The sequence below is a fragment of the Sander lucioperca genome, chromosome 10 (assembly GCF_008315115.2).
Source record: "Sander lucioperca isolate FBNREF2018 chromosome 10, SLUC_FBN_1.2, whole genome shotgun sequence".
Lineage (NCBI taxonomy): Eukaryota > Metazoa > Chordata > Actinopteri > Perciformes > Percidae > Sander > Sander lucioperca.
In genome coordinates this window covers 39,176,183-39,296,903 of record NC_050182.1, presented here as the reverse complement: position 1 = coordinate 39,296,903, position 120,721 = coordinate 39,176,183, and the positions used below count along the sequence as shown (strand labels likewise).

The 120,721-nt window shown below is 41.9% G+C and overlaps 7 protein-coding genes across 9 annotated transcripts in view; 4 read left to right on the top strand and 3 right to left on the bottom strand.

Annotated features, from left to right (window-relative positions):
* The first annotated feature begins 5,812 nt into the window (after positions 1-5,812).
* On the top strand, positions 5,813-46,619 carry LOC116066621 (IgGFc-binding protein-like). The gene is made up of 36 exons (XM_031322807.2): positions 5,813-5,893; positions 9,210-9,260; positions 9,367-9,497; positions 9,925-10,583; positions 12,535-12,968; positions 14,133-14,299; positions 15,094-15,270; positions 16,329-16,554; positions 17,468-17,716; positions 17,898-17,999; positions 19,064-19,211; positions 19,427-19,547; positions 19,686-20,018; positions 20,801-20,972; positions 21,587-21,684; positions 22,254-22,384; positions 23,209-23,378; positions 24,605-24,819; positions 24,947-25,141; positions 27,468-27,656; positions 28,238-28,650; positions 29,850-29,968; positions 30,362-30,558; positions 33,883-34,021; positions 34,347-34,529; positions 34,933-35,075; positions 35,717-36,063; positions 37,104-37,327; positions 38,170-38,311; positions 39,247-39,583; positions 40,217-40,333; positions 40,452-40,550; positions 40,819-41,014; positions 41,243-41,506; positions 42,825-42,967; positions 45,915-46,619. The coding sequence occupies exons 2-36, from the start codon at positions 9,212-9,214 to the stop codon at positions 46,116-46,118; spliced, it is 7,233 nt and encodes a 2,410-aa protein (XP_031178667.2). The 5' UTR covers positions 5,813-5,893; positions 9,210-9,211; the 3' UTR covers positions 46,119-46,619.
* A 1,694-nt stretch (positions 46,620-48,313) lies between these two features.
* On the bottom strand, positions 48,314-58,763 carry LOC116066651 (dysbindin-A-like). The gene is made up of 10 exons (XM_031322854.2): positions 58,541-58,763; positions 57,020-57,073; positions 55,484-55,534; positions 55,308-55,368; positions 54,903-55,035; positions 54,165-54,297; positions 52,221-52,243; positions 51,005-51,151; positions 49,279-49,407; positions 48,314-48,847 (listed from the first exon to the last, which is right to left on the bottom strand). Exons 1-10 carry the CDS (start codon positions 58,594-58,596, stop codon positions 48,588-48,590), a joined length of 1,047 nt encoding a protein of 348 aa, XP_031178714.1. The 5' UTR covers positions 58,597-58,763; the 3' UTR covers positions 48,314-48,587.
* A 4,284-nt stretch (positions 58,764-63,047) lies between these two features.
* Positions 63,048-73,294, bottom strand: LOC116066633. Of its 2 annotated transcripts, none has more exons than XM_031322828.2 (8): positions 72,751-73,294; positions 70,863-71,003; positions 70,067-70,745; positions 69,747-69,885; positions 67,550-67,716; positions 66,546-66,695; positions 66,200-66,366; positions 63,048-64,722 (listed from the first exon to the last, which is right to left on the bottom strand). In XM_031322828.2, the coding sequence occupies exons 2-8, from the start codon at positions 70,905-70,907 to the stop codon at positions 63,427-63,429; spliced, it is 2,643 nt and encodes an 880-aa protein (XP_031178688.2). In that variant the 5' UTR covers positions 70,908-71,003; positions 72,751-73,294; the 3' UTR covers positions 63,048-63,426. The 2 variants fall into 2 exon arrangements, with proteins under 2 accessions (XP_031178688.2, XP_031178687.2); XM_031322827.2 differs by having other exon boundaries at positions 66,182-66,366; positions 72,751-73,292.
* A 4,061-nt stretch (positions 73,295-77,355) lies between these two features.
* On the top strand, positions 77,356-88,192 carry LOC116066630 (zona pellucida sperm-binding protein 3-like). 2 transcript variants are annotated; one of them, XM_031322821.2, is made up of 8 exons: positions 77,361-77,942; positions 79,824-79,936; positions 81,370-81,473; positions 85,183-85,357; positions 85,456-85,564; positions 86,458-86,543; positions 86,789-86,859; positions 88,040-88,192. In XM_031322821.2, the coding sequence occupies exons 1-8, from the start codon at positions 77,472-77,474 to the stop codon at positions 88,165-88,167; spliced, it is 1,257 nt and encodes a 418-aa protein (XP_031178681.2). In that variant the 5' UTR covers positions 77,361-77,471; the 3' UTR covers positions 88,168-88,192. The 2 variants fall into 2 exon arrangements, with proteins under 2 accessions (XP_035862700.1, XP_031178681.2); XM_036006807.1 differs by lacking the exon at positions 86,458-86,543 and having other exon boundaries at positions 77,356-77,942; positions 88,040-88,080.
* LOC118496190 lies at positions 88,164-90,341 on the top strand. The gene is made up of 2 exons (XM_036006811.1): positions 88,164-88,410; positions 89,128-90,341. Exons 1-2 carry the CDS (start codon positions 88,172-88,174, stop codon positions 89,813-89,815), a joined length of 927 nt encoding a protein of 308 aa, XP_035862704.1. The 5' UTR covers positions 88,164-88,171; the 3' UTR covers positions 89,816-90,341.
* Positions 90,342-92,979: 2,638 nt separating this feature from the next.
* On the bottom strand, positions 92,980-114,706 carry LOC116066639 (aldehyde dehydrogenase, mitochondrial). The gene is made up of 13 exons (XM_031322835.2): positions 114,512-114,706; positions 110,185-110,289; positions 107,694-107,834; positions 106,374-106,453; positions 105,501-105,612; positions 102,650-102,778; positions 100,181-100,294; positions 97,370-97,472; positions 96,338-96,522; positions 95,521-95,685; positions 94,065-94,222; positions 93,805-93,919; positions 92,980-93,209 (listed from the first exon to the last, which is right to left on the bottom strand). Exons 1-13 carry the CDS (start codon positions 114,626-114,628, stop codon positions 93,177-93,179), a joined length of 1,557 nt encoding a protein of 518 aa, XP_031178695.1. The 5' UTR covers positions 114,629-114,706; the 3' UTR covers positions 92,980-93,176.
* A 2,322-nt stretch (positions 114,707-117,028) lies between these two features.
* Positions 117,029-120,721, top strand: part of rbm42 (RNA binding motif protein 42) — a 14,891-nt gene continuing 11,198 nt past the window's right edge. Inside the window, exons 1-6 of the mRNA XM_031322851.2 lie at positions 117,029-117,401; positions 117,668-117,724; positions 118,047-118,182; positions 118,632-118,701; positions 119,769-119,831; positions 120,505-120,659. Coding sequence (XP_031178711.1) covers positions 117,669-117,724; positions 118,047-118,182; positions 118,632-118,701; positions 119,769-119,831; positions 120,505-120,659 — 480 coding nt within the window. The 5' untranslated portion in view covers positions 117,029-117,401; position 117,668. The remainder of the gene's footprint in view (positions 117,402-117,667; positions 117,725-118,046; positions 118,183-118,631; positions 118,702-119,768; positions 119,832-120,504; positions 120,660-120,721) is intronic.

Here is a 120,721-nt window from a genome sequence, read left to right as displayed (position 1 = left end):
TAGATTGTGGAGCAGCTCAATTAATTAAACAAAATGGAAATTGTGATTTGATTACAAAAATATATCAGCAGTTACACCTGGTTAGCTTAAAGTATTGACTTAACAGTTCAAATAGTTAGCTAAAAGTAATAAATACATGGTAGAAACATTCAGCTTTACTCCCAAGTAGTACGATTGCTGACCAAACCAACCTAGATCTTGACAGTTTAGTTGTATGAAAAAATTATGATATACGCTATTGTGTAATTAATAATTGTATACATTTGGACCCAAAAAGGTTGGGGACCACTGGTTTACATCATGCACTGGGTCCGTCTGCAGCCGGCAAGTGTGGAATGGAATGCATTTTATTCAATGTTAAATAAATAAAAATATGCAATAGGCTACATCCTGAAAGAAATACAATAGGCAATACATACATAAAAACATTTAAATATGAATATATAAACAAGTCAATATAGTTCAATAAATAATGCATGGATGGTACTCACGGTTCACGGCTCTTCTGCCGACAGCACGGGGTCTCTCTCCCCCTTAGCCCTGAGATGATTTGACTGGGTAGCCAAAAGATTTGGGTTTAGGATTCATTATGTGAATGGGTTTCATCATCTCCTGTAGGCTACACAGCAGTTGAGTTGGCACAGAAAAAGATAAGAGGTTCACAGGCCAATATGAAAAGGTCAGGCACGTGCACACAACATCAAAAGGGGCTTTTTTCTGGATGCATGTTTTATTTTTTTATTTATGAATATAGCCTATATATATTCCTGTTTGCACACAGCTTCCCTGTCAAACAAATGTATTTATTGATTATAAAATCTAAATATCAGGTAGGGAGATGAGACTTTGTCGAGCTAACATGAGCTACTAGCTTGTGTGATAACTTAGCAGAGGCATCATGGCCGTACAGGCTAATGTTCTGTACTTAATGGAGACACTCCAGGTGGACAGCTACAGTAAAATCTGTGTCTAGTAAGGTCATCACAATCTCCACATTGATATGCAAATTAGGTGTTAACTAATTAAAATGCGCTAATATGCATACATTTGACAAGGCCCAGTTAAAGGTGCTCTAAAGCCTACTACACAGTCTGGCGAGGTCAGTGACTCGAGTCTGTTCGGTGTGTTCCGTGCCGTCGTCCGTCCGAGGGGCCGTCGGCCTTCATTTTGGCCGATTTGACATGTATAACCGGCGGGGCGGGCACTACCGGCAGTCGGACTGAAATGACCAATCTGATTGGTAGAGTGCTAACCCAGAAACGGGGAGCGGAATGAGCGTGACTAGAGTCTCTCAAAATCTGACGAAAATCTTTTAAACTGACCTTTGTTGATCTGAAATGAAGACAGATTCAGCAACTGCACGGCCTATTTCTCTCTTAAAATGTTTTCAGAAACATGTTTCGGTGAACTATTTTAGTACAATATGAGATTGTATTCTGAACAAGCCGCCGTGACAGTCTGTCTTTGAATTTCCAGAGAAACCAGACCCACGTGATGCATTCGTCCAATCAGCTGCCGGTTTTCATTTTTGGGCGACAATACAGATTAGCGCCACCTGCTGTTATGGAGACGTATTACGTCTCGTCACTTTGGTGTGTTCCGAGGCACTTTTTTGACCAACTCGGGGAGACTGATCAGTCCAACTGCCTTTTCTGCCGAGGGTCCATCGTCTGGTCGGTGTGTCTGGGCCTTAAGCGATGTTGGGTAATGTCACTTCTTGTTGACGTTCAAAGTATTGTCAACCAAAACAGAGGCGAGCTCGCCCCTCCCTCCTCCTCATCCCGTCCCCTCCCCCTCCCTTCCAGGCACTAACCCCCCAACCCCCACCCCCAAATCCTTCTTGTCGGTTATTGGCTGGAACACTGTTTGTTATGTTTGGTGGTGCAGGTTGGCGCAGTTTGTTTTTGTTGGTGTTTGTGGAGCCTGGGCTGTCTACAGAAACTAAGTTTTTTTTTTACAGTGTGTTCAGGGAAGAGGCAGCTAGCAGATAGGGAGGAGATGTTTGCTGTATGTGACAAAAAATAGTCTTTCCCCCTTAAATGTTAGGTTTTAAAAAAATAATTAATTAAGAAGAAATCTACAGATGCAACCTAAAACAAATACCATCTAAATGTGTATTTTGGAAGTTTTATTTCCATTAGAGTAAAAGAAGACATGGAAGCAAAATATACCAAAATCTCTAAATTGACCACAACATGAAAAAAGTGTCCTGCATTAAACAGTAACTTCATCATTTGGATTGTAGGCTCCTCATCTAATAATAGTGTTTTTTCATTGCAGCAACAGCCTTCTTCAGTCTAGTGTGAAGATTTTTGTTGAGATTGAAGTGTTATTTATTCCAATGGCACCAAAAGAATTTAAATGATTTATTGGCATTTGCAAAATAAACAAATTCTTATTGAAACGATGTCCCTCTCCTTGGTGCAGTCACTTATTCTAAATACATACTTGAAACTAGTAGCATAGAAAACATGCACATTGTGGCAGAGTTTCCTTTGCAGTTTCTGATTAACCTGGTGAATACTCAAAAGTCTCTGTGTGAACTGATTATTTTGTTGAGTATTTATTAAATCTATTGAACAATTGCGCAAGGGAAATAAAATCAGTTAAGGTAGTCAGAGTTGTGTTAATATATTTAAAGTGGCCATATTATGCTCATTTTCAGGTTCATAATTGTAATTTGAGACTGTATCAGAATAGGTTTACATGGTTTAATTTTCAAAAAACACCATATTTTTGTTGTACTGCACATTGCTGCAGCTCCTCTTTTCACCCTGTGTTCAGGTCTCTGTTTTAGCTACAGAGTAAGACCTCTCACTGCTGTAACATCTTTGTTGGTCAGTCGCACATACGCAGTAGCTAGGTAAGATCACACCATCTAGCTAGCTGTTTGTTTCTACAGCTTCAGTCAGTACAAGGCAGGATTAGCCGGGAGACTTCTTCTAAACGAGGGCACACTTCCAACTTTGCGTGGAATACCTGCAGAACAGGGACATGTAAGTAGTCCTTTTGTAGATTATGGTGAACTAGTGTGTGTTGTAGCAGTGTTTTGCCATTCAGAACGAGCTAGCATGCTACGGTTAGCCACCTCGTTTCGGCTAGTGACGTAAAAAGCCCTGCAGATTTTGAACAGCTCATCTGGAGACTGAAGGCAGAAGACATTCAGAAACTGTATCTCACTCAAAACAGCATGGATGTTTTTTTTCAAAGTTTGTATGCGTGTGGAAGCACCAGAGACACAAAATAACACCCCAAATGATTTTTTCATAATATGGGCACTTTAACGTTTTGTTTAAATTTCAAATAAACAATTATTTATTAACTATTAGGCCTTATTTTTCCTTGAGCCTCTGCTGCCCAAAATGTCGGTGCACGTCCCTGGTGATCAGGTTCTCATGTCACTTGTAGGTTAGTCTGGCTAGTCCACAAAGCATTCTGGGATGGGAGAAAAACATGCTCTGATTTATTGGCATTTCTTTAAACCAATCATAATCGTCTTGGGTGGTGCTAAGCACCGGACGGAGCAACGGTGCCTCTGCCAAATAGCCTCGGGATGGAACTTGTTTTGGTGGAACATGTGTACGTTCAAAAGTAGTTGCACAACAGAAAACTCAGATTGGACAGATAGTCTAGCTAGCTGTCTGGATTTACCCTGCAGAGATCTGAGGAGCAGTTAACCATAGTCCTTATAAATCCACCAGAGTTTAGAACACCAACACAAAGAAAGAGGAAGGTAACGGACATCTGGCCAAAAATGAGGGACATCCGGTGGAACTTCCGATGGCACCGACTACTTGTAGGTTTGCCGTTTCAAGCGAGCTTCATAGGCCCATATCCTGAACGATTTGATTGCTACATTACAACTGTTAAAAGTGCACGTTAACACAGGCGCACACTTACATAATAAGCTTTTTTAAATTTAAAATGTTCAATGCCTTATCACGCTGATGTGACCGAGCCCGACCCAAACCACAACGTCATTTGTATATCTGTCCGAACCCGGCCCAGCCCGTCAGGTACTGTCGGGTCCCGACGGGCTCGGTTCGGGTATCCATCCTCTAGTCTTCAGGTCCTGATGATGTTCCTGATGTAAGGTTGGACAGTGATGATCCTGTCTTAGGCTAAAAAAAAACTTAGAGACTTTGTGTAATATCAATATATTGTTAGCTCATACTACCCTAGCTTATTGAGTGTACACATCTTATTGAACACAACATTGATGTTGGTAGGCCGATACTTCTCCAATTAAACAATTGTTTTTATCGTTTTTGTCGTCAGATAAACGTAAAATAATGGAGTTGGAAGTGAGATGCATGTTTGCTGGTGGATAAATCGAACAGGTACTGTGTTGACCATGTTGGTTCAGCAAAATTATTTGAAAAGTTTGAATTACTGAAGGTGTACTGGGGAGTTCCTGTGACGGCACGTGCACGCAAAATGTCTGCGTGTTCATATAGCTTTTGGACTGTATAAATATATTTATAATTAGTTTCAGTTTTCAAAACTAAGCGCCCACCACTTTCCATTCCCTTGTGAATATGGTTGCAGCAGGTCTACCTAGATGATGTTGTTGGCTTTAGTGATACGTGGGACGATCAAACAACTTCGTTAAAGCTTCATGCAGTCAGGCATACACTTCTGATTTCACTGGAACCCACGCCCTTTCAATGATCCATTTATTTGCTTTTGGTCAATAAATTACTTGGATCCAGGTCAGGATGCCACTGGGACGTTGATAGGCTGATACTTCTCCAATTAAACAATTGTTTTTATCGTTTTTGTCGTCAGATAAACGTAAAATAATGGAGTTGGAAGTGAGATGCATGTTTGCTGGTGGATAAATCGAACAGGTACTGTGTTGACCATGTTAGTTCAGCAAAATTATTTGGAAATTGGATTTACTGTAGGTGTACTGGGGAGTTCCTGTGACGGCACGTGCACGCAAAATGAACCCACGCCCTTTCAATGTTCCATTCATTTGCTTTTGGTCAATAAATTACTTGGATCCAGGTCGGGATGCCACCTTCTTTTGGGCAGGCCAGGACTGTCAACTGTACACAGCTTAGTGCAGTTATGAAAACAGGGCGGTTGTCAGCGTGTGATACAGGCATGATAGACTGCTCATACTAATATATTAAGTGGATTAGTTTTCATTCTTAGGTATACAATATAATGTGTATATTTAAGACATTGTGTACATGTCATTGTGTTAACCCATCTCCACCTTTAGTACATGTTAGTTTAACAGTCAGTCCACTAATGTTTCAGTGTGTTGTTGTGAGAGAGATTAAAGAGGGATGCAGGCGGAGCCAGAAATGGCTGTTCAGTAAACAGATGAGAGATTTACAGAGGAAAATTATAGTGTGAGTGCGGTAAAATGACATGTCTGTTGTCGTGTAATTAGTCTTGACGGGAAAGCAAGTACGGACACTTTACACAAATGCATTATTATCTATCTGTGTTTGTTGTTTTTTTCAGACCAAGGCCCACGTGCCCAAAAGAAAATAGGCATCCTACTTCAATAGTATATTACAGATTACAGCTGACTCACTCATTGTCTCTTTTGCCATCTTAATGGGAAGAATGGTGCTGCTTATGCTGTAGAGTGCGGATCTTGAGATCTCCACGTTTGAGCAAAATTGAAAGATAGTTGGCTGATGTTTATACTGTACGTCTAAGTGACATGGGCGAACACATCCATGTCAGGCCAACACCTTTTCCATGCAGTAACCACACGGCAAATAAACACACCAATATTCAATTTGTTTTTCAATCAAGCAGAACTAACTAAAGAACACCAACATGTGATAGTTTTTGTGTCACTGCCCCTCGCTGATATAAGTCTCCCTCCGTCCTGCCTCCCTCCATCCACTCTCTCCATGATCAGCTGCAGGTACAGTATGGATGCTTCTACTGATAATTGTGCTGGTTGGGGATCTATAACAGGGTTTTACATTATGACATTGGATCTTGGCTCATTTGATGAGAATGTTTAGGTTTATGACGTGTTACATGTTTATAGTATATGAAGACTGCAGGTGATGAAATGCAATTCATCACTTTCATATATAAACTCAATACACAGGTAGTTTCTGTAAAAAATGAAATGGCTGTTTAGTTTCCTCTCAAAGTATGGAAAATATATTTAATTAGTATTGATTTGCATTTCTCCATTATTATTATTATTACTATACAGTGGCTACAGTGTGTCTACAGTTTGTCAGTTATAAAATTAGTAGCAGACATGAATGTCTGAAAATCAAACTGTGAGCATGATTTAAATTGTTTTTCTTTGACTTTTTGTGATTTCTTTGAGGATTTATTTGCACTACTCTGGATCTGGCATGTATTAATTCACCTAACCCAATGCTGGCATAATTGTAAACTGTCTTCAGCCAGCCAGGGTCGTGTTACTGTCAGTACTACAAGTGTTTGTACTTCTGCTACTTCAACCAGTATTAGAGCTAATGCTAGTTAGCCATAACCGCAAATGTATCAATAATTCGGATTTACAAAATGCAAATTTAGCATTCCTGTAGTCTTGCATTGCCAGACCTCCACAGTGCTGTGTCAGCGCTGGAGTATGAAGTAATGTCTGGCTACACTGCATATCTATTCTTTTTCTTCTTTTTTTTTAAGATTTTGTTTTGGGCTTTTCCACCTTTAATGGACAGGGCAGGTAGGTGAGAAAGGGGAGAGAGAGAGAGAGGGAAGACATGCAGGAAATCATCATAGGTCTGACTCGAACCCTGGACCTCTGCGTCGAGGCATAAACCTCTCGGTATATGTGCGCCTGCGCTACCAACTGAGCCAACCCGGCCACCCGCTTATCTATTCTGGTTAGAGGGGGAAAATGCTCTGGCTTGTTTGTATTTCTTCAAACCAATCGCAACCGTCCGTATAAGGAGAGGGACACCATGCGTCAGATGTCAGGCTTAATCCTAGCAATGGACAATGTTAGTACAGACTAATGTTCCTCTGACATATTTAAACTGGTTTTGCTCAACCAGCTGTATTAATATGGAAGACAAACCAAAAGCATTTCGTGGGGTAAAATTTTTATTACAATGTCACAAAGATTGAGGGTTCAATATTTCTGTAAGTGATCTGACGATTAAACTTGATTATTTAAATGATCTTTAAACTATTTTGCCTTTCAGAATGTATACAATAAAGTTATCAACATTATCAAGCTGTAATAACATTAGTTTGAATGGATTCATGCTACAGGATTCATTTCTGATTAGTCAAAACTCTTTACAGTAAAACTTGAGCTCTATTTAATTCAATTCAATTCAGTTTTATTTATAGTGTCAAATCATACCAGAAGTTATCTCAGGACACTTTACAGATAGAGCAGGTCTAGACCACACTCTGTAACATCTGGTGCGACAGCGTTGAGGAAAAACCTCCTTTAACAGGCGGAAACTTCGGACAGAACCTGACTCTTGATGAGCGGCCATCAGAGAGATAGAGAGAGAGAGAGAGAGAGAGAGAGAGAGAAAGAAATATGAGAAATATGACCCAATTGAAGGCCTTTGGGTGGCTACTTACTCTATGGTCTTTTGTGTTTGACACATGTAGCACAGATGGTCGGATGATTCCTTTTCTACAGGTTCTCTCAGTAGTCCTACAGAGAAAAGGAAAATGTAGAAAGTACCAAACAAACTCAGTCCAAATTCTACATTTAAAGTTACAGTAATGTTCATTTTGTTAGAATTGTTTGGGGCATTGGTCATTTTTGAGTTTGGGGTTTGTGCTGCTGCTTTGTGTTATACTGAGGTGTGTGTATGTGTGTGTATGTGTGTGTGTGTGTGTGTGTGTGTGTGTGTGTGTGTGTGTGTGTGTGGTTGTTTTACTATATTCGTGGGGTCCAAAAACCGGGGAATACAGTATACTTGTAGGGTCTGCACAGCCTTGTGGGGCCCAAAATGCTGGACCCCAAAAGGTTAAAGGGCTGTTTGAGGGTTAAGACTTGGTTTTAGGATTAGGGTTAGAATTAGGTTATGGTTAGGGTGAGGGTAAGGGTTAAGGTTAGGCATTTAGTTGTGATGTTAAGGTTAGGGTAAGGGGCTAGGGAATGCATTATGTCAATGACAGGTCCCCACAAAGGCAGTGAAACAAACATGTGTGTGTGTGTGTGTGTGTGTGTGTGTGTGTGTGTGTGTGTGTGTGTGTGTGTGTGTGTGTGTGTGTGCGGTGCGTGTACATATTTTTGAATAAAAAATTGTAAATCAAAAAATATTTGCATCTGCAAATCTGCATCTTTGAGGTAACATGTCACAATATACATTTATTTACGGTACATTACAGAGGGAAATATTGTTCTTTATGCTCTACTACTTTAATCTAATATGTTTTCTCGGGTTAAGATTTTACACATTTTACACAGACAACCTATGATGAGTTTATAACATGATGATACATTGTTCGGGACTAAAGTACCCAGCACTCCATCAACCAGCTACAAGATAAAAACACACACAGTATAAATTAAAACCTGCATACCTCATGTCTCCACATTTTTGTCATGTTGAAAATGAAGGGCCTCCACCCATTGTTCTGGTGTCAGTGACAGTCCTCAGTCTGTCCCTGTCTTCCTAAACTTGTCTCCTAAGCCAAACCGAAGCCCTAATCTTGTTAAAAGCAGTACTTCTGTATATGTGTTAACTGGCACGCATGTAACAATCTAACTTCTAATGTATCAACAATCCACGCAAGTAACTTTATGCACTCATAGCTAAATCTGTGAGGTTTAAGGTGTGTGTGTATGTGTGTATGCGTGCGTGTGTGTGTGTGCGTGCGTGCGTGCATGCGTGTGTGCATTTGGACTAAAGAAGGTGGTAAATGATCTTGGTAAGTAATTTGACAAAATTGTAGTAAATATTTTCGGTGCATCAAAAAGGGTGCTCGTTAAGATACCAGCAGATAAACTAATCCATCACAAATTAGTGCATACAAAGTCACCAAAATGAAGTATTTGAACCTCATAGTTAAATACAAAATGAGGAAAAAACTGCAAAAAGGTCCACTTTTTGAAAACAAGAAAGAACCTCCCCCCCCTTCAACTAGGCTGGCTACGGGCCTGGTATTACATTAGTCAACACGTGCATGCAACTTTTCCTTTGATTCATTATGTAACATTATGTATATTGGTTTAACATGAGTTCTTACCATTGTGTATGTCCCTCTGTCTCTCTCTCTTTCAGCCATGGAAATCCTTGCGGTGTGTTTGGCTGTTTGTTCTGCACTCTTGGCAGGTATACCTGTAGGAGGCCAGCAATATTAACACTGAGTACTAAGTCTAAGTTCTTTGTCATGCTTTAATTTTCTTTGCAAAATCTCCTCTCTTCTTCTCTTCTCCAGTATGCCATGGTTGCTCTACAGGAAAGGAGTTCATCACAACATTTCTTCCTAATTACGAGGGTGCTTTTGTTGATCACAGACTTCATGTGGTTCTGACTGCTCAGGGCTCTGCAGCCAATGTTCACATACAGGTGCGAATCATATTTTTAAGTAAATGAGTTGGACAATGCAACAGTGCAAAAAAAGTCCTTTAATTATCACTCATGCAGCATGCGGATGTCTGCATCTTAGCAAAATGAAAAGTACATTTCAGGCTGCAGCCCAGAAGCAAAGCACATTCACCAAAGACAAACACAGATCTTAATAACGAGATATGATTTTTGATGTAAAAATATTCTTTGTAAATCTTTACAATAATTCCCAGAGAGAACCAAGCAGGCCTGCCTCGCTGCAAGGTCCACATTTTCTTTAAGGCTTTATCCTGGAAATGTACTTCCGTTAATTCAGACTCTTTTTATGCCCCCATTAGGCTCATTTTACATTTCCATGAAAGACAACATCCAGTCTGTTTTAATGTGCTCATGAATGTTTAACAAATCCAGACGTATTGATCTGCAGGTGGGTTCAGTGTCTTTCTCCAGCCGGCTGACTCTCTCTGCAGGTGAAAGCCGTTGGGTTTCTCTGCCATTTGGATGCGAGCTCAAGGAGCAATTTGTTACTGCAAACTCAGCGGTTCGAATCTCATCTAGTACTGCAATCTCTGTGGTCTCTTTCAACCAACGCCACGCCACAGGGGATGGCGCGGTGGTTTCCCCAACAGAAGAGCTGGGCACTGACTACTTTGTGTACACGCCCACAGGAAGCGTGCCTAGCATGGACAGTCTACTGGCTATCGTTAATGGCAATAGCCAGAACCAGATCATCATCGTACCTGGTGCTGATGTGTCACTGAGAGGTGGGTCTAGGTGGCAGTGTGGGACGGCAGTGACCATTAACCTGGCACCCTACGCATCCTACCTCGTACGAAGTCATACAACTTTGACAGGCATGCGGATTCGATCCCAGCAGCCTGTTGCTGTCCTAGCAGGCCACCAGTGTCTGGCGTTGGGTCACACATGTGACCATGTATATGAACAGCTCCCCCATGTGGCAAGCCTGGGTAAAGAATACATGGTACCCTGGACCGGCAGCTCTAAGGCTACAAACTGGGCAGTGATTGTAGCTGCTGAAGGCAACACTGAGGTGACAGTGCACAAGGACCATAACTTAGAAAAACAGTTGAGTTTAATATTATTCATTACAATATACAGTATACTGTTGAAGCTACAGCAAAGGCTATCATGTTTTGTTTCTGCCAGTCTGTCTACCTATCCATCCATCCATCTATCTATCTATCTATCTATCTATCTATCTATCTATCTATCTATCTATCTAACATATAAGAACACAGCGTAATGAGACTGTCCTCCCCAGAAAACGCCCACATAAGTCATTTGCAGCAGCAAATACGACCTATATTTTGACAACGCCCTCCAGTGGCTGTAGTATGTATGACGGGAGCAAAGCAGGAAGTAAGATGACCAAGAATAAAAGCACTGTCACTACCCTATGTGAGTCGAGTGCAGATGTGAGTTGCGCATGTTCAGATTCAAACGGTTTACGGCATAACGCCAAGGGATCCAGATCCAGCTGCAAGCAAAAAATAATAAACTTTTCCCATTACAAACAATAACAGAAGATGGAAATCATTTCTCATTTCAAAAACGTTTTAGCTATCTATGATTGTTTGATTGCTAACGTTAGCTCAAAACGCCATTCAAGTGACAGCCTTTGTTGTGTTTGATTGTAGCCCGCAGTGAACGAACTTCGTTATGTAGGTCCATTTTTATTGTATTGACGTTACAGAAGTCTCTCGTTAGCAGGTTCTTGTAGGCTACTTCAGCCTCTAATCTAGAACTGACATCAGGGATCATGCCCGTGAAAATGCGATGCCCTACGCTAAATAATAAATTACTGCTATGTAATGTACCTATCTCATTATTCTGTGGCTAACAGCAAAACAGATCTGCGCGAAATTTGGTCTAGCCTACCTGTGTGGGGCTGCTGAGGAGGGGGAGCCCTTGTCGCAAAGTGACGCATGCGCAACTCACATCTGCACTTGACTCACATCTGGTATGTCACAGCACCAAATTTTTGTGTTCCAAAATGGCGTCTATTCAGTTCAATGGAGTTGCCTGCTGGCATCGTGAGCAGGTTTTTAAATCGCTTTTCTCAGCTCGAGGGAAGTTTTCCAAAATAAAAAGTCCTTGGATTAAAAAATCATAGTAGAACTGAGCTGCAGAGAGATTTTTCATTGCAATACCGCGAGTTAAAAACAAAAGTAAAGTAAAAAAAAATGTTTTAACTTTGCGGAACAAGTGTGTAACCCGAAGCGAAGTAACGTCTGATTTAAACCCAAACCACCATCTTTGAATCAACTTAACTAAGTATTGGGACCGTTTCACAATGTTAATGACGTGTTTAAAACCGCGATCGTTAGCGTCTCTAGTTTAGATATGAGGACGTATTTCCTGCCACCACTAGGGGTGCTAATTTATAAAACTTTCCTGTGGGTAGTATTAGAAGGGAAGGGGGGACACACCACCCATATTGTCGTATGGTAATATAGGTTTGAATATATACATGTTAATCTAGTTTTCTAACCGGCAAAGAGAGCGCAACGCAATGCAACTGAAGAAAACACAAACAACTGGAAAAAAAAATACACCTACACCACTCTTAGAAGTAGAAGAGCCTGAAGGAACCTTCACTGTGGAGGAACCTTTTGAGTTCAAAAAGGTTCCTTGAGGAACCCCCTCAAGGATGCAAGGTTCCTTGAAAATCCTAATGGTGTAGGCAACATTTAGGGAAAAAGATGCAGCAAATAATTAACACAAGCAGTCTGCTATTCAGTATTAACAGACCCTAGAATGCTGTAATTGACTAACCAGAATCGAGTATTCAACAAAGCTGTGTAATTAAAGTAAAATCATCTATGATTGATTTTGCTAAATCATTGACAAATAGTCATCACATTTGTCCATTCTTCCCTCTGAAACTTCTGTGTCTCTATTTTCTTTATTAAAATATTCACTATAAATGAAACTATATATTTTTTACTCAGTTCATCTAAACTTGAACTACACGTATCTAACTAAGTAAGTAAACATATCACACTTACACAAACAGGAGGCTGCCGACAGCTGGGAGCGTCACCTTGCAGACATTGATCAACAAACAGCCACTGGTTGTCAAGAGCAACAAGAAAGTAATGGTGCTGCTTCTCAGCAACAACTTGCCAAATGACCCCTTTCTAATAACACTGACTCCTTCCTGCAAGCTTGCCAGTGATTGGACGGTGGAGACAGTGAATGGATTTGACAATGATGTTGCCATCCTGTCAGAGAGGCAGGGGGCCGGCAGTGTGAAGGTGTGTGTGGAGGGACTGTGCCAAACACCTAAGTGGAGCGACTTCCTGTCAGATAAGGGCTGGGTGTGGTCCAACGTACCACTGGGGAAACGGCAGAGTCATGTCAAAGTGCAAGGTGACGCCCGAATGGCAGTCTACGCCTACGGGGGAATATTCTGGCATTCATATGGCATTTCTGGAGTTTGTTCTGGAGGTACACACACACACACACACACACACACACACACACACACACACACACACACACACACACACAGTGCGTTTCACTATCTTCGTGGGGACCCGTCATTGACATAATGCATTCCCTAGCCCCTTACCCTAACCTTAACCATCATAACTAAATGCCTAACCTTAACCCTTACCCTCACCCTAACCATAACCTAATTCTAACCCTAATCCTACAACCAAGTCTTAACCCTCAAACAGCCCTTTAAACTGGTGGGGTCCAGCATTTTGGCCCCACAAAGACGTCAGGACCCCACAAGTATACTGGACTCCCGGTTTTTGGACCCCACAAATATAGTTAAACAAGGCCACACACACACACACGCACATACACACACACATATAGTGCGTTTCACTATCTTTGTGGGGACCCGTCATTGACATAATGCATTCCCTAGCCCCTTACCCTAACCTTAACCATCACAACTAAATGCCTAACCTTAACCCTTACCCTCACCCTAACCATAACCTAATTCTAACCCTAATCCTACAACTAAGTCTTAACCCTCAAACGGCCCTTTAAAGTTGTGGGGTTCAGTATTTTGGCCCCACAAAGCTGTCGGGACCCCAAAAGTATACTGTATTCCCTGTTTTTGGACCCCACGAATATAGTTAAACAAGAACACACACACATACACACACACACACACACAACTAAATGTACAGTACATCATACGTACACGGTGTTCTTGTCTTTTGTGGGTTAGCCAGAGTACTGCTGTTGTTGTCCACAACACACACATGCATAAAAATGATGGATTCATTCAGTTATGATCAGAATCAGAATCAGAAAAGGGTTTATTGCCACAGTAAGTTACACTTACGTGGAATTTTCTTTGGTGAATGGTGCATACATACACAAACAAACATTTAACATTAATAGGGAATACACAATAAATACAGAAATAGAGCCATACAATATACTGTAAATACAAATATATACGAAATAGCTGTTTAGCATGAGAAAAGGGAGGCGAATGGGTTGATAACTGAAGATTTCACTTAATTTATGGCTAAAAGGGATGAGAGAAACGTGATGAAGTATCGTGCACAGTTAATGATGATGGCACAATAAAATGTGTCTGCCATGGTGCTACATGCAATGCATATGGTGTGTTTGTATTTCCTGTAGGTGGTGCCCCCCCTCCTACACCAGCCCCGGATCCCTGTGAAAAAGTGAAATGTCGAGTGAAGGAGCGATGTGTGAATGGAATATGCGTCCATGTTTCTACAGCTACCTGCCAGGCAGAGGGTGACCCCCACTATATGACATTTGATGGCCGACCCTTTGACTTCCAGGTAGGGTTGGGACAGCCCGACCAATCATCACCAAATATACACTAGTCTCACATTGCCAGCTCTATCTCCACAGCGCTGCAAGTAAGGTCTGGCTACACCCCAGATGCATTTTGGGATAGGAGAAAGAAACACTCTGGGGTGTTTGCATTTCTTTAAACCGGTCACAATCGTCTTGGAAGGTGTGTTATTTTTTGCCTTAGCGCAGCATTATATGAAGAAGGCAATGAGTACTAGCTAATCAGAGGCAGAGTAGGGCGGGTTTTCACGGAATGCGATGGGGAAAAAAGTCAATCAAACTACTGTAGAGGTCAGTTGGCATGTGGATTGGAACATTTCCCAAAACTCTATTTCCCAGAAAAGGTTGACTGAACTAGATTAAGGTGAGCATCTTTGTTATGGTGCCATCAATATCTTTGAATAACCTAAACTTGACAGCTTCAACGATAGACATGCCTCTTGGAAATGCACAGACACCTGGGATGGCACCAAATGACCTTACATGTGTTTACTGTAACTGTATCGCTAATCCTAATTTTTCTCGATCGACAGTTCATTAAATGCTTCTGTGTAGGTCATAAATGTCTCCAGAACATTCTTCATGTATGTAAATATGAGTTGTGCTGCTCCTGAGTTTTTCCTTAACAAAAACACACACAAACACAAAGCCTTGTTCTGCTGCATTTTCAAGCAGCTGTTGTTATTTTGCCTGTCTGGTGGAATAGCGATGTCCTATTACTATAACTCAAACTCCCTGTTTCTGGTACCTGTTGGCCAACATTCATCTTTTCTTTCAGGGTTCCTGCACTTACATTATGACAACAGTTGCAAAGACGGCATCTGGCCTTGTGCCTTTCAATGTGACAACCAAGAATGACCATCGAGGTAACCTTCACGTTACGTATGTGAGGACTGTAACTGTCAGTGTTCACGGGCAGACAATTATCATCGGCAGACACAATGGAAAAGTAGAGGTAACATATCTCCTAGTATACTGTAACTAGCAATGAATGTAATAATCTGTTCAAATATAGAAACATCTTTATGAGAATACTAAACTACACAAAGACCTCTCTCAAATCATGACATGACCTTACCCTTTATAAATATTCACACATATGTGACTTGTATTTGGGCCCTTCCAACACATAAGTTACTTTCTAATTTGTGTATTCTAAATATAGTTATAGTTCTATTATTATTAGAGTTTATATTTTCTCTTCCTGAATATGTGTCAGCAACACACTTTCGTTAAGGATGTTTGGCTCCAGAAGGTTTAAGAAACAGCTCAAACCCAAAAGGAGCACAAGCAATGTTTTAATAATAATTTCTTATTGCAACGCAGCTACAGTCAGCTAGTAGCCAAGCAGCTGGTGAAACATGAATGAAGCCACTGATGCCAATTAACTAATGGCTTTAAATTAACTGTTTTAATCACCAGCCAACATGGCTAATACATTTTTAAATTTACCAGCCAATCAGATTTTCCACTAGCCAAATGTTTTTACTAATTTCAACAAATTTTAATAACTTAATTACTTAATTTCATCAATACCGCACGCTAGACACGTAGCCGATGGTTGTATGACACATCACGACATGGTGTTCATGAGAAATGTAGGATTAGTACTATGAGCATTGTTGCCAGATAAAGATTACATTTCCAAGCCAAACACACACAAAACCGCCCAAATTTCTTGGCGGAAAACCGACCAATCTGGCAACATTTCTGCAGCTGGCCGATTTAAACAGACGCAGTGTTGTTTGCTGCTTTCATATGCCGCCAAAAAAGTTAATTTTTACCAGCATTTGGCGGGTTGGAGGGTGTCAATTTAAAGCCCTGAATGCAAGCATAACTTTTTAGGATTTCTAGCTCTCTTAACACAGTTCTCTTTGCTTTCCATACAACTACACACAACTTCCTCACAACATGTTCTTGTATTGCAATGCATTTACAGTTTTTACCATTGTCCATATGCAGTGTTAGAGACATACAGTTTGTTTGAATGTTTTTTTCTGTTTTTACCTTCAGGTGAATGGAGAACTTCAGTACTTGCCTGTCACTTTGTTGGGTGGAAAGGTCTCTGTACAGCAGAGTGGAATCTATGCCTCCCTCACCACTGACTTTGGCCTGAGTGTTAAATATGATTGGAACATGAGGCTGTACATCACAGTGCCATCCTCCTACTATGAAAACCTGGGAGGCCTCTGTGGAAACTACAATGGAGACAAGAGAGATGACCTGCCCGAACCAACAGGTGGGGAAGGGGGGCATAGAGGGAGAACACTGTAGCAGGAGAGATGGTCGGGTGCAACAAGTTGTCCAGTGTGGCCAAAATGTATCTTCCAATATCCAATTGAGGTGGAAATTACACTTTCCCCCAGAAGTGTAGAATTGGTATGCAGTGCCAGGTAGCATGAAGCAGGGGCGATTCCAGGATTTTTTAAGTGGGGTGGCACAGGGGGGACATTTTATCAGAATACAGCTTAGAAAATCTGCTTAGAAATATAGAAAATATTCGATAGGATAGAACATAATGTAATTCTGCTAAATAAAACATCACATTCATTATTAGTTTCACTTGTATATCCAAATACAATACACATTTTCTATACGCTCAGTCTGCCACTTTTTTTAAAAAACAATTCCAGTGCTGGTTCCATGGTATCAGAATTTTAGATAGTTATCATGGTAACATTAGTTGGTCATGTGACAAGGGCTGGGAAGATTGCAGAACAGGCAGCCAAGTGACGAAACTCTGACCCAATGGAAATCACAATTGTCAGACTGACAGCACTCATATTTCAGGGGGGGCCGGTTCCCCCTGTGCCCCCACGTGCCCCCCCTTCTAGTCCCGCCCCTGGCATAAGGTGATGGTGGAAGAAGTTTTGACCGCCCTCATATTCTGAGTCAGTGAGACTTATACTGCAGGACCTGTATAAACCAAAGCATCACTGAAAATGAGCATGCATGGGACCCAGGAGGTAATTCCCTAGCATGTCTTTATAGTGGGAGGAACACAGAGCACCCGGATGCAGCAGTGCTACTGAGTACTACTGAGACACCGGGCCAACAGTCCTCTCAACTTAAGATATCTCATCAATCTTTGGAAGAGAATATTTAACTGTTCATTCAGCCAGAAGTTCACATGTTGTGCTTTTGACTTGCAGGTTCCAGTCTCTCAGCTGTGCTGAAAATGATCCAGATGTGGAAGGTGGATGACAAGTCCGACCTGTTCTGTAGTGATAACTGTGCTGGTCGCTGTCCCCAGTGTTCACCAGAGCAGCAGACACACTTCCGCCAACCCAGTCTCTGTGGGATTCTGAGCGTGTCAGATGGACCATTCTCAGCCTGCCACAAAGAGATTAACCCCTCTGTGTACCTGGATAACTGCGTCTACGATGTCTGTATCAATAAAGGTGAGCCAATACTGAGGTTCACAGTTTTGGGCAGAATGAACACTGAAAATATTCACAGATCACATATTAATGTTCACATAAACAGTATCAATGCATGTATCAAATAATTCTTTGACATCTTAGTATGTCAGGATCTATTTGTTGACAGTTCCTGTGAATCGTAATGTGTGTGTTTGTCCAGGTGCAAGACAATTGCTCTGTGATAACCTGAAGAGTTATCAAGATGCCTGTCTGTCAGCAGGAGTGAAAGTCAATGCTCAGTGGAGAATGGTCACCAAATGCCGTAAGTCACTAAGCAAAATATTATTGCTTTGAACACTGTCATAACTGCAAGGTGTTGCTTATTTTTTTTTGTATGGTGTTTAACTGTGTCTGTTTTTTTGCAGTGTAATTGTAAGGTTTGGACTTACTACAACTGATATTATGGCTCTTGAACCTGTGCATCACTATACAACATTTCCCCTCTTTTGGATGAGAGGCCAATTGTCTTTAAGAATCGTAGCGCCTCACCTTCACACATATGGAGTAAAACACTAGAGGCATGAAAGGCTGCCATGCAGGGTAGAGGATGTATCCCCAATCCGAGCTCGACGGGACCCGACGGGCCGGGCCGGGTTCGGACAGATATTTAGAAATGATGTTCGGGTTCGGGTCGGGCTCGGTCACATCAGTGCGATAAGGCATTGAACATTTTAAATTTATAACAGCTTATTATATAGGTAGCCAACTGCGCGCCTGTGTTAACGTGCGCTTGTTGCCCCGTGTGCACTGATGCACTCATCTGTTGACACTTCCGAATGCCTTCTTACAGTTGCTTAATAAAAGCGGGCTTTCCACACAAACAAACATACATGTGTCATTAGTATGAGAAAAAAAGGAGATTTTAACTGTGTCGGGCTCGGGTCGGGCTCGGACATAAATATCTTAATGCCTGTCAAGCTCGGGCCGGATTTGGTTACTGCTCTGCCGGACGCGGGCCGGGCTTGAACAGAAAAATGCAGCCCGATCTGCACTCTAATGCAGTGTTAGGGGTCAGGCTTTATCCTGCAAATGTATTTCAGTTGCACCAGACTAAAAATGAGGAAAGGTCATAACATTTTAAATGTTCATATAAAGGGCTTTTGTTGCAACTTTTCTGCCCCAAATATTTTAGTTTTTTTTTTTTAAAACTACAGGATGGGAACATGTGATTGAAGATTGATCAGTTGAATAAGTATAATGTAAAACTAATACAAGCATATTGATATTCTTTAATATTGGATGGTGTTGTATCGGTTCTCACTGATAGGAACAATGAGCTAAAAACATAATTATGTTGATCAATGATGTCTACTGTCCCGTCCCCAGCCCTTTCTTGTCCAGCAGGTAGCCACTATGAGGCGTGTGGCTCCCCCTGCCCAGCCTCCTGCGTGGCTCCAGACAGTGAGAAGCTGTGTAAAGGCCCCTGTGTGGAGGGATGCAGCTGCAATCCAGGAATGGTGCTGAGTGGAGACAGGTAACATAGCTATGTGGGAACCCCGACTGACACAGACTCTCCCTAACCCACACACCCTGATATCAACAATAGAAACCACTGCATCACAAATATACCTAAAATATTTATATTTATATATAACAACAGCAGCACTCTGGCTAATCCACAAAAGACAAGAACACCGTGTACGTTTGATGTACTGTACATTCAATTGTGTGTGTGTGTGTGTATTTCAGATGTGTTCCTCAGTCTAGCTGTGGATGTACGTATCAGGACAGATATTACCCAGCAGACACCACTTTCTGGGGCGATAACACCTGCACCACCAGGTGTAAATGCCTTAACGGGAAAGCCAAGGTTGGTGTGTGTGTGTGTGTGTGTGTGTGTGTGTGTGTGTGTGTGTGTGTGTGTGTGTGTGTGTGTGTGTGTGTGTGTGTGTGTGTGTGTGTGTGTGATCTGATATTCTGTTCTGTGTTCTGTTCCCTGCTGGCGTAGTGCACATCGGTGACCTGTAAGAAGAACGAGCTCTGTGCCTTGAAGGGGGGGGTTAGGGACTGTTACCCAACATCCTATGCAACATGCGAGGGCTCTGGAGACCCCCACTACCAAAGCTTTGACAAGTGGCGGTTTGATTTCCAGGGTACTTGTACCTATGTCCTGTCTCAACTCACCAAGGGATCATACCAGGACCTGGAACCGTTCCAAGTGCTGGTCCAAAATGAGAACAGAGGGAGTAACAAGGCTGTGGCCTACACCAAGTCCGTCTCTCTTACTGTATTCGGTAACATCACTGTCAGCATGAGTCGTGCCAGCGTGGGGAAAATACTGGTAAGATTAGTCTGTCCTCTAGAGTATTTAGCCCCAGTACTGCTCACCAAGGCTCCATGTTTCACTCTGTAGTAGTTACCTACAGGTACTGCCACTCCGCGATTCATCTGCATGTAGCCTACGGCAGTCCAAAAAATCGGCAAACTTTCCCTTAAGTTACCAGCTAACGCTAGTGGTAGCTAGCTAGCTTGGTTGGCAGAACAAGACATTTTTAGGTGACAAAAATGTTCCAGTTAACTTTGCTGAAGTGAAAACACATAGAGAGTCAAAGTTTGAGATGAAAACACAGACAAAAACAAGTTGAGGTCTATCTATGTTCACAGTGTTAGCATGGTTAGCATTGCTAAGCCTCTGTCCTGATTGACAGGTCCTAAATCCTCCCCTGCTTTATCCTCTATTTTAAAATAAATGGAACCATCATTTACTAAATTAACATCATGCTGTGTTGAAGAAGACTTAAAACTATAGGTTGAGACCATAAACTCATTATGAAAATGTTTACTGAGGTAATAAATCAAGAGAGAAGTAGGCTCATTTTCTCATAGACTTCTATAGAAACAGACTTCTGTTTGGAGCCAGTGGAGTCTCCCCCTGCTGGAAGTTAGAGAGAATGCAGCTTTAAGGAGCTTCAGCTTTGGCTTCACTTCTCAGACCCAAAAGCTTTGTCCATTATTGTTACATTCTGAAGTAATGACTGAATGTGATGTTACAGGGGTAAGGTGTGATATATCTGCCTTCTACAGCTGCTATACTGATTCTGTACCACCCCCTCTCCCCCCCAGGTAAACAGCCAATCAGTGAACCTGCCTTACTCCACGGAAGACGGAAAGCTTTCCTTGTTCCGACGTGGCTTCTTTGGCATTGTGACGACATATTTTGGTTTGACGCTCAGCTTCGACTGGAACAGCTACGTCAGCTTGACGCTGCCCAGTTCATTCTCTGCTGCTACAACTGGTAAGGCGCGTGTGCCTACAACAATAATAGTGCTGCAACGATTAGTCTACTAATCAAGTAGTCGATCAATGGAAAATAATTTTTCAACTATATAACTATATGAACAACTATTTTGATAATCGATTAATCGCAGAAAATGTTGTTTTGTGCCTCTCAAATATGGAGATTTCCTGCCCTTTTCTGTTTGATATATTAATCTAAATTACTTTGGGTTTTGGACAAAACAAGACATTTTAAGACCCCTCAGACTTTGAGAAACTAGGATGGACATTTTGCACTATTTTAAGACCAGACGATTAATCGAGAAATTGATAAAATGAATGGTTAGTTGCAGCCCAACTCAACAATGTGTAAGAATTCAACATATGACAGCAGCACTGTCGTTATAAAGCAAGCGAACATGCAAAGTAATGTCATTGCTGTCTAACGGACTTTTCCAAAAAAGATATTGAGCTACTCCTTTAGCAGTGGGCTTATGTTTTACACAATATTCAGAGCATCACAAACTTGCCATCTGTCCATGATTTAAATTATTTCCATTCTTCCAAATAGTTGAACTGAAGTGTTTATCTTACATGTGACTGATGTGCTTGTTGCTTGTTTGTCTTTATCAGGCTTGTGTGGAAACTACAATGGCAAACCTGGTGATGACTTAATGAAACCAGATGGCACCCAGGCTAAACACATTAATGACTTTGGACACAGCTGGAAGGTGTGTAGCAGTTGAGACTGGGGGCCTTTTTGGTATCTTATACAAACCCTAAAACCACACAAGTGAAAACACCATTAAGTCGAATACTAAAAACACAAAGCAGATGTGTACAGCTGTACATATTAAGTATATTACTCTTTCTCCAGCTCAATGCAGCAGTAAGTCTAAACCATACATTCAAGAGCATTTATTGCGGCAGCGGCGAGGTATCTGACGGTTGCGCCATCTGACGCAACTGTTTTCTTTTTTTTTTGGATGCTCTAATTGTTCTTTCTGTCTACAGTGGCCACAAAGAGATTCATTTATTCAATATTCATTTGGTAGTGATGGGGGAATCGACATGAGCTGATCAGCTGATGCTAATATAGGCAATACCTTTTATAATAATAGACTTGTTTAGTACCAAATTCCCTCCTTTGTGCATCAACACATTGTGTTTGCTCTCCAAGCTGCAGGAGGAGTACAGCGACATAAAGAGGGAACTTTGTACTTGAAAGGCAGTAGCTTTAAAATATACTGCATACTCTGCATATGTTGACAGTTTTGCTTTTGAATGTCATTGAACGCAGGCAGGAGGCAAAGCTGGCTGCACGAGTGACTGTCCTAATGGTAAATGTCCTGAGTGTGAGCCTGCACTGCTACTGCGTTACCAACAGCAGCGCTACTGTGGCATCATCGCTGACAAGCTTGGACCCTTTAGGTACGTACTCCTGGGCCAGGTTCAGCCACTACAAAAAACAGAAACGGAGGTGCATTGAACACACTGTTTTGTGCGCAAGCGTAGTTTCGCTTTGCCAGACCTTCCTCCACAGCGCTGCGGAGGAAGGTCTGGCTAGTCCACAAAGCATTCTGGGATGGGAGAAAAACGTGCTCTGGTTTATTGGCATTTCTTTAAACCAATCACAATCGTCTTGGGCGGCACTAAGCGCCGGACGGAGTCCCAGTACGGGAAGCAAGCAAGATTACCCATCAGTCATTGCGCCTCGTTGGAATGACACCGTACAGCTTGTAAATGAATCAAATCACATTTATTCTCAAGTTATATACATTTCAATAGAAAAGGTTTTGTATTGGTATCAGTTTTTGTTTCTGTAGATCGAAAGTTACATAGTCTGACTTGAGGGGAAAGCGTGTCTTCAGCCTGTATGTCTAATACTAATGAACCGAGGAAGGCTCAATGTTAATGAGCATCTATCATATCTAATCTTTCTCTATTAAAAGGAAAATTGGCTGTAGATATTTAAAAAAAATATATTGTTCTACCAGAGAGATTAATCAGATCAGGCGCTTAATATTCACCATTACAGCCGGAGGATGCCTATCATTTCAATAACACTTCATTAATGTACCTCCTCCTGGGTTAGGAAAGAAATATGTATTTATGCTAAGTAAGAAATAGTGAACAATGAACCAACAACTAGATGTGGTGAGATTTATAAATGATCAATCCCAGTGAAGGGTTGTTAAACATGTACAGTTGATGTGTCTGAGCCCTCACTTTGACTGTCTTTTCTGTCCATACAGACAGTGTCACGCTAAACTGGATCACACCCCCTTCCTCAAAAACTGTGTTTTTGATTTGTGCATGTACCAAGGCCATGCCTCGGCCCTGTGCAACAGCCTATCAGCTTTCAGCACCTCTTGTCAACAGGCCAGAGCTACAGTGGAGAGTTGGAGAACTGAACAGTTTTGTCGTAAGACACGCACGCATGCACTTTTTTCAATACACACACAATTCTCTACCTAAGACACAAAAATCTAACAGGAAGGTGAGCAGGTGAGCACAACAACAATGGAAGACGTTGCAGAGAGAGGAAGAGGGAGGGTGAGAATGAGAGGGGGAGGAAGAGTGAGAGGTAGGGGTAGAGCTGGTAGAGGAGTTCATGGCCAAAGAAGACAACAACTTTCAAATAAAATCAGAGCAACTTTAGTTGATCACGTCATCAACCATGGGCTGACATTTTCTACAATTTGAACTATTTTAGTATTATAGCAAAGCATACTAAAGATGAGAGTACTTCTCGTTATGCCCAACAGTGTGTAGTTGGTTAGACAAAAATCTGGTAATATGAATGAAGTGTGTGCCATGTGGTGCAAAAGTTTGATTTTGATAATGCTATATGTAGTTTTGGTTGCAGTGCTTAATTTTGCAGGATATATGAGGTATTTTGCAGTTTGGGTGGGTGGTTTTGTGAATTGTGTTACGTATTTTGATAAAACCAGCCTAGTTTGCAAAATTGTGTTTTAGCAATTGGAGAAAAAACTGTAACTGAACACTAACCAACCACTGCTTTAGTATAGGCCTATACATAGGTCAAAGGTCAGGTTACCTGTTTTGGACAATGGATGCCAACAATTGACAATGAGCAAGGGGAGTAGGAGGGAGAGGCAGGGGGTGACAACGAGGACAAGTTAAAGGAGGAAGACTTGGAAGAAGAAGAGGACGAAGGCAAAGAAGAGAAGGAAGGAGAGCCATCACTGATGAGATCAGGGCCACACTTACTGATCACTGGAGATTACTTTCACTCTAAAACATTGTATGGAAATGTAGATATAAGCTTATGAAAGATAAAAGAGCTTTAGATTTAGAACAACAGTGTGTACATGGTATATCCAAAAATGTACTATTATGGAAGAAGTGCTTGCCATTTGATGCAAATGCTTCACTTTGAGAGGTGTTTATGGCATTTTGAATGCAGTCTTTCATTTTGAAAAAGATTTGAGGGATTTTGCGTTTTGGGTGTGCAGTTTTGGGAATTGTGTTTAGAGTTTTGAAAAAAGGCGACATAGTTTTGAAAACTGATGTAAGCAGTTGTAACAAACTGTAATGTTTGGATTATGAAAGACTGTTTGTCAGGAACATCATCACTCTGTACTGTATTGTATTTTGATTGACTTCCCGTGTGTGTCCCTGTGCCAGCTCCGTCATGTGTTGCAAACAGTCACTATGATCAGTGTGCCCCCCCCTGCCAGCCCACTTGCAGTGGTCTGGGCCCCCCTAAGGGCTGTGACGAGAGCGCGCCCTGCACAGAAGGCTGTGTGTGTGACGATGGATTCATGCTGAGTGATGACAAGTGTGTCCCTCTGGCAGAGTGTGGCTGTCAGTACGAAGGACAGTATTATCGAATTAGACAGGTGGGCTATGACAGCAGCAATGATATTAAACTCCACATTTACTACAACTAATACCTCTGCTAAAACAACTACTTTAATAACATTGCTATTTCTTCTGCCACTTCCATTACTACTCCTCTTTCCTCAGGTGTTCTATCCAGGACAGTCATGTAACAATCGCTGTGTATGTTCAGAAAGTGGAGTAGTACAGTGTGATCCTAAATTCCGCTGTTCAGCCAATGAGAAATGTGTTGTGAAAGGAGGTTCCGCCTCCTGTTCCCCCAGCAGTAAAGCTTCCTGCTCTGTGAGTGGAGTCCGAACAGTCAGGTCATTTGATGGACAGGTAAAGGCTTTTTTTCTGAATAAAGCAAAAGTAAGCATATTATGCAGAACTAAATCTCTAAATCAATAGATGATGCATTACATATTGTAATTATCTATTTAAATAATGACATTGTGGATTTGTGGACATTTTAACTTAAAGGTGCAGTAGGTAAGACTTATAAAACTAACTTTCTGTCATATTTGCTGAAACTGACCCTATGTTCCAGTAGAACTACATGAAGCAGGTAATAAAAAAAAAAAAATCTGGCTCCTCTGGCACCACCTAGTGCGATTTACAAAAATCCACAGCTCCCTGCTCAGATGCACCAATCAGGGCCAGGGGGGGGTGTCTAACTCCGTGTCAATCACTGCTCATGCACATGCATTCATTCTCCCTTGTGGTGGGAGGGGCTTAGGAGACCGTTTTGGGCTTTAGCAGAAAGGGGGGAGGGACTGAGAAGTTGTTGATGTTCAAATTTTTTGGCTAAGTCCTGGATCTTCACAATCCTACCTACAGCACCTTTAAGGAAATGTTTATTGCCAGTCCATGTTGTTTTCTCCATTATCACAATTTGTCAGAAATGTAATGAAGATCCTTTTCATCTATGCAACGTTTTAAATGTTCTCGCTGAGAAATGCTGAAGTATTTCCAAATCCAACTGTGATGAATCATATTTTACAAGAAAAGCATACCACTTCCCATTAAAACACATTCTGGAATGTTTGGGTAACACTTCACAATAAGGTACACAAAATGGTGAGTAGTCACCAGGAAACAAATGAGGACCTTCTAATCCAATGTTATAGAGCAGATAAAGATAAGTTATTGAAGAGTTAATTGAGAAACAATTGAGGAACGAATCAGGAACGACTTGATAATTGACGAATCATTAATACGTGATTCCCTAATAATTCCTAATTGTGGACTATTTAAGAGATAATGATCAGTTACTAGACAACTAGTCTATATACTCGACGTTCCACTTCCAGGATTGTTCAGGTGCCGCTGGAAATTCCGCCGAATGTCCCTCATTTATATATCCGTCCCCTTCCTCTTTCTTTGTGTTGGCGTTCTAAACTCCGGTGGATTTCTGAGGACTATGGTTAACTGCTCCTCAGATCTCTGCAGGTAAATCCAGACAGCTAGCTAGACTATCTGTCCAATCTGAGTTTTCTGTTACACGACTAAAACAACTTTTGAACGTACACATGTTCCACCAAAACAAGTTCCTTCCCGTATTGGGGCTCCGTCCGGCGCTTAGCACCACCCAAGACGATTGTGATTGGTTTAAAGAAATGCCAATAAACCAGAGCACGATTTTCTCCCATCCAGGAATGCTGCGCGGACTAGCCAGACCCTCCTCCGCAGCGCTGTAGAAGAAGGTCTGGCAATGCAAGACTACTAGACAACAGACTGGGAGATGCCATATTAATGAATCATTAAGTAATGATTAGTTCATGAATATCTGTGAATCTATCAAACACTTTCTTTATGAGTCATGTCTTATTAAATTAACTATGAACCAGCTGCTCAGTGGCACTAACTGGCAACGACTCAATGATAACTAATTACTTAAACGTGAGTTACTTTTTTTGTGTCAAGTTGTTCCTGGTTTGTTTCTCATACTTTTTCCAATTAACAAATCATTAACTAATCTAGAGTTTTAGAGAACTAAGTCTATGAAATGTGATTAGGAGTTACTCATTAACTAATGGTTCACTAGCAGTTAGTTCCTCATGTGTTGGTACCTACTCATGATTTAGTGTACCTTATAAAGTGTAGACAGATCATCCGGGCCAATGTATCAGCTGATATTAGCTTATTGTACATATATTGCTATTGGATTATATGTCAACCAAGTGGCAACCACCACATCTGGAGGCTGAAGCCAATGCAGAAGCCCTGTTAAAGTGGCATTTTTACATTCATTGGTGTATCAAAAGACAATGCGACAGTGTGAAATGTGTCGCTGGTAGCGATGAACCAACAGAGAATGATCAGCTGAATGTGCAGCTTCCCTCGGCTTTACAGAGTTTCAGCTTGTTGTTTAACTGTTTGACCCACAACTTTACTGTTCTGGTTCACCCTCGGCGCTCTCATGGTGGTGTTTGCAGCCGCAGCAGGGCATGCAGCTGCTTTTACAGAAAAAGCCATAAAAAGCCTCTGTACTCTATACCTGCTCAGCAGTAAACAGCAGGCAGACACCGTTAGAGACTAGCTGGTGACCATAGCGGAACATTTAGTCATTAATTAAGTTTTTTGTGCCTTTAAGACAATCCCAGTGGCAGTCTGACATAATATTAAATATTTTCTTCAATATCTCTCTTCCTCCTCCATCCTCCAGGCATATCCTCTGTGGGGAAACTGTCTGTTCTTGTTGGCAGCAGTGGAGGGGAAGGAAGGAGGGACGACAGCCTTCTCTGCCTATGTACAACAGAAGACCAATAAGGATGGCTCCGTCTCCCGCAGTGTGGAGCTCCAGGTTTACAACATAGAAATCACTATGGAGACCGGGGTTGTATGGGAAGTCAAGGTATGACTGAGAGATTATATTGGCCAAGTGTTAGGTTTATTCCTACAGAGGATGATCATTGTTTGCAAAAGAACACAAGTAAAGGGTGCCTGGTTAGCTCACCTGGTAGAGCAGGCGCCCATATATAGAGGTTTACTCCTCCTCCTTTTTAAATGTTAAAGGGCCCATATTCTGCTCATTTTCAGTTTATACTTGTATTTTTGGGTTTCTACTAGAACATGTTTACATCCTTTAATGTTCAAAAAAACATTATTTTTCTCATACTGTCTGTCTGAATATACTGCCTCTATTCACCCTCTGTCTGAAACGCTCCGTTTTAGCATCTGTCTCTTTAAGCCCCCCCCCCCCCCACACACACACACACACACACACACCCCCCCTCCCCCCCTCTTAAAAAAGCCCAGTCTGCTCTGATTGGTCAGCGTTTCCAAGCCTTCAGCATCTGTGCTCTGTTAATATTTCTTTCGTCCAATATTTATCTCAATCCGCTATCCAGTCAATATAATACATCCATGAGTGGGACAGAGCTAATACGGTACCAGCACATCTGATGAAATACTTTGTACTCCTCTATGTCTCAGGTTAATAATGTCAGAGTCTCCCTTCCTGTGTCACTGGCTGACGGAAAAGTGCAAGTGAATCAAAATGGCATCCACATCATCATTGAGACTGACTTTGACCTGAAGCTGACCTATGACAGTGTGGCGGGCGTGCTCTTACAAGTCCCATCCACCTATCGCAGCTCACCACGCGGTCTCTGTGGCAACTATAACGGCAACCTGTCTGATGACTCGGCATCAGCTGCAGTTTGGCTGGTAAAGAAAGATAACACTGTATGTGAGGCGAGCTGTGGTGCCACTTCCTGCCCGGGGCCAGATCCACAGAAGGTTCCGGAAGCCCAAAAGGACTGTGACATCATTAAAGCCCAGCAGGGCCCATTTGCAGGTTGCCACTCAACAGTGCCCCCAACTCCCGACTACGACGCTTGTGTCAGGCAAGGATTTTTACCTCTAATGTCCAAGGGATGCATTATATACATATTTCATATATCAAATGGAGCCTGGTTGGTTAACAAAAGTAAACAAAAAGGATCTTACTCTTTAAAAGCAGTTACACACCGGGCCGATAATCGTCCGTTGGACAGTCTGGCGAGGTCGGTGACTCGAGTCTGTTCGGTGTGTTCCGTGCCGTCGTCCGTTGGATGAGCTGTCGGCCTTCATTTTGGCCGACCTCACTTGCTCAGTTGGAGACAGGGCAGTCGGGACTCACCCGGAAATAGCAAGCGGGATGAGCGTGACTAAGCTTCTCAAATTCTGACGAAAATCTTTTAAACTGACCTTTGTCGATCTGAAATGAAGACAGATTCAGCATCTGCATGGTCTATTTCTCGCTTAAAATGTTTTCAGAAACACGCTTCGGTGAACTATTTTAGTACAATATGAGATCGTATTCTGAATGAGTCGCCAGTAATGGCTGTTCGAAAGATCCAAAATCCGGAAGCAGCAGCCAGATCCATGTGACGCGTTCGTCCAATCAGCTGCTGGTTTTCATTTTTTGGGCGACAATACAGATTAGCGCCGCCTGCTGTTATGGAGACGTATTACATCTCGTCTCTTCGGTGTGTTCCGAGGCACTTTTTGGACCAACTCGGGGAGACTGATCAGTCCAACTGCCTTTTCTGCCAACGGTCGGCCGTCTGGTCGGTGTGTAACTGCCTTAACAAAAAGGTCTATCTCTGTAGGGATCCTTTCCATAATTTTGTCAGACACTTAGAATAATAATCTGAGCCTGTCAGTGGCAAAAACAGAACTTTTAGTGGACGGACATTAATGGTGCGCATTTACCCTACATTACAAAGATTTTACATTGGTTACTTAGAATAGAATAGAATGCCTTTTATTGTCACTATACACATGTACAATGAGATTTAAAGCAACTCCTTTTCCAGTGCCAACATGTACGTAGAATAAATATAACAACATTGAATAAAATTAGTGCAAAAAAAAAGGGGGGTAAGGTGCACAGTTATGAGACGCTATATACATATATAAAAATAAAAATAAAAGTTTTTTTATACAGTGGGATATGCAGTGTGGGTTATTGCACATTATTTGAATATTGCTAACTACCGCCCTAACCCTGGACACCAATGCATGGGAAAAAAGTAATAAGATGAAAGTTTTTTTTTTTTAGGGAGATGTCCACAGGCAAAGGAAGTGTGGACATCCTTTGTCGTCACATCCAGAATTATGTCACCGCCTGTCAACTAGCCGGCACAACGATAAGCAAATGGAGGAGCGACAGCTTCTGTCGTAAGTCTGATCTGATTCGCTGATGCTCACTGGAGCTGAATGGTTGTTTGGATGGGTTCATTCTCCCATACCATTAACTGTGGTGGTCCTGAGTACAACACTAAATACTTTAACAAAACAGAAATAATACCACAAAAATATCTTTAGAAAATGCAACATTTGAGAGTTTTATATAATTATTTTTTTGTTGTTGTTGTTGTTGTTGTTGTTATGCATATCATATTAATCAAATTTATCCAATCTACTAATGCCACATGAATGATTAAATGTGCAAAATTAAAACCAGCAACTTAAAAAAAAAACGAAATCAGAAAAGCTGCTACCAAATTTGTCAACTGAAATCCTCACCAACCTGCTGAGTACTGACCCTGCGGGCCTTGTTTGTCCCTGCAGCTGTGCGATGTCCCGCAGGAAGCCACTATGAGCTGTGCTCCTCCGCCTGCTCCTCCACCTGCTCCTCCCTGCAGAGGTACAATCCCTGCCCACTGTGCCAGGAGGGCTGCCAGTGTGACGACAGCCTCATGTCTGACGGAGGCCGCTGCGTCCCGGTGGAGCAATGTGGCTGCGTGGTGGGGGGGAATTATTACAAGGTAACTATCTTCATCGTCATCCACATCAGCTTCGTCATCATAATGCTTGTTCGGTACAGAATATTAGGTTACTAATATTGATTGAAATTTATCTCGAAACATGTAAAAGAAAACAGAAAGGGTCATACAGAAAATATTATTACACAAAATAGAAAGCATATTGAGATACATGAACGACAATGGATGGATGGATCACTTTGACGTGTCTAATACCGGCCCTTCTCCCCAAAAGTGCTGTAGGTAGGATTGCGAAGATCCAGGACTTAGCCAAAAAATGTGAACATCGACAACTTTTCAGTCCCTCCTCCCCTTTCCGCTAAAGCCCAAAATAGTCTCCTAAGACCCTCCCCCCACAAGGGAGAATGAATGTGTGTGCATGAGCAGTGATTGATATGCAGTTAGACACCCCCCCTGGCCCTGATTGGTGCATCTGAACAGGGAGCGGTGGATTTTTACAAATCGCACTCCAGGCTGTAGGTGGAGCCAGAGGAGCCGGAGTTTTTTTAAATGACCTGCTTCATGTAGTTCTACTGGAACATAGGGTCAGTTTCAGCAAATATGACAGAAAGTTAGTTTTATAAGGCTTACCTACTGCACCTTTAAGTCTTAAGTTAGTTAGTTAGTTAGTTAGTTAGTTAACAAGCTTCCTCAGTCATACATTTTTTTAAACTCATCCAAATATACATTTTACTTACCAAGTATCTTACAAAATACAATTTATTTCTCATCATATATATTCAAATCAAATATATACTGTAAGTGGACGGTTAGCTCAGTTGGTAGAGCAGGTGCACACGTGTAGAGGTTTATTCCTCGACACAGGTCAAGGGTTCAAGTCCGAACTGTGACAGTTTCCTGCATGTCTCCCCCCCCCCCCCCCTTTCATATCTCAGCTTTCCTATCCATTAAAGGTGTGCCCAAAAATAATAATAAAAAAAATTATATATATATATATATATATATATATATATATATATATATATATATATATATATATATATATACTGTAATTTCTTGCATATTTATTCAATTTACTAACTCATTATGGATAATGGAAACTAAGAAAGAATAAATACCAATCTAAATAAATAGACAAAACAGAAACAAACAGAAACATACAAATCTCCAGTCCGTTGTTACTAGTGACCAACAGGACTGTAATTCACCAACATAGGTGAGGCCAAAATATTTGAGTTATTGAGTTTAATATTTCAAATGAAATATTCTATATGGGATGATGAATCAATGAGAGGCTATCCTTGAATTGCAACGGCTCTCCAGTATAACTGTGTGTTTGGTTTTCAATGTGTACAGCTGAATGAAGACAGTAAAAACAATAATAACTAATATTTAACAAGCTAATATCATACCAGAAACCAGGGGCATAACTGTATTGTGATATGTTAATGGAAATTAAGTGGCAAAGCTTAAGATCTTCTATGTTAACCCTCCAAGGTCTAAGGGCATTTATACATTTCTTTTTAAATTCACCTTTTAGGGTATTTGCATATAACTGGACCCCAGTGTGTTTCAGATAAAAATGCTCAGAACAAACTCAGCTTTCTGCAAGTGAGGCATACATTTCTTCCAGAGCAATGTGTAAAGATGTGTAATCTGGCCCTAAAGCTGAAAAGCTTTTTGAAATATCTCAAATCTCTTGAGAAAACATACCTACACTCAATTGTTTTGGTGCATGAAATGGGTTTACAAAAGTCTTGGGTAGTAGTAGCTTAATATATTGATAAAGTAGTAAATAAATGTCTAAAATTAAATTTTGTAATTGCTTTTAGAGTAGGACTCGCTGTTGCGTCTTTTGTCCTCAGAGGGTTAAGCATATCATTGGCCATTGATTCTATGTGTGCTCTAATTCAGGGGTCTTCAATGTATTTTGAGCCAAGGACCCCTAACAATGAGGAGCAGGGACCCCCTACTACATATATTGTATAAAAATTAAGTTACAAAATTAAACAGAACCTAAAGTGTAGGCAGCCTAAAGCCTAAATACATATATTTTTATTGCATTTTTAAGCTATAAAAACAATTGTTGGCATGATTTTAAAAATCATGTTTTAATGTTAAACATACATGTGGCACAGTGAATCCTTAGGATGAACTGGATCTGTGGATGGCTACCTTAGTGACTACCTTGCCAGACCCTCCTCCAAAGCACGGTGGAGGAGGGTCTGGGTAGTCCACACAAAGCATGGGAGGCAAACGTGCTCTGGTTTATTGGCATTTCTTTAAACCAATCACAATTGTCTTGGGCTAAGCACCGGAGAAAAGCCGAGGTGCCGCTGCAAAATAGCCATGAGAAGGAACGTGTGTACGTTTAAAAGTAGTTTTAGTCAACAGAAAACTCAGATTGGACAGATAGTCTAGCTAGCTGTCTGGATTTACCTGCAGAGATCTGAGGAGCAGTTAACCATAGTCCTCAGAAATCCACCAGAGTTTAGAACGCCAACACAAAGGAAGCCCAAGGCAATGGATATTCAGCCTAAATGAGTGAAATCCAGTAGATTTTCCGGCGGCAACGGAGCAATCCCGGAAGAAATGGTGGAATGTCAAGGATATAGACTAGTGACTACCTTACCTATAGGCCAGTAAGCATTAAAGTGCTCATATTATGCTCATTTTCAGGTTCATAATTGTATTTAGAGGTTATATCAAAATAGGTTTATGTGGTTTCATTTTCAGAAAACACCATATTTTTGTTGTACTGCACATTGCTGCAGCTCCTCTTTTCACCCTGTGTGTTGAGCTCTCTGTTTTAGCTACAGAGTGAGGCATCTCACTTCTGTTCCATCTTTGTTGGGAGTCGCACATGCTCAGTACCTAGGTAAGGACTACTAGCCAGTCAGAAGCAGAGTATGAGGGCGTGCCATGCTAGCAGCTAGGCGAGCATTATAACGTGTGTTCCAAAGTGACCACGTTTGTCTCTGAAGTAAAGGCTGGACTACAATAGAGCTGTTTGGAGCAGTTTGTGAACAGTGTTTTCTGTTGGAGATGGTAAGTCCCTTTGGGGTGGACTTTGGGCTTTTTCACTTTGTAAACATATAACATGCACAAAAAAATATATATAACACAATAAAGGAAAGGGGTTAAAGCCAAAAGCATAATATGAGCACTTCAATGTAATTTTTTTTTTTACAAAGAGGCTGGTTTATATTTGCTAATAATATGTTGGATTCATGTTAAGACATTTTAATTTTTGAAAAAACTTTTAACAATAATTTGATGCAAGTAATGCAGTAACTGAGGACCCCCTAGGGGTCCCAGAACCCCTGTTGAAGATCTCTGTTCTAATGCATGCATGACTCTTTTCAGTCGGCTACGTCAGTGTTGCGGAACGACTGTACAGAGCGCTGCGTCTGCCAGTCTGGACAGTTCAGCTGCAACTCCACCAAATGCCAGAAGGGCGAGGAGTGTCGCAACCGCAATGGAATCGTTGGCTGTTACTCCACAGGTCAAACACTGGCTGGGACTGGGAATCCATCAGTTTTTAACTATTAAATTAATCGGCAACTATTTTGATTATTGATTAATCGGTTTAAGTAATTTATTATGAAAAAAAGTAAAACTTCTGATTGCATCTTGTTAAATGAGAATATGTTGTAGTTTTGTCACTCCTCTGTGACAAGAAATTGAATATCTTTGAGTTGTGGACAAAACAAGACATTTAGCAGAGTTTGGCTGTTTATTGTCACGTGTATGTTCAATATTTCTGTGTGTGTGTGTGTGTGTGTGTGTGTGTGTGTGTGTGTGTGTGTGTGTGTGTGTGTGTGTTCCAGACCCCTGTGCTGAGGTCCAATGCAGGGTAAAGGAGCACTGTAAGGTGTCAGAAGGCCAAGGAGTGTGTATTCCTGATTCCAATGCCATATGCTGGGCTACAGGTGACCCCCACTACAGAACGTTTGACGGCTGGGACTACTCATTCCAGGGAACCTGCACCTACGTCCTCGTCAACACCACAGGTTTGCACCTACCTAACAGAGAGAGAGAGAGATACATTGGTTTACACAGCAAGTAAATCAATTTTCCACAGAACTCAGCAGAGTGATGTGGACACTGTTTCTGGAAAGAAATTATGCTGCATGCATGCACATTTCAATGTTTACACTTTTTGTTAATCAGTAAGCTACTTACAAATGTGTCGATTTTTGGTGATTGGTCTGAGAAACCCTGATGTTAGAAGTGAAGTTGCAGTGGTCATTATTTGGTATAGATTTATATGATGTGTTCACTGGAAACGGGAATTACACTTTGCAATCAAACCTGAGCTGCAGGATATACAAACCGCACACAGTTTGTTCACTAAAGACTGCAGGATACATACACAGATGCAGTTGTTGAAAGGTTCTATCCTGCCTTCCTCAGGGCTTGATCCGTCCCTGCCGAAGGTAACTGTGACCAGCAAGAATGAGCTCCGTGGGAACGATGTAGGCTCCTTTGTGCGTTCAATCACTGTGGAGATGTTGGGCCACCGTATATTCATCCCGACTGACAGAGGCGTCATATTGGTGGGTCTTACTCCAGAACATAGACTGCTGTCACCCACAAAAGAACTTTGTATACGTTTATATATATATATCTATATATATATAGATATATATATAGATATAGATATAGATATATATATATATATATATATATATATATATATATATATATATATATATAAATCAAACTACTTTTGAACGTACACATGTTCCACCAAAACAAGTTCCTTCCTGAGACTATTTTGCAAAGGCACCATGGCTCTGTCTGGCGCTTAGCACCGCCCAAGACGATTGTGATTGGTTTAAAGAAATGCCAATAAACCAGAGCACGTTTTTCTCCCATCCCAGAATGCTGTGTGGACTAGCCAGACCCTCCTCCGCAGCGCTGTGGAGGAAGGTCTGGCTATGCGAGACTATTTTGTGGGTGACAACAGCGCTAAATAATTCATCATACAATAAACATTTGATTTCACTACCATTTCCCTTTCCTTCTCAATTTAATTTAAAGGGGCTTTATTGGCATGGAAGTTTCAATAACAATGTTGCCAAAGCATCAAAATACAATTTGCCCAAATATTTGGACAGAACTCAATAAACAGTAATATGAACATTTAAGATTGATTTATGTTCTGGATATATCCTCTCTCTCCCTCTGTCTCTAGGTGGATGGGATTAAGACAAAGCTTCCTGTCCTTCTTGAAGCAGGCAGCATCTCTATAACACAATCTGGAATTAAATGCATAATCCAAAGTAATTTTGGCATTATGGTCACTTTTGATTGGTCCACACAAATCATGGTGTCCATCAGCAGCAGTTACTATGGTAATGTCGGTGGGCTCTGTGGCAACTACAACGGCAACAAGGAGGACGAGCTGGCAGCCGCTGGAGGCAGCACAGCTGTGAATGTGACCCAGTGGGCGGAGCTGTGGAGCATCGAGGACTACGACCCATTCTGCTACCATTACTGCGAGGGCAAGTGTCCTCAGTGCTCCGACAAGGACCGCATAAGGTAATGTTGACTTTTAAAGTGACTGAAATAACCAGATTTTTTTTCTATAGATGTCCCTGTTAGGTTTATCCGATTTAAAAACTTGCACGATGGACGATTGTATAATAAACTGAGAGTATATGGCAAAAATGTATCTGCTACTTTCACTTAAGGGAAGACACTACAGGCAAAAACATCAATTTTAAATTTTGAGGTTTTGGACAATTTTGTTTTGAAGTGGGAATTATGTCTAAAATACAGGCCCAAAATAAGGCACTAAGGCCAGAGAAATGTGACTTCAGTTACCTAATTCCCTGCACCTTCTTTAATCTGATTTACATGTAAGTTTACCAGAACACAAGGATCAATCTGAGACGAAGAGTTCAGTTAAGCAAATTTACTGAGTATAGCATAAGAGTTACAACACAGCTGTGGATTCACAAACAGCATCTAAGTTTCCCTGGCATCAGACATTTAAGTCAGAGTTGGTCCACCAAGATCTCATCTGAAAATGAACCCTGATCTGTTCTCTCCCCACAAGCTTTTATCCATTCCTTATAAGGGGGGGGTCTTCTAGTTTCTAGACAGAAACTGGTATCTTCACAAACACACACACCAAGGTCGGGGCCTCGTGTGGTGCAACGCCCTCCTCTGTTCTTGCAACCTTCAAACAATACACCTCTATGCCATAAAAGCCTAAACTATTTTTATGACTTCAGCTTAACTTTCTGTGCATCAGAGGTCACCCGGAGTACTTTTAACCACTTCCTCAATGACTAACACAGCTATTTTACAACAAGCACATACACACATGTTGTTAATAAAATATTTCTACAGTTTCCATAACATGTCTTCTTTCATACTCGTGGGGAAAACATCCTAAATACACATTTAGGTGTTTCTTTTTTTCACACTTTGGTTTGGTCCGACCGACTGACCACTGCCATCCCCAGAGCCCTGCTGCTAGCATGGCTGGGAAAAACTCAACTGATGCCCAATTATCATATGTATTTTCATTTGAGAAAGCTGATGTGTATCTTTTCTCCCCTGCTCGTCCTCAGGTACACCGGTCCAGAGTACTGTGGGATTCTGAGTGATACAAAGGGACCTTTCTCTGGCTGTCATGATAGAGTGCCGGTACAAAAGCCTGCTTCCTACTGTCTGTATGATGTCTGCACTAATGAAGGACGGAAAGAAGTGCTGTGTGAGGCCCTGAGCAACTACCTGGCAAAGTGCCAGAATGCTGGAGCATCAGTGTTGCCATGGAGACAATTGGTCAACTGCTGTAAGTTACAGATAGTACATTTATATAGAACTCAACAGTGTGGTTCTGAAAGCAAAGGATTTGTATTATCAGCCATGATGTCTAAACCATCCAAGATAGACTGACCATGAGCTAAAAGATTGTAAAACGAAGGTTTATGCTTCTGTAGAAGCCATAAGTCCATATAAAATCCACCTTGTTTTAAAAAACACATTTTATCCACAACGTCATGGAAAAAACACACTTCAGTGGATAGCAGCTAGCTAGCCTTCACGGGTGCGGTAAACATTTCCATGGTAACAGCGAGCTCCACCAATCAGACATGTTGCTGTTATGCTTAGCATTGTCAGCTATTATCAAAGAACACAGGTAACAAGAAACAAGAAATCCAAATAGAAACTCTCCAAACCAAACTGCAAATAACTACAAATACACTCACTGACATTCACTAAGTCATTTCCTGTAAATCATAGTTTAATTTACAAGAAATATAGACACTTTATGATCAATTTCTTATTTTTACGCTTGTCCAGCAGATCTCCGCGGTGCACATGCACCCCTTACACGCTGCCCTCTGCCCGTTGTCCCCAGTTTCATAGATTTTAGTGAAAGCGTAGTGTTGGAGCATCCGCTCCATATATGTTTACAATAGCCGGCCCGTAACTTTGAACTTGTGCATACAATAAACTTATTAAAAGGAAATTAACAATAAACAATAGAGCTAAGTACTGCAACTGTCAAGGACATTAATATAGAATAGAAATATTACAATAACATTTATTAAAGACACTTTAACATTCCAATTCCCCTTCTCTCTGTCTGTCCGTCTCCTAATCTCCTCCTGGCTCTTGTTGTGCGTCCAGCTATTGTATGTCCCGCCCACAGCCAGTACAAAGTGTGCGGCTCTGCCTGTCCACCCAGCTGTGGACCCCAGCCAGAGGTGTGTCCTGAGGTCTGTGTGGAGGGCTGTTTCTGTGACCCGGGATATGTGCTCAGTGGAAAAGAGTGAGTATATCATTTCTACACAGTCATTAAAGGTTATTTTAGGGCGCCCGGGCAGCTCAGTTGGTAGAGTGCGCGCCCACAGAGGAGCACCTTCTCTAAAAGGCTCCAACAGCTTTGATGTCGCACATCTATCTATCTATCTATCTATCTATTTATCTATTTATCACACATAGAGGTTTATTCCTCTAAATGTGTATATACAGGGTGTGAATCTGACCTGCTGCAATTTCCTGCACGTCTTCCCCTTTCTCTCTTTCATATCTAAGCTGTCCCAGTTTAAAAATCTTTAAAGGTTATTTTATTCATATTACAAATGTCTTCCTACTAGATCTCCTAAACATCATTTTGTCCTAGTTTTCTTGGCAACTCATTTATAGTCTCACATGTCCAGCTCTATCTCCACAGCGCTGTGGAGTAAGGTCTGGCTACACCACAGATGCATTCTGGGATAGGAGAAAAAACGGTCTAAGTTGTTTGCATTTCTTTAAACCAACCAATCCCAATAGGGGTGACTGGGTAGCTTACCTGGTTGAGCGTGCACCCCCATGTACAAAGGCTTAGTCCTTACCTTTCCTGTCTTTAGCCATCCTGTCTAATAAGGCCTAAAATGACAAAAAAAACGCAGCGATGGTGGCTCTGCTAAATAGTCTCAGGAAGGAACTTCCCAAAACGTCCTGAGAGGTTCTGCCCGAGGTTTCTGCCTGTTAAAAGAAAGGGTTCTCTCCAAATGCATGGAGGAATTGTCAGGTCTCTGTAAAAGATAGAGTGTGGTCTAGACCTACTCTATCTGTAGAGTGTCCTGAGATAACCCCTGTTGGGATTTAACACTATAAATAAAACTGAACTGAGTTGAAGTTAAGGAGCTGCAGGGTCATGAAACATCTTAAGACTGCTACATGACTTTTTATTTGTCTGTTTTTGTTGGTTTTTGTCAGGTGTGTTATTAAGGAGAAGGGCTGTGGCTGTAACCACAACGGCCGCTACTACCTGCCTGGCGACGTGTTCTGGGCAGACTCGCTGTGTAACGAGAAGTGTGTGTGTGATGCAGCGACACAGAAGGTGCAGTGTAAGCGCACCGCCTGTCGAACCGGAGAGAAGTGCAGCGTTGTGGACGGAGTCCAGGACTGTTACCCAATCGGCTTTAAGTCTTGCACTGCGCACGGAGATCCACACTTTCAGTCCTTCGATGGACGCAAGTTTGACTTCCAGGGCAACTGTGTCTACAAGCTGGCCAGTGTGTGTGGAGATACGACGGGTCTGACGTACTTTGAGGTGAGGGGGGGAATTATTTGGTCTCTGTAAAGCTAGACCTAGTCTATCTGTAAAGTGTCCTGACATAACTGTTGTTAGGATTCGACACTATAAATAATAATTGAATTGAACAACACTAAACATGCCCAGTTACAGCAAGCTTAGAGTCCATTAATATCAACCAAGAAACATGAGTTTGTTTGGGGTGAGATTTATTTGGTCACTGACACCAGAGATGTTCTTTCTTGGAAGTCCAAGTCGAGTCTCAAGTCTTTGAGGGGCAAGTCCAAGTCAAGTCTCAAGTCTCTGGCCATCTGATCTGTCCCTAACACTGTGTTGTTAAATCTTATGAATTCAAAGCATGTCCTGTAGCTGCCATCCATACAGTACAGTTTAACTTAACTTAACACATCCCTCTAGCCCTCGGACCTGGTGAAATATTAACCTAAGTCTGTCACATCATATGGATACAACTATAAAGATACAATGTGCCTGTTCTCAGCATTAGCACAACACTTTGCGATGGTTAGCTCGTTACCTGTGACGATATATGCTAAATGTAACGTCTATGTCAAAAGAACAAGTAACTAGTCTTATTAATCCTAATAAAATGTCTGTCTTTCCCTCCTCTGTTCCTGTTGTGCTGAATTGCAGGTGAAACTGCAGAATAACAACCGTGGCAGCAAAAGAGTGTCATACGCTAAAGTGGTGACTGTTAAAGTCTACGGCAACACATACACACTGTCAGTGGACTACCCAGGCAGTGTACTGGTGAGACACGACATTGATTCCAATGATTGGTCGCGAACGGAAACGTTGATTATCAATCCACAGCATGGGAAGCAGAAGTGCAAAACCAACCCATAACCGTGTGTGTTTTTCTCTATAGGTGGACGGGCTTCAAAACTCCCTTCCATTCTCCAATCAAACACTGGTCCAGGTTTATCGTCAACACAGACTGGCTGTCATTGAGACACAATTTCTAAAGGTACACACACACACACACACACACACACACACACCCCCCTTAGGAACTACTACATTCCTTACAAACCTCTGACACCAGCGGTGGTCTGAACCTTAATGTGATTAGGGCCAATTACTTATTTTTAGGTATTTTTAAAGGGACGTTGAATTTGAAGGTGCGTCCCTGGTTTTATTAAAGCACATCTGTTGGTCCAGTGTCGGTTTCAGTACTACTATTTCTCAACCTGAACTGTTATCTAACTTCTCTTCTACGTCCCTCGTTGTTTAAGGTCTCCTTTGACTTTGCGAGTGCAGTGAGGGTGGAGGTGGCCACCAGTTATCAAAGTGTAGCCTGCGGCCTTTGTGGAAATATGAACAATAACCCTGCTGATGACCTGATGTTGCCCAATGGGAAGCTGGCTTCCAATGCCAATGAGTTTGGAGTGAGCCAATGGCTGGCAAACGTGGAGGGCTGCTCCCATGAGTGTAAGCAGCCCGAGCAGTATTCTTCATCTTCACTACTGTGCATCTTTAGTCCCTTTCAGACATGCATATCATATGATGGAAAACAAATTTGGATTCAGTATAAGGTTAAAAGAACATTCTGCAAAGAGCTATGTAAAGAATATTCTGTTAAAACAGGCTTCTGGCACTCACTGCTCCTCTCACTGGGTATCAGTTGTCTTTATAACATGTGTTGCCTTTGTGCTGCAGGTAAAGACTGTGCTTTGCCGCTCCCCCCTGACTTTAAACCACCCAGCTACACATCCGTCTGTGATGTCATAACGGCGAAGAACGGCCCCCTGGCTGACTGCGTGGGCCGAGTAGATTCCCAGCAGTACCGGGACGACTGTATCTATGACATGGTGCTTAACGAGGGCAAAGAGGAAGCAGCCTGTGACATCATCAGTGACTATGTGGAAGAGTGTCACAGAAAAGGAGGCTGCGTGAAGTCATGGAGGACCAGGCGCTTCTGCTGTAAGTACTCTGGGACGTTACAGATCACATGACGCCTGCCAATGGACGTTACAGCATTACAAGCATCGGTCAATACTCAAGCCACTTGTCCAAAACTCTTCACACAGTCTGCATTACCAACATGCATCTTGGCCAAACAGTTAACCTCACTCAAACCACCAAAACACTTACATACATGTCACAAAATCAGCTCGGTGGACCAAAACACTCGCAACACCTCAGAAAGCAAACATCATCACTCAGAACACACTAGCCTACATACACTTAGAGGGAGAGTTACATAAATGAGGAACTTTTACCCCTGAAGTTTGAATGATATAAAATAATATGATTAAAATAAGAATAACACCTTTTTACTTTGACTTTACTAAAGTATATGGAACAAGAATGAATCAGAAATTTGCTTCAATATCCTTCATTTGTTCTGTATTGAACGTGATATCATGACTTCGCGTAAACATGCATGCCCACTTTCCTAAAGCCAAGTGGCGTGTTATCTGTATGCATTTTGAGCTATCTGTGTGTATGTCTACGCTGCATGCAGCGGACGTAAATATACACGCCACTTTCTACAAGTGGTGTGTTATCGCGTAAACATTATCTGCACGCATTTTGAGCGCCGTATACAGCGGACGGGTTGGGTTTAGGAAAAGAAGAAAGCTACGGTTGGGTTTAGGAAAAGAAGAAAGCTACGATTGGGTTTAGGAAAAGAAGAAAGCTACGGTTGGGTTTAGGAAAAGAAGAAAGCTACGGTTGGGTTTAGGAAAAGAAGAAAGCTACGGTTGGGTTTAGGAAAAGAAGAAAGCTACGGTTGGGTTTAGGAAACGTGACACGCAAATTGGGTTTAGGAAAAGAAGAACAGGGTTGGCTTTAGTAAAAGAAGAAAGTGACGGTTGAGTTTAGGAAACGGGACACACAGGACACAAAGTAAACGTGACACGCGGGACATGCCCGGTCTCCAAGGTGAATGTCCTGCGTTTGACCCATCCACCACCCCAACCAACCTCCCTATGCAGATTTTCGCGCTTTCATACTACTCGCTATGGCGTAAATTCACACGCAATCGCAAGGTAATGTAAGTCAACGGAGGCCAAACAGCATTGATAGACACGCTAAAAAGCGATTATGCCTCTTGATAACACGCCAAAATGGCATACAAATTGGCGTGTCATACATACGCCACTTCATGAGATCATTGGTGGTCATTCATTTACCATTTTCCGATGTCAGCAGGGTAAGCTACGTAACTGTAATTGTTTTTGTGTGTGTGTGTGTGTGTGTGTGTGTGTGTGTGTGTGTCTCTCTCTCTCTCTCTCAGGGATGCGGTGTGCAGCTAACAGTTTGTACAGTGTCACAGCTCCTGGCTGTCCAATCAGCTGCACCTCTCCATCTCCCCCCGCTGAGTGTAAGACCCCCCCCAGCGAGGGCTGTGTGTGTAACCCTGGTTACCTGCTGAGTCAGGTAATCCTCCACACTCTTTAAACTAACATGTGACTTTGTTCTTCTTCTTACTCTCTCTCTCTCTTCTTATTTAGATCGGAGTCAAAAAGACCTAAGGGGGACTTCTTTTCTTCTCATTTTGCAATACCCATACGGTTTCTATGGATGCCATTTTAATAACAATTAAGTAAATACATCCTGAAATAAATGACTCAATAAATATAAAATGTATAAATGAGTCAATATAGTTCATTAAATAGGTTTTCAGTTTAAAAAGGACATTTTTAAATGACTTATTAGGGCTGTGTATTGGCAAGAATCTGGCGATACGATACGTATCACGATACATGGGTCACGATTCAATATATTGCAATGTATTTCGATACTGTGCGTAAGGCGATATATTGGGATTTTTTTAAAGTATAATTTTAGAAAAACTAATATTTAAAAAAAGACATGATGTTCATAAAAGTCAAAGACGTTTACTTTAGGTAAACAATTCAGTACACAGAAAATCAGTTTGGGATTGTGGTTCACAGGTTCTTAGTGAGCTAATGTTTATATGCTAAAGTAGGCCAAAGTTCAGCCATAGCTACATTGTTAGCTTCTAGCTAAAAGTTAGGCACTGCCATTGACATATATAAAATGGACCAACAGATCCTGTTGCTCTGGACGGAGACCAGTGAAGGCCACTTAGAAGCACTTTTCCAGTGATAGCTAGGGTTACTGCGCAGCCTCCAACTGAGCTCGAAGACGTAAATGTGACGTGAGCAACGTGTCTGAAAGTTGGAAGTCTTCTGGTAGCTGTGCCAAGAGAAATCTCAATCATTCCCAATTTAGCAGAGACGGAGAGCATATGTATATGTAAGGAGATAACATAGGCACAGGATAATTATTGCTAACTAAAATGCTATTTAACATTAGTAATTACACTTAAACAGCTAATGTGAGACGAAACTGCCTGCGAGCTTCTCTGTTTGGTAATTTCTCAACTGTGCGACAGTAAGTCGCGTGGTTATGACACAATCGTTAGCCTATTTTTACAAAAACGCCTGATACGGAGCCATAACGTGAGGTACAAGGTAATGGAGCCTTTTATACATTGTTGTGTTTCTTTAGAAATTAACAATGGACAAATAGAGTCTTTAAAAGCTTCAGATGTAAAGTTATTCGCTGTCAAAGTGGCGCCAAAATGAATGGCAGTCAATGGGATGCTAACGGGAAGTGATGGCTTTGTAGCATTAAAATGGCGCCATAGGAGGTTCGCGGTCCGAGGAGAAGCTTATCCCCTTGGGCACTGCTAGGCACTGTTAGGCACTGTTAGACACGGACACTAGTGGTGCGTCTCAGCATAGCCATCTAGTGGTAGGGGGTTTAAACACAACATAAACATGGAACAACTGTCTTACATGAATATTTTTTTTTTTTGAAAATCGATACCGTATTGCAAAAGAAAATCACGATACTCATGTGTATCGCGTGTATTTTTTCTTACACCCCTACTACTTATTTATTTCAGTGGTCTTTATTTCATAAGTCCACATTGATTTATATCAGGGGACTTAAATAAATGTGGCATTATGAAATAAATTAAAAAACATCTTAAAAAAATTTAAATCATTTTTGTATTTAACTACATTGACTCATTTTTATATATATATATATATATACACATACATACACACACACACACACATTTATTTATATATGTATTGCCTTGGTTATTTATTTCAGGATGTATTTCACATGCATCTTTATTTATATATATAAAATATTGAAAATAGTATTGTATATTTCTGAACATGTTCACACTTGGAATTATCATGTATTGTAATTAGTAACATTTTTCTGCATGTGCATCTTACTTAGGGAGACTATAGTTAGGGTTTTAGAAACGCGGAGGTCATGAGTGCGCATTGTGACATTGTCTTGACTGATCTGAGTGAAAAAAATGTTCCAGCATCTTAAAATTTCCAGATCTTATATATTTAAAACCATAAATACTTTTTTGAGTTATGAACAATGGCCTTCCTGTCTGCATTCTTCTTCTTCTTCTTTTTTAATTAAGACAAGGTAATTATAATTTAAGACAGTTCTCTATCTTTGAAACAGGTAAAGTGAGGACTAATGTAAAATATAGATGTGTTTCAGTTTTGGGTGTTAAAGGACAATTCCGGCGCAAAATGAACCTAGGGGTTAATAAGTCATGTGTACCGAGTTGACCGTTCTCTGGAAAACGTTTTCATGCTAATCGAATGTGACCAGTTTTAGCGCAAACCGCTAATTAGCTTATAATGCTATTCGTCGGGGCACTGGTAAAGTAAAAAGAAATCTCTATTTCTATACCAATAACAAGGCTCAAAATATCACCACACTTCCACGGTAGCATAATGAGGGTCCCTACATGTTAACCGAAGCATTGAGAACTTTGTAAGTGTACAGCAAGTTTATTAAAAAGACAGTACCGTTCACGTATACAGGCGGGCGCCATCTTGGGAAAACAGTCACAACCAGTCGAACGACAAACGCCGTGTAACCAGTAACATTTCCCAGAGAACAGTCGACTTGGTACACGTGTTATTAACCCCTAGGTTCATTTTGCGCCGGATCTGTCCTTTAAATTATGAAATTAACTTGATGAGTTAAAAATATGTAGTTGTCTGTTGAGTTTTTAAAAAAGCTTTAAAATCTAAAACAATTAAGGGTAATGAAGTAATTTGGAATAAAATGTAAAATGACTTCATTACCCTTGGTATGGTTGTACTGTACTCAAGTATTTAGTTTCATTTAGTTTTGTTGGATTTCTGGGCGATTCTGTGGGGATTATGGGATAGGATAGGCAAAAATAAGCCTTGGCTTAAGCCTATTCCTTTTTCGGTTAGCTACGGTGGCAAATTGCGGGAATGAATTGTTTCTTTCATGTATGTTAACCAAAATAAAATGATTATTTATCATCTGTACCATGTAGGCTGGCTGTGTGCCCCTGGCTGAGTGCGGCTGCCAATTCGACGGCCGGTACATCGTGTCTGGTAAGACCTTCTACGCCGACTCGGGCTGCCAGCGCCTCTGTGCGTGTAACGGTGGGACGGTCTCCTGTGAGAACAAACCCTGCCAAAGTAAGCAGAGCTGTAGAGTGCAGAATGGAGTGAGGGGATGCTACGCCGACATCTGACGTCGTCACAAAACAGGATAGAAGAGGGACGACTTCTCTTAATTTAATCTATTTTAGGTAGAATATATCCAGCAATGCTGCGTTTCCAATGATTATAGTTATAGATTATTCTGCGGTGACTGCGTCTACTTGTTTCACAATTAAAGATATAAACAATTGTCAAAAATCTGATCTTAAAAGGTATCCTCCTATTTTAATGTGTAATAAAGCATGTATCAATCATCTGATTAATTTCTGTCACTCTGCTGCTTACAAAATGCATGTATTGCAGTAACAATGTATTCCAGGTTACATAATGTACTTAGAATACTGTGTGTTACGGTTACTACCACTTGGTCATGTGACTTCACCGTAGAACTACCTGATAAAGACTCTGTGACAGTGTGCAATGTTTGTAAGCCCCTTCCTTTCTTCCTTCCTCATGAATATGCAGTAACATGTACGGTTCATTTCAGTCTTTACTCATTTCTAAAGATCATTAAACATATTTCAGCAACGTCACCATTGTTGTGTCTCTTAATGACGTACATGTCTTCTACTCGTTTGAAAAATGGAATTGATATACTAAATACTGATCACTGATTCCAGGTTATGATGAAGAAACCTGCAGTGCATCTTGAGTATGACATGTTACATGGTACTTTATACTACATTTCAGAGGGAAATGTACTTTTTGCTCCACGATATTTGACGCAATAATTGTATCTATTTTAGCCAAGAGTATGTGTTTATGCCACATCACCCAGCTGCAACATTACAGGTTAGTGCCCCCAAACTACAAAAACATGCTTCATTTTCTCACACTATATGGTCAAACGTATGTGGACAACATCTGTATGTGATCATTGAACATGTGACATGTTGGAACACAAACTGCTGCTACTGTTGAAAATATCACTGTCTGCTGCAGCAATAACACTTCTGAGACTATAGAGCCAGGACCAGACCATGGAACGAACGAACGAACGAACGAACGAACGAACGAACACACACACACACACACACACACACACACACACACACACACACACACACACACACACACACATTTCAAAAGCGTTCAACATAGCAGACGGATATTTTTATTGAATGGGTAAAGAGACAAAAACAGACTTGTTTATCTTTTTGTCAGACAAAAACGATGGTAGTTGTCTAATAAAAACAGAAATGTTAAATAATGAATCTGGTGTAGCAAACAAATTAAAGCTAACAATGTGTCAACCCTTTAACTTACCCTGTCTGTGGTACATTGGAACAGTGAATTCTACTGTTCACCTGGAAATCGTCACAATGGACGATAAAATAACTATCACCATGATATCTTTTAAGAATTGTAAAATCCAGTCTCCCAGTATTATTATTATTACAGTTGGTCTATCATCAGATCTATCCCGCAAACCTGAATTTTATCCTCTCAGTAATCCTGGTCTGGCTACTCCACGGATACGTTCTGGGGTAGGAGAAAAAAAATCCGCCCTAACTTGTTTGCATTTCTTTGAACGGTCTTGGGCGGCGCTAAGCTCCGGACGCAGCAACGGTGGCTCTGCTAAATAGTCTCTGGAAGGAACTTGTTTTGGTGCAACATTTGCCATCCCCCCCCCCCCGCAAAAGAAAACGCCACATACAATATTAAATGAGGTTGTTGCTTTTCATTAATAATATAGAATATCTGAACTGTTGACAGTCAGTCTGTTGCTCCAGATTTCTTATCTAGATCTGAAGTAGGACAGTTCAGATTTATGGCTCCACTTCACCTACTGCCAAAACGCCTGGAGAAGGGAAAAGGTCTGAAGAGGATAAACTCCAGCAACACTTATTATGAGACGAGCGCGTTTCTCAGGGAGGTCTGACCACCAAAGTACCAGTACCAGTACTAGTACATCAACACTGCCCTGCTGCTAATGCTGGGCAGAGGCACCAGCTCTTCCTAGAGTAGTATAGCTGCACTGGCTGGTTTTTAGTGAGCACAAAGAGAAATACAAGATAAATCTCTATCTTGAGGACTTTAACAGTCCGCACCTAAATAAGGTCACTAAGTAAGTCCTATGTACAGAATTTCTTAGATAAATTTGCCCGAAGCTAAAAAAGTTGGAAGTTACTGTAGCGTGTGAGTAGTGGTGTTATACAGTCTTAAACTGTCACATCCTCAGATAGATTAAGATGCTTTATACCAAAGGATACAAGCCAAGCACTTATCTGTTTAGCTTTGATTTGAGTCTCTTTTTTAATCAATTTCATTTAGGTGAATGGACAATGTCCAAGTTTGCATTACTGACAGCTCAGCACAGGTGTCCCTACCAATGAAAATTAAGCATTTGTGTTAAAGACATGTTTTGGTGTCACTTTGCTGATCTCAGCCTTCAGAGGAAAGCAGCACTGAAATGCAGACTCGTGTTGGCTGGAGATGGCAGCTGTGTGACGGCTGTGCAGAGGGGTATGTCTCAGTGTTTCAGGGGCCTGGTTGCTAAGTTACCCAGAGGGCAGGTCCCCTGCAGGGTCACTGTCATCAGAGTCCCTCACGGTGCCAACTTCCTGCAGCCCGACCAGTATCACATCCGGCTGAACGTCCTCTTCGTCCGACTGCACCAGAGGCTCATCACTCTCCTCACTGTCCGCTTCGTCTTCGGGCTCCCGTGCTGCGTCCTGGTCGGACGGTTGGTTGAGTGTGGGAGGGGCTGGGATTGTTTGGCTTGTGTAAGATTCGGAGGAGCAGGACTCGAGGTCTGGACCTGTTAGAGAAGACAGCTATTACTTCACGGAGTAACTAAAGCTTCACTCTCCATGGACTAGTGTCCATCATTCACTCGAGTTTAACCCGCTACATCTGAGTTTTGTTTGGTGCATTCACACGGGACATAGTTCAGCCACAGGCCCATTCATTTCGTTATAAGGGATGGTCATTGATATCACTCCTGTAACAGACATGTGAAATATAAAACCATGTACCAGCTGGTTTCATTGTACTAACTGATCCTCCCACATGTTGCTCCATGTCCACCAGGCACACATTACATCTTCAGAAGCCAGCGGTGGCCATGGCTGTGTCATTGCTGCAGCTTTAAAAGCGTTGACGACGTACCATATCTTACTTTGTGTAACATACAATATGTGCATGTCTTGCGTTGTCCTCAGGTTGTAGAGTAACGGCATCGGGGTTTACCTGAGGTCAGCGATGATCCTGTACTGATGTCATCAACAGTGGAGTTGAGGAAGTCGTCCAAAGCCTCCAGGTCTGATATGTTACTGACTGTCATCTGATCCAGAACACCCTCATCAGCTGTTGTTGGCTCTGCAACACACAATTTGATTGGTTAATAGTTATATAATAGAGCCCGACCGATATTAGGCATTTTCCAAACTATCAGTATCGGCATTTATAATGGCCGATAAATTAATTATAAATATTTAAAAAAAATAAAAAACGGACGAAACACCCTTCAACCATGTTCTGAGTGTTGGCGTTGCATACTTTGTCCACAAGAGGGCTCTCTACAACCTATAATTTTTTTTAATCGCGATTAATTGCTGATTTTCTATAGTTAATCGTGATTAATCGCATATTTTATCACATGATTAAAATTCTATTATTTTGCATTTCAGAACAGTTTTTAAGTACATATTAACAATGGAAAGCAATTCTTACCAAAGTATCTTGATTGGGAATCAAATGACTGCAAAGAAAGTTACTTTATAAACTTGACTTTAAAGATTTGTATTTGTTTAGTATTTACTATAAACAAAAATGTGTGAATCTGTCATTATTGCACAATTCCTCCAAGTACCTAACTAAAAAACAAAAAATCCCTATCCTTACCAGAGTCAATATAGTGTTTAGTAACTCCTAAATAATGTTGATCACTCACTGACGTCCAGTGATCACCGGTTAATGAGACAGCGTTTGCAGCACCTTGCAGCAGTTCCAGTTGGGCTGCTTTCTCCGTGTCGTACAGGCTGTGTGTCCGTGAAACTACTGTCCCCCTCGACGGTAATGAGACAGGTCAGAACATGCCAACCGTAGTTAAGACCCGAGTCCTCTACGATGCTGACAGGTCTGCAGTTAATTGCCAACCGTTTTGCAAGAGCTGTAGTCATTTTTTGGGATGTGGTTTCATCCACAGGTCGGCAAGTAGCACTCTCCAAAATACTGCTTTGCCTGAGTGGGTAGCATGCTAGTGGGTAGCATCAACCTGAGTCACATTAATTAGCTCGTAGGTGGTAGCTCAAGCTTGATGTGCTTCAGCGATATTTTAATTCGGCTTTACACAATGTGCATATAGCTTTCGACTTGTCTACGAGCCGTCCGGGAGTTCTGGAAAATTAAAAGCTCCATTCAGAACTGTGTTGCTGCTGTCTCTCTCCATCATGCCTGCAGCCTGCAGCAGGAGGAAGTATCGCAGCTTGATGATAAGTAACGGTGTGGCAAAGGGTCAAAATAGTAGCCTGTTAGGCCCGGCCCTTAATCGCATCGCGATTAACGCGTTAACGCTGACAGCCCTAGTTTTTGTTCAAATGACTTTAAGTTTCATATCTTAAGTTTGTATTTTTATACATTTTATTCATCAGAACTTTAATATATTTTGATGTTCTTCTGTTCTGTTGTGACAATAAAACAATAAAAGTTTATTTTTAAACTGCATTATCATTATTTTAGTGAGGACTCAAATAACTACAAATAACTAATGTTAGAGAAATCTGGTTATGTTTTGTTACACGTTTGTGTTAGATTTTTTTTTTTTTATTTATATCGGCCGATATATCGGAATATCAGATTTTTAAATCACCAAATATTTGTACCGATATTGGCCTTAAAAATCCTTTATCGGTCGGGCTCTATTATATAATAATGTATTATATAAAGTGATGTGCTGTAAATGAGAGTGCCTTGCCTCTGTGCTGCAGGTATCCGTTGGACAGGTACTGCTCCATGTCTTGGTTAAAGGCTTCTTCGTAGACTTTCTGTCGTTCTCTCAGTTTCTGCCGCGTGGCCTGCTCCAGCTCGGCCACCTTCTGAGCATGCTCAGAATTCAGCTCCACTACAAACAGAAGACACGTCATTTTTAAAAGAATCTCTATAGTGTTTCACATCATGCCATTAACAGCAGTATCAACAGGTGTACAGTCATTTAGAACTTTAAAGGCACCAATATTCAACATTCAATGTTCCAGTCACCTGGAGCCAAACTTGTCACGGGCATAGAACATGAAAATTACACCGACACACCAGTCAACCAGTCTACCTATTTCTATTGATAATAACTACAGGGGGGAAAGGGTTTTCACACATGTAAGGCTCCCAAATGCAGACTGATCTCAATAAGTGGCGTATGTATGACATGTCAATTTGTATGCCATTTTGGCGTGTTATCAAGATGCATGATTGTAAAAACAAGTCCAGGGTTTTCCCTGCCATTTGAGACCCAAGCCATTTTTTGGCAGCACCTAAGCTAAATGAATGTCAAATGTGGCAAAAACCTCAAAAAAGCATCCAACTTGGCCTGGTTGTAGAGGTTTATTCCTCGACCCAGAAGGTCCAGGGTTCGAGTCCAACCTGTGACAGTTTCCTGCATGTCTCCCCCCCGCCCACCCCTCTCCCCTTTCATGTCTGAGCTGTCCTATCCATTAAAGGCGGAAATGCCCAAAGAAATAAACAAAAACAAAAAAATAAATAAAAGACTTCTCTCAGATCTAATGGTTGTAGTTGGACTTCTTTAGAAAGTTCTGTCTTTAAGCTTTGAGTTATTTATTTATTTATTCATTTATTATCTGCTCTAGCTTTTCCAACCTTTTTTCAACACAGATATGGTAATAATAATGGTCCAAAATGTCAAAATGCATATTTTTTTTATTGAATAACATCACATTTTCTTGAGGAGAAAAATGTCATGGGTTGCTTTTGTCTAATATTACATTTTTTCTATACATCCATTCATTGTGACACATACGGAACAATAGAGACATTACAAAAGAGGCAAACACTCGACAGCACTGTAATACAGTAGTATGTAGTGTGTGTGTGTGTGTGTGTGTGTGTGTGTGTGTGTGTGTGTGTGTGTGTGTGTGTGTGTGTGTGTGTGTGTGTGTGTGTGTGTGTGTGTAGCTCACCTTCCAGCACCTCCAACTCCCTCCTGTTAAAAGACAACAGCAGACAAGTCAGCGTTATGTTCTTCCATTGCTCTTTGGTTTGTTTTAGGGGGCTTTCACACCTACTTCGTTTGGTCCGGACTTTCGGACTTTTCAGTTTGATCCGAACAAAAATGACAGGTGGGAAGCCTCCCCCGGACCACGGTCCGGACCAAACAAGCATTTTTTTGGATTGTTCGGACTTTTGGACCGAATACAGGAAGTGTAACTCCTTTAAGGAACAGCTCAGTGCTTAGTGTGTACACGAGAGAGAGACGGTGTCAGCGCTCAGAGCAGACAGCTGTCGGCTATCAGAGCAGAGAATAACTCCGCAGTTTACTTGTTAAGGTGGTAGTAAATGTATAGTGTAGGTTTCAGTTTCCCTTTGAATAAATGCTGCAGCTCCTCAAAACCCCAAGAAAAGTTCTCGCGTCTTGCTTCTCAACGACGCAACAAAACAAAAAGAGCCGCGGCAGCACGGGGAGAGCAACCGTCAGCTGGAAAAATTCAGACACAGAGAGAGGACATGAGAGGACGGTGGAGCCTGTCTACAAACCAATCAGTTACTGTTGGGAGACGCAGCTCACATATGCGATGATGACAGGACGTAGTTTTGTCACGTTTAACTCTTTAGTGCACTTGCATAACTGCAGTGTGAAACCAAAACTTGTGAAAGCCCCCTTAGTAATGTCTGACCACAGACCATCACTCTACTGATGCCGATTCCCTCTGGTCCACTGACATACATGGTGCACAAATTGAATGAAGTACAACAGCAAAAACAAAACAAAAGGTGGCGTTTAACCAGAGTTACTTCACATTTTGATCTATTCAGTGAATTCAGGCGGTAAATAAATAAAGCCTGGACAGGCACAGGGCTTTTTGTCAGAATCATTATCAATACAATAACTGAGGTTCAGTTCCACGGTAGTAACATATTTTATTCCATATTTTTCTGTTTAAAAGGTCCAATGTGTAGGAATTTCTCCCATCTAGCGTTGAGATCATACATCGCAATCAACTCTATCGCGCCACACAGTTCAAAGTACGTATTACAGCTACGGCAGCCTTCACTCTTTTTTCTGATGACGCCGGTCTCTTGCTCTTTTCAATATCCTTTTTCTTTTTCTGGGCTGAGAAGACGACTCCTGTTCCTGAAATTAGGATTTTGAATACGTGTGGTCCTCCATGTTTCCTTCTTCAAACTTGCCGGGGCCGGGAAGCTACGATACCCATTAGCAGCATTAGCAGCACCTGTGAGTTTATCATGTGACAGCGAAAACGCGAAAGGCGGAGCAGTATGTCCTGTATGTTCCTTACCGGCTAACGTAGTTCAAGATGGCGCAATATTCATGAAAAAAAAAAGTTTGTGAACGGGCAACACAGATTTTGATAATGAACTACTAAACACGTTACACACTGGGACTTTTAAAGCATTTCAAAGTTCAATCTCTAGACAACCATTTAGTATGAGTATAAAATGACTGAATTAGGACATGAGTGAGGACATTAATGATCAAAGTAGTGACCATCGAACTTTAAGTACCTGACAGTTTTTGACACTGGTTTTAAAGACACAATTCAACTGGTACTCAGAAATCATCGAGCATTGTTCAATAACAAGCACCTATTGTACCGTCTCAATCATTGAAAAAATATATACATTTTGATTTAAATTACTTGCTGTTATTTTCTACTGTTAATTTTCTTTTACCCAGTTTGTGTCAGATTTGTTTATTGTTTAACTTATAACTTGAACTATAATTTGATACCACCGTCCATTCTGGGTATCTTGTCTTTGTTTTCTTATAGCCTAATGTTGAAGGCTATTTGATGTTTTGTCTTTCTTCTCGTTAAAAAAAACAATAAAAACTACTGATTACAAAAAAATATTCATTGAAAAAAGCAGAACATTCAGTCTTTTACCTCTTCTTTTTCTTGTAGACTTCCAGTTGGTTGATGTGATTTTGTTTGGATGTCTGCTGCTCACACTGACAGCACAGTGTCTCCAGGTAGACCAGCCTGCTCTCCATCTCCTCAAAGTCGCCTTCCAAATGAGCTAGACACACACACACACACACACACACACACACACACACACACACACACAAATGAAAAAACTACACAGGTAGCACATGCATATGGTGAGTTCCATTAGTACTTGGAAGTTGAAATTTCTGAGTTCCAAGTCTGAAATTTCAAATGGAACGCCCCCCTGAAGTCAGATTTCCCGAATTTTTACAGGCAAAGCTGACCTCAAAATCCAACATGGCTGCTCCGTGCATCAACACTTGTGAAAGCTGTAGTAATATACCGTTTAATAGCACTTCTGTCTCATTAAACCAGTCGTACACACAATACTGTCCAACTTCTATCTGTGGACATGTTGCTGCAGTGTTTGTATGCACAAAATACAGCGCAATGTGTTGTTATCAACTGGTATGGCTAACAATGGCTAAACTGGCTAGCGCAAACATTGCGATTCGTTGTACTGGAACGCGATCAACTCGGTTGTGACCACAGATATGTTTTATATCTATGGCAATGGCTCAGGCTGCCGAGGTAAATGGAACGCAGCGTGAGGCCCGCTGTGTGACGTTGGGGCGCCATCTGTTGGTGTTGCTGGTGGCTGGCTTTATGAAGCAGACTCCATACAGTACCTACCTATGTTAGCAGTAATGGCATCCAGTTCACTGATGAAGGCCGGCACGCTCTGCAGCTGTTCCTGTAGCTGTGTCAGAGCTGCTCTTCTTCTCTCCCAGTGTGCTGAGAGCATCACTATGTCCCCATCTACTGTCTAACACACACACACACACACACACACACACACACACACACACACACACACACACACACACACGTGAAAGTCTGCTGAAAGATACCAACATTTTCCAGTGCTTAAATTCTTAAAATTAGATAAATTCATTAAATTCAGGGCTGCCACAGTCAGGACTGACTCTAACATGTTTCAGTTTGATCTTTTAGCACAACAGCATGGCAATGATGGGGGAAATCAAATCTAGAATCGTGAATCATTATTGGCTTGAAAAGACGTGATGTTGCTCCTACCTCGGCAGCCTGAGCACACTCTTTAGTTCTTCTATGGAGCACAAACCAGCTCTCCTCATACCTAAAAAAAAACACATTGTAGAGACACAAACACACTTGATATCACTGTGTGTCTGTGTGTCAGTGTGTGTGTGTGTGTGTGTGTGTGTGTGTGTGTGTGTGTGTGTGTGTGTAACCTGTTGAGGATGTCCAGTCCAGCACTGAAATGAGAAGGGCTTTCTTCAAACCTGAACAAGACACAGAAGAATCACACAATGTTAAATAATGTGATGCATTCACACACCTCAGACCCAACCATAGACTGTAAAAATAATGGACGATGCTTCCAGGGGTCCGTTTGAGGAAGGAGGTTTAACAAACTCTGAGTCTAACCCTGATGTCTGAGTTGATTTACCCTGAGATGGGAAACTGAGTTTTCGGTTCCAGAACAGCTGATTTGAGTTGGTTCAATCAACTCAGAGTAGGTTGACTCAGAGTTAAGCACGTGCCTGTATCAGAGGGAGGAGACTGAGTTTAGACTCGAGGTTTATTGAAGAAAACCTGCTCCCGACCAGGTTAGGTTCACAGGCTCAGTTACCACAGTAACTGACTCTGAGGTTAAGTTACCTCTCGTTCTGAAACGGGCTGGAGTTACCCCTCTCTCTCAGGTTTGATTAACCTCCCTTTCTGAAACAGAAAACCCAGAGTTTCCCTCATCTCAGGGTTAACAAACTCAGAGTTTTAACTAAACCTGCTTTCTGAAACGGAGCCCTGATCTGAGAAGTGAAGCCAAAGCTGAAGCTCCTTAAAGCTGCATTCTCTCTAACTTCCAGCAGGGGGAGACTCCACTGGCTCCAAACAGAAGATTGTTTCTATAGAAGTCTATGAGAAAATGAGCTTACTTCTCTCTTGATTTATTACCTCAGTAAACATTTTCATAATGAGTTTATGGTCTCAACCTCTAGTTTCAAGTCTTCTTCAACACAGCATGATGTTCATTTAGTAAATGATGGTTCCATTTATTTTAAAATAGAGGATAAAGCAGGGGAGGATTTAGGACCTGTCAATCAGGACAGAGGCTTAGCAATGCTAACCATGCTAACACTGGGGACATTAAAATAGATCTCAACTTGTTTTTTGTGTTTTTATCTCAAACTTTGACTCTCTCACTGTGTGTTTTCACTTCAGCAAAGTTAACTGGAACATTTTGGTCGCCTAAAAATAACAATAAACTCAGGGTTTCTCAGGAAACACCCAAACAACAACACTTTAGCAGAGATGGTATAAAAGAAATGGTTACAAACTAAATGCCATGTAGCATATTTGATTTCAACATTTTACTTTTTAGCCCTGAAAACAAGAGCATGTTGACGTGCCGCCTGCTATTCATGGGTTGACTGTATTGTCTGCACAGGCTGACTCTTTGTTGAGTTGTCTTATCTCGTGGTGTTTTAGGTGTTACACCAGAGGACCACGATGGAAAGAAGCTCTCGGGCTTTATAGTGTTTCCATCCTTGTGATTATTAATTTAGGATGATGTAGGAAATGTAGGAATTTTGAAGAATAAATGATAATTCAAACAATCCAGTAAATGTAAAAAAACAGCTGTTTCCATAAGAGATGATACAGCGTGACTGGCTGTTAGCTGGATTGTCGCGCACACACACACGCACGCACACACGCACACACACACACACACACACACACACACACACACACACACACACACACACCTGGATCTCCTCCTGATTTTGGTGTCTCTTGATTTGTCTCCAAGAGTCTTGAAGCTGGAAGAAGAGAGAAATAAAGAAAAGTTCAAAAAAAGATTCACGTAGAACAATAATAATAATTCATACTTTTTAAAAATCCCCAGAGGGAAAATTACAATGTTACACTCTGTTTTGCGAGGGTGGGGAGAGAGACTTGAGTTCCTCCAGTTCCTAACCCAACTCCCTACAGGCTGAGACACTGCCACCCCCAAATGCTGAGTCACAGCAGGCTGTTGTATGGACAGACCCAACACACATTTTTCAGGCTCATTTGATTAAATATAGAAATGACGCGGAGCAGCTTTTAAAAGGACCCTTTGTGTGAGCTCTCATTCAGTAGATTGTAGAAAGACGGCTTTTAGAATTCACACTGTGGAAATTGGGATTTCCACAGGCATTTCTAATTCCATAGTTGAGTTTGTTTCTAATTTCCATTATTGATTCTTTAATTGCAGAACTAATGTGGACATGACATCATGTATTTATCACTGTCCTCTGAGTGGTAACTTCATGTATTCACTGTCCTCTGAGCAGTGGTGGAATGTAACTAAGTACATTTACTCCAGTACTGTACTTCAGTCCAAATGTTGAGGTACTTGTACTTTACTTGAGTCTTTTCTTTCCATGCCACTTTCTACTTCTACTCCTCTACATTTCAGAGAGAAATATTGGACTTTTTACTCCACTACATTCATCTGTTACAGCTTTAGTTACTAGTTACTTTACACATTAAGATTTCTGCACACAAAACACATGTAGTTTATCAAATCTGATGTTTTATTCTAAAGTAAACTAGCCAACAATATAACGGCCTACAAGTCCAGCTGAGATGATTAGACCATTAAACACACAACTGTTTGGATCGTTTACACTTTCTAAAATGGGAGGAGAGTTTTTTACCTTTAATACTTTAACTACATTTTCCTGATGATACTTACAGGCTTTCACTTAAGGAACATTTTCAATGCAGGACTTTTACTTGTAACAGAGTATTTTTTACAGTGTGGTATTAGCTAGTACTTTTAAGAAAGGATCTGAATCCTTCTTTCACCTGAGTGGTAACTTCATGTATTCACTCTGACTCAAAGGGTTGGAAAAATAAAGCTCACATGATGGTCAGCTGAAAGCAATTGATCCAGGAACAGCTCGGACCGAGCTAACGTTAGTTAGGACGATAACAAACTCAGCGTAGTTACGTTGAAAATGACATTCACAAGTATTGCAACTAACTAACTAACGTTACTGTTTAAAATCGACGTGTGCGCCACAAAATAGCGTTACAGATTTCTAAAAAAAAGACCAAAAGCAGAATGAGGGGCTGTAGTTAGCTTTAGCTACTTTAGCTGCTAATCTCTATTAAGTGTACATGGTATGCTATATGACAAGGTCTGGCATTCACATTTAATTATATGTGAGGTGGGAGGTTTCCACAGCTAGCTAGCTAACGTGAAAACAGATGAACGAGATGTCAGAAAGCAGACCAACCCCGTTGTGAAATCCTGTTGGACCATGTGAAGTCGTTCTCTGAAGTTTTCAAACATAATTCCTCTTTGTCATTTGATCTTTCTTTAACTAGAACTGGTTGTCAACCTCGACTGTACTCCGAGCAGCTAGCTAGCTAGCTGTAACATTTAACCCTACTCAAGAGAGCTGTGGACGCTGTTTGCTTTCACTGCAGTCACGTGAGCCGTTGGGTTTTGTTGCGCGAATATTCAGTAATTAAGGTACCGGTGATCATGTGATGTCAACAAAAACCTCCTCATGCGTAAAACTTCCTGGATTTTATTTTAATGTAATGAATCTGTTGTTTTATTGTTTGTATTATTTCGTGTGCTTTTTTTAAATGTATATCTTTATAAGAATTACACTTGATGTGTATGTGCTATTGATGTTTACCTGATTCTTTGTATAATACCTTTGTCAATACAACACAAAACGATGAAAAAATGTCTGTACAGAAAAAGATTGCATGTCATTAATCTCATCCTTTTATAAGTAAAAAAAATCCATTTACACGCCAGCAAATGTGCAAATCAGAAACCAAATTTTACTGTCTTTATATCCTAGTTTTAATCTTACCTGGACACTAATTGTAAAGCTGTAAAAAAACCAAAGCCTTATGTTATGATTTTGATATACAGTAACTAATTGATTTATTTGTGTTATGTTTGCAATGGTGTCTGCACTGCATGTTACTGAAGTTTGAATGGTGATACTTTTGTAAGTTTCTTTGTGTAAATAAAAAAATTAAAACTTCCTTAAAATTCCTACGACTAACTTTTAAAATATTGCAAATAAAGAATGTGAAGTCATTTTACTGTAGGCTGCGTTTTTGAAAAATAAATAAATAAATTAATTAATTAACTAATTCCCCTCCAATGTAAATGCACCCAGCAGATAAATATGCAAAGATATTTTATTGCAAATTTTCAATCAAATGATTCACATTTAAATACAGACTTTTTACAGTTAGGCTATCTTAGATGTCGCTGCACAAATATTTGACTTTTCATTTGTTACATGTTATCATATTCCCTTGGGGCTGAAAGACTTGGCTCATCTTACCAAAAGGTCATGAACACACAATGACAGATAGAGATATAACAAAACAACTGACTGACAACGCCATAACACTTTAAAGTTGCATTAACTGGCATGAGATGAACTCATGGGAATAGAGGGGAAACGGGAGACTAGAGATGTTCTGTTGTGTTTGTTCGTGTTTCACAAAGAGTTTAACCTGAGCCAGACCGTACAACAAAGATAGAAATAATATCACATCCATACAAGGATACTAGTATACAGTTGTTAAAACATAATAACATATATGACACACTGGTATCAGATCAGTATTCGGTATCGGCCGATACGCAAGTTCAGGTATCAGAATCGGGGAGCAAAAAATGGTATCGGACCATCTCTACTTTGTCCGCATGTCTGTATCTGCAAGACGCACAAATGTATTGCACATTCTTGCACTTTAATATTTTAAAGACAGCTAAATGAGTAGTGGAAGATGCTCAATAACACATTTGTTTTTTTCAAATGAACTTGAAACCACTGACTTTGTGTCCCAGATGAAAGCCAGCTGTTACACACTGCATATCCATTCAATGATTTCCCATTGAAGGCCATTTAGCCAACACAGGCACCACATTATTAAAGGTGAATGGCTGAAGCGCAATATTATGTGTAGCTCCAACCACACAAGCTGTAAGGATCCTTAATGAAAACATCCCTTGTTACAATGTGTTAGCTGGAATGAGTGAGTTGTCAAATAAACTAGCGGTGTGTGAATCCTGTATCAGGAATCTAGATTGTCCAATTTATCCAAAATAAGTGATCACTGATGAGTTCACAAAAGGTACTTTGCATAGCAGAAATGCTTTAAAAGATCGGATAACTTTCACAAAATACCAACCAGGAGAAAACCGCTGATACTTAACTCTTGTAAAAAGCATTTACAATAACGGCAACAAACCTGATGAGTCTGGGATTTGACGGCGTGACGGGGATGAAGAAGCACACTTTCATGGCATAATAACTGTAGTAAGCAATTGTTTTAAGGAGTGCAGTTTTCTGCAGCATACACCAACACTCATACATAATGTCAGTATATGGTTTAATAAAATTCCACAGCTCAAACAGGTCACAATATGAAATTGATCCAAACCTTAACGCATAACTTAGTTTAACATGTGCTGGCCATAAATGAACACCTGCCACCTGTGATTTTGACTGATAAAATATATCATTACGGACAGAGTATAATGAGCGCATTTACAAACATATTTTTCAATTACTCATTTAAAGCCCCTATGTGTAGAAATGTTATGTGATTATGGTAACTTAAAAAATATTCACAGTGGTTTTACTGTGAGCAAATGTGCCATATTAATGAATGTATTGACAGCCATAATGTTTTATCACATCTATTTAACCTCCCTAAAATCATCTCATGAGCAAGCGAATAGCACCTGATAGAACCTGATGTAATCCGAAAACCTTCTGACATTTCAATAGTATCCATCAGATCCAGTGTGGGGTCTTATACAGTCATTTATCATACAGTATGATGGCCGTGTTAACAGTGAACAGTATTTATTGAGGCGTTTCTTTATATGTCTGTTGCTCACCCGCCTTACAATACACACATCCTTCTATTTCTACAAATGTATCGATCCTCACAGACGCTGAAAAAAACACGTCAAGTCAATACACGGCCACCTCCACACCCTTTTACACGCCTAGTGAAGCATGGACAAAAACCTGTTAATGATATGTACAGTACGGGCATAAAGGGCTTCGGTGAAGGGGAAAATAAAAGAAATAAGTCAAGACAAAGTTTATTTGAAGTTTATATGAGACTTCAGCTGTCTGAATTAGACAAATCAAGTGGGTATCTTTCATATTTACAGCCTATTGTGAACAAAATTCCCCCTTTTTTGGTTCCCTGGACAGTGTTTCCTTGCTGATCTGTGGACAGTAACACAAATATGGAATTTCATACTACAAACACTAACTTTGGAAGATGCCCACTTTATTTGACTAAGACTGCTGAGCCCTCAGATAAACATCAGGAGGAACGATTACAGCAGTTTCACTGTTCATATCAGCACTATTGTTTCAAGACACAACGTATTTGAAAAAAAGTATGAACCTGTCCTTTAACTCTGGTGAGGATTTTAAATGAGAAACCTTTAGGACTTTTACTGTATGTAGAAGCCCCAGAGCAATGGTATGTAGCCGTATGCATGACAGCTTTCACACATAGAGCTCCTTTCACACATGCACTGCAAACCTAGACTAGTCAGTGCCGATGTTCTGTGTACTAGAGGGCTGCATTGGGATTGGGTCCCGCGGGACCCAACGCAAATCTCGCGGGAGTGGGCGGTTTTAACTTTGCTGCGGGCGGGAGCGGGCGGCTAAAAAAAAACACTGCGGGATCGGGATGTAGCCTGGAACCCCCCCCCACGCCAGCAGAAACCATAGATATACATATATACTGACTGAGTATATACTGTATAGGCCATCTATGAGCAGACACCAGCGTGTCTGAGCCTCCCAGGACGGGGGAGCTCCGAGCCAAGGCTCCGTCCACCGTCCGCTCGCTCCCTCATCCTCGGCTCCTTCCTCCCCCTCTCTCCCTCTCCTCTCTCCCTCATCATCGGCCCCTTCCTCCCCCTCTCTCCCTATCCTTCTGCTCCTTCCTCCCCGTCTAACAGCAGCAAGCACCTGCCTTCTTTGCCTTCATCTTCTCCCTATTAACCTATAAAATGACGTGTTTTCTCATGCGGGACGGGAGAAGACATAACGTCAATGCATCTCTATTATTGTGCGGGCATAAATTCTCAGAGTTTTGCGGGTGCGGGCGGGAGTGGACGTACACATTGCGGGAGCGGGCGGGAGTGTAACACACATGTTGCGGGTGCGGGCGGTAATGGTCAGAAATTCGCCGGGAGCGGGATGAAGAAAACAGTCCCGCGCAGGGCTCTACTGTGTACTGCCTTTCATGCAGATGAATGGTGTCAGTACCCGGAGGTCCCTGTTTAAACGGCAGCATCAAAATAAAAGAAAATAAACTCCTCTGGATGATTTCGCGTCAGCCGGTTGAAAATCGGCGACTTTTCCTCTTTAGCGTTTAACCATGTCATCGTCCCAAGCTCCGCCTTCTTGTCCAAATATGGTCAATTTTGGTATCATCAAACTCAAGGCTTCAAATTCCACATCCCAATGGGTGACGGTCAGACAGATTCAAGGAAAGGCAAGAGACTCGGTTGTTTATGACCAAATTATGAACCGGCTCTGTGACCACGGTGTAATCTGCATCATGTCCTGCTTCCTGTGTGCTCTAGCCAGGCGCCACCCCTCGTCTAAACCAAACTGAGGATTTCCAGGAAGTGAAAACTCTCCTGTTGTGTGTAACATGTGTGAAAGGGAAACTAATATGTTAAAACGGCTTAGTTAAGCTGCTGAAAACTGTACAGACCGATTCAAATTAAACTATGTGCTTTAATAAAACCAGTGCCTTTTCCATATGAATACGATACCAAGCTGCAATTTCGGATTCAGCAGTGAAACTTCTGAAAACAGTGGCCTTTCACTATACAGTCCAGTATACAGCGTGTCTGCCATTATGCTGTCTTCCAATTATTTATTTGACCTTTAGAATTAAAATGTTCCCACAATCATTGACACATGTAGAGAACAGTACACAGTCACTACGTCACTATCCAACCAGCCAACAACCATCATCATGCGACACTTATGATCAACAGTATCCAATGTTGTTCTGAATACTTGGCTAATTGTCTTCAACATCAATTCTCAATATAGCAAACAGTGGATCTGTCAACGTTTCCAGATGTAGCTCAGGTTTGTCGGCGCTTCTGAAGGGTTCTAGGGCTGGTCCTGGTCTTAATGGCTGAGGTAGTACACTTGGTCTGGGTAAGGCTCTTTGTAGAGCCCCTGGAAGTGCTAGAATAGCTACTGACAGGTGCGCAGTCCTTTGTCGAGTCCTCTCTGGTACCCTTGGAAGTGTCCTTTGCAGCACCTTTGGAATTATGGATAGAGTACCTGCTGGCTGGTGAAGTACACTTGGTAATGTCCTTACTAGTAGCTTTGTTAGTACCCTTAGCAGTGTGCTTGGCAGAATAACTTGCTGGTGGGTCAGTGTGTATGTGTTTGGATGTCACTGAGTTGATAGCAGCTTTAGTTGCAGTAGTCCTAGCAGCAGCAGCAGCAGCAGCAGCAGCAGCTCTGGCAACAGTCCTAGATTCAGTAGTCCTGGTTAGTAGCGTAGGGACTGTGGATGACGCGGGCTGATTTCTCTGCAGCCTTTTGTCTCTCACATGTCTGCATATGACCTCAGTTACAGGGCTCAGGTCATAGTCGGTGATGATGTTGGTGAAGTTGACCCCTTCCTGAGAGGGCTCCAGAGCAGAGACACTGCTCAAACTTAACTTTCCAACATTGCCCTTGTCCTGTAGGTCTTCACTAATACAACTGTCCCTCTCCAGTCTCATCTCTCCAACGTGGTCACAGCTGCCTTCTTGTTTAAGTTCTTCATCATGGCTGCCAGCGATATCACCAATATGACTCACGTCCTCCACTCTAACCTCTTCGTTACAGTTGGCCTCCCTCTGTGGGATCTCACCAATATGGCAGTCACTCTCCGATGGGACATCACCATCATTGTATTGCACTGTCCTGCACTTCTTTGATGCGTTGCTGCCCGAAGGAATCCGCTTCGGAGGGGGAGGGCTGGTGTCTGGTGGGAGGCCTCTCTTTCTCCTGGACAACCTCAGGACCCCAGGGCTCTCCCTTAGCGACCTGATGACTGTGCCATTAGTCAATGTTATTTGGGCTGGAGTCCTGCTTGAATGTCTTCCTGAGTTCTGGACACTACCGAAGGTCTTGGCGTTGCTATAGTACTTTGAGACGGTTGGGTGGTGGAGAGGAAGGTGCTGATTGCGAGGCAGCTGGTGTTTGCTATGCCGGGAGATGTGTTGGTTGTTGCTTTCCTGGGGTCTTGGTTTACAGGTATTGCTCGGCCTTGTGCAGGGCCTGGGGGAGCGTCTGCTGCCTGCCCCGGTGCCAGGCTTTAAGGTAGGAACTGACCGGACACAGGAAGTTCTTTGTTCGGAGAGTCCAGTTACCATTGCAACCTGCAAAGGAAAGAGATCATGATAAGGCCTGGGAATAATTCAATTAGAAAAAAAAAAGTTATGAGCATGATTCTGTAAACAGATGGCCTTCTGTTCTTTACCAGCACAGTGACACAGCAGCATATTTAGCTTCTGTAATGTGATTCAGTAAAAAGGAAAAACTTCGAGAAGGATTTGATTTGATCGCTAACCCTTATTTTCCACCGGGCGCGTCTGCGCTGCGTTCCGGAGGCACTGCGACCCCGGCGAGCAATTGCGGCCAATCAAGTCAATGCTTCCTATTCCACCGTCTGCGTCACGGCGTGTCCCAGAAGCGTGTGTGAAGCGGCTATCGGCTCCGCTCTGCCAAAGATACGCGCCAGGTCTATTTTCACGCGAGCCGTGGGGCGTTCGGAAAGCTGGGCAGGAAGTGAAACAGCGATAGCATCACCACCCCCCAATGCTGTTTATGTCTGCCCTGAGCTGCAGGTATGCTTCTTAAGAAAAGCTCGTAGGATGGTTAAAGGTGCAACAAAGTATTCACTTCTGAGATAATTATCATGAAAAAGGCTGAATTTTGCTTTTAATGTTGATGCTCTAAATTCTTAAAGGTCCCATGACATGGTGCTTTTTGGATGCTTTTATATAGGCCTTAGTGGTCCCCTAATACTGTATCTGAAGTCTCTTTTATATAGGCCTTAGTGGTCCCCTAATACTGTATCTGAAGTCTCTTTTATATAGACCTTAGTGGTCCCCTAATACTGTATCTGAAGTCTCTTTTATATAGACCTTAGTGGTCCCCTAATACTATATCTGAAGTCTCTTTTATATAGACCTTAGTGGTCCCCTAATACTGTATCTGAAGTCTCTTTTATATAGACCTTAGTGGTCCCCTAATACTGTATCTGAAGTCTCTTTTATATAGACCTTAGTGGTCCCCTAATACTGTATCTGAAGTCTCTTTCCCGAAATTTCTGTGTCTGTAGCTTTAAATGCTATTGAGGAGGAGAGAGGGGGGGACAAGGTGGAGGGTGGGGGTGTGGCCTTGACCAACTGCCACTTTGCTCGTTTGAAAGCCATGATGTCTCTCTCATGGGTGGGCCAAATTCTCTGGGCGGGCAAAGCAGAGAAAGGAGAGGTAACCTTGCTTCTTATGAGCTCATAAGGAGGATTCCAGATCGGCCCATCTGAGCTTTCATTTTTTCAAAGGCAGAGCAGGATACCCAGGGCTCGGTTTACATCTATCACCATTTCTAGCCACTGGGGGACCATAGGCAGGCTGGGGGAACTCACATTAATGTTAAAAAACCTCATAAAGTGAAATTCTTTAATTTGTGATCAACAAGATAAAGAGAATAACGCTTTTTGCACCGCAACCAACTGAACTACATGTGTATCAGAGTCAAATTCAATCTTCATGTTACTGATGATACAACCAGACACATTCAGACAGAGAAGCATGTAGAAAGGATGATCAGACCTGGTTGGTCCTGCTGACCTGTAGGGAGAGCTGGCGAGGTCTCAGGAGGTGTCTCTCAGCTCGCTCTCCCCTCATCCTCCTCTGCTGTTCCTCTTCTCTCCTCTCTCTCTCCCTCCTCCTCTGTTCCCGGGCCGTTAGAGGGCAGAAGGAGCCTCCAGGCCTCCCTCTCAGAGAGTCTCGCTGCACTGTAGGACAGCAGGACAGACACAGAGGCACAACCACATTATATAAAAGCATGTTGTTGGATGAATTAAAACTACCTTTTAATCCAAAGTTGTCTCAATCATCAGAGTGTTGAAGAGACTGATGAGACTGTATGTAAGTGAATACATGCAGAGCCACAGACAGGTGAGTGGAGGGGTACCTGCTGTTCTCCTGAATATGCTCATGTTCTTCCCCTCAGCTGCAGTCCTGTGATTGGTGGAAAGACAGGAAGTAAGATGCCGAGCACCAGCTGGCCCCTTGGCTCGTCCACTCGCTACGAAGGCCATGTTGCTAGGCAGCGCTGCTGAACCTGAAGTGAAAGAAGAAATGCCTTCATTGATTCTGGAGGAGATGCAGTATGATCACCAGTGCGCGTCTGCGCCCGCCCGCCGGATCCATTGTCCCTGTCTGGCCGTGCCCTCCATCCCCCAATTCGGGCTAGCTAAATGTTGCACACACAGTGTTCCCAACTTGCCGTCTTTCTTGCAGGACTTAGCGACTTTTCAGACCCTTTTTGCAACTTGCTGCTCAGACTAATCTCAGTCAGCAGCTGTGGTTCCTCTGGCAGCAGCGTCTGAAAAGGGCGTGTTTTGCAGTGGGCGTGTCTTGTACAGGGCGTGTTTTGCGGTGGCCGTGTTCTGCGGTGGCTGTGTCTTGTACAGGCCGTGTTCTGCGGTGGCTGTGTCTTGTACAGGGCGTGTTCTGTGGTGGCTGTGTCTTGTACAGGGCGTGTTCTGCGGTGGCCGTGTCTTGTACAGGGCGTGTTTTGTGGTGGCCGTGTCTTGTACGGGGCGTTTTGTGGTGGCCGTGTCTTGTACGGGGCGTTTTGTGGTGGCCGTGTCTTGTACGGGGCGTGTTTTGCGGTGGCCGTGTCTTGTACGGGCCGTGTTTTGTAGGGTCTGTGAGGCGCAACTGGACCCTTCTCAGCAGCTCATTGCGTTTGTTTTTTGCTAATGCAGTAGTACTTACCTTCCTTCTCTTGAATAATAGAGATATTAGATGGGTTTAAACACACTGGTGCATTGGTCTTTCTTCAGCATTAATTGAACAGTTGTTGTTTACTCAGTTATACGATGATATGGAGCTGAGCTCTCCGATCAGACCACTACTGTACATAGACTGTACCTATGTGGTGAATGGGCAGCGTGTGTGCTTGTAGCTCACCTCTCAGACAGAGAAAAGACAAGAAGTCCTCAGTCTTGGGTCTGCACCTGGTCAGACAGGTGACCACGGCCAGGCTGTGGTTACTCCGGGCTGCTGTCATCAACACTCCAGGTCCTGGAGAGCTGGGGGGGGACTGGGCGAACTTCCTCTGCGCTCGCAGCCTTGGTCTGCACACACATGCCCAACCACATTCACACACTGTCAGTTGCCAGTTTATTGGGTAAAATATAGTCTAATACAACAGTCATGCAATACATCCAAGTATCCCTATATGTATGTATATGTATAAATACACCCTATATATACTGTATATACACCCTACCATATATATACAGTGAGGAAAATAAGTATTTGAACACCCTGCTATTTTGCAAGTTCTCCCACTTAGAAATCATGGAGGGGTCTGAAATTGTCATCGTAGGTGCATGTCCACTGTGAGAGACATAATCTAAAAAAAAAATCACAATGTATGATTTTTTAACTATTTATTTGTATGATACAGCTGCAAATAAGTATTTGAACACCTGAGAAAATCAATGTTAATATTTGGTACAGTAGCCTTTGTTTGCAATTACAGAGGTCAAACGTTTCCTGTAGTTTTTCACCAGGTTTGCACACACTGCAGGAGGGATTTTGGCCCACTCCTCCACACAGATCTTCTCTAGATCAGTCAGGTTTCTGGGCTGTCGCTGAGAAACACGGAGTTTGAGCTCCCTCCAAAGATTCTCTATTGGGTTTAGGTCTGGAGACTGGCTAGGCCACGCCAGAACCTTGATATGCTTCTTCCAGAGCCACTCCTTGGTTATCCTGGCTGTGTGCTTCGGGTCATTGTCATGTTGGAAGACCCAGCCTCGACCCATCTTCAATGCTCTAACTGAGGGAAGGAGGTTGTTCCCCAAAATCTCACAATACATGGCCCCGGTCATCCTCTCCTTAATACAGTGCAGTCGCCCTGTCCCATGTGCAGAAAAACACCCCCAAAGCATGATGCTACCACCCCCATGCTTCACAGTAGGGATGGTGTTCTTGGGATGGTACTCATCATTCTTCTTCCTCCAAACACGGTTAGTGGAATTATGACCAAAAAGTTCTATTTTGGTCTCATCTGACCACATGACTTTCTCCCATGACTCCTCTGGATCATCCAAATGGTCATTGGCAAACTTAAGATGGGCCTTGACATGTGCTGGTTTAAGCAGGGGAACCTTCCGTGCCATGCATGATTTCAAACCATGACGTCTTAGTGTATTACCAACAGTAACCTTGGAAACGGTGGTCCCAGCTCTTTTCAGGTCATTGACCAGCTCCTCCCGTGTAGTTCTGGGCTGATTTCTCACCTTTCTTAGGATCATTGAGACCCCACGAGGTGAGATCTTGCATGGAGCCCCAGTCCGAGGGAGATTGACAGTCATGTTTAGCTTCTTCCATTTTCTAATGATTGCTCCAACAGTGGACCTTTTTTCACCAAGCTGCTTGGCAATTTCCCCGTAGCCCTTTCCAGCCTTGTGGAGGTGTACAATTTTGTCTCTAGTGTCTTTGGACAGCTCTTTGGTCTTGGCCATGTTAGTAGTGGGATTCTTACTGATTGTATGGGCTGGACAGGTGTCTTTATGCAGCTAAAGACCTCAAACAGGTGCATCTAATTTAGGATAATAAATGGAGTGGAGGTGGACATTTTAAAGGCAGACTAACAGGTCTTTGAGGGTCAGAATTCTAGCTGATAGACAGGTGTTCAAATACTTATTTGCAGCTGTATCATACAAATAAATAGTTAAAAAATCATACATTGTGATTTCTGGATTTTTTTTTTTAGATTATGTCTCTCACAGTGGACATGCACCTACGATGACAATTTCAGACCCCTCCATGATTTCTAAGTGGGAGAACTTGCAAAATAGCAGGGTGTTCAAATACTTATTTTCCTCACTGTATATATCTCAGAATACAGACCCCAATCTGTTGTTGGACAAATTTAGTCCATATGTGTGATAGTGAAAAAGAGTCAGGTCGGGTATTTGGATTGTGCAGTCTCGTCGCGGTTGCAGCCATGCCGCAGTAAAAAATAATAATCTAACTATTTTCGTTAATCGATGATCACAAAAACACAGCACCCCAGATAATATTCAAAGTTTACTGTTTGCAGGTGAGTCATGCACACAGGCACGAACATGCAAACACACACAGTAGAGCAGCTGACCTCTTGCTGGCGGGGTCATCCTTGTGGCGATGGATGCTAGCAGGGCGGCGCTGCTGAGGCCGTGTCTGTAAGGACCAGCTCCAGCTGGGACCAGCAGACAGCAGGGACTGACGCCGGCTGATGCCATTAACCCGGGGGCCTAAGAGGACAAGTAGAACTTTAGTTTCTTACATGAAGCATTTTCACGTCTTAGAGACATGACCTGAACCTACAACGTCACAGAAATCAAAGCGGTGTGAGCAGAAACTGTAAAGGGCGGACTACAATCAGATTGAACTGTAACTCAGACAGAAGAGGAGAAAGGTGTGGACAGTACTGACCGCTGTGGCTTGTGGGAGTGTGTGAGCGCAATGTCCTGGCCGGGACAGGGGGGCTCAGCGGTGTGTTCTCAGGAGTGCAGGTGGTCTTTTGGCAGTGTTTGTGCCGAGGAGCGTGTGTGTGTTTTGCAGTTTCTGTGTATTTCGTGTCGAGCAGCGACTGTGTGTTCTGTGTTTTATGTGAGCGTAGTGTCCTGGTTGATCCAGAACTCTTTTGTAGCGTGTGAGTATTTTCTTGGAGGTGGGTTTGCTGTACAGTGTGTGTAATTTTCCCTGCACACGTTGTTGATTGTGTTTGCATGTTCTGTAGTGTGTGAGAGCATTTATTTTTTGGTGTGTGTGAGTCCTGAGACAAGTTCATTTTTTGCCCTTTGTTGTTGTGTTCATGGGGGCGTAGGTGTTTTGAAATATGCATGTTCTGTGCACTGTGCGCGTTTTTCTGTGTGTTTGGTGCTCTGTGTGTGACTCTTTGTTGCGGCGTGTGCACACGCTGTCTTGTGCGCGTGTTTTTCTGTGCCTGTGTTGTTCGCTGAGCGTGTAAGAGTGTTTTTTTCACCGTGCGTTTGTGTGTGCGCGTGTGTATGTGTGAGGCACGGTGTGTGTCTCTGAATTCCCTGAGGGAGAGGAAAAGAACTTTGCGGACCAGACGTTCTTCACACCAAGGCATCCCGTCACTGATGTCCTACACACACACACACACACACACACACAATTGTTGGTGTAAAAAAAAATTGTGTGTGGTACATCTAAAAAATCCAGATCATTAATGAGGACAGAGTGGAAAAAAAGTTTTGCTTACATATTTTTTTTTGATGATATTCCGTTTGGGTCTGTCTGTACTCATCTTGCCAAGCAGACGCTAATGGGCACATGAAGTACAGAAGCCTCTTTCACTTTGTTTTCTCTACAGGTGTGGAAATGTAATCTCCACCGCTCCGTCCTGGGAAAGAGGAGTCAGGATATAACAGAAAAACACAGATGTTAGTTTGACTTGATAGCTGTGGTCAAAAATAAAGACACCAACAGTTTAGACATATGAATATACAATCAGTACAAAAACAATTATAGAGTCAAGAAACAACATGGATGTTAGGCTTTATCCTGGAAATGGAGTTTGGTCCAGACTATCTGAGGGATGATGCTTCCTACTGCCGCAGCCTAACTGGCTTTGAATAAGACATTTGATTTTCATGTGATTCTGACAACACGGCACGATGTAAAGACAGAGCAAAGCACCAAGGCCATTGGCCGCAGTGGATCTTATGTTCTGTGTTACATAAGCCACTTTCCGACCAGAGGGATTTTTGCAGTTCCTAAAACATAATGTTCCTAGAACAATTTGGGGATTATTAAGTTCCTCTGACCACAGTTCCTGTAACTCTTTCAGCTCCTACTTCAGGGCACGGTCTTTTTACTTTTCCCTTTTCCGCATAGTGGTGGTTAGATGGCTGTGTTATAATAACAAAAGGTCAGTTCCTATAGCCACTTGGCCAGTGTGAATGCAAATGGCAAAACCATTTTTTTGGGGGAGAGTAGTTAGTAGAACTGTTTAGAAGTGGACTGTTCCTATAACTACGTTCCTGTAACTAGTTGGTCGGAAAGAGGCTATAGCCTCGGGAGAGTGCGCTGCTTTAGAGCTTTTTGCTGGTTAAAGTACAAAAGTGTGTATCATCTACTACTACAACACGCATCAGTCAGGACATGTAGCATGAAGATATTACAGCAAACCATAGGTGTAATTTACGGGGCGGGATGATAGGGGGGTTACAACCCCCGCTTCTTTCAATGTTTTTGTCTCTTTTTTCAAGTTAAAAAAAACTAAATTTGATTGTTTTTCTTTTTTGTCCTGGGAAATCCCTAGATAGTTGGAGATCTCAACTGCCGTTACGCACTTGCAGCAAACATTGGAGTCATGTCAAGCAAAGCTACCACCTGTCCTGTAGTCACCTGCAGCAGGAAAGGTGTTCCAGATCTACCTGTGATCAGACTTAACTGGCGACGAAGCGTTGCTGTCTTCATGGATGCTTTTTGTCTTAATGAAATGTCACATTTGGTCCTTTTTTGGTTTCTGCTGTGAGTGAGATGGTTTCACTCTGCAGAGTTCACCTGCCACACTATGAATGTGGAAGGAAGTAAAATGTTATTCTGTGATTTTAAACTCTGATGATAAAAAAGGTGTAGGCTACTGTTGAAAGTGCCACACTGTGCGTGGTGTCACTGTCAGAGGTTGATGTGAAAATAAGGTGCCGATAGGCCTGCTTCCACACGGCTCTCTTTCTACTGACACAGCAATGATCCTTTCTCTCTCTTCCACAGTGTGGCTGGAGAGACCTGCTGCATGGCAACACAATTTTACTCACATGCACAGCTGATCAGTGTGTTGGGAATGTAATTAAATTAAAACTCAGGAAAGATAACAACGCTGCGTCTCCCTCATTTCAACATCTGCCTTTTAGACACACAGTGCATCCGATCACAGCTGGATCTGGGACACCTGCCTCCAACCAGCTTTTACATGGACGGATCTCTGTCAGTACAGTTCAGTACAGGGTGTACGGGCTGCGATAGGGAGTGTGGATGGCATTCTGTGTGCAACCCTGACTAGCCTGTAAGGGCGCCTAACATCTCTATTCTGGTTATATTAGTCCTTAAACAGAGCAAATATCAAACAATAATCCATCACCCACCTCCAGCAGGATTATCGGCCTACATCACGGGCACACCGAAAACCGAAGCGGATGGCACACGGAGCCAATCACACTTTATAACGAACAACGGATCACATGAAATCTCCCAGCGGCTCGAGCGTGCCGTTCTTCTACTAGCAGAGCCGTCAGGCCCGGTGTGCCGATGGGACTCGGCCCCTGCACGGCTGTGGAGCGCAGGAAGGCAGCACCACTGCGGCTTCCGAACCAAGGCCAGCCCTGCTTACGTTTCTGTGCGCTTGTATTGTCGTAACTACGGTCGGTTCAGACTGCGGGTCATTTCCAGTTGACCCGGAAGTCGGTCGAGGTCCACCATTCACGAGGCTCGATCTGATTCTGGTCGTGTATTAAATAAGCCTACCAACAGAGACGGTTTAGAACAGTATAGAGGATCTTTGATACCAAACGCCAAATGTCATCGTTTGTCATCCGTCGATCCCGGCTTCACCCAGAAACCATTGCGCTCTCCGCCGTTTGCAATGCACGGTCACTTCAGCCGACTCCATGATTCTAGTGCGCGTCTATTGTCGTTATTAAGACATCTGTCTTTAATTATCTACAATCAACCTGCTCTAGCTTCTTATTTAATGACACGATTATTAGGGCCTGAGTGAAACTGCTATTGTTTTTGGTCACGTTATTTTTCCGAGTCCTTTGTCGCATTTTTGAGGGGGTTAGAATGCACTAAAACTCACAAAAATGTGCACACGTCACAACTGGTGAAAATTGCAAAGATTCAAAAAAATTACACATATCCTAGGTGGCGCTATTGCAGAAAACGTGTTTGGCCCTATAACTCCCAAACCGTACATCGCACATCAAAAACCATATATCTTTGCGTTCCCTGGATCCAGCTGAATCTCCTGATATAGGCCACGCCCATTTCCGCCTAGACTTTTATGCGTGAAAAATCGTGATTTATCGAAAACCTACTTGCTGAACTCGTGCGACCGATCTGCACGAAACTTGGCATGTAGCATCTCCAGACCGACCTGACAAAAAGTTATCCAAAGAATTTTTATAGGATAAGAATTGCGCATATTACGCACAAACAAATTTGTGTAGCTAAGTATGAAAACACCTTTGCCATATCTCAACCAAAATAAATGCTATCAACGCAAAACCTAAGATTCTTGTTTGCCATGACCCTCTGGAGGTGTCCCACACATTGTACGAAAATTGGCCACTAGGGGGCGCTACAAGTACATAAAGTTTATATCTCATGAACGGCTCATCCGATTTTTACAAAATTTGATGGGTACCATCTAGGGCCACTCCTGAGGCCACCCCTTCAGTGTGATACTGATTGGTCAAAGTGGATGTGGGCTATGGGACCCACATTTGGATTCACCACTTACACTAATGTGAACAACTTTAAATTTACAGGGTAGATGTACAATGGGTCTTGGACCTCACCTACCAAAAATTACACATGTGGACCACTAGGTGGCGCTATAATGACGTCAAATGTGTTTTTGCCTATAACTCCCACATTACACATCGCACGTTAGAAAGCCTTACATCGACGTGTTCCTTGAATTAAGCTGAATCACATGATATAGGCCCCACCCATTTCCACTAAGAAGTTTTTCGCAATATCGCGCAATGGGCAAAACCAACTTTTTCGAACTTGTACTAGGCCATGCAACCGATCTGCACGAAACCTGGTACATAGCATGTCCAGATGGACCTGACCAAAAGTTATCAAAAGAATTTTGCTACGTTAAAGTATGCCCATTTGACAACCAAAACATTTTTCTAGCTAGCTAGCTACCACACACATATCATATCTCGGCCAAATTAAATGTTATCAGCAAAGAACTTGAGATCAGTGTTCAACATCTCACTACAATGCGCTGTACCAAATCTGCCAAAGATCGGCCATTAGGGGGCGCTATAATCAACGTTTATTTGTTTTGGCCAATAACTCAATGCATTTAAATGGGAAATTTGCAATTGCAATATCTCTGCCAGACTAAATGCTATCAACGCGAACCTTGTGATGCCTGTTTGGCATGCCGCTCTGAGGCTCTGTACCAAATTTGGTAAACATCGGCCATTAGGGAGTGCTATAGTCAACGTAGACCAGTTTGGGCTCTTTTACCCCTTCTGAGGTCGAGCATATAGGTCATATACAACGCCAAATGTCACTTCTGATTCATAACTTAACAACTTTATAATTACAACTAGTAGAAACATACAGTCTTTTGGAGCTAAAAGCGAACAGTCGCCCCCGTTCTGCTGATCAGTCTTTGTTGTCTTCCTAGCCCTTACAGAAGGTTTTGTATCCAGCCTAGAAGTCCAGAGTTGTTCGGGGTCTTTGTGCCATTAATCCATACCGTTACATCCAAGATTGATACACTGTATGTAAGAAATGTAAATAGTTTGTCCTTTATATGAGTTATAATGTTCAATATGTTTATTTTTGCACTGGATGACTCTAAATATATAGAACTGTTTTAGACAACACAAATGCTTGTGTGGCATTGCTGTGTGTGTGTGTGTGTGTAATATCAATATATATCTGTGAGATTCATGTTCCGTTTTATTTATTTATTTATTTGCCTTTATGGTCCTACAACCTTTTTAACATTCAAGTGACCTCAATGCAGCACAAATATTCTAATAGCCCAGTTTTTCCTGAAAAGAATTGATGTTCATAGATTGACTATGGACAACAGGGTTGATGTTTTACAAGCTTTTATAGAAAATAAAACCAGAAGGACCAGAGGTTGTCAAAAATCCTTTAGGGCTCTGGGATATTTGCAAAGGCAATGTACCGTAGACCTTGCGGCTCACACCTCTCGATATTTCCTTTTTTCCCAACGTTTGCCTCCCCACCGTTACGCTTTGGGTCCCACTTTCGCACGCTCCCCGGGTCGTCGGGGTCGACTGGCGTCAGTGGCAACTGGCGTCAGTGGCGACTGGCGCCTGGCGCCGGGAGGCTTGGACCCCGTCATAACTGCTTGCAGTTCTAGTTAGGGCCCGAGCACGAAAGTGCGAAGGAACCTATTGTTTTGGTAAGGATTATTACTCCGTGACGTCACTCACATTTCTGAAGGGCTTAGCATGCTGGAAAACTCACAAAAATATGCACATGTCAGACCTGGCAAAAACTACAAAGTTATGTAGTGATTGGACTTGAGCGTTGTCAGCACAAGTTACAGCAACTTCCTGTCTAAACAGGAAGTTGTGTTATCTTTGAAACAATTACTCCGATTGCCCCGAAACTTGAACGCGATGTTCCTCATGGCCAGTTTAGCATCTGTGCCAAACTTGGTGGCAATCGGCCATTAGATGGCGCCGTTTTAATTGTTTTTTCAATAATCGGCAAAATATCGATATATGGCAAACCTACTTTGTCTAACTGCTCATGGGGCATGAGTCTGATTGGCACGAAAACTTAGCTATAGACTCAGAGGACCCTCATGACAAAAAGTTATCAAAAGATTTTTGATAGCTAAAACAGTGCGCAAGTTATGGAGGACCAAGTTACTGTAGGTGGGTGTTGAAACAGGAACGGTTTTATCTTGGCAAAAGTTAATCCAATTTACATGAAACTTAGAATGTGTGGTCTACATGTGATATTGCGTCTGCCAGTACCCCCTGGGCAAGGAGCGAGGGCCCGTCATCACTGCTTGCAGCTTTAATTATAATTTTTTCTCTTAGTTTCTTACTTTTCTCCTCCTTAATGTGTTGCCACCTGTTTGTGCATATACTGTAAATAGTAGTAGGGTGGGCTTGGGAGTGTTGTGCGTATATATGTGTGAATGTATTTTGTATTTTTATGTATAATTGTCCAATTAATAATTACTTGGTGCAATAGCTTATCAGCTACATGTGCAACATGTGTTATTTGTTCACTGCTGCTACTTATATTCACACTCTACTTCAGGGGTCACCAACCTTTCTGAAACTGAGAGCTACTTCATGGGTACTGAGTCATACGAAGGGCTACCAGTTTGATACACTCAAACACACTCAGAAATTTGCTCAGTTTACCTTTAGTTATATATGATTATTAATGATTAATGATAGTCATCTATGTGAAGACACTGATCACGTTAATGATTTCTCATTATCAATAATTATCAACAATGACTTAACAAGGTGGGAAACAGATAATATCAATATTCTATTTTCATTTTTAGAACAGGCCTGAGGGCTACTCATGTGGTCCTTGGGGGCTACCTGGTGCCCGCGGGCACCGTGTTGGTGACCCCTGCTCTACTTATTCATGTTCGTACTGTATTTCTAATGACACTGCAATATAATTTGAAACAATCTTTTTAACCTGATCGTAACCTATTCTCAATTGACTTCTACTTAAGGTTTTTATTTATTTCTTACTGTAGCTATGTTACTTTATGTTACTGTATACACTTATTGACTTGCTCTTTCTTACTCTTTTTTTTATCCTGAATTTGACTGTGAGCAACTGCAACTAACCAATTTCCCTGAGGGGATCAATAAAGTATTCTGATTCTGAAATGAGATGATTCATCTCAAGGGGTTACCCTTCTAATATAAATATTGATAAATAAGATTCTAATAGGCCTACATATTCTAACAGCTGTGTGTGGCGCTGGCTGTGCCAATCAGCAAGCAGCAGCAGGTGTGATAATGAGGTCCAGGCCAGGCCGGGCCAGACTACACCATGCTCTCCACTAGTCGCAGTCTTTCTGCTCTCTGTTTCCCCCATCATGTCGGTGTTCGCGTTGCTTCTTTGGGCATTGTTACGTGGTACACTGGGAGGTCCGGTTCAGCGCGCGGCATGGTTTGAGGGAGTAAATCCCGCACAGACGAACCAGGAGGGATATGGTGTTTCCCCGCACGATTCGTTCTACCGCCTGCCCGTGTCCCTGCATGCACCTGGGCCACTTGTAGCACGAGAGCTGCTCCGGCCGGTTCCACACAAGAGACCGCTTCCCGCCGAACTGATGGCGCTACTGTTACCGACCCCGAGACCACACCAGAGCGTCCAGGAGACGGGTGCACGCGCTGTGGAAGTCTGGTGCGGTCTCGATCAGGTGTCTGTGTGCGTGGACCGTTTTCAGCTCAGCGCGTGGACCGTTCCGTCCCTGTTCCGACTGGGCTCGTGCGAAGCCAGCAGCGTCACCCCCCGCTTCCTGTTCTTCCGCTTCAGACTGACGGAATGCGGCGGAGAGGCCAAGGTCGGGACACATGGGTATCCTTCCACAACTCCGTAGCGGCCTCTAGCCCTGCTCATAGATCCACACTTTAACCTACTGAGTGCAAGTGATATCATAGGCGGGGGGGGGGGGGGGGTGCCCACTCCCCCATCCCCCAATATTTAGAGGAGGTAGATTTTTCTCGCCTTAAAAGATATGAAAGACAACCCACTTCCCAAAAGAGGTAAAACTGACTAGTCAAGGGGCTCAAAACATGTACGGAAAACAAGAACTGTGTCTTCTTTGCAACATTGGAGGGGTTAAAGAACACAACGAGAAAAATAAAATGCGATTTTTTTTTTTTTTTTTTTTTAATCAATTTTTTATTGTTTTTTTATATTTAGGACAGGGGTCACCAACAGCTACTTCATGGGTAGGCCTACTGAGTCATACGAAGGGCTACCAGTTTGATACACTCTTCTGAAATAACAGATTTGCTCAGTTTGCCTTTAGTTAGCTATATATGATTATTAATGATTAATGATTTTTCACAATAATTATCAACAATGACTTATCAAGGTGGGAAACGGATAATGTCAATATTCAATTTTCATTTTTAGAACAGGCCTGAGGGCTACTCATGTGGTCCTTGGGGGCTACCTGGTGCCTGCGGGCTCCGTGTTGGTGACCCCTGATTTAGAACATACAGAACAAATACAACTGAACAAGAACAAAAACCCTCTCTCAAAAACAAACAAAAACAGAAATCACACCTTGCCTAGTCACTCTCCTCTAATTCTTGTGATGCTGAGGTCATTAGGACTGATACTTGTGCTGCTGTGTTTTTCCATAGGTCTGTAGTCGATGATTTGGCTTTGTTAATCCTTGCTGTAGAGAGCTCAAGCATAACCATGTCTAGAAAATATGCCAACCACTGTTTTATACAGAGCGAGTGGGGGGGGGGGAGCCAGCGTTGAGCTATCATTTTCTTGGTTGCTGTCGAGCCGGCTAGCCAAATTTTCTTCTGTCTCCCAAGCAGGTGTAATTTAGAGTCGTCATTAAGTAACAAGACAATCGGGTCAGTAGGAAGTCGACATCTTATCACATCAGATATTATTGATGTTGTTTTATTCCAGAACTCATGCACCTGTTCACACTCCCAGACCATATGCAGAAAAGTCCCAGTTAGTTCAGGTTGACAGAACGTGCAATAGGGAGTGAAAATGACTTTAGAGACGTATCTCTTCTGAGGAGTCCAGTATGTCATATGACATATGTTGAAATGGATCTGCTGGTGATTTGGGTTCTTGGAACAATGGAAAATGTTGTCCCAAACTGTCTCCCAATTAATTGCGTTCCCCTCAGGGCTCAGCTCTCGCTCCCATTTCCTTGCTATAAGATGTGATTTCATGTCTTTTTATAGATTTGGACTTCTGGCTTTAACAAGGTCACATTCTCTAACAGATTTGTTGTTGAGATGTAGCCTACATCATTCCTAAAAAGAAACATCCTGAACGAGATAACGTGTGATGTTTTCACTATGCAGAAAGTTTAGAACAATACAGGAGAATAACAATTTCCTTTTAGCCTACATAAATAAAGACATTTGCAACATAAATTGTTGCATACAAATTCACCAGAATGCAGGAAATGAAGTGTTAGAAATCTTTGAGATTAGATCTTTAGGTTAAACTAAATTGTAGGCTAATAAACAGAATTATCCTTTAAAGTTGATGGAATAGCATACATAGAGATGTGTACAGATATGAAAAAATTATATGATAGCAAAGTGATTATGTGAGTATATATGAGGCTGTTGGCAGATGTAAAGCTGGTGAAATCTAGTTTGACTTAAATGGCTTTAAATTTAGTTGGATTGGGACATGATTTCATATTGAATCTGTCAAACTCTTTATCTCTCAGGTTGTTGGTGGTCAGCTGGTGTATACTTATTCTCTGTGGTACACTCCTCCTCCGCAAGGCTACATCATCCGAGTCCTACCACTGAACCTTCCCATCCAGTGCCTTTACGACAGGTAAGGTCAGGGCTTTCAGCAGCATTCAAATCAGTGTGTTTTCTCTGTGACCCAGAATGACAAACACGAGATGAGGAGGCGTCTGCAGGTCTTTTTATTGGACATTTCCCTGCTCGTAGTCACAATCCACTCACTCTGTCAGGTCGCGTCATAATCCATTTTTAAAAATAAAAAAGCCTGAGTGAAAGCAACAGCAGGCAGAAAAGAGAATAGAATAACATGTCTTTGAGCCGTGTGGTTGTTAATTAAAACGGTGGTAATACTGTTACAGTAAAAGTCTTGCATTGAAGTGTTACTAAAGTATAAGTATCATCAGGAAAATGTACTTAAAGGGTATATACTGTTTTTTCAACCTGGACCCTATTTTCCTATGTTTTTGTTTGTAAGTGACTGATGGGAACAACAATATTTGAAATAAGCGGGAACGCTGTAACTGGCAGCCACATACTGGGCTGCAATGTAACCCTATGGGGCAAATGTTCAGCATCAGTTAACGTCCACTAAAAGTGCTGTTTTTACAATTGACAGGCTCAGATTATTATTTTAAGTGTCTGACAACATTAGGAAATGATCCCTACAGAGATAGACCTTTTAAAACCTCTTTAAGACCTTTCTGTTTAACCAGAAACGGCTCTGAGGTCGCTAGTGCTAAACCCACCAGACTCCATTTAAAAAAAACAATATTTTTAGCGTGTATAGAGCTAACATATTTTCACATGTAAATCGGTAAACTGTGTTTATTTCAACTAAAACTAGAGTTGTGATGGTTGGAAAAGTGGAAAGAGGACCCAAAACGGCTTTTCGTAATTTTATTATGTTTCTGTCGACTTTGAATGAAGTGTATTTTACGATGCTAAAATGACTGTTTATTTACATGTAGTCTGGTGGCTTTAGCGAATGCAATGTTGCGGATGTTTTGATGTTTAAAAAAAGGATCTTACTCTTTAACAGAAAGGTCGACCTCCTTAGAAATCCTTTCCATAATGTTGTCAGACACTTAGAATATTAATCTGAGCCTGTCAGTGGCAAAACAAGCACTTTTGTAAACGTAAATTCAAGCTGGACACTTGCCCAATTAACTTACATTGTAGCTTGTTTCGTCGCTGCCGACTGAAGCGGTCTTGCTTATAATAATATAATAGTATGGCTCTGTTTGATTTCATTAAGTCCATTCCATAAGGTCACCCCACCAACTGAAATACACATGATCTTAACAGTAGTTCACTCAAGAGGTTGTATATATATGAATAAACCTCTTAAAAGATATCCTGGATATACTTGGAACCTCTGTGTTACACTGTGTGTCTGATGTGTAGAAAGGTACAGAATTACCGTTAGATCCTAGATGATTAATAATTATGAATGAAGAACAATGTCTTATGTCAGCCTCTGGAGTGATGTGGTAGAAACAGCTCTCATTCTCTCTGTCTCAGGTTTCATTACTCTTACCAAGTTGGCTTCAGACCTCAAGTCCAGCACACAACCTTGATAAAGAGCATCAGGAGTAAACGCAGCTACAGCCTCACTGTCTGCAATGGTAACACACCTACACCATCTAAATCAGGCTTCGCTATCACTGCAAGATGACACGTTTCCTGTAAACATCTGAAATGATCTGCCTAAACCTGTTATCACGTCTTGTTAAAGCCGAATCTAATATTTGCGTTTATTACAAAATGCAGCTTTAATGTGAACAGTTGGCTTCAAGTGTTAAAGTCTACACTGAATAGTCTTTACCACTCTGATTTTAATCAACACATCGGTATTGTCAGCGAATTTCTAAAACTTATATCTTTTACTGTAACTTCAGATCTATAAATTGCAAGTTTGATCATGTACAACAAAGAACAGAAGCAAATGCAACTGTCTGTGTCTCTGTCTGTGTGTCTGTCTGTCTCTCGGTCTGTCTGTCTGTCTGTGCCATTGTTGATCTCAGTTCTTCAATTCAATTTGCTTTATTGGCATGAACAAGGAAAACATGTTGCCAAAGCAGTTTACAGAAAATGCATATATAGTACATATCACATATTACATACATACAGTAGGTGTCACATAGATTCTATACTGCACTGATAGGTATACAACACACTACATTACAAAACAATTACATAACACAATATAATACTTAACTGTTTTGTACAATATAATTACTGTACAATCCTAAACCAACCTGTAATGTTGGGATCTTATAGTGGTGAGTCAGGTTGTGGCAGGCAGATCCATATTTAGCTGCCAGTGGAGCTGCTGTCCCTTCTCTTAGGAGAACTACCAGCTTCTTTTCTGATGTTAACATTGGGAAATTAGCTATTTCTTTGGCTATTTTTCCAAAGCGTAAATCTCTTAGTGAAGATAATTGTTCACAGTGGAGGAGGAAGTGTATCTCTGTTTCTAGCTCCCCTGTTGAGCAGTGAGCACATATACGCTTCTCTCTGGGCAGCCATGTCTGTCTGAGTCTTCCTGTCTCTACGGCCAGTTGGTGGTCACTGAGCCTGTATTTAGTCAGGATCCGTCTCTGCTTTAGATCTCTGACAGTGTGCACATACTCAGCCAATTTATATTCTGTTAAGAGTCAAATAACAATTTAGTCTACTTTGTGTTTTTGTTTGACTTTTCCAATGTTCTAAATATTGATTGTTTGAATGATTCATAATCTGTTTTGTTGTGTTGTTTTGAACCAGTGCTGATGGGAGCCTGGTTAGTTATCTTCACCATCAGCTGACTGAGGGCACTGTTTTCAGGATTCAGCTCTTGGGTTTTTAGTGCTTTGAAATTAAGTGATGTCTTTCTGGCTTAAATTAAGATGTGTCCAAAATGTAATAGCTCATTTCTGTATATTTAGCAGTAATGGGAAACGTCCCAGTTCTGCTCGACAGGCGTTATTTGGGGTTTTCCTTTTGAACGTTTAGAATTCTTCTACAGAATTCTGTGTGTAGGGTCTCTATCGGGTGTTTGTCCCAGGAGTCATGCTCCGATCTACTGAGTGGACCCCAAATTTCTCTTCCATGTAGTGCTATTGGTTAGCCTGGATGCCAGCCAAACTTAGCCCTGCCCACAACATTTGAGGTCGGGAGTATGACCATGTCAGGCTAGCTATTGGTACAATTACACTATCAAATATTTTAGTCCAGATTCTAATTGGAATGTTAATGCTGAACAGCTTGGTTTGTAATGCATACATTGCCCTGCATGCTTTTCCTTTGAGTGAATGTATGGCTTTATTGAAATTTCCTGATGCAGATAAGGTCAGACCAAGATAAGTATAATTTTGTGTGGGTTTCATTTGGGTATTATTCAAAGTAAAATGGTGTTTGGTTTCAAGACATCTGGATTTTTCTTTTTTTGAAAGATCATAATTTGAGTTTTCTTGAAATTGACCTCCAATGCCCAGTTATGGCAGTATTGTTCCAGGATGGATAGGTTTTGTTGAAGACCATCTCTGGTTGGAGACAACAAAATAAGGTCATCTGCATAAAGCAGGTATTTAATCTCTGTGTCTAAGACTGTGAGGCCTGGAGCTGCTGATCGGCCCAACTGGTCTGTAAGTTAATTTATGTACAGGTTGAATAATGCAGGACTTATACAGCATCCTTGCTTCACACCGCGTCCTTGAGTCAAATATTCTGTTCTTTGATTATTAATTTCCACAGTTCATTGGTTGTGCTTGTACATACATTTGATAAGGTCATATACCTTGCCACCTATTCCACTTTGAAGGATTCTGAAGAAAAGTCCTTCATGCCAAATGGAGTCAAAGGCTTTTTTAAAGTCGATGAAACAAGCAAATAATTTCCCTCCCTTTTTTTGGTGGACAAGTTTGTTAAAGTGTGTAAGGTGTGTATATATATAGTTTTCTTGCGTAAAGGTTAGTATCCTTGAATTTAGGATACTACAGAATATTTTCCCAAGGTTGCTGTTGACACTGATCCCTCTGTAGTTATTAGGGTCTGATTTATTTCCATTTTTGTGGATTGGGGTGATCAGCACCTGGTTCCAGGCATCAGGAAAGCAGCCAGATGTCAGCCCCATGTTGAACAGTTTAACAATTGCAATTTGTAACTTGGGGGTACTGTTTTTCAGCATCTCATTTTTTATGCAATCTGTGCCACAAGCTTTTCTTGATTTAAGAGATTTCAGTTTAACTCTTTTCGTGTAATTGGATAATCTAATGGATTTTGGTTGGTTTTGATGGCTGATTCAAGATTGTCTAATTTATGTTCAGGTCTTCAGGTGGGATACTTTTGTAAAGGTCACAAGTATTTTTCCCAGATGTCTTCATTTGTATTGCCAATTGTTGTGGCTTTGTGGTTTCTAAACTGTTCAACATGACTCTGGTCTACTGCATTTTCAATCCCCTGAAGTGTTTGATTGGTATAGGGGAATTTCTTTAGTCTTATGGTCTGTTTATATTGTTTCAGAGTTTCAAAGTATTCATGTTGTAATGTTGGGTCATGTTGGTTTCTGTGTTTTTGGTTTGATAGCCGTCTTCAATTTTTTTTTTCCTCATTTCTTTACATTCACTGTCAAACCATTTTTTGTCAGGTTTTTTGTTCACTGTGAATGTGTTTTCCTTTGGCATTTAAAGCAGCTTTTTGGAAGATATGAGTAATGTCTTTTGTTGCTTAACGTCTTCAGAGGTATTTTGATAGTGGACTATGTTGAATGTGTTTATTGCATGTTTTATTTAATTTGAGTTCAAAGTGTGTATAAATTGTTCATCACTGTTTGGAGCCCATTTGTATGCCTGATTTAGACTGTACAGTTTACTGGGCTGTTTCTTAGTGTCTCTACTGTTTTTTTTTTTTTTTTCAAGTACTTATTTATTTGGCTGTGATCTGAGAGGAGGGTTTGTGATCATACAGTGAAAGCACTGAATGAGGAGGGGTCCATGTCTGAGATGGCATAGTCAACTACACTTTTACCAAGAGCTGAACAGTAGGTAAAGCGTTCCAGATGGTCTCCTCTGAACCTCCCATTTAATATATACCTCTTGACTGTGGTTATGGGGGTCAAAAGTGATTGTCTAAAAACGTGTTTATCTCCTGTGTGGTCTATAGAGTCAGATTCTGAGCCTGTTTGTGCATTGAAGTCCCCACACATAAGTATTTTGCCTTGGGCTTGAAACTGACAAACCTCTGTCTGTAGAGAGCTGTAGAAGTCTTCGTCATGGTATGGGGATTCTGATGGAGGGGTGTATATTGCACACAGATATAACAAGTGTCTCTGTCTGTTTGTCTGTCTCTCTCTAGCCCAGGGGGAGCCCATCCCTCCAGGCCACTGGTTCTTTTTAGGGGAGCCAGTGTATTTTGTGGCCCAGACAGGAGTGCTGCTTGCTGGGGAGAGGCTTTATGTAGATGCATGCTATGCCACGAGCTCCAAAGACCCAAGCAGCATGCCCAAAGTGGACATCATTACTAACTATGGGTGTGTCTCCAGCCAGAACATGCAGTCACCCAATGAGTTTACATTAATTGATTTGTCACTTTGCATGTCTTGATTGATGTTTGTGCTTTTGATTGCAGCTGCATGGTCGACAGCAATAGGGAGGGCAGCAGCTCCCTGTTCCTGTCGGGAGTGGGCAGTGTGCTGAAGTTCTCTGTGGATGCCTTTCTATTCAGAGCAGTCTCACAAGTAAGACCATTTCTTTATTTGATATCCTACAAAAACGTTAAACTCCCTGCAAGCCCTGAAGTCTTTTGACCTGTTCTGGCTGAGCAGACCTCAGCAGTATGTCTGGTAACCAGTGAAGAGAGTGGAGCAGCGGTGTAGTGTGAGAGAACTTGGGGAGGTTGAAAGTACTGTTTGCCAGGAAGCAAATGCCACACAGTGCACATATACAGCTGTTATGACCACAAGCTATCGGTCTTGGCTGTCTGGTCAACAAAACCTGGCAGGGCCAGTTTCCCACAAGCATATCATAAGACATTAACACCCCAAAGTTTTCTTATCTTTCTGTCTGAACCTTCTCTCACGTCAAAGAGTGCATAAAGGTTGCAGAGTTTTCAGTCATTCAACTGATGATTTAACACCGATTCAGTCATTTTTACACATACAGTACATTTGAGTAACTTTCTACCACAATAGTTTAGGCCCCTACCCAATGGATTCAACATTGGGGGGGGGGGGGGTTGAGATCATCAGAGCGTAATTGAAATTTTGAACACAAAACACTTCATTTTCTGGATTCTGGTGAATTTTTCTGCAACAATGTGTGCCTTTTCTGCATCAATTTAGGGTGCAAATGTCTTTTATGTAAAGAAAATTATAATTTTTTGGGGGTGTTGCACTGGCCAGTTTTGATTATATGGGGGGGGGGTTGTAACCCCTCTCACCCCCCCTGTAAATTACGCCTATACCCCTACCTCAACCTTAAGGAGAGATTGAAGAGGTGCTGCCCAGTGTGTTTACAATATGCTGGACATAACGGTGGAGTCCAAATCCACACGTGACGTACTATACACCTAGCAGGCTCTCTAATCACCGGCGAGTGTATAACGTCTTTCTACCTGTCTGTCTGCGTGTAGGTGCTGTACCTCCACTGTTCAATGTCAGTCGGGTTCAGCGCGTCCCCCAGCTCAAAGTCCTGCAGCTACAACGAGACTGCTGGCAGGTCGGCAACCCATGTTAACAGAGCCTTCTACATAAGTGGTTGAATGAGAAACGACAATTGGATGAGAAAAAAAATAAAATAAAAAGAATAACAATATGAAAACAAATCTGGTGTATCTGTACAACCACGGGTGGCAGTACTTTTAGGAAGGCGGCGCGACGATTTCATGGTCAAATCACTTGGGTGCCTTGAATGAAGTCAAGTGTTTGTACTGATGGACTGCTTTGTTGTTTTCGTGTGTGTAGGTGGGAGGAGCTGGAGGCCTCAGCCTCAGTATGCGCCTGCTGTGATTCCATGTGCACAGACATGCAGGACTGTAAGTTCTGACTGAAAAATGACTCTCTTTAAGACTAAGTTTTCTCATATGAACAATGTCTGTCGAATCAGGTCCTGACATCGTCTAGATTTTCCCTGTCTCACATTTAGCACACAACAGCAGATTGTCCATGTCAGAAGCGTTTTCACCTACTTGAAATCCTCCCATTGGTCTAGGCGAGGGGTGGCGCCTGGACAGAGCGGGCAGGAAGCAGGACATGACGCAGATTACATAGCAGTCGCGCTGATAATTTGGTACCAAAGAACAAGTCTCTCGCCGTTCCTTGAATGTGTCGGAGGATTCCGACGTTGGCCCTTACTGACAGGAAGTTCTGAATCTCGTTGTCTCTCCAGTTAGACATTTTCGTTGCCATCTTCATGTAATTCACCACCGACTTTGTACTCGGGAGCTGGCAGGGTAAAGACGGGTAAATGTCTGCGCTAGCTGTTTCACACTTCTGTTCATTTACATCATTTACCGGCCAAATGCTGGTGAAATATTCAAGTGGCTGGTAGATTTGCTTCACTCCCCAGCCAAAAAAATAATTGTAATCTATTGATTGGCTGGTAAAATGTGAACATTCACTAGGCCAGAGATCTTCAACAGGGGGTCGGGAACCTTAGGGGGTCCTCAGTCAATGCAGGGGGGCATTCAAATTATTAATTTTTTTTTCAAAAATTAAAATGTCTTATATGCAACTTCATTTCTACAATATATGTAGTAAGGGGGTCCCTGCTCAGTCTCTCGTTCAGTTAAGGGGTCCTTGGCTTAAAAAACGTTGAAGAGCCCTGCACCAGGCATTTGGCTGGTGGACATAAAGTTAAGTCTGAACCCTGCATACAGCTCCTCCGGGTAATGTTAGACAGGTTAAGGGCTGCATGTGTGAGAGGGGCTAAATTAACACCACACCAGCTGGTTACTGAAGATAAGTAAACTCATCAGGGTAATAATATACAATAAAAGAAACCTATTAGTTGTGGAGTATCTCACATTATACATAGGACGTGATGTATCTATGTAGTGTTGTATCACAGTACAAGTCATTCTGTAATACATAATCTGGTGCAGTTAGCTCCGATCCAGCTGTCCATTTAAATAAAGATGGAAAATAGCACAATTGTCTAAAACCTGCATCATCTCTGGCATAACATGTTCTAACGCTTGTCCTTTGATTACTCAGCTATCAGGAACACAGTGAGCAGTCCAGGCTGGCTCATTGGACAAAGGGCTGAAGAGAAACCAAGGATGCAGGTGACGTCTTTTCAAGCAGAGGAGGTAAGACAAAGGCTGGATCATGAAGAGAGGTGAAAGAATGGATGAGCACCATAAGAAAGTCTGCACTTTTCCACAGGAGACACAGATTGGCCATGAGGAGGAAAACAAAGAAGCCATTCCTGAGAAGACTGCTGTGAAGACCAAATGGAGGCACAGTGCTGCACCCAGCCAGCAGGGAAAGAGAGGACAGGACGAAGGCAAGACAGAAGATGTGCCTATGGAAGAGGCAGACAGCGGGCTGGAAGAGTTAGCAACAGATGACATGGTTATGGCAGAGGCAGACAGCAGGCTGGAAGAGTTAGCAACAGATGGCATGGCTATGGAAGAGGCAGACAGCAGGCTGGAAGAGTTAGCAACAGATGACATGGTTATTGAAGAGGCAGACAGCAGGCTGGAAGAGTTAGCAACAGATGGCATGGCTATGGAAGAGGCAGACAGCAGGCTGGAAGAGTTAGCAACAGATGACATGGTTATGGAAGAGGCAGACAGCAGGCTGGAAGAGTTAGCAACAGATGACATGGTTATTGAAGAGGCAGACAGCAGGCTGGAAGAGTTAGCAACAGATGGCATGGCTATGGAAGAGGCAGACAGCAGGCTGGAAGAGTTAGCAACAGATGACATGGTTATGGAAGAGGCAGACAGCAGGCTGGAAGAGTTGGCAACAGATGGCATGGTTATGTCTGACCAAACTGGACCAGAGGAGGCCAGGGAGGAGCTCCTCTCTGGGAGCCGTTTGTCCAGTGACTACAGCAGCATTAATGCTTTAGGAGATCCTTATAGTCCCACCACTATCACTGCAAGAGAGTTTTCAAGTTTTGGTATAGGTAATGATAATACAAGTAAGCCTGGTTCTACTGAACATGTTTCCACAACTGTGATTCCTATCATTAAACGGTGCCCTAACAGTGATCCAAAGAGTTGCAGTGCCCCTATTAATAGTACAGGACACAGTGTCATGTCTGCTCCTATCAGTGCAGAGAGCTTTCCCTTGAATTATGTTGGCGCTCCACCTGGTGCCAGTACACTTGGTTCTCCTCTGGATTCAAAAGTCAATGTGAGTCCGTTTGGCAGTAGGCCTGAGATATTAGCGGGGACACATTTGGCCACCAAGGACTTTGAAATGGACCCCCCAGGTTTTTCTGATGTCAGCAAGTCAGGAAAGAGCTGGCTGGAGTCTGATGAGTCAGACCCTCTGCTATGGTCAGAACAGGTCAAGTCTGGCAAGAAGTCAGTGGACACCAAGTCTGACGGGATGCAAGGGCACGCAAACGGCAAAGGAGCTCTTGGAGATGATGCTATGCTTCACATTCTACTGCTCAGAGGGTTAGAATCGGACCAGTCTGGGTTCAGGGACCCGATCTTTGGAGACGGGTCACTTGGCGAGTCTGATTTTGATTCTGGAATTGAAAAAGGTGGAGCTCGTCATTTGGGTCAATTTACTGGAGCGGCGAAGACAAAAAGGCAGGAAGAAGTACAAGAATTTTCAAAAACCATTACAAGACCACACAGGGTCAGTTCTGGTTCGGTTAGTTCAGAGGAAATGCTTCAAGACAGCCCCATTAAGACTTCTATTAAGATAAGACTGAGAGACTTGTTCTTGGAGGTGCTGACGTTTGGTGTTGGAGGAACAGATGGAAACCCTCCCGTGCAGTCTAATCTAATTCAACAGACCACCAAATAATCTTATCTTTAATAAAGATGATCAAATTCAGTTTTTGTTGACTGGTCCACTGCTGTATACATAGTAGACAAAATATTAGAAACACCTTTCACTATGATGCATCTAGCATAACATCACCACAAACCAACAGTTTAACATGTCTGAATCGGACTGAACCAAACCATGCTGAGCTGTTGTATTGGTGAGCTGTTCCAATATGGATGAGGGGCAGAGGGAGAGAATACACACACGGAGCATCAGCAGGAGCAAGTCAATCTCATCAGGCTTTTATCACAACTTTTTCAAACATTGCAATCATTTATTTCAAAGGTTCTAGGTTTGTGGAACATTTTTGGAAACCTCCAGGACCATGAACAGTCGTGTGGAACATTGGAATTCCCAAACTGCTCCTATGGAACATGGAGGACTTGAAATCAGGCCGGTCTTTCAGGCAAACTTATGTCAGGACTGGAGCAGAGCGTGGTGTTCAGCTGGCTGTATCCATGTAGACATGTTTGTGAATAATAAACTTCTCTGACCAAGCCCACGCCTACCTGTGCCTTGTTTTCATTCACATAATATAGGTTGTGTGTACACCCACCTCTTCAGCCCTGCTCACAACAGTTACTGTAGATAATGAATGGTTGGACCTTCAGTTTATGTGGATGAGGATCTGTACCATTATTGCACGTCACAAATTTCTACCCAGTCATATTTGCAAAACTGCTACAGCTCTGTGAAGCTGCAAGAAGTCCTGCTACAGCTTCTTAAAGCCTTGCAGTTGTTTGCCTTCAAACTAGGGGTGTGAATCTTCACTGGTCTCACAATTCGACTATGATTATCCTGTCAACGATTCAGATCTATTACATATCACGACGCATCACCTCATTATATATTGCTACACAAGGTTTTCATCAACTAATTCAAGTCAGATATATATGAACTCCTTTTTATTCTATCTGCTCTTAAAAAAAAAAGACTTCCTGAATGTAGCGTAGTCTGAACACAGCAGATGAAAGGCAAAACCAAAAAAAAGCAGCTACTGCTAAATCAACAAGTAACGTCAGTAGGCAATAATACATTATGGTCCGTCACTGTGTGTGACACAGTATCACAGTGATAAATTTCAACACCCCTACTGCAAACATGCTGTCTTCACTTAGACTATTGTTACAGAGGAGTACAGAGGACTGATGGAGCGTCGTCACATGGTGCACACCAGAAATGGGGACTCGAGTCGCACTTAAGTCGCACAAACAGCTGACTTCAGACTTGACTCGGACTCGAGCTTCGAGACTCTTCGAGTGAAAGAGACGTTACATTTAGCATATATTGGCACAGGTAACAAGCTAACCATCGCAAAGTGTTGTGCTAATGCTGGGAACAGGCACATTGTATCTTTATAGTTGTATCCATATGATGTGACAGACTTAGGTTAATATTTCACCAGGTCAGAGGGCTAGAGGGATGTGTTAAGTAGACCCCATAAAGTTATCCTACAACTGATGATACTGTACTGTATGGATGGTAGCTACAGGACATGCTTTGAATTCATAAGATTTAACAATACAGTGTTAGGGACAGATCAGATGGCCAGAGACTTGAGACTTGACTTGGACTCGTGGCAAAAGACTTGAGACTTGACTTGAACTTGCCCCTCAAAGACTTGAGACTTGACTTCCAAAAAATGACTTGTGAACATCTCTGGTGCACACCAATCAGCCGACGCTCCACATCAGCAGAAGCAAACGGCTGGCGGCGGACGAACAGTAGAGAACACAATGTTGTAGCCGTGACAGGAGACGATGTTGCTGCAAAGAAGTTACAAGTTCATTATTTTTCTCTTTTTTTAGTGTTTTTCCTTTATTTAGAACAGCTGAAGACAGACAGGAAACGGGGGAGAGAGAGAGGGGGGGGGGGGGATGACATGCAGCAAAGTGTCCCAGGTTGGATTTGAACCCGAGTCGCTGGCAAGGACTGAGCCTACATGGGGCAGTGTGCTCAACCAGGTGAGATATAGCCGCCCTGAACATACAAGTTCTATACATGCGTGCTCCACACACACACGAAAGATCTAACCGAACACTGCAGTCTCCCCTTCTGTTCCCGAGTTAGGGCATTGAATAACAGCTGGAAAAATGTTTTTAAAGGACGTTAAGTCACAGTGAAGTTGACCTTTTGGATATAAAATGTCATCATTTTATCCTATTAGACAATTGTGTGAGCAGTCATAATTAGTGTAGGAGTTCTGGCTCATTACAGGCATACATGTATGCCGATCCATGGAGCTAGCCTTAGCTAACATGGCAATGTTAGTCACCATAACCAATCACACGAATCCCTAACAGAGATTTGGAGGCAACAACTTTAAAGCAAACTAATGGTGCGTTCATGCCACCTGGGAATATCAGGGACTGCCCCCGTGATTACGTTGCTTTTCCGACTACCAGCGTTCACATGGTCGGGATGCGTGTTCTTCTTCTTCTGTTATATTGGCGTTTGGCATAACAACTTGTTGCATGACTGCCACCAACGGTTGGCCGTAGCCTAGAGCATCAGGTGTGTGAAAACATGGAGGCCACAATAACAAAAGATTTTGCGAGCATACAAACAGCACGTGGACAGGTTTTTTATACATAGGCCTATTTATGAATAATTTGAAACATGTTATATCCGTGTATGTTTCTCAGCAGAGGCGTTTGTCCACAATAAACAGTTTATTGTCATTGAAATATGTTAAGTGAACCAAAGTCGCCTACATCAAACGTCAGTTGTCAACAACGCGTCACCAACTGGGAAACTCGGTTAGCAAAATCTGGCCCGAGTTTCCCACCTCTGATTCCCACAGGAAATGACGTGAATGAGGTTTTCACTGGGAAAAATATTTTTACGATGCCCATGAACGCACGGCAAAACTTCTTATGTTTTGCATGTTTAGTAGAACGTGATCACACATTTGCCTGCATCATATAAAACTCCACATCGCAGTCAACCAGGCAAACTTGTGGCATGTTATTGAAGATCCACCAGGCACAGGCTACTATATAAGCACCGTCTATATGGGGCATACGCTCGCTAACGTCAGCCATGTTGGCTAAGGCTAGCTCAGCTAAGGCAAGAAAACGAGGCTGCAATGCAAACTTTAACATTTCCTGTAAATAACACAGAAAGATGATGGAGAAAGCTAAGTGCCTCAAATGCCTTTATTATGAAAATGTATAAATGTCAATGACCAAAAACATAGATTGTGTCTTCATAGTTGGATTACAGTGATTCAGGTGGAAAAATTAAGATATGTCGAGTGTGGACAGTGGGTGCATTTTCACAGCTGAAAGGGATCCAAAGTGCTGAAATGAAGGTCTGACAGAGAGCAGTCTGATGTCTAAGAATTCTTCTGTGGCACCTTGATGGTCACCTGACAACACACACAAAAAGAACGTTTACTCTCAGGATATCAAACATTACAAATTCTGCTAATCATACATTCAAAAGTACCAAAACTATATAAGAAAAAATAAATAAAAACAGACAGGCAATCAGATCGTCAGGGCAAGGCTGCACAGATGGAACAACGGGGAGGAAAATCAACCGCTCATCAACCTGTGTCTACAAGTGAAGCAACAAGAAGAAGCACTACTAACAGCAATAATAACATACACGCATATACGTTGGTGTGTTCAGGGATTTTTTCTATTTTGTGTGCCTAGGTATCTAGTATCATTTTCTTTATTCTAGTATTGTATAGAAGTTTAAAATTCTGGTATGGTGACAACCTTGTTATCATTTATTCAGATAAACTAGACTGGACAGGAGTGTTATTTTACACATACTTCAGTTCAAAAATAACGATTGCGAGCTGTGTTTACTGATTAGATTATGTACACATTGCTGATTTAGCAAGTTATAATTAGCTTTGAGCTTCATGATCCATATACTGGAGGTTCAGATTCAGAGCAATTCATCTGATAAGCCTGAAATAATTCTCGTCGTATATTATTTTTAGTACTTGCCGTTTTGACTTCTGTGTAGTTGTCCAGGCCGTACTCTCCGAGCTCTCTGCCGTTACCGGAGGCCTTGTAACCTCCAAACGGAGCCTGAGCCCCAAACACGTCATAACAGTTAATCCTGCGGGGGGAGAGGGAGAGAGACAGAGAGAGCCACACACACACACACACACACACACACACACACACACACACACACACACACACACGTTAGCCATGGATGTCTGCAACTCAGAGACTAATGTTTGCGGTAATAACAGCCCTACCAGACTGTGCCGGCGCGGAGTGCGTTGGACACATAGTGGGCCTTGTCGATGTCTTTAGTAAACACGGCGGCCGCCAGACCGTATTTCGAATCGTTGGCTCTCGTCACCACCTCCTCCAGTGTTTTGAACTTCAAGATCTGCATCACTGGGCCAAAGATCTGCAAGAGAAAACACGACCGAAAAGAAAACAGAAAATCAATAACGATAACCAATAACACAGGACACACAAGCAAAACGTGTAATAAACATGTTCCCTCTCGCATCCCTTCGCCCACAGGAACGAACAAACCCGACCCAAACACAATTACAAGTTTCAACATTTTGATCTGTAGACATCCGTGTTCTGAGGATGTGAAACGTACGTACCATTGTCCAAATAAGTACTAAATATTAAATTTCATCTATCATTGACGTGAGTGAACACAATTTGTTCCTTGTTATTTAGGCTTTTTTAAATAATAGAAGGAATATAGCCTAATATTTGAGAGGAGAGGCTGCCCCGTAATACATAATAATATGCTCATATAGTTGTGGTGCGTTTCCCCAAGACTGTATGCCATTATTACAGACTGCAACTATGCTAATTTGGTGTATAATTATGCCTGAGAAACCAGCCCATTAGATGACTGTTCCTCTGTAAAGTATCCCCCTATATTAAACCATGCCTTTTTAGAAAAAAATGGAAAATATAGAAAATAGGGGTGGTGAAAAAATAAATAAATCGAGTCACATAGTTGTATGTATCGCAAATCCCAATACTCAATACTATCGAATCACAACACTTCTAGAATGGCAATAAATGAAAATCACAACACAAATCCAATCAGCACCCATGTATCGGGAAAGAATCAAATCGGGACAAAAGCATTTAGTCCCAGCCCTAATAGAAAATATATAACTTTTCCACAAAAAGAGAAAGGCAGCAAATGGAAGCGCTCAGAAACTTAGAGAACGGGTGACAGTTTTTGTGGAGTTGTAGAGTGAAAAAGGACCGTGCACAGAGGTCCCTCCAGTCATAGCACCAGTCAGCATTCGCCTCTCTGAAGATGAATTTAGTTTACATTGCAACAAACAGGAGAGGGGTCAGATCTGGTCTGATCAGGTCTGCCTTTTACCACACTGGAACTTAACGAAAGAAGTATGTATAGCAACCGACGGGAACAAGTAAAGAACTTTAAATCCATGGATTACATTTAGAACCACAGCCATTTTTTTCAGGAGTATTAGGTGAAGGCTGTAAATTATATAAAGTAGGCATCTAATGGGATGCCACACATCAGCGGCTCAGTGCACTTGTGTTCTATTTGACTATGGTCACTACTATTGACTGCCCTTCCATTAACACTATATGATTTGAATTTAGTTATGACTGAGTTACTACATTCATAAAAAGGCAATGCATATAACAATGTGTTAAATTAGTTTGATTAGTTTAAGTGTTCCGTAGGATGGTTACCTCCTCCCTGGCGATGGCCATGTTGTCCTGGACGTCTCCGAACACCGTCGGCTGGATGAAGTAGCCTCTGTCAGCAGCCACTCCTCCCCCACACATCAGCCTGGCTCCCTCTCTCTTCCCACTGCTGATGTAGCCCAGGATCTTGTTGAACTGCTCCTGATCCACCTGGCAGGACGTCACAGAACAAACGGCACCGAGAGAGAGCGGGAGAGAGAGTTCTTACACTTCATATGCACCCATTTGTGTTTTAAAACTGCACTGATCATGTGTCTTTTTATATTAACACTGCATGAAATGAGTATGTGAGAGGGTGGAACTCTTGTGTTCCTTGCAGGTAGGTGTATGAGTGTTCATACATATATTGAATTCCTTTTTTTTCCCTTAAAAAGAAACAACTGATAATCCTGGCCATTATACAGGTATAAAATAACATTCATTTTTCATTTATTTGGAGGGGGTCTGAGAGTGCTAATTTGCAGCACGGTGGCCCAATGGTTAGCACTGTGGCCTCACAGCAAGAAGGTAGCGGTTCGAACCCTGGTCATCACGGGCCTTTCTGTGTGGAGTCTGCATGTTCTCCACGTGTCTGCGTAGGTTTTCTCCAGCTGCTTCTCCCACCACTAAAAACATGTTTCCCTCTCTACAGAGCTGATGTGCGGTGAGCATCTGGCGTCGTAAGGCTGCCGTGCATCACCCAGGTGGGTGTTACACATTGGGGGTGGTAGAGAGTAGTCCGCCCGCTAATGACGGAGCAGTTTGAGTATCTATGATAAAGCTCTATATAAATGTATTATTTATAATTGTGTGTGTGTGTTACCTGAGGTCCCTGCTCGGTCTTTAGGTCAAAGGGGTTTCCCACCACGCGTCTCCGCGCTCGCTCGGCACTCCGCTCCAAAAACTCATCGTAGATGTCGGCTTGGACAAACGTTCGGGAGCCGGCGCAGCAACACTGGCCTTGGTTGAAAAACAGAGCAAAGTGGGACTGCTCCACTGCATCTTCCACTGCATGAGGAAAAGATAAAGACACCATTAAAGTATTCTTAAAAATAAACAATGTTAAAATGCTCCTCCTCGTGGCCGGGTTGGCTCAGTTGGTAGAGCAGACGCACATAAACATAGGAGGTGTATGCCTTGATGCAGAGGTCTAGGGTTCGAGTCCGACCTGTGACGATTTCCTGCATGTCTTCAGCCTTTCTCTCCTCTTTCTCGCCTAGCTGTCCTGTCCATTAAAGGCGGAAAAGCACAAAAAAATAATCTTTAAAATGCTCCTCCTTTATATTAATCCGTTATATTAACCAGGACTTCTCCTCTTTAAAGAGCAGCTAATAGGCGGTGAAAATCTTGTTTCATTTTTCACTTTTCTGTAGTGATGTAGCAGTGTACTCCAGGGTGTTAGGTCTGTTGACAGGTGCAAGAGAGCACATCCAACAATAGTGTTGGGACATAGCCATGCCCTTTACATGAAATTACATTAACATCTTGTCTGGCTGCATGTATTTTGATGGACTTTTTAGACAAGGTCAATTTCAGAATCTATAATATATATCAGAAAATATCCCTCCACATTGGATACAACTGACATCCAGATTTGAGGGGATGAAAGTCAATTTTCTTGTTCTAGAGATTCAGAGAATGGGATCTGCTCTTTCAGCTTGTTAGAACACTGCCTGTGAGGAAAAAAGCTGTTTCTCAGTCTGTTTGTTCTGATTGCTACACTTTGTGTGGGCAGTACAGCCACTTATCTCTACAGTAGACAGTTTGACAAACTGCCATCGCAGCGTTTGAGTTGCCCCACAGTGCACCAACTGTGTTAGAACATGACTGCTGCGCTCATGTCTGTGAGACGTACTGTCGGCATCAGACAGGATGATGTTCGGACTCTTTCCTCCCAGCTCCAGAGTGACTTTCTTTAGGTTACTGCTGCCTGAAGCCTGCTGGATGAGATGACCCACCTGATGGACACAGACAGGGAAGAAGAGAGATGGTGACACATTAGCTTCAAATACAAAAGTTAGAAAAACTACTACAGCTTACATAAGATGACACTGCAGTGGCTGACTGTTAGATTGAGAGACGTTTGTTAACAGCTGTAGTGCAGAAAGTCCTCGTACTGCTCATTGTTTTGTACATACGAGAGACACTAAAAGCACAGACTGTAGGATGAGAATTGTCTGGATGTTAATGTCTGATTTTTTTTCAATGTTCAATCTGACAGACATTTTCTGAAATCTGCTCTTTCCAAATTTCCACAAGTCTGTTAAATGTTAGAAAAGGTGGCATAGTTTAATATCCATGAGGTGTGAAAGTGACAGGCTTTGACCTTCACTTTGCAAATAATTTAATAACTTAATTTATTTTTTTATCTGGACCCTATTTTTCCATGCATAATGTTGTCAGACACTTAGAATGATAATCTGAGTCTGTCAGCGGCAAAAACAGAACTTTTAGTGGACGCTGAACATTTGTCCTGTAGGGTTACATTGCAGCTCGGTTCACGGCTGACAGTTACAGCGTTCTCGCTCAATGCTGGACCAATTTCAAAGATGTTTTGTTTACTTTAGTCACTTGGACACCAATGCATGGGCAAATATGGTCCAGGTTGAAACATAGCAAAATTCCCCTTTAAAAAGGTTACCATTTTATGATCCTGATATAAACCACCTACAAATTCAATCTACTCTTCTCTGAGCTTTAGTTCACCCCCCGTTCGTCAAATTTCAGCTAGTAGTCAAAAGTGACGGCAAGGTTTTTGGCAAAAGATTTTATATTAATGGCCAAAGAACCGAGGTGTTGTAGGATGTAAGTGGAGAAAATCAGAGATTCAGTCTTACTGTGATTCAATTGAAGAAAGTGTTGTGACATCCAGTTACTAATCTCGGCCAGACACTTGTGCATAGTAGTACAATTGGAGAAAGGATAAATATAGCTGTGTATCATCAGCGTAGCAATGATAAAACACAGAACTAAATTGATGGATCAGGTGTTCTAAGGGGAGCATATATAGTGAAAATAAGAGAATTGACCCTTAGGGTACCCCACAAGTTAAAGGAGAATTCTGGTCGATTTCAACCCGTAGCTCTGTTGTTTGGAAATTTGGAGTGCTGTCAGTAGCAAAAAAAACAAAAACAATCGGTGCTGCCTACACCATGTTATCCCCCTGCTAGAGTTAGCACCCAACAGGCTTAAACAGGGCAAGTTTTAAACGTGTTTTTAGCCTCTAAACATGCTCGAAATGTGATTACAAGTGCCTACCCATGTGCAGTGATTCCTTCTGAGGGAACACAGCAGATCTGACTGGAATAGGACAGGGCTGATATGTACTCCAGGACAGCTGCAGCACCAATTTAGCTGGGTCAGAGTGAGTCTCCCTATCTTGTTATCAAGGTGCAACTGGATATGAAATGAGCCCATCGGTGATGACAGCTGCTGTATACAGCAACCTATTCCACTGTAAAAATGATCTAACAAATCCAAAATCTTATAAAATGCTCTCTCACATGCTACATGATATTTAGTATCTTAAAAGGTCCCATGACATGGTGCTCTTTGGATGCTTTTATATAGGCCGTAGTGGTCCCCTAATACTGTATCTGAAGTCTCTTTTATATAGGCCTTAGTGGTCCCCTAATACTGTATCTGAAGTCTCTCTTATATAGGCCTTAGTGGTCCCCTAATACTGTATCTGAAGTCTCTTTTATATAGACCTTAGTGGTCCCCTAATACTGTATCTGAAGTCTCTTTTATATAGACATTAGTGGTCCCCTAATACTGTATCTGAAGTCTCTTTTATATAGGCCTTAGTGGTCCCCTAATACTGTATCTGAAGTCTCTTTTATATAGGCCTTAGTGGTCCCCTAATACTGTATCTGAAGTCTCTCTTATATAGGCCTTAGTGGTCCCCTAATACTGTATCTGAAGTCTCTCTTATATAGGCCTTAGTGGTCCTCTAATACTGTATCTGAAGTCTCTTTTATATAGACCTTAGTGGTCCCCTAATACTGTATCTGAAGTCTCTTTTATATAGAGCTTAGTGGTCCCCTAATACTGTATCTGAAGTCTCTTTCCCGAAATTCAGCCTTGGTGCAGAATTCCAGTCCCACAATGAGTTTTCCTTAGGATGTGCCATTTCTCTGTCTGTAGCTTTAAATGCTATTGAGGAGGAGAGAGGGGGGGGGCAAGGTGGAGGGTGGGGGTGTGGCCTTGACAAACTGCCACTTTGCTCGTTTGAAAGCCATGCTGTCTCTCTCTTTCTCATGGGTGGTCCAAATTTTCTGGGTGGGCAAAGCAGAGAAAGGAGAGGTAACCTTTCTCCTTATGACGTCATAAGGAGAAGATTCCAGATCAGCCCATCTGAGCTTTCATTTTCTCAAAGGCAGAGCAGGATACCCAGGGCTCGGTTTACACCTATCACCATTTCTAGCCACTGGGGGACCATAGGCAGGCTGGGGGAACTCATATTAATGTTAAAAAACCTCATAAAGTGAAATTTTCATGCCATAAGAGTTTCTATTCTTGATAAGTCCCCTTTGATCGGGGAGAACTATCTTTTTGCTCCCACGTGGTCATAAATATACCTCCTGGCTTTTTAATTAGTTTTCTTATGTAGACAGCATGTTATTTATATATGCAATATATATTAAAAAACAGAGAATTATCCCACCTCTGTTGATCCAGTGAAGGCCAACTTGTCAACATCCATGTGGTTAGCAATGGCAGCGCCAGCTGATGGTCCCATGCCTGGCAAGATATTCACAACACCTTCAGGAAAACCCACCTGGAAACACAAGTCAACACAAGCTTGAGAAAAAACAACTAACTTCTGTGTCAGCTCTTTCTGTGTTCTTTATATTTTCTTATATCTGGACCAATCTTCTCCCTTCTCTGCAAAAATGCTCAACTCTGAAGTTGCACAGGAAATTAAAAGACTAGATCAAATAGATTAAAGAACCTTTACGTTGAACTTGTGAAGCTTCGTTGCTTGTATCAGGTCTGTTTAAGTAGTTGTAAGTAGGGCTGGGAAATATCGATATTATATCGATATCGTGATATGAGACTAGATATCGTCTTAGATTCTGGATATCGTAATATGACAAGTGTTGTCTCTCCTGGTTTTATAAGCTGCATTACAGTAAAGTGATGTCAGTTTGTGAACTGTTCTAGCTGTTCTATTATTTGCCTTTACCCACTTAGTCATTAAATCCACGTTACTGATGATTATATATCAAAAATATAATTGTAAAAATATTTTGTGAAAGCACCAAATGTCAACCCTACAATATCGCCACAATATCGATATCGAGGTATTGGGTCAACAATATCGTGATATTTGATTTTCTCCGTATCGCCCAGCCCTAATTGTAAGTTCAGAGTCATTCGTAGTGGCCTATTTTGTTTTGCTCTGGAAGAAATCTTAGCGAGTCGTTTTTGCTGAGCCCATTAGCAGGTGTTTGGATTTGGTAACACATTGCTCTAGACTACACAACATCTTGCTTGTAGAACATGTTTTACAGTGTGGGGTCGACTGCATGACTGAAGAGTCACCAGTGGTGGATTAAGTATTCAGAAAGTTTTAATACCACACTGTAAAAATACTCTGTTACAGTAAAAGTCCTGCATTGAAAATGTTACTTAAGTAAAAGTATGTAAGTATCATCCGGAAAACGTACTTAAAGTACTAAATTTAAAGTACTCAATGCAGAAAAATCATTAATTAAAATTAAAAAATTTTAGAAACTGGAAACGATCCTAACAGTTCTGTCCACCAACTAAGTGTTTAATCTTCTATTTAACTTGTAGGCCGTTATATTGTTGGCTAGTTTACTTTAGAATAAAACATCAGATTTTATAAACTACATGTGTTTTGTGTGCAGAAATCTTAATGTGTAAAGTAACTAGTAACTAAAGCTGTAACAGATGAATGTAGTGGAGTAAAAAGTTCAATATTTCTCTCTGAAATGTAGCGGAGTAGAAGTAGAAAGTGGTATGAGAAGAAAAGACTCAAGTAAAGTACAAGTACCTTTAACATTTGGACTTAAGAACAGTACTTGAGTAAATGTACTTAGTTACATTCCACCCCTGGAGGAGGATAAAGAGCTCTGTAATAACCTCAGAGAGAATGATGCTTCAGTCTAACACCCTATAGGTTCTTCAGAAATAAAAAGAAAACATAAAACCTACCCAGCTTTTTCATAGTTTAAATGGGCGCTATGCAGTTTGGGCCATTTCTTCGCTGTTTTCTCTCTTTTTGCTGGCAGGTTTCTCTATAGAGCTCCCCCTACAGCTTCAGCATAGATATTTGGCAGCTCCTATGTTTACTCGTGTCTGACTCCTCGTTCGGTCAGTCTGCCGTTTCCTCTTTCTCTGTTCCTCCGACAATGCTTTCCTAGCTTTTTGCTTCTTTTTGGCCGGCTCAGCCGTGACGATAGTGTGAAAAACTCCCTCGCTACCTTGTTAGCCGGTTCCTAAATGGGCGTATGTGTGCAGTGCCGTGAAGCGAGACCTGATGTCACGCAATACTTCCTGACGCTGAGGCCGGCGACTTGCCGGCCGAAAGTTGCAAGGGTGGTTTTTCAGCTCACAGGCGCTAAGGGGGAGCGAGACGACAACCATTCAACTCGAAAAAAGTCATATAACCATTCCAATGACTCCGAAGCTGTTCAGTTAAGGTAAATTAAGCTAAAAAAAACCTGCATAGTTCCCCTTTAACATGTTCTGATACACCAGTCAGAGGAAACCGTCTGACAGTTCTTCTCCTGAAGGACGGAAAGTAACTTTCTGACACTTAACCACATTATTTATGCCCATAATACCGAGACTAACCATTGCAGTTCATCTCCTGAAAAGCAAAGACAGATTGCATAATTCTATAACTTTTCCCATCAGACATTTCTAATGTTGTGGACACACAGCATGCTAGTGCAAGCTTCAACACAAGCCCACCAAAACTAGAGGTTGAACGAGGAAAGAATGTGTTGCTTTGATCCAACTGATTTTACCCACTCAACGGTTAGGCGTAAATAATATATTTGTGAAAAAGAAAAAAAGGTTAAGGCTTAATGTTCCTGTGTCTTGCATTGATGGTAGTTAAAGTCACAATAACTGGAGAAAAAGAAAGAAAGACACAAAGTACCTCTTTAATCAGGCTGGCTACGTAGAGTGCTGTGAGCGGCGTCTGCTCCGCGACTTTCATCACCACAGTGTTACCGGTCGCCAGGGCCGGGCCAAGTTTCCACGCCTGCATCAGCAGAGGGAAGTTCCACTGCGGGGCGGGGGGGAAAGGTATGTTCACATCACACTTCACTTCTACTGAGTAACTTCTGACACTTAACCCCATAATACTAAAGTAGACGTTTCAATGCATCACCTGATAAGCAAAGTGAATGACAGATTCAAATATGCCTTTCCTGTTTTGCTGTAGTCTGGATTAGGGCTGTGCAATTAATCAAAACTTGAATCGCGATTACGATTTTGGCTCCTAATGATCACAAAAACAATTATTTCTTTTGCACATTATGTTTTGCAAGTAAACTCTTATTCTGTGATGTCAATTAGGGCTGTGTACTGGCAAGAATCTGGCGATACGATACGTATCACGATACATGGGTCACGATTGAATATATTGCAATATATTTCGATACTGTGCGTAAGGCGATATATTGGGATTTTTTTTAAGTATAATTTTAGAAGAACTACTATTTAAAAAAAAAAGACATGATGTTCATAAAAGTCAAAGAAATTTACTTTAGGTAAACTATTCAGTACACAGAAAATCAAACTGCCAGTTTGGGATTGTGGTTCACAGGTTCTTGGTGAGCTAATGTTTAGATGCTAAAGTAGCCATAGCTACATTGTTAGCTTCTAGCAAAAAGTTAGGCACTGTTAGGCACTGTTAGGCGAGGACACTAGTGGTGCGTCTCAGCATAGCCATCTAGTGGTAGGGGGCTTAAACACAACATAAACGTGAACCACTGTCTTACATGAATATTTTTGCACGTAAACTAAAAAATAAATAAATTAAAAAAAATAAAAAAATCGATATTGCGTTTTTGAAAATCAATATAGTATTGCTAAATAAAATATCGCAATATGATACGATAAATTTTTTCTTACACCCCTAATGTCAATATTGACCAAAAGAACCGTGATTATGATTTTTTCCCATAATCAAGCAGCCCTAGTCTGGATCAACTGAAGTATGTTGCCTGGATAAGCCGGACATCCGGCGTTCACAACAAGAACCACCACTGAGCTAGCAACCTAACGTTACACGCTGAAAATGGCAAGTTCTCTATTGTATCGAGACTATCTCTCCACAGAGATACATATTCCGTATGTACTGCGGGACTGACCCACTGAGGGCAGTTGATGTGGACACACCACTATGTGGCCCATGCTCGGGCATAAAAAGGCCCAGGTGTGCATGGGTTCACTGATTTACACTGATTGGAACGGTATCCGAACAGCCTTGCCCTAGAGAGATAGTCTCTTCACTCAGAGAACCAAGGTTACACTGTGAACAAACGTTTTGAAGAAACGATAAGACGGTGCAACAAGGCAGGCCTGCTTGGTTCTTTCAGGGAATGATTGTAAAGATTTACAAAGAATAGGTTTAGGGCATTTCCTCTTTAACTGGGATGATTGGTGGGATTGCTGTGCTGGTCAATCAAATACATGTGAGCTAACATTCCTGGTAGATTACTTTATAATGTGAACGCCATATTTCTACGGTTTTCCTCGCAATCATAACAATAATACAATCAATTATTTGCTTTTCAGAGTTGTAAAACCCTGTCTGAGTATTACAAACCGTTTTAGCATCTGATAAGCCTTTAAACACTAATCTGCTGCTCCACCTTCAACAACACAGCCCCCTGCGCTGGTTTAACGCTGAATCCTGGGACAGGCAAAGTATAACTTGAAAGAACTGCAAAAGTTCTGATAGCAATGGCTGGCTTTGATTCTTTAGTGGAAGAGGGAGGAGACAGCATGCAGTAGGACAAAACATTGTCAAACCTAAAGGCTTCAAATGTGTTTCCCACCACAACACTCATACACACAGAGCCTCTTCTCCTCCGTCTGAGCTCTGTGTGCACTCCTGTTATATCAGTTGAATAACACAGAATGTGGGTAATCATGGTATGAATCAATCCAACGACAGGGTGTTTACAGCTACAGCAGAGGTGTGTGGAACACTGTATTTACCTAACAAGCTTACATGCGTACATGGGTTCAAGGACAGTGAGGCCCTCAGGAGGACACAGTTTAAAAAGCCTTTATTATATTTCTTGGCTAAATCATTAAAACAAGGCAACGCAGCAACTTGAAGCTTAGTTTGGATTTTTTTTCCACTTTCACAAATTACTTTTCTTGATTTAAAGATCTTTAAAAGATGGTTATGGTGATTTACATACTACAATATTTAGAAAACCAACTGAGCAGCCCGTTTTCATCCTCCTTGGTTAATAAATAGCATGCCCTTTGGTCAGTTTCAGAGACCTAATCTGTGATTCAGAAGATTTTGAAAGAAATGCTCAAGACATGAGCCAAAGTTTTAAGAAAAGGGGATATAAACATTAAACTATATCCACAGCTTACAATAAATCAAAACGCGTTGCCTTGTTTTAATGATTTAGCCAAGAAATATAATAAAGGCTTTTTAAACTGTGTCCACCTGAGTGCCTCAGTGTCTTTGAACCCTTGTACACTTGGATCTAAGCCTTAGAGCACCACAGACACACACTTTCTGCACACCGAGCAGCACTAAATGCAGTCCAGTCACTGCATTGTGACTAAGCTTATATACACAGATTTGATATGCATCTAAACCTGACTACAGCTTTGCGATGGATCAATTAAGGGGTATTAAGAGCTTCTCTGTCTGTCTCCAGCTCGTCAGTCAGTCAATATGCATTTCCACTTCCTTCTTTCATATTTATTCTCATTTATCAGTTTATTTTGATCTTTTTCTCCCCCCCTCTCACCGGGATGATCTGTCCACAGACTCCGATGGGTTCATGTCGGGTGTAGCAGAAATAGTCTCCATCGATGGGGATGGTCTTTCCCTCCCATTTGTCAGCCCAGCCTGCGTAGTACCTAAACACAGCAGGTTGGGACATGGGTTACAACAAGGCAGAAGCTCATTCCCTCCACCAAGGAGGAAGTCATGTTTTTCGATTTGGTGTGTCTGTCTGTCTGCAAGATGACAGAAAAACTTCTGGCCTGATTTTCATGAACTTTGGTGGAAGGGTGCAGCATTGGCCGAGGAGGAACCCATTACGTTTTGGAGCCGATCAGAATCACAGGGCGGATACACAAATTATTTTTCACTTCCGTTAACATTGCGAGATGGGGCAGATTTACACTGCATTAAATCAAACACTACAGTGTATTTTGACATTTTTGACACAAAGAAGATCTCTGTGCAGCAACAAGAGAAAGGTCCCGTCAGAGAATAAAAAGAACCACAGCGCAGCACGACGCAGTGTCGGTGCTGGGGGCTGAGGCGAGAGCCGACAATGCTGATGTCTATCTTTCTTGCGGTGCAGCAGCGCGACTGCTCTGTCCAGCAGCAGCCAGACTGGCTTAAAGACAGAGTCTGTGTTGTGCTAATTCTAGTCTCATTTGTGGTCTGATAAACAGTAAATTCAGAAAATTCAGTGCCATTTCTTGGTTTGTTCAAGGTGCTCTAACGTTAGCTGCAATCAGGTTGCTATGGTTATGGATTATACCCAACTGTCATCCACTCCCCCCATTCTCTGTTTGAGGGAATTGTCCACCTGGACTGAGACAGCCGCAAAAGGCAAACAATAAAGCTTTAAAATGCCTTTCAAAACCTGTGTGCTGGGTGTTGTTACCTGAAACATTTCACCACGTTGGGCAGATCCACCATGTAGGAAATAGCGTACGGCTTCCCATTGTCAAGGGTCTCCAGTTCCTGGGCAAACAACACAATATCAATTTGACATGCTTCGTACAACAGTGAACCAATTAAAGCTGTGCAATAGCACTGTATATGATATGATGAGTTCCAAATATTAAAAAGCAGCAGCAGAAGAGACAATGTTCAGGGTTTCTGCAGGTTTCACCAAGTCAAATTTAAGACTGTTTAAGACCTTTTGAAGACTATTATGAATGAAATTTAAGACATATATAACAATAAAAAAAAAAAACGTTAGCAGCTGGCTTTAACCAAGCCGTAAATTCAGTTTTTTCAAGCCAAGTATAGCTAAACTTGCACTTCCCCATAGCTGAAGAATATAATCTGTTTTATGTCTGTGGTACAATCTTGAAAGACTCGTGCCAATAACAATAAAAGCTGATAAAGGCTGCAATATAAGTTGCATGTTGGTAGTTGTAATATAGCAAACTATATTTGGACTAGGGAAATAAACAACTAAGGCACCCGGATAGCTCAGAGCGGGCGCCCATATATAGAGGTTTACTCCTCGACGCAGCGGGCCAAGGGTATGACCCTTTGCTGCATGTCATCCCCCCCCCTCTCTCTCCCCTTTCATGTCTTCAGCTGTCCTATCAAATAAAGGCTTAAAATGCCCAAAAAATAATATTTAAAAAATAAACAACTGAAAAGGCCTGAAATTTAGATTTTAAAATTTTAGACTTTTTAAGACCCCACAGAAACCCTGAATGTTGAGGAAGTGATGTGTATTTATTGACAATAAATACAACACTTGTGGTATAAAAAAACAACTATAGTTTCAGCTTGCTGCCTTCATCGGGGTCACAAGCCGAAACAATGCATGTGTTCTGTATATTGTATAATGCTGCTGGAGTTTTGACCTCTTCAGACTTCTTTCCCCTCTTCATGCAACTTGGAAGTAGGTGAGGTTGTGCCAGAAACCCAGAGTCTACTTTACAAAAACCCCACAGTGTTCATTCAAGTCATTTCTACGTATGTGAGCATTCTTATGCAATTCAAGCACATAGTAAATATCTTTGTTTTTGATACAAGATCGTTTCGATTCTTCATCCATCTTCTGATTTGTTCTCTAAAGGATGTCCAAAAAGCAAGACAGTTTTAAAAGAGATGTCCAAGAGAAAGTCAAATTAATACAGTAGAAATGTAACTACTGGATAGTCAGTGTGGCTTCTGTCTGGATTTATGATCAAATAGCTTAATTCTGTTTTAATGTTTCTGACATTTAATAATGACTCACAGCGAGGTAGGCAGAGTCCCTCTCAATGGCATCGGCCAATCGGTTGAGTAGCAGGCCGCGATGAGAGGCGTCCATCCGTCGCCACGGTGACCCCAACCTAAAGGCATCCCGCGCTGCCTTCACCGCCTTGTCTACATCTGCCTGGAACATAACAGCACGACATGATTCACCTGGACAGCTGGTGCTTTTAAAAGAAATCCTCCTGAGACATCAAATACCGGAGGTTAAGGAAAAGGATTCCAACGGTGACCAAGGGTCAAAACACTCAATTATATCAAGTATAATCCCACTTCTCCTCTGTTGATTCCAGTGGTGGAATGTAACTAAGTACATTTACTCCAGTACTGTACTTCAGTCCAAATGTTGAGGTACTTGTACTTTACTTGAGTCTTTTCTTTTCATGCCACTTTCTACTTCTACTCCGCTACATTTCAGAGAGCAATATTGTACTTTTTACTCCACTACATTCATCTGTTACAGCTTTAGTTACTAGTTACTTTGCACATTAAGATTTCTGCACACAAAACACATGTAGTTTATAAAATCTGATGTTTTATTCTAAAGTAAACTAGCCAACAATATAACGTCCTACAAGTCCAGCTGAGATGATTAGACCATTAAACACACGACTGTTTGGATCGTTTTCCAGAGTTCTTTACCTTTAATACTTTAACTACATTTTCCTGATGATACTTACACACTTTTACTTAAAGAACATTTTCAATGCAGCAATTTTACTAGTAACAGAGTATTCTTAGTGTGGTATTATTACTTTCACTTAAGTAAAAAAAGATCTGGATACTTCTTCCAGCGCTGGTTGATTCATATATCAATAATCACACCATCTTGTAGGTCTGAAGCTGCAAATGGAAGTAGCATTTTCAGTGAAAGTTTGGAACATTCATGTTAATGTTCATGCTGCGAGATAAGAAATGTTTTTCCTGCCATGGCAGAGCAGGGACATTTTCCCCCGCGGAGCTCATTCAACAAGCCAGGCCATGCTTCTGAATGTGTAGAACAGAAGCAGACATTAGCTTTCTAGCTAACTGCTGCTGTCTAATAGTGCGTTCCATTGACCTCCGAACTCAAAAGCCGGAGCTGGGAATGACATCACACCCGAGAAGAATGCGTTCCATTTATAAATATTTTTTTTTATTCTGGGGTTAGCTGTAGCCAAGTTAGCTATTGTTAGCAATACCAGTTGACTTTCTCTTTCCAGCTCTCAGCGAAGGCGGTTGCTTTTTTTCTCCCTCTCCCTCCCAGGCCTACCCTGCTTGCTATCTTGTCTTGTGTTGTCTGTTGTTAACTTTTTAGAGACTCTCCCTGCAAGGCTCTACAAATACCTAAAAATCATGGAATTGATTAACTGGTCTCTCAACGCAATTGACACTGTATTCTCGAGGAGGAGCACTGGTTCGGGTGAGCCAGCATGTCCTGACGGGACGTTTGCTGAGGGGTATACGATGGACGGCTGGGAGAAATGGCGTGTCGTGTGTCTCTCTGCTCTTTCCGTGGAGGACGTTGAGGATATCTACCTATTTGGAACCCTGATAACTGGAATGTTGCTGATTGGAGGATGCTTCGCTCTGGTTTATCGAAAAATTGGAAAGACTTTGGTAGCTGTCCAAAGCCCAAGGAAGCTGCCTGGCCTGACTGAAGCTGTCGAAAAAGCGATCAGTTCGCAAACTGGAACTATTAATCGCGTGATGGAAAACAACATGGTAATGACCCGCGGCTTGGATACCATCATGAGGAAGGTCATGGATTTGGAAAGAAAAATTGACCAGTTGAACAGTTGAACAGTTGAACAATAGAATGTATGTCTAAATTAGAGCAGCCATTCGTGTAGACAAAACAAATTTAATCTTTCGGCCCCCTTATCCTGGAACAAACAGTCACCCTGTTGGGGCTCTGCAAGCGAGACTCTCTTGGTTCCTCCCCCGTCTTCCCCACTGCCTGCTGATTGTCGTATCGGTTCTGGACTGTTCAAGGGTGTCACCACGGCAACGTGCTGTGTTATCGCTATAACATTCTGCGGACTGGGACACTAGTGGGACTGCCGGGCTGTGCGTTTCTCAGCAGGCCAAACTCCCCCATCCTACCCTCTCCCCAGTCCCACGCCTTCGCCGCTAAATGTGCAACTGTGTGTGTGTGCAAAGCTTTAGAATAACTTAACTTGGGTAGGACTGCTTTAAACCTGTTACCATAGAAACCTACGGCATGTGTGCCAGTAGCTCAACCAATGGCACACTAGCAATAAGTGTGCAAGAGAGTTTTTGCACAAATCCACATGCCAGTTAGTAGTTGTAGTTAGTACTCTTTCACAGTGTTGTATTGCCTCTATTATACATTTTTTTCACTTGTTGCTTTTATTTGCACTGGATTTTATTCTATTTTATTTCAGTGGGACCAACCCAGATCAATTTCAGTTTAATGGTAAATTCCAGCTGGAACATGATGGATGAATGAAAGTATCAGAGAGCTTGTTTACCCCATCAGCCTCGGCAACCTGACTGATGACTTCCCCAGTGGCGGGGTTGATGGTCGGGAAGGTTTTCCCGCTCGCTGCGTCCTGCCACTGGTTGTTGATGAACAGCTGAAATAGTCAAATGGATCATTACATTTCACACACTGCTGAAGAAATGTTTTAGTTAGAGGTTTTGTAAAAACTTTTGAATTTCATTTTTTTTGTGATTAACATTTTTTTTTTTTTTTTTTTTTTTAAACAGACAAAACATACAATTCGCAACATGAACATATCCCCCCCCTTCGTCATCACCACCCACCCAGACAAAATTCAAGAAAATATGACACAGCAACCACAGCATTCAAGACCATACAACAAAATAACAATATAGACAATAAACCAAATAAACATATGTATATATGTCAACACCATAAGTCCATCAAACATGTCTCTCCTCAGCACAAAGCTTCTTAGGAGCCCTCCAGAAAGTTCAGCTACTTTCCCCATTTTCTACTATAGACATCCAATCTGGCAGACATCTTTTCAAACTTCACCACCTTAACCATCTCACAAGCCCACTCCTGGATAGACGGCAGCCCTTCATTCTTCCATCCTCCTAAAAGAATCTGTCTGGCTATCATTAAACTAGTCTGGACCCAGCTTCTTATGTGTTTATCCATCCCACATAGGACTGACCCATCTCCCAGAACAAACCATCTTGGGCTGAATGGAACCTGGCTCCCTGCAATCTGACATAGGTTATCATGTATCCCGCTTTTGAATTTCATTTTTTTCTTAATTAAATAACAAAACTAAATTTGAATTGACAGTTTATGTGACATGCAAATCTCCCACCGGTCCTGTGGATCAATAAAGTCAGACCTTTTGCCATCAATGTATAACCTTGTGTTGTTGAGTTTAGACTGGGTCAGGGTTACTGATGTGGGTCGAACAAATCCCTGCCACTGTATTTGATACTGACAGTAACTACTGACAGTAAGAGCTGAGTAATGACAGTGACCTAAAAACAAATCTGACTAAATATGCTGCAAATAAGCAACAAATGGCCTTAAAGGGTCAGTTCACCCAAATAAAAACGCGTTTTCTCACATTCCTTTAGTGCTTTGGTTTCTGTCACCTGCCCAATAAAAAGGGAGGAGAACTGTAGCTCATAACACTGAAAATGACCTTTACAAAGTTCTTATTCTACAGGTGCACTGTGTGTATTCTACAACACGTGAGAAGCCGTTTCTTTTGTGTAAGTTTTAGTTGCTGCGGTTTTTAATCACAGGCCACACGGAGGACTTTGCTCTTGTAACGCAAGAGGAGAACTAAAACTTACACAAAAGAAACTGCTCATCACGTGTTGTAGAATACACACAGCGCACCTGTAGTTTGGGCAAGGAGTGTTTTAGTACGGGTAATCGGATTTGAGCAACTGTAAATGTTGAATATGCAAAATGTTGCATTTTATTTGCATTGGTGAAGAAAGAGCTAAAAAACGATCAAGACTAGGAAGGCCCCGGGCCCGGATGGAATCTGCTCCAGACTGCTTAAAGATTGTGCAGATCAGCTCAGTGAGGTCATCCTGCACATCTTCAACCTGAGCCTGAGTTTGGAGCGAGTTCCAGTCCTGTGGAAGACTTCGCGTGTTGTTCCAGTTCCAAAAACTGTGCATCCCAGGGAGCCCAACCACTTCATACCGGTGGCCTAAACTTCTCACCTGATGAAGACCTTGGAGAGGATTGTATTGCGACACCTGAGAACCCTGGTGAGCTCAGAACTGGACCCGCAACTATTCGCTTACCAACCAGGCATAGGGGTGGAGGATGCCATTATCTATCTATCACACAGATCACTGTCACATCTGGAGAACTCTGGGAGCACTGTGAGGGTCATGTTTTTTTTATTTCTCCAGTGCTTTCAATACAATTCAATCACCACTGCTCTGTGGAAAGCTATTGGGAGCTGGAGTTGACCCCCACCTGTCTGCATGGACCATCAGTTACCTCACTGACAGACCACAGTATGTGAGGCTCCAGGACTGTGTGTCTGATGGGGTGATGAGCAGCACAGGTTACCATGCTCGCTCCTTTTCTCTTCACCCTGTATACAGCGGACTTCAGGTACAACACAAGCAGCTGTCACATGCAGAAGTTCTCTGATGATACTGCCATTGTTGGGAGGGTATCAGAGGAGAATGATCAGGAATACCGAGCGGTCATCAGGGACTTTGTCAACTGGTGTCAGTCAAACCACCAGACAAAGGAGATGGTGGTTGACTTTCGCAGGAGGCCGCCTGGTACTACGCCGGTGAACATCCAGGGTGTCGACATTGAGATGGTGGAGACATACAAATATCTGGGTGTTCACCTCAACAATAAACTGGACTGGTCCAAAAACACAGATGTCCTGTACAAAAAGGGCCAACGCTATCTCCACCTGCTGAGGAGGCTGAGGTCCTTTGGTGTGTGCCGGACTCTGTTAAAAACATTTTATGACTCTGTGGTTGCGTCTGCAATCTTTTATGCAGTAACTGGGGAGCTGGGAGCACAGAGAGGGACAGGAAAAGACTAAACAGACTGGTGAAGAGGGCTAGCTCTGTTGTGGTCTGCCCTCTGGACACCATAGAGGAGGTGGGGGAGAGGAGGATGTTAGCCAGGCTGGCATTAATCATGGGCAACACCTCTCACCCCCTACATGAGACTGGGAGTTCCCTCAGCAGCTCCTTCAGCAGCAGACTGCTGCACCTTCAGTGCAAGAAGGAGCACTACCGCAGGGCCTTCATTCCAGCAGCAGTCAGACTCTTTAATGCAACATTATAATGTAGCACTGCTAGCTGTTTCTGTATTATAAGCCATCACTGGATAATATTCTGCACTATGCACATTTATCTATTTATTACTCTGTGTCACCTCCAACTGTGCAATATGTCATTTCTATTCATCTGTATATCTGTGTTTATATACTGTCTGTTTATTGTGTAAATATGGTTGTTTTATTACTATTATTATTATAACAATTTCTATTCTATTTTTCCATTCCCTATACTTTATGTATATTTTTTCTCCTATGTGTACCAGGGTTGGGCGGTAATACGGTATACTGCAGGGTCTTAAAAATAGCAACGGTATTAGTTTCAATACCGTCATTAAAAAAATGCAATGCACTTATATAGGAGACAAGGATTAAATATGAAATATAATTTATGTAATTATGTGTGGTTGTCATCACGTGACAGTGTGGAGGAGAAAGTAGTTTTTTTGTAAGTTGTTGTTATGTTATTATTGTTTCAGTATTAGTGTTTGGTATTCAGTTTCTGAACAGTGCACAAGCCAACAGTTTGGTGACGCCTTCTGAGCCTTACGTCGTAATTTTTAATTAGTCAAGGATAATACCGTACACCGCAGTAAAATAGGGAGGAGGTTTGACGGTATCACAATTTGGATACCGCCCAACCCTAATGTGTACTTAATGTGTATTTGTGTTATTCTGATGTGTGTACATTTTTCTTTTGAGCTGCTGTAGAACAGGAATTTCCCCAGTGTGGGATTAATAAAGCCTATCTTATCTTATTGAAATGTGTTGAGATGTTCAGAGGGAAAAATAACGAATATTTGTGGAACTCAAATGTGTGTTCCTGCGTCCATTCTTTCAGTATAAGGCGCACTAGTTTCAATGTTTGATTTTGAAGTAATCCTAAAGTATTCAAATTAGATTACATTTTTTTCAACCCAATGGAAAGTTGCCATGTTCAGTAGCTGACTACTTTTCACAGAAATCCTACCCAAGGATGTGTTTGTTTTTTGAAAATTAAACCACATAAACCTATTCTGATATAACCTCTAAATACAATTATGAACCTGAAAATGAGCATAATATGAGCACTTTAAGTTTATTTGTTACGTCATCATTATGTAAGGTTGTAATTCTCATTGAATGGAAATGGCTGCCTTATATGTTTTTAAGTAGGCTACCATGCCTAATTGTTCAAAAGATTTTGTATCACATATCTGTAAAAATAAAGGATTTCGCAATGAGAGTTTATCTGGATTCCTAGCAGCAGCAGCTCCTCCTCCTGACTGTATCGGAAAGTAGTTGCAGAGAAATTAAGTGTGTGTCTAGTCCTGGAGCTCAGCTCGTGTCCTGCTGCACCACGAAGCAAACATCAGAACATTACTTCAACTAATCGGCCTAATCAGTGACAATTAACCAATCAATCCCTCCTCACTTCCACTGTGTTACCGGTTCCCATGCTGCTCTGCATTAACACGCACTTGTTGCGCAGTTGGCCAATGTCCAAAGTCACGTCTAAAAGTGCTTGTATCAGTGTGTTTGCCAGTGCCTGTACCTTGTCAAAATGGACCTCAGGCTGGCCGCTGGGTGCAGGGATAGCGGCCGCAGAGTAGTGACACACCGGCGGCCGGCTCAGTCGGGGAAGGGCACGAGAAATGACGGCGCGGAGCATGGTACTTCTTCCTGCTGCAGAGCCGACACAAACAAGCTGCCAGTGGGCCCTGGAGGCAGGATCAGGCGGAGCTGGAGCTCCGGCCCCGCCCACACCAGTGACGTCAGCCATAGGTTAAACCCATAAACTGTGTAAGAATATTTTATTTATACAGTCTATATGCGTTAAACAGATCGGTCCAACCAGGATCACGTGGACTAATATGTTAATTATAAATCAATTGTGAAGAAAATGAATTTTGAATATGAATCCATTTAACTGAATGAGGCAGTTCTGCTCTAATATCAGTTTCCCCTCAGTGTATTGCAAGCCTGGTGGCCCACCGGGCCTAAGTTGCCCCACACTAGGCCTAATCCACTGGGAATTATGTTTGAATGTATTTTTTAAGACGTTTTCTTTTTTAACTACAGTGGTACAGTGGGGCGGCTCGGTTTGAAACTAACACTTAGTCATATTTTGAAATCTCCAGTTAGCTTTTAGCACTGACTTAATGTAGGGCCCTATGGAATCTATGTTTAGCTTATTTGAATCCTAAAAAAATTAATAATGAATATTGATCCATTTAACTGAATTAGGCAGTTCTGTACTAATATGAATACATGAATAACCCTCATTCTAAAGGCTACTTGATTATGTTTACGCTCGGTTTCATTATATATAGGGGGAAAATATACACGCGATATGGGCAACAAACTTTCAGCAAAACAGAAGTTCAGAGCATTATTAAACAGAGATTAAAGGAACGGGGGGCAAAAGCAATGGGAGGAAGAGAGCAAAGTCTGATCGTTTTACAGAGTTCAAAGGAAAGCAGAGGAGAGTGGAGAGAATAATATCAAGACTTAGACTGTGACACACTGGACTCAACAGCACAGTGTTCAGATTCAGAACAGGTCAGCACAACACAGGCGGATGTTATACTGAGGCCAGAGCAGCTGTTACTTTACTGTCACAAATAATCAAAATCAGAATCAGAAATACTTTCTGATTATTTGTGATTTGATTATTTCTCTCCTCTGCTTTCCTTTGAACTCTGTAAAACTATAAATATGAGAAGAGACAAGATTATCTGCAAAAGAACCCAAGAAATCGAGTTATCGAGTACTATTTCAGTATCTTAGACACATTGATATGATTAAGAATATATGCATTCAGTTATTATTTGTAATTATTATTATTAGGCCTGTGTTAGGCTATTTTGAATATTGTACAAATGAGATATTGTGATCCACACTCCACACCACGGTCTAAGTTGTCGTTGGCATATTGGGTCAAGTTAAAAGGATCTGGAGAGGAACAACCTACAACAAAGGTTTTGTGTGATTGTTGGGAATATGAACAACAACTGAAAGGTAAAGGATTTGGTTGGACTATTAAGAGTAGGCTACGGATTAAATAGCACAGACTATGGACCAGCTATTGTATGTATGGAGTGTAGGCCTATATACCTGAGTTTAATGTAGTTATATGTAAAAGACTTGATGATAAATTATCTGTATATACAGCAGAAATGGTTGCTATTATTTTAGGGCTACAGTGGATAGAGGAGGTGAGGCCAGAGAGAGTTGTCATTTGTTCGGACTCTATTGCAGCCCTGCATAGTTGGAATTCCAAACAAACGGTGAGAGATGATCTATTGACTGAAATGTGTACAATACTGTTGAGAATACAAAGAGCTGGAGTTGATGTGAGATTTGTTTGGGTCCCTGCTCATGTTGGTGTTGAGGGGAATGAAACAGCAGATGGGATTGCAAAGACAGCGTTGACATTAAAGGATGGTGAAATACTGAATGTTCCCTTTGGTAAAGGAGAGGCCAATTCATTGATTAGAAAAGCAGTGAGTGATGTATGGCAGAAGAAGTGGGACACAGACACTAAAGGGAGACACTATTACAGCATACAGAAATCAATTAAGGTGAAGGGTTTCAAAGGGAAATGTAGAAGAGATGAAGTGGTTTTTTTCAAGATTAAGGTTTGGACATAGGCTACTGGCTTAAAATCTACGCTCTGTTTAATGGCAAAATGTATGTCTGATAAGTGTGAGGTCTGTAATGTTCCTGAAAATGTTGAGCATGTCATTCTGAAGTGTAGTCTAAATATGATTTAGAGAGGGACATCTCGCGTGACAAGATATATGAATTAGGAGGATGGGTAAGGACTCAAGGGAGTGCTGCAAAGCTCTATTTAGTTTTCTTACAGGATTAGATCGTAAAGTATAGTTTTTTTATTATTATTATTAAAATGTAACGTGAAGTACTAAAGCCTTGATATTACACACTCCGGTACAGTAGGTGGCGGTATGCACCTAAACAAGTTGGTTGCAATACACCATTAAACCGCAGTCAAGAAAGAAAGAACACTCCACACCAGCAGTTGGCGGTAATGCACCAAATCGCTGTTTGCCAACCGCCAATAAACCTCAAGAATAAGAAGAAAAAGCAGCCAGCTAGCATAACGTTACAGCTCGTACAGCAGCTAGAGCATTATTGTTTCCTATTCAAACATGTTTATCCATAGAAAGTAACTCGGTTAACTAGCAGTAACGTAAAAATCAGTACGATAACTCCGCAGCAATTAGCGTCGTTAGCATTAGTGGTTAGTTAGCTGGATGATACAGTAGAGCTAGCTAGGTTCTTGGCCAGCTTAGTTAGCTTCTGATGTGCTAACTAACGCTAACGCCACTTAGATTAGTCAAACAGCCCAGCGTGTTAGCTAAGTCAGTTTAGTCAACAAGAGGTAACGATTCATATCGAAAGCTTCAACATTGTAGATTAAGGTAAGGTGCAGTAATTGGTAACGTTAGATAAAGAAACATGATTTACGGTGCTAACAAACGTAACTTTGTTTCTAAATCATTAAAGGAAGCTATCATGTCACGTTAGCGTTCTATTTTGTTATGCTAAAATGAACAACAACTGGGGCATTTTTACGGTGAAGCTGTTTTCTCCCATGTGTCCAAGTATTCAGTGGTTCCATTGTTGTAATGTAGCTAGATGATGGAGACGGAGTTTGTCTGACCTCTTATCAATGTTTGTGTCTCAGCATGGCGCTCAAGTCCGGACAGGAGCGGCTCAAAGAGATGGAGGCTGAGATGGCTCTGTGAGTATAACAACTGTTGGAGAGGATCACTAAAAACTACGTTTTTAAGTTTTCCCAAGTAAGGGTTGGTGTGCATCAGCTGGGCCTTTAGATTTAATAAAAGTACTCCACCTGACTGAGAGAATTCACTATACACTTACACAACCATTCTGTGTTCAACTCCTCAGGGAATGAATGCTCAGCTTTTCTTTTCTCTCTTCTCTTTATGTTTTCATTGGTTCTCTGTTATTGTCTAGGCTTGGTTGAAGCAGCCCAGAAGGGAATCAACTGTTAAGTCATACAATCTTACCCCCAGTCTGTCTCTATTCCTCTCTGGCTGTAGTTTTGAGCAGGAGGTTCTTGGCGGTCCAGTACCAGCATCAGGCGGCCCAGCTGTTCTGGAGGCAGCACCTGTAGCTCTCTCTGTCCCGGTGGTTCCAGCAGCGCGAGCCATTATAGGCACCAACACCTACAGACAGGTTGGTAGTGGGACTGTTCTAGTATCTGGATATTCATGTGCTGCTCATTGTAAATGTAAATGGACTGTGTTTGTACAGCGCTTTTCTAGTCTTAACGACTACTCAAAGCGCTTTCACATTGTACGGAACCGTTCACCATTCACACGCTGTGGCCTAAGGCTGGCATACAACATCAGATAAACCTTCACACACGTTTACACGCAGATGGTGCAGCATTGGGAGCAATTTGGGGTTCAGAGTCTTGCCCAAGGACACTTTAACATGGCTTAGATTTTTTTGACATGGGACAGCAAGGCCATGGAGTGAACCACCGACACAGGCTTCTCTAAAATAGAGCTACTGACGGAGGAGACGTCTTGACATTATTTTTTCTATACTTTGTGTACACCCTGTCTTCACCTTGTCTTCTGTCTCCCTGGCTTTGTGCTGTCTTTCTTCCTCTCTCCCAGGTCCAGCAGACATTAGAAGCCAGAGCTGCTAGTTTTGTTGGTCCTCCACCACCCGTCTTCGCAGGACCAGGTGAACATAAACTTTCACACGCATACTCTAACACAGTAATATAGTAATATACTATGACGAAAGAACTCTGTTCATCGTCGTCCATAGTGTTTGAAAGTCAGGGGTGTACTGACACACAGCACCAGGGCTGCGTCTGAAATTCCACACTAACATGCTTTTTATTTAGTAGGCTAAAACAGTATGTGAGATTTTTTTAGTATGTCCGAAACCTTTGTGTGAAACCAATAGTACGCAAATTGCATACTATTTCCGGTAAAATATTACAGTATGCAATACTGGACATTACGCCGGCATAAATATCCCACAATGCAATGCGGTAGCAACGACAACGTTCATACCAAACAAACGGATAGAAACCGAGGAGCTCTGTAACGTCGATAACGCTCTAGTTTACATTTCTACATATTTAAACGACGGTTGGTGTAGCTATTCACCTTTTTCAGTAATTTAAGCGTTATCTGGCTAGAGCGGAGGTCGGCAGGGGTTACCATGGTTACGCGTCTCCAACGGCACGGAGGCTCTCAGGAAGTGACGTTGAAAATTACAGCTTGGTGCGTCCGAAAAGATCCACACTACTGTTTATTTACACAAAAGCCTGTTGAAGGATAGTATACATGTTGAGTATGCAGGGCAGAGGAGGAGACTTCAGACGCAACCTAGGTTTAATACACTCACAATATTATCAACAGAGCTGGGATGGGAACAAACGTCTTGTACAAAAGTTTTTCATAATATACAGTATGTTTTTGTTTTTTTAACTCTCTACTCAATAGCTGGCTATCTTATATCTATTCTACTAGTATTTCTTATATATTACATTTGTATCTTTCTAATAGTTATGCAAAATACTCTCATTACTCAGTACTCAATCAATTTTTGTGTTGAAAAGATTGAAGTCCATGTGTTTTTTCAAAGAAGAAAAAAAAAAAGATCAATTGTATATTGTATACTGTAAGTCTCAGAGGCGGGACAGATTAATCATATATGTGTAGACCAGCCAACGTTTAGAGTTGTGCTGTCATGCTGTGCCTCTTTTACACTCACTGTGTGATTTGTGTCTGTCCCAGTCCCTCCAATACGTCCTCCCATGCTGAGACCAGCCTTTGTCCCCCATATCCTGCAGAGACCCGGTAAGGTTACCACCAGAGCAGTATTTCAGCAGAACATGATAGAAGTGATTTTAAGTCATTGGTCATAGGGCTGCACAATATGAGGAAAATATGCGATAATGTTGTTGAATATCATAACCATAAAGACATTACTGGCTACAAATAAACCAATATGAAAGTGTAACCAGTTCTGTGTTTCTGCTGCTTTCAGTATTCTGCTAAGATACAACAAGCTGCTTGTTGAATTTAAAACTAATGGAAATCATTTCCAACATTCTTTTATTGAACAAATTGAACATTGAATTGAATATAAAAGGCAGCGCTTCAAAAAGAATGACAGTTACATTTTAAAGTGCAGTTTTCTACTGAAATTTTCTTTCAACTAACAGAAAAAATGTGTGTGTGTCTTTGGTAATATGTCACAGCCTTTCGCGTTTATTGTGCCGCCGGTTGATATCGCTATGACGAAAAAAGCGATATTGTGCAGCCCTAATTGGTCATCAATAAATCTGTCTCACATCGAAATAATATTGTGATGGAAATTGGCTCCTCACTTTGTGTTTGTGATGTGACTGATTCAGAAGTGATCCTTGCTTTCATGTGGCGTCCCTGCTTGATTGTCTGCCTTCATTCACAAAAAATGGCGCTCATATGCACATGTATGTATGTTAATACCCTAACACTGTGTTGACAGTTGGTCAGAGGATGCCCATGATGCGCGGCCCTCCAATAGCGCCTCCTCTGCCCCGGCCTCCTCCTCCTCCTCCTATGATGCTCCCTCCTTCCCTGCAGGGCCAGCCACCCCAGGGTGCTCCTCAGCCCATCCAGCACATGTCTGCTGCACCTCAGGTCAGAGCTCAAAGAAGCAAACACATCCACCCAGGTAGAGCTGCAAAGATTCTTCCATTAGT

Bases quoted from the DNA above. Each gene is read 5' to 3' on its own strand.
- LOC116066621 (XM_031322807.2), top strand. From the start codon at position 9,212: ATGGAAATCCTTGCGGTGTGTTTGGCTGTTTGTTCTGCACTCTTGGCA. The intron at 9,498-9,924 runs GTGCGAATCATA...ATTGATCTGCAG, and splicing joins CAGCCAATGTTCACATACAG to GTGGGTTCAGTGTCTTTCTC. The intron at 12,969-14,132 runs GTACACACACAC...TATTTCCTGTAG, and splicing joins TTCTGGAGTTTGTTCTGGAG to GTGGTGCCCCCCCTCCTACA.
- LOC116066651 (XM_031322854.2), bottom strand. From the start codon at position 58,596: ATGTTTGAAAACTTCAGAGAACGACTTCACATGGTCCAACAGGATTTC. The intron at 57,074-58,540 runs GTTGGTCTGCTT...CTCTTCTTCCAG, and splicing joins CAACAGGATTTCACAACGGG to CTTCAAGACTCTTGGAGACA. The intron at 48,848-49,278 runs GTAAACCCCGAT...CTTCTCTAACAG, and splicing joins AGGATCATCGCTGACCTCAG to GTCCAGACCTCGAGTCCTGC.
- LOC116066633 (XM_031322827.2), bottom strand. From the start codon at position 70,907: ATGAGTACAGACAGACCCAAACGGAATATCATCAAAAAAAAATAT. The intron at 66,696-67,549 runs GTGAGCTACAAG...CTTTCACTTCAG, and splicing joins GTCTTTTCTCTGTCTGAGAG to GTTCAGCAGCGCTGCCTAGC. The intron at 64,723-66,181 runs GTCTGATCATCC...TTTCCTTTGCAG, and splicing joins AGGTCAGCAGGACCAACCAG to GTTGCAATGGTAACTGGACT.
- LOC116066630 (XM_031322821.2), top strand. From the start codon at position 77,472: ATGTCGGTGTTCGCGTTGCTTCTTTGGGCATTGTTACGTGGTACACTG. The intron at 81,474-85,182 runs GTAACACACCTA...GTCTCTCTCTAG, and splicing joins CAGCCTCACTGTCTGCAATG to CCCAGGGGGAGCCCATCCCT. The intron at 85,358-85,455 runs GTGTGTCTCCAG...TTTTGATTGCAG, and splicing joins GACATCATTACTAACTATGG to CTGCATGGTCGACAGCAATA.
- LOC118496190 (XM_036006811.1), top strand. From the start codon at position 88,172: ATGGATGAGCACCATAAGAAAGTCTGCACTTTTCCACAGGAGACACAG. The intron at 88,411-89,127 runs GGCAGACAGCAG...CTTTCCCTTGAA, and splicing joins GATGACATGGTTATGGCAGA to TTATGTTGGCGCTCCACCTG.
- LOC116066639 (XM_031322835.2), bottom strand. From the start codon at position 114,628: ATGCTCCGCGCCGTCATTTCTCGTGCCCTTCCCCGACTGAGCCGGCCG. The intron at 97,473-100,180 runs GTGGGATAATTC...TGTGTCCATCAG, and splicing joins CCTTCACTGGATCAACAGAG to GTGGGTCATCTCATCCAGCA. The intron at 94,223-95,520 runs GTAACCATCCTA...TTTCTCTTGCAG, and splicing joins TGGCCATCGCCAGGGAGGAG to ATCTTTGGCCCAGTGATGCA.